Genomic DNA, 139,152 nt, shown 5'->3' on the forward strand with positions numbered 1-139,152 from the left:
TCCTCGAACCTCCCACCGCAACAACACTACCGTAAGCCCGAATTCACTCGGAGCTTCAACACTCAGAATCACAACAACAACAACAACGGTAGCGGGCAAGTTTCGAGCGGATATGCTGGGAAATATCCAAAGTGGAACAGGTGCAACTATCATCATGTTGGCCAGTGTGACCGTGTCAAGTGTCAAAGATGCGGAAAGATAGGTCACCAAGCGAAAGAATGTAGAGGAGACCTTGCGGCAAAGGGTGCTCCTAAGCCACCGATGACGACGAAGGGATGTTTTGAATGTGGGCAGGAAGGCCATTTCCGGAAAGATTGCCCCAAGCTGAAACAGAATGACAACAATGGGGGTAATGGAAGTGGCAGTAATGGTGGAGGCAATGGCAAGGGAAGAGCGTTTGTGATTGGATCGGGTCAAGCCCGCAATGATCCGCATGTGGTGTCTGATAAGTTCCCTGTAAACGATTGTTTTGCTTCTGTTTTGTTTGACACTGGAGCTGATGGGAGTTTTGTGTCGAAAGCCTTTAGCCAACTTTTAGACTTAACTCCAACCCCGTTAGATGCTAAGTTTCCTGTTGAATTAGCTGACGGTAAGACTATAATAACGACTCATGTACTTGCGGGATGTAAGTTAAAACTGTCAGGTCATGTCTTTGATATCGACCTTATTTCTTTTACGCTTAGTAGTTTTGATGTCGTTGTCGGCATGGACTGGTTATCAGAGAACCGAGCGGAGATTATATGCCATGATAAGATAGTCCATATTACCACCCCTTCCGGCGAGATCATTTCGGTCCGAGGCGAGAGAAGCGGCATGACCACCAGCGTCATTACCCTTATGAAGGCACAGAAGTATCTACGAAAGGGTCATCCGGCAATTTTGGCACAGATTGTTGAGAAACCCGCGGAGGAGAAACGAATTGACGATATACCTGTTGTGCGAGACTTCCCGGAAGTTTTCCCGGAGGATTTGCCCGGACTCCCTCCTATTCGTCAAGTCGAATTTCAAATCGAGTTGACACCCGGTGCAGCACCCATAGCACGAGCCCCGTATCGGCTCGCACCGGCGGAACTTCAGGAGTTGTCCACTCAGTTGCAAGATTTGTTGGATAAGGGCTTTATCCGACCTAGCTCATCGCCGTGGGGAGCCCCTGTCTTGTTTGTCCGAAAGAAAGACGGGACTTTCCGAATGTGCATCGACTACCGGGAGTTGAACAAGGTGACGGTCAAGAACCGTTATCCTTTACCCCGAATTGATGATTTGTTTGACCAGCTTCAAGGATCGAGTTACTACTCGAAGATCGATCTCCGATCCGGTTACCACCAGCTGAGAGTGCGCGAGGAAGATATTTCAAAGACGGCCTTCAGAACACGGTATGGTCATTACGAGTTTTCGGTTATGCCTTTTGGCCTAACCAACGCACCAGCCGTATTTATGGATCTCATGAATCGAGTATGCAAGGCGTACCTCGACAAGTTTGTGATTGTTTTCATCGATGATATTCTCGTCTACTCCAAGAACGAGACTGACCACGAAGAGCACTTAAGGGTAATTCTGGAACTATTGAAGAAGGAACAACTGTATGCTAAACTCTCGAAATGTGAATTTTGGCTTCGCGAGGTTCACTTTTTAGGACATGTGATCAACGAGAATGGTATCCATGTCGATCCCGGTAAGGTAGAGGCCATCAAAAACTGGGAAGCACCTAAGACTCCGACTGAGGTGCGACAATTCCTAGGACTGGCCGGCTACTACCGGCGTTTCATCGAGGGATTTTCAAAAATTGCTCAACCCCTCACCGCTTTGACCCACAAGGGCACTAAGTACAATTGGGGTGACGCGCAAGAATCCGCTTTTCAACTGTTGAAAACCAAGCTTTGTAGCGCCCCTATTTTAGCCCTCCCCGAGGGAACGGAAAATTTTGAGGTACACTGTGACGCATCTATACAAGGTCTCGGTTGTGTGCTGATGCAACTCGAGAAGGTTATAGCCTACGCCTCTCGACAACTACGGGTTCACGAGAAGAACTACACGACCCACGATTTTGAACTCGGAGCTGTGGTGTTTGCTCTTAAGATATGGAGGCATTACTTGTACGGTACCAAGTTTACCATTTACACCGACCACAAGAGTCTCCAACATATCTACGATCAGAAGGAGCTGAACATGCGACAGCGTCGTTAGGTCAAGCTGCTTAAAGATTATGATTGTGCCATCAAGTAACACCCTGGCAAGGCCAATGTGGTGGCCGACACCCTCAGCAGAAAAGAAACAGATAAACCCAGACGGGTGAGAGCATTGCAACTCACGATTCATGCCAGCTTACCCGATTAGATTCGCGATGCGCAACTTGAAGCTTTGAAAGATGATAATCTTCCATCGGAACTCATGCGAGGCATGAACAAGCAACTTGAAACCAGATCGGACGGGGTCCGATATTTTGAGAACCGGATTTGGGTTCCACGATACGGAGAGTTGAGAACTTTAGTGATGGACGAAGCTCACAAGTCCCGATATTCTATCCACCCTGGCTCAGATAAAATGTATCATGATTTAAAGGCACTTTACTGGTGGCCGAACATGAAAGCCGACATTGCCACCTACGTGAGCAAATGCTTGACTTGTGCCAGAGTCAAGATAGAATACCAGAAACCATCTGATCTACTGCAACAACCGGAACTCCCAATGTGGAAATGGGAACACATCTCAATGGATTTTATTACGGGTTTGCCTAAGACACCGACGGGATGCGATACCATCTGGGTGATCGTTGACCGGTTGACTAAATCGGCACACTTCCTAGCGATTAAAGAAACGGACAAAATGGAAAGACTGACTCGTGTTTACATGAAGGAAGTAGTGTCGAGACACGGAGTGCCTGTCACGATCATTTCCGATCGAGATTCTCGTTTCACTTCGCACTTTTGGAAGTCGCTGCAAAGCGCACTAGGCACCCGTCTCGATATGAGCACAGCATACCATCCTCAGACGGATGGGCAAAGCGAGCGAACTATTCAGACCCTGGAGGATATGTTGCGTGCATGCGTATTGGATTTCGGAAAAAGTTGGGAACCCCACTTACCCTTGGTAGAGTTTTCGTACAATAACAGCTACCACGCAAGTATTAAGGCAGCGCCGTTTGAAGCGCTGTACGGACAGAAGTGTCGATCACCACTCTGCTGGGCAGAGGTGGGTGACAGCCAAATCACTGGTCCAGAACTGGTGCTCGAAACTTCGGAAAAGATTGTCCAAATCCGAAATCGCATGGCAGTAGCACGAGACCGCCAAAAGAGTTACGCCGACAAGCGCCGAAAACCTCTCGAATTTCAAGTGAACGATCGAGTGTTACTCAAAGTCTCACCTTGGAAAGGTGTTGTTCGCTTTGGGAAGCGAAACAAACTCAACCCACGGTATGTTGGTCCGTACCGGATAACTGAGCGCATTGGTCCGGTGGCGTACCGACTGGACCTACCAACAGAACTCAGTGGCGTACACGATGTATTCCACGTATCAAATTTGAAGAAATGCCTATCTGATGAAACCCAGGTAGTCCCTTTGGAGGAACTACAAGTTGATGAACAGTTACGTTTCATTGAGGAACCAGTCGAGGTTTTGGATTGGGAAACCAAAACGCTCAAACACAGCAAAATTCCAATCGTTAAGGTTCGTTGGAACTTGAGACGTGGACCGGAGTTCACGTGGGAACGCGAGGATCAAATGATGAAAAAGTATCCTCACCTTTTTGAAGGGCTAACCAAACACAGAAAACAGCGAAACTCGGCAAACCGTCAGACATCACCGGAGGTATGAATTAAATTTCGGGACGAAATTTCTTTCTACTAGGGGATGATATGACAAACTGAAATTTTTTTTACTCTTTCAGACTCTCATCACGACTTGACTCAAATTTTCGGGACGAAAATTCTTTAACATGGGAATGATGTGACAATCGTCAATTTCAGGTTAACTCCGTTAACTCAACTCCGTCAATTCAAACTTAAAGATCATTGAATCTATAACGCACACTTCATTGCATTTAAACTAGGGTTTAAATGACGCTTAACACTTACTACATGTGTAGTCTTTCGAGATTTGCACCGAAACGCAAACGAGTTGACGCAAACGATTGATAAATAAACGAAAAACGTCAAAACAGTAATTATGTGATAATTATGTGTTAGACTTATGTGTTATGTGCTAACATGATTATAAACGTTAACTCAAGACGAAAACAAGTTAGTTAGGCTAGAAAAGTAATACTTAGAAGTTGAGGGACTTGAGTGTAACTTGTGTGTTTATAAATATATCCTTAACACTTAACCCTAACTTATTATTATTAACCCCAAAGCTCCGATCGGCCTCCCTCCCTTGCTCTCCTTGGCTGCCGTCCACAAACACACACATATACACCATCAAATCAAGCTTGTGATTGAAGAACTAGGTGCTAGGAAGGTATATTTGATTATCCCTAACATTCTTGTTGCTTGATTTTGATGTTTGTTGGGTTAACCACAAACCCTAGGCTGCCGATTTTGAGTATGCATATAGTTAATATGATTGTTGTTATTTGGATAATGAATTGATAACTAGATTGATGTTGATACATGTTGATTGTTGTGTTTTTGATTTGAGTTCAAGCACAAACCCTAATCAAGTATGTAATATGTAATTGATGTGCATGGAGGGTGTTTATGGAGTCTAGAGGGTTATATGGATGCATGATAGTTCATAGATTGTTATTATGTTGAGTTTGGATGTAAACAGATTATGGACAGAATGTGTATACGATGTTTAAGTGACTGTAACGAAGTGTAAACATGAAAATTGGTTGAGATTGTGGGTACTGCAGTAAACTAGGTTGAGTCTAGTTTCTATAAAGTATAAGTTTGTAATTTTTGGACAAGTAGAAGTTTACTTTTATGATTTTATAAAAACGTTGTGCAAAGCTGAGCTGTTAGACCTGCTGTTAGGTTATGTTGTAAATGTTATATCTCATGAACCACGAGACCAATTGGGTTGGTTCCACTTCTGGAAGTTGACTCATTGAGTTAGGAACCAAACCCAAGTGGTCTTGCATTTATTGGATTTTTCGTTTAACGGGAATTGCAAATAACATTCTGTTGTGCATGAATCTGACTGTTATGAGTTTGCTGTAATGATTTGATGATTGTGAGAAAACTATGAGGAATAAAAATGTAATAAAATATGTTCTGGAAACCTAAGACATATGTGCTTCTGTGATGATTTTTGGTAAATTAATTGAGATGCTATGATCGGTGAAATAGTACAATCTTTCTAGTAGGATTTCTGTCTCGGTGAAACTAGCTGCTGAGTTGTGTAAAAATGCATGAAATATGATATTTGTTATATAATTGTTATGTCTTGACCAAAATACCCTTGCGGGGAATAGTTGCTAATTGATTGCCATGATTTGACCAAATTGCCCTTATGGGGAATAATGGCTAGTTAATTGTTATTTGTTGACCCCCCTTACGGGAAAAATTGCTAGTAATGTACATTATGAATACATGACACGTATATGATTGCTTACACATGTGATGTGTCACAAAAACACTTGTTAAAGTCACACACGATTCACGAGCGAAACACGAAACATGTTATGTGCATAGGTATTATGTGCCGGGTCTAGAGACTCGATAATATTCCGACACTTAGAAAAATCTCTTTGTTGTTTTAGAACGTTAGAGAGAGTTTTTCGGTGACGCGCATCTTGGTGATTATTTTGGGAAATTCTTCGCAAACAGTGAGTTTCACTTTCCCCTTTTTAAACTGTTTTAAACGCTTTTCTTTTGGGGGATAACATACTCCACAACGCATTTTTAAGATTTTGTTAGTAAATTATATATCACTTGTAAAGGCTAAGTGGCAAACGAAACAATTGAAGTCCTACACATCGAACCGGTTAATATTTTGAATAGCGAGTCACTGTTGAGTAGTACTACTGGGTTTGACAAACCTCACCCAACGCTAAACTCGACTGGAGGTCGAGCGGGTGTAATTTTGGCTAACACGTACCATGGTCTGGAGGACCTGGTGACAAGGCACTTACTAAACGAGTCAGCTTCGGTGTCGAACACTTAGTAATACTTGTTGTATAGACTAGCTACCTATCGATGTATAATTTGACATAACACTATCTGGTAACGCAAAACGCCGTAACGTGGTTACGCAAAACGCTTAAACGCCGTAACGTGGTTACGCAAAACACTTAACGCAAAACGCTTAAACGCCGTAACGTGGTTACGCAAAACGCTTAAACGCCGTAACGTGGTTACGCAAAACACTTAACGTAAAACGCTGAACGCAAACGCTAAACGATTTATTTTATATAACTTGTGAACTCACCAACCTTGTGTTGACACTTTTAGTATGTTATTCTCAGGTAGCCGAGGCGGGCGCGCGGTTTAGGAACATGCATTGTGTGATAAACTTTTAACTATGCAAACTTGTTTTAACTGTTATCCTTGGTTTTTAAATCGTCCTGCGTGACGTAACTTTGTTCTATGGTTTTACGCTTCCGCACTTATTTTCATTTAAACGTTTTTATGGTTTGATTATAACTGATGATTCCGATCCTGTTAGTTCACACCCTCTGACGGTAAAACTCCGTTAGTGGATTTTGAGGGTGTGACAGATTAGGCTTAATTCGTTGTAGCAAACATGTTAGCGAATTAGAAAATGACCTAAAATTCTAATGGAAAATGTGTTAAGACAGTTAATGGAAATAAAATTTTTCCAAGCTGACCTGGCAGCTTAACCCCAGCCAGGGGCTTTGCCCCTTGGACCCTGCTAAGGGTTGCCGCCCCTAGAACCCCGCTGCCCCCGGAACCCCGTTCGTTGTGGGATATTGTTATACTAGAAACGTGATATGGGTAGTGATAGTTAATCGTTACGTGTAATTGTTATACAGTTAGCCGTACACACCTCTCGGAAGGAGTAACCATCAACAGTGAACGTAACCGAGTTCAGGTGAGTTTCTAGCCCCATTCCTTGTTATGTTTTCGGGGCTGTGTGCATGCTCGATGTGATAGTTAATACACTTACCCTAAATTGGTAAGTGTATGCCATGTATGATTTATATGTTATCTATATATGTCTTGAATGAGAATGAAAGCTTGTCAGTACGTGAACGATCTTCGGATATTGCACGTACTGCCAGGTTATAAATATAGATTTGAATATTGTATGTAATGTAAAGATGATTGCTTGTCGGTACGTGAATGATCTTCGGATATTGCATGTATTGCCAAGTATAGTGATTGTCTCCTTATATGGATATTAAATAATAAATTATGTACATAGTTCCTTCTACGGATAATATATATTGAGTGTTCCTTCTATGGAAAGCACAGTGTTCCTTTAATGGAAAGCATAGTGTTCCTTTAATGGAAAGTACATTGTTCCTTTAATGGAAAGCATAGTGTTCCTTTAATGGAAAGTACAGTGTTCCTTTAATGGAAAACATAGTGTTCCTTTAATGGAAAGCATTGTGTTCCTTCTTTGGAAATATATAGGATGTTCCTTCTATGGAAGTATATATAGCGTCCTTCTATGGAGAATTTATACAGAGCGTCCTTCTATGTAATATATATATAGCATGGGCAATAGCCATGGTTCTTTTGATAGATATTATGTGACGTTCCTCTTATGGATATTTATACGAGGTTAAGATATGTATGTACGTAAGATATGTGTATGTATTGTATGTCGCCTAATTAACTAGAACTCACTCAGCATAGCTGACTTTTAGTATGCACGCAGGTGAATATGATTAAAGAGCTAGCATGAGGTTGGCACATGGCACGGATAGAGCGGCTGGCATCTGAAGATGAAAGAAATGGTGTTTTAAATATGATGTTTATTATCATAGTTTTAAAGAAAGGATTTGATGTTTTGTAATGAATGATTTAAGTTAACGTTTCCGCGAAAGTTTTAATAAACTCTGATTTGTAGAATTGTGTTTATGAGTAAATCCAACGCTAAAGTAGGGCTACCGGGTTCGGGGTGTTACAATATGCATTATGTTGAAAACATTTCATATGTGTTAAGTTACTTTATATACTTTAGTGATTACAACCAAACCTCTGACACGATTAGCGAGTCGTCTAATCCACGATCAGACTATTATGTTTAACGTTTAACGATCGTCGGATTCTGAACACACAGGCCTCTACCCGAGGCCTGAGTGGGCGGGTCGGACCAATAGATCTATCATCATACTACCACGGGCTTAACAAGTTAATGGTTGTACATGCGATTAAGTATATACTCGTAATGATCACACACAATGAATATTATGAATAAAGCTTGAATCAAATAGCATTTATAAAACATAGAATAAATAAGTTGGTATGTTTCCACCCCAAAGTATAAAACATTTGAAAACATGTAAAGGGGGCTATGAACTCACCTTGCTTGATAGATGAACACGAACACGAGCAAGAGTTAGTTGAACCGGTCACGGGATGCCCTAGATTAAGTTTCGATTTTAAATTAGTTAGAGTGTCGCATACTAGAATGTTCTAAACCGAGAGCATGACCTCCAGCAAGTTGATTCCCAGGTAAGAGTCACGGGTCCAATGGGATTATTTACGCCACTCTTGCCTTAGGCAGAACCGTTTGCTTGTCAGATACATACATACCCGGTTTATACTCTATTTGTATACTAACTCAAAATGTTTTTAGAATGATTTCGATTAATTAGAAAGTAAGAGGTTAAAAGTGTAATATCATATAGTTTTATGTATTTATTATTATTTATAAAAGTATAGGGTTCAAAATGTAAATATTATAGTTTAGGATTTTTATTGACATTTATTAAAGTATAGGGTTTAAAGTGTAAATATTATAATTTATGATAATTTATGAGTTTTTGAAGAACTTAAAAATATTCATAGTTGTTCATGGAAAAATTATACTTTTGATCCAAGATCTTGAGAAAATAATTGTGATTTCTTGGAATAACAAGATCATCATAATCTTTAAAGCAAAAAAGTAAGGGTTTTATTAACAATTTATGATGATCATAGTGAGAGTATATGAACAACTATGAAGATTCAAAGGAAAACTCAAGAACATAAGAACAAACAAGAAGAAATTATGATAGAAAGCAAAAGTTTATAAAAACAACAATGAAAAGCAAAATAATTATAAAGACTTACTTGTTTATGCTTAGAGAGAAAAGAGAGAATGAGATTTGGTGTGAAAAATAATGAGAATGGGAGCCTCTATTTATAGTGGAGGTAAGGAGGTTTGAATACAATTGAGATAGAGATAAAACTGGTTTAAAATTTAATAGATAAAGCTTAATGATAATTATAATAATAATATAAATAAATAAAAAAAATTCAAATATGCATGCACATATGATGTGCACGGCATATTTTTTTTTTTTCAAACTTTATTTTTTTCTTTTTTTGTTTTAACTTTTTAAATTAAAATAACTAGATAAAATAGCTTGAGAAATAAGGTTAAATTAGAAGGTTCTAGAATATTCCATCTCTTAACCACATGATCAATTTAAATACTTAGGATAAAGTTAATAATAACAAAATATTTTGTTACATGTTATAAAATATTAATCTAGGCATTCCGGTTCAACTTGTCATATTAACAATTAAACATATTTATGATGAAATGAGTATAGGATCATATAATTGCGCATACAAAGTTAGTGTTATTCAATAAATAACATATAATTCAACACTAATAAATGTAGACGATGAAATGAATACGATAACTTTATTAAATGAGTAGAAAAACTAGCGTTTATTAACAAGAAAATCCATAGATGTTACAGTCTCCCCACTTAAGGGAAGTTCGTCCCGAAATTAAATAGTGGAGACTGGTTCGGATTGAAAAAGATGAGGGTACTTCTGTTTCATTTGATCTTCAAGTTCCCAAGTAAACTCGGGTCCTTGCTTATAGTTCCACTTCACTTTCACTAGACGGATTCGACTTCTCTTGAGTTTCTTGACATCACGATCCACGATTTCGATAGGTTTCTCAATAAAGTGAAGTTTATGATCAATGCGGTTATCTTCAAGGGGAATAGGCTGAGTGTCATCGGCTAAGCATTTCTTAAGGTTAGAAACATGGAAAGTTTCATGAATATCGCGCAATTCCTGAGGTAGTTTGAGTTTGTATGCCACTGGACCAATCCTATCAAGAATCTCAAAAGGTCCAACATACCTATGAGCAAGCTTTCCCTTTTTCCCAAATCGGACAATGCCTTTCCAGGGGGAAACTTTGAGTAAGACTTGGTCGCCAACTTGAAACTCAAGTGGTTTCCTTCGATTGTCAGTATAACTCTTTTGTCGATCACGAGCGGCCTTAAGTCTTTCTCGAATGATAACAATCCTGTCGAAGGTTGCTTGGACGATTTCAGGACCAATAACTTGTGAGTCACCAATCTCGGTCCAACACACGGGTGTTCGACATTTCCTACCGTACAAAACCTCAAAAGGAGCACATTTGATGCTAGTATGGTAGCTTTTATTATAGGAAAATTCAATGAGAGGTAGGTGATCATCCCAATTTCCTCCAAAATCGATTATGCAAGAACAGAGCATGTCTTCTAAGTTCTGGATGGTTCTTTCGGTTTGACCATCAGTTTGGGGATGATAGGCTGTGCTAAGATCCACGCGAGTCCCCAAATCTTTTTGAAGGGATCGCCAAAAGTTGGAGGTAAAGCGGCTGTCACGGTCGGAGATTATGGATAAGGGAACACCATGACATGTCGCGATTTCGTTGATGTAAATTTGAGACAACTTCTCCATCTTGTAGCCTTCACTAATAGGGATGAAATGAGCTGATTTGGAGAGACGATCGATTATAACCCAAATAGAATCATGCTTACGAGTGGTTTTTGGTAGTTTTGTGATGAAATCCATGGAAATTTGATCCCACTTCCATAGAGGAATCTCGGGTTGTTGGAGCAAACCCAAGGGCCTCCGATGTTCGGCTTTGACTTTTGAGCAAGTGAGACACTTCCCAACATACAATGCTATATCCTTCTTCATACCAAGCCACCAATAGAATTCTCTAAGATCGTGGTACATTTTGTCGGCTCCCGGATGAATCGAGTATCGAGTTTTGTGTGCTTCATCAAGGATAAGATTTCGAAGGTCTTCAGAATTTGGAATCCATATGCGTCCCATGAAGTAAAGAACTCCATCGGACTTAGTTTCAAATTGTTTTTCGACTCCACAATCCAATTCGGCCTTGAGATTGTTTTGGGCTACCACTTGGGCTTGGGCTTGAGCTTGAAGAATTCGGGCCTTAAGGCTAGTGTGAATAATCATTTCCATGGCCCGAGTACGAGAGGGTTTAACTCTATCCTTTCGGCTTAGGGCGTCGGCCACGACATTCGCTTTCCCGGGGTGGTAGCGAATTTCGCAATCATAGTCATTGAGTAACTCGACCCAACGACGTTGCCTCATGTTGAGTTCTTTTTGGTTGAGGATGTGTTGCAAGCTTTTATGATCGGTATAGATGACACATTTAGTCCCATAAAGGTAGTGTCTCCAAATTTTAAGAGCGAAAATCACCGCATCTAACTCAAGATCGTGAGTGGTGTAGTTCTTTTCATGGATCTTGAGTTGACGAGAGGCATAAGTTATGACTTTGCCTCGTTGCATGAGTACACAACCGAGACCTTGATTTGAAGCATCACAATAGACAATGAAATCGTCGTTTCCGTCGGGAAGGGTTAAGATGGGTGCGTTACACAGTTTTTGTTTTAGGATTTGGAATGCATCTTCTTGCTTTTGTTCCCAAATAAACGGCTTGCCTTTTTTAGTTAAGGTGGTGAGAGGTAAGGCTATTTTTGAGAAATTCGAGATGAATCGACGATAATAACCAGCTAGACCAAAGAAGGAACGGATTTCTGATGGGGTTTTCGGAGCTTCCCAATTCTTGATGGCTTTAATTTTTGCGGGATCCACGTGTATGCCTTTATCGTTAATAAAATGACCCAAAAATTGAACTTCGCGCATCCAGAATTCACATTTCGAAAATTTAGCAAAAAGTTGTTCTTGCTTCAACAGTTCTAATGTGAGACGAAGGTGTTGCTCATGCTCGGTCTTGGTTCTTGAAAAGATTAAAATATCATCAATAAAAACAATGATAAATTTGTCAAGGTACGGTTTGCAGATGCGGTTCATGAGGTCCATAAACACCATGGGTGCATTAGTCAAGGCAAAGGGCATGACCATGAACTCGTAGTATCCATAGCGGGTACGAAAGGCGGTTTTGGGTATGTCTTCATCGAGAATTCGCAGTTGGTGATAACCCGAGCGGAGATCAATTTTTGAAAAACAAGTGGCTCCTTGAAGCTGATCGAAGAGATCATCAATTCTCGGTAATGGGTACCGATTCTTGATGGTAAGTTTATTTAACTCTCGGTAGTCGATGCACATTCGAAAAGGTCCGTCTTTCTTTTTGACAAAAAGGACAGGAGCTCCCCAAGGTGAGAAACTGGGTCGAATGAATCCTTTGTCGAGAAGTTCTTGAAGTTGGCTAGAGAGTTCTTGCATTTTGGACGGGGCTAAGCGGTAGCGAGATTTGGCTACGGGAGTTGCACTGGGTATAAGGTTGATTCGGAATTCGACTTGTCGAGACGGAGGAAGTCATGGCAAGTCGTCGGGAAAAACTTCGGGATAGTCCTTGACAATGGGAATGTCTTGAATCTTTTTCCCTTCAGACTTCTTGTCAACCACATGGGCTAAAAAGGCATAGCATTGTTTCCTCAAAAGTTTACGGGCATTCATACAAGATATGACTTTTAGGTTACGATCAGGTTTTTCTCCTTGAATGATTAGTGTTTCACCGGATGGTAACGGAATACGAATAAGCTTCTCAGCACATACAACTTTGGCTTGATTACGGGATAACCAATCCATTCCCACAACTAGGTCAAAGCTACCAATCTTAAAGGGAATTAGATCAATATTAAGAGAATGATCATCAAAAGTCAAGGTAGAATCACGTATAATAGTATTGGCTTGGACGGTTTTACCATTGGCTAACTCAACGGTGTAAGGGAAGTCTAGTTTAGTCGGTTTCCATTTAACAAGGGGTTCAAAATCAAGTGATATAAAGCTTCTTTCCGCGCCCGTATCAAATAGTATGGATGCAAAGTGGTTAATTAAGAGAAACATACCGGTTATGACATTGGGATCTTGACGTGCATCAGAAGCACCAATAGTGAAAGCTCTACCACGAGTGTCTTGGTTGTTGTTTGGAGCCAATTGGGGACAATTATTCTTGAATGGTCTAAACCACCACATTGAAAGCAAGCACGAGCATTGTTATTGTTTGTTAGTGCGGGGTTGGCTACCATGACTTTATTAGCATCAACAAGGGTAGTTCGGAATCGGGGAGATAGATGCCTAAATCGACCACAATTAGTACACTTTCGGCATTGGGAACTTGGTGGGTGATGATAGTTGCAGGTGGTGCATAGAGGGTGAGGTCCAGAGTACCCTGCCCTAGCTGGGACTTGGTTAGCAGGACCCACAGCTTGGACAGGCACAGCAGGGGTGAGTGCAACAAAGTTGGTGTATTTTGGTTTCTTGTTAGGTTGATAGCTAGTTTTCTTGAACTCTTTCTCTTTTTGTTTCCCCGAGTCCTTCACCAAAATTCTGGTTTTAACTAGTTCATCGGTTAAGGTACTGGCTAGGTTTATGGTATCTTGGAGGGTTCCGGGATCAATGGTTAAGATCATGCTCCTCATTGAAGAAGGTGAGCCATTTATGTAGCGATCAATGGCCTTTTCTTCGGGAGTGACTAGGTGGGGTACTAGCTGGGATAGTTCTTGAAAACGGTTGGTATAGCCAATGTGATCGGCTCCTTTCATGGTATGGCCCCAAAGTTCAGCTTCCATCTTTCGGAGTTCGCTCTTGTGACAGTATTTCCTAGTCAGCAGATCCTTGAATTCGGCCCAAGGTAGAGCCAATGCCGGCTTACGACCTCGAGTCCTGATTTCGGAGTTCTACTAAGTCAAAGCTCCTAGATTAAGGGTGCTAGCAGCATACTTAACCCTAAGATTCTCTGGGCAATTACACATGCTTAAGGCGGCTTCCGTGCTCTCGAACCATTGTAACAAGCCGGTGGCACCTTTCGAGCCGGTGAACTCGGTGGGTTTTGAAGCAACAAAGGTTCGGTAGGATTGATCGTAGTTGTTGCTATTATTGTTATTGTTGAGTTTATTGACGATAGCGGGAAGAAGATTGGCCATTTGAGCGAGCACTGTTGCCAACGGAGCGTTGTTGTTGTTGTTGTTATTAGAGGCATCGCGACGAGGAGGCATTCTAAGAAATCATCATACAAATATGGATAAGTAAAAGAGTAAGGAATAATAAAACAATTGTTTATAAAAGAAAGATAGTTCAAACTAGAAATGTCATGGCATCAAAATTTGAATACAAGATAAACTAGAAAGTGAAAAGATAGATCAAGATTGCAAGCCCAAATATTCCAATAAATTTCAAGTTAGTTGCAAGGGCCCTCATTTTTGCTAGTTGCATCATCCTCGAGCTCATCGCCAAGTAGTTGATTACTTCCTACCGAGCTATTGACTGACGAGGCTAATAATTCTCCGATTGGGCCTATTAGTTCTCCATGGGTGGGGGAAGGAGTTCTCATCAAACGGACCAACTAATTGGGCTATAGGTGGAGATACTTGGTGATGGAGGGTTCAAAGGCACGTCCAACTCTTCTAGCGCAATGTAGTCTTCGCCCAACGGTGGTAAGAGGATGCGGGAGTTTTCGAAAGGGTTGGCCGAATCAAAAGACATGCTACAAAAGGGAAGTTAGTACATCTAATAGAACATAATTTCAACCTAAGGGACAATCTTATACGTTGGTCGGTTACTAACTCTCTACGACCAAGGCTCTGATACCAATCTGTCACACCCCCCGGCCGAAGGCGGAAACGTCGGGGCGTGCGTAGATTGAAATCATGCACATGGTATTAAATGTAAAAACTCTTATTAAAATAAACCAACAAAATGTTTAAACCAAACATAATTCAAATAAGAAGCAAGACATAACACTTTATTTATTTAGACTTCTAGGTCTGACACATCCCCTAAGTGATACTTCATGAATCTTCATAACTTAATTTCCTTCACCTGAAAAACATGCGAGAGTGTCAACTAAAAATAGTTGGTGAGAACATAGGTTTTTAAGTAGGAAAATATGCATTATGTTGAAAACATTTCATATGTGTTAAGTTACTTTATATACTTTAGTGATTACAACCAAACCTCTGACACGATTAGCGAGTCGTCTAATCCACGATCAGACTATTATGTTTAACGTTTAACGATCGTCGGATTCTGAACACACAGGCCTCTACCCGAGGCCTGAGTGGGCGGGTCGGACCAATAGATCTATCATCATACTACCACGGGCTTAACAAGTTAATGGTTGTACATGCGATTAAGTATATACTCGTAATGATCACACACAATGAATATTATGAATAAAGCTTGAATCAAATAGCATTTATAAAACATAGAATAAATAAGTTGGTATGTTTCCACCCCCAAGTATAAAACATTTGAAAACATGTAAAGGGGGCTATGAACTCACCTTTCTTGATAGATGAACACGAACACGAGCAAGAGTTAGTTGAACCGGTCACGGGATGCCCTAGATTAAGTTTCGATTTTAAATTAGTTAGAGTGTCGCATACTAGAATGTTCTAAACCGAGAGCATGACCTCCAGCAAGTTGATTCCCAGGTAAGAGTCACGGGTCCAATGGGATTATTTACGCCACTCTTGCCTTAGGCAGAACCGTTTGCTTGTCAGATACATACATACCCGGTTTATACTCTATTTGTATACTAACTCAAAATGTTTTTAGAATGATTTCGATTAATTAGAAAGTAAGAGGTTAAAAGTGTAATATCATATAGTTTTATGTATTTATTATTATTTATAAAAGTATAGGGTTCAAAATGTAAATATTATAGTTTAGGATTTTTGTTGACATTTATGAAAGTATAGGGTTTAAAGTGTAAATATTATAATTTATGATAATTTATGAGTTTTTGAAGAACTTAAAAATATTCATAGTTGTTCATGGAAAAATTATACTTTTGATCCAAGATCTTGAGAAAATAATTGTGATTTCTTGGAATAACAAGATCATCATAATCTTTAAAGCAAAAAAGTAAGGGTTTTATTAACAATTTATGATGATCATAGTGAGAGTATATGAACAACTATGAAGATTCAAAGGAAAACTCAAGAACATAAGAACAAACAAGAAGAAATCATGATAGAAAGCAAAAGTGTATAAAAACAACAATGAAAAGCAAAATAATTATAAAGACTTACTTGTTTATGCTTAGAGATAAAAGAGAGAATGAGATTTGGTGTGAAAAATAATGAGAATGGGAGCCTCTATTTATAGTGGAGGTAAGGAGGTTTGAATACAATTGAGATAGAGATAAAACTGGTTTAAAATTTAATAGATAAAGCTTAATGATAATTATAATAATAATATAAATAAATAAAAAAAATTCAATATGCATGCACATATGATGTGCACGGCATATTTTTTTTTCAAACTTTATTTTTTTCTTTTTTTGTTTTAACTTTTTAAATTAAAATAACTAGATAAAATAACTTGAGAAATAAGGTTAGATTAGAAGGTTCTAGAATGTTCCATCTTTTAACCACATGATCAATTTAAATACTTAGGATAAAGTTAATAATAACAAAATATTTTGTTACATGTTATAAAATATTAATCTAGGCATTCCGGTTCAACTTGTCATATTAACAATTAAACATATTTATGATGAAATGAGTATAGGATCATATAATTGCGCATACAAAGTTAGTGTTATTCAATAAATAACATATAATTCAACACTAATAAATGTAGACGATGAAATGAATACGATAACTTTATTAAATGAGTAGAAAAACTAGCGTTTATTAACAAGAAAATCCATAGATGTTATAGTCTCCCCCACTTAAGGGAAGTTCGTTCCGAAATTAAATAGTGGAGACTGGTTCGGATTGAAAAAGATGAGGGTACTTTGTTTCGGTCGTGTTTCTATTTCGGTTCAGTTTCGTTACGGTTTTTTGTTTCGCTTTGGTCGGTTCAGTGTTTTTGTTTTGTTTTGGTCAAGTTTCAGTTGCATTTCGTTTTTTTTTCGTTTTAGTCGTTTTTCTATTTCGGTTCAGTTTCGTTTTGGTTTTTTTTTGTTTTGTTTCGGTCGATTCGGTGTTTTTGTTTTGTTTTGGTCGGTTCGGTGTTTTTGTTTTGTTTTTGGTTCGCTTTTCAGTTGAATTTTGCCTTTTTTGTTTCGTTTTGGTCAACTTTTCGGTTTCATATCGGTTTTTTTTGTTTCGTTTTGGTCGTTTTTTTATTTCGATTTAGTTTTGGTTCGGTTTGGTCGATTCGGTGTTTTTGTTTAGTTTTGGTTAGCTTTTCGGTTGCATTTCGCTTTTTTGTTTCGTTTTGATCAGTTTTTCGGTTTCATTCCCGTTTTTTTTGTTTCGTTTGGGTTGTTTTTCTATTTCGGTTCAGTTTCGTTTTTGTCGGTTCGGGGTTTTTGTTTCATTTTGATCATTTTTTGGGTTTCGGATGAGTTTTATTTCACACGTGATAGTTTGGGTATTTTGAATTAGATAAATTTTGGATAACTTTGGTATTTTGTTTTGACCAATTTTAACCTATAAATAAAACTCACTTGTATATTTTCAACCCATCCTAACCCACTTAAAAAAATTTTATGATCCATCATAACCCATTTTACTTTTAAAGCTTATCCATCTTGACCCAAAACAATTCATTTGGGTTGGGTTTGCCACCCTTCGCCGTGAATAAGATAAAGTAAAAGAGAGTTGTATTATTTTTCTGGTGTCCCATATTACAAAGAGTGTGTACATATATAATGTTCTCGAGGAATCTCCCCTCCAAACCGTTGCTCTTTGGGTCCTCTCTATTGACCGTTGGTTCTTCTGACTTAAGCAGGGGACTGGCTATTATTCAGTGGACGCTCTTTTCCCTCCAAGATTATGTCAACCTCATCTATGCGACACTCAGATCAACAAGGACAGGTCGGTCATTGACTTTAGACCTTGTCTGGAATACTTGGGCTGCTGTTGGGCTGGGCTGGGCTGGGCTGGGCTGGACTTCTTGAGCTCTGTTTGGGCTCAGTTCGACCTAGTCTCTTCAGTATACTAGTTCAAATACCATGGACATACCTATGATTAATTTGCTTCTCCTAAGTTTTGGTGAGGTTACGAGTTCTTTTGTTAAGTAGTGAGCTATCATTCTTCCTTCATGTTCGTTATACCAATAAGCAGACTTGTTACCTCAACATAAGTTAGTAGAAGTTGGCTAAGTTAACTTCCTGAAGATGCACTCAAAAATATTTTATCACATAAAAACACTTAACTTTTTCAAAACCTCCTACTCCTACATAAAAGTAAAATATAAAAAAAAATCGTCAAACCTAGGAATAATAATAAAAAAAATCGCGAGGAACATGCAAGCCAAACTCTTATGCCAGCATGGTCCAGATTTAGATAATATAATCTGACCAAAATAAGACGTCGGAACTCTTTAAATTTGGAACGCTTTTAGATAACAAAAACAAAATGAAAATAAAAAGAGAAAAAAACACGATCTTGAAGATAAAGAGAAACCAATTTGGGCAATTGTAGCAATCCTTGAAATAATATTATTTTATTCCATAAACAATATAAAATAACAATAACTTAAATACCAAATCTGCTACAGATGATCAATCTTGCAAGCAACTAACTCTTATACACACACACACACATATTCACCAATACACTCAATTCCAATTCAAAATGGTAGCCGAATTTGAAAGGCTCGTTGCTGATCGCCGATGAACGGACCGGTAAGAAGTATAGAGCGCCGGTTTCCGATGAAGGTACCGTCAAAGCTACCGACTTAAAAAAGGTAAATTAGAGTTTTATTAATTAGGTTTAAACTTGTGATTTTTAGGTTTTTACTGTTGCATAAACTATATTACTTAGTGTTTGTTTTAATTTGGAGATATGATTTGATTAGGTTTTTATTATTTTAAATTAACAAATCATGTTCATAATTCAATTATAATTGCACATGAACACACCAATTGTATCGATTTGATGCAATGACTTTGATAGCTTTTGTGTGTTTTAGATATGATTTGATTTGATTTGATTTGATTTGATTAGGTTAGGAGATATGATTTAATTAGGTTTTCTTGATTCTATATTAATGAATAAAATTGTGATCTAAGCGAATTTGCGCATGAAGATGCCGAGTGTATCGATTTGATGCACTGAAGTTGATAGTTTTTGTGTCTTTTAGGTTTTTAACTACTAGATAAAATATATCAGTTAGTGTTTATGTAACTAGGGGATATGATCTGATTAGGTTTTTATAATTTTACGTTAATGAGTCAAGTTTGTTATCTAATTGATACATTGAATTTGTTAGTTTTTATGTGTTTTTGGTTGTTACCTATTAGGAGATATGATTTGATTAGGTTTTCGTGATTCTATATTAACGAATCAAATTCATGATGCAATCGAATTTGCACATGAACTTTCCAATTGTAACAATTTGGTGTGACTGAATCTTGTGTCATTAGGAGATATGATTTAATTCTGTATCAACAAATCAAAATCATAATCCAATCGAATTTGCGCATGAGCACGCCAATTGTATCAATTTGGGGCATGAATCTGATAGTTTGTGCATAACTTGTTGCAGATAACTACAGGAAACAATGATAAGGGTCTAAAGCTCTATGATCCAGGCTACCTTAACACGGCACCCGTTAGATCATCAATCTGTTACATTGATGGTGATGAAGGGATCTTAAGATACAGAGGCTACCCGATTGAAGAGTTGGCAGAGGGTAGTTCGTTCTTAGACGTAGCATACCTTTTAAGTAAGCCCTAGAAACTTGATGATATCAAGAGTTCACTGTATATGTTCTTGAGTACTGTGAGTGCTTTTCGTATATTGATGTTTGTTTTATGCAGTGTATGGAAACCTACCTTCTCAGAGCCAATTAGCAGACTGGGAGTTCGCTGTAGCACAACATTCAGCTGTTCCACAGGGGATTTTGGTAATATGGTTTTACATACAATCTTGTTTGCAAATTTGGTTAAAACAATGTTTGGTAAATATTATAAAAAAACATCGTATTTTCTTATTTTACATGAAAAGTCTCCCAACTTAATTTTGGTATATTAAAGCCCCTAAATTTATCAGATAAACATGGCGATTTTCCTCAGCCCAGTCTCGATGTATTAAAGTCTCTATATTTGTGCAGAATGCATGTACATGTGAAAAAAGTTTAAATTAGTGAATTGTTATCCTGAATTTGATTAAGTGACATTAACATAAACTCCTTATGTTGACCAATTTAAGAGGTAACAAGCCATTATCTTAATTGTATTTTCACAAGTATGGGTATTCGAGACAAGTTAATGACTTAATATTCCGATATTGGGCTATTGGACATTTTCGTGTCTTTTAGACACATTTAGGGACTTTAACATACCAAATTGGGATGAGTGGCTTTTTCATGTAAAATTAGAAAGTATGTTGGTTTTGATGGCATCAACGCATTTATAAAGTTTAAGGACTTTGCATGTGTTCTCATGGGATTGTGTTTTGAGTTCTTTTACTTAAACATTTGGTTTGCCAGTTTCTTCTTTCTTGATGTGGAATAACTTTTTATCTCAAAAACAACATAAAACTTATGTTGTAGGATATTATACATGCCATGCCTCATGATGCTCATCCAATGGGTGTTTTAGTCAGTGCAATGAGTGCCCTTTCTGTATTCCATCCTGATGCAAACCCTGCTCTTAGAGTAAGTAATTTCACTTTTAAACATTATTAACTCGATATGCTAATTTACATACTTTTCTTTATACTTTGAATATATTCTCAAGTTTTGCGTGTTTAAATTAGGTCAAGATCTATACAAGTCTAAACCAGTCAGACAAGCAAATCGTGCGCATACTTGGAAAGGTTTGACTTTTGAGTTTTGACCTGTTTATTTGAGTACTATTTTTTAATTATCTTAGCTTATTTACTATTAATTAATGATCAGGCGCCAACTATAGCAGCAGCAGCGTATCTAAGAATGGCGGGGAGGCCACCTGTTCTTCCTTCAAGCAATCTTTCTTACTCAGAGAACTTCTTATACATGCTAGATTCATTGTATATAACATTATTACTTATTTTTATCATAGAAATATTATCTTTGACTAAATTGATTATGTAAATGAAATTGAGGCATACATTTTATAAACTTGCAGAGGTGACAAGTCTTATAAACCAAATCCTAGACTTGCTCGAGTACTTGATAATCTATTTATTTTACATGCTGAGCATGAGATGAACTGCTCCACAGCAGCAGCAAGACATCTTGCATCAAGGTAACCGTGTATTTTCATATTTAACTGATGCGGCCTTTTGTTATAGATTAGGGGTGTAAACGAGCCAAGACGAGCACGGGCTTGCTAAACTCGAGCTAAACCTCGGGTGCTTTAACTTAATAGAGCTCGAGCTCGTCTTGTGTTGAGTTCAATGTCTAATGCTCGGTCTCAGCTCGTGAATAATTTTGTTAGCTCACGCTCGACCCGGGTGTGACTTGTTTATTATTTATAAATTATTAATTATATATCTATGCAAATCTATTATACACATTTTTATGATTATAGTTTTATATATCATAATATTATTTGATTAAATTATCATAGTTATATAAATAGTAGTATATGTTATATGATTATATCTTTATTATCTTGATTAAAAAAGTTTTAATTTATATAAATGATTGGCTTGTTTTGGCTTGCAAGCTCATACAAGCTTGGTATCTGAAGCTCAGGTTCGAACTCTTTTATTATATGAGCTTCAACGTCAGCTCGATCCGAGCCTTTAGCGAGCTGGTCTCGGGTATCTTACAAGCGGTTGGGCTCGTTAACACCCTTAGTTATATTCCATCAGTTCTTAAATTATTGTCAATGAATGAAAAGAACACAATTTAAGATATGTAAAACAATTATTACTCTTTTTTATTAAATAACATACCAATCTTACCTATCCATAGCACATCGAAGATATGGTAAACTTGGAGGATTTATTGATAAGTGTAAAGTGGGAAAATTAGTAAATTATATTTATCAGTTATTGAAACTGGATAAATTAAACAAGAAATATGAACAGTAGTTTTGGAATATGTATGCAGTGGTGTTGATGTATACACAGCTCTTGCTGGAGCAGTTGGAGCACTATACGGGCCACTCCATGGTGGAGCAAATGAGGTATACTGATAAAGTTTTAGATAAAACAGAACCATAATTAACACATTCATTTCCTTTGATAATAAACGAACCACCCACAAATAAGTTAAAGTTTCTTGTGTTATCTTGACATTATAGGCGGTTCTAAAAATGTTAAACGAGGTTGGAACCGTTGACAATATTCCCGAGTTCATTGAAGGTGTGAAAAACAGGTTGGTTTAGTTTCTCTGATTTAGTTGTTGAACTGTTCACACGAACATTAAACGAGAGTGAATTTGATCATGTGCACGCTATTTGTACAGGAAACGAAAAATGTCAGGTTTTGGGCACCGCGTGTACAAAAACTATGATCCCAGAGCAAAGGTTATTAAAAAACTAGCAGAAGAGGTTTTCTCAATTGTAGGCAGGGATCCCCTTATTGAGGTATTTCAAACTAAATAAAATTAATATTTTATGTTTCTAGTGCGTAGTATTATTATTGTTATTATTAGTATTATTATTATTATTATTATTATTCATCGGCTAACATGTTGTCAACAGGTGGCTATTGCTTTGGAACAAGCTGCATTATCAGATGAGTACTTTGTGAAAAGAAAGCTGTACCCTAATGTTGATTTCTATTCTGGCCTGATTTATCGGTATGTTTTTTCTTGGATTTTTCGTGCAATTTTGTTTGTTGCTAAATAAGTAATTAATAACAATTATCGTTCTTGAAACAGGGCGATGGGTTTTCCAACTGAATTCTTTCCTGTTTTGTTTGCCGTACCTCGAATGGCTGGTTATTTGTCACACTGGCGAGAGTCCCTTGATGATCCCGACACAAAGATCATGAGGCCCGCACAGGTTTGCTCAATTTCAACCTGCTTACTTTTGAAACGAGTTTATCTCAAACAAGTTACTTTTGAAACGAGGCCCAATTTGTACTTAGGGCTGTGAATGGCCGAGACGATCCAGGTGGGGCTCGGCTCAGTTATAAACTGAGCCGAGCCAGATCGGTTTGTGTATCTTAAGGAACTGAGATATTGAGCCCAGGCTTGGCTTAAAAGCTCAAGCTGGCTCTTTTTTTAAAACTAATATTATATTTTTACACATATTGATATATATCAAACGAAAAAAGAAATTAACATGCACAAAATGCATAATTAATAAACTACGAAAGTGTACATTTGTATATTTTAAAATTTTGGATTGTAATTTATAAATGTTAAAATCTAGGCTTTAAAATGAACCAATGAGCCAGCTAAATGGGCCTAACGAGCGAGCCAATGAGCCGAGCTTACTTTTGCTCAGGTTCGGCTCGTAAAAAGCTTGAGCCAGCTCGTTTTTTTAAAAGTTGATTTTATTTTTTACACATTGATATACGTGAAAAGAAAAGAAAACTAAATAATATTTTTAACATGCGCAAAATGCATAATTAATAAACTACAAAGTTTATAATTGATATATGTAATAGATTCGGGTTATAATTTATAAATATCAAATTTTGGGCTTTATTTTAAACGAGCTAACTAAAGAGGCCTAACAAACGAGTCAACAAGCCGAGCTTACATTATCAATGGCTCGGCCTGGTTACAAACCCAATGCAACAAAGAAACTGATTTGACCTGTTATCCATCTGTCCGATTCACATATTTTGTCGGCAGTGTATAAAATTATAAAATTTAGCTTTGATGTACGTTTTTAAAACCTTAACGATTTTGTTGGGATGTTGTTAGGTTTACACGGGTGTATGGTTGCGGCATTACATTCCTGCCACGGAACTGATGTCATCGACTGGAGCTGTAGTTGATAAACTAGGACAGGTGTCGGTCTCCAATGCAACAAAGAGGCTGTTATCGGGGTCTGGGGTTTGACTTGGCTGGCTTTGTGAGTTGACTTTCGGGGAAGTTGAAAGAAGGTTTAAGTGTAGTTTCAAGTGTTCTTAATAATTCTATATGATTATTGTTTGGTTCTTGTAATATATGTATAATCAAGGCCATGCTGAACTGTTGTTTTAATTTGCCCGTCACCGGTGACAGTTGCTTATTTGAGATTTTATATCTGGTTAGTTTATGGCCTATGGGTATTGGGTAATATAAGAACCTTAACAAAAACACTATATATGGTCCATCTTCATAATAACTAATAATCTAAAATTATTAGTTTTAGATGTTAAAAAAAAATCCGACTTTGACGCTTGGATGTTATATATGGTCCATCTTCATAATAACTAATAATCAAAAACACTATATGTGGTTCAAGCCCACTTGACGCTTGGATGTTAAAAAAAAATCCGAAAATTCGAATCTCAGATATCTGAATTTGAAAATTCAGAAAGTGATTTTGAAAATTTTCGAATAGGTTGGTATCCATACTATCTGAATTTTTTTTAATTATTATATAATAAATGCTATTTATAAGTTTCGAATAATTTTTTGTTATTTTGGATCATTTTTCAGGATAATTTTCGGATAGTGTGGATATTTTGGATAATTTTTTGGATATTCGAAATATTTTTAAAAGCAGCCCTTTTAAGTTTTTTTATAATTATTATTTTCTAGATTTTTGGATATCCAGTTCATTATCCGATCGGATATCCGAATTTTGGATTCGGATAGTGAAATCTACTATCCAAAAGGTTCGGATATTCGAAAATTCAAACTCTGGATATCTGACTTTGAACACCAGTACTTGACACCCTATTGTCAACGAAAAAACTGTTTGTTGATTGCTTGGCTTTGTTGGGTAGTCTTGGACTGGAACAACGAAGTAGACCCTAATCATAAGTGGGCCTCGAAAAATGGCTTCGTGACACCATGCTAGCACCACCTCATCTTCAGTTTAATTAGTGTAGCTTTTAAATTGATATAAGTTGGTGTCATTTGGGATAGCTACTTGTTATAAACATTTCAAAGTTCAAAATATATAACATTGGTATATCATCACATAATTGAGTGCCTTATTCACCTACGTATCTTATCATCATTTGAGACCAATAGATGGTTTTCATGGAAACCCTATTTGGGTGCTCTATTACGTTATAAGCATAAACTCTTGATGCGTGTTAAATAAATAAAAGCTAAAAAAAGAAGAAAAAAAAACAAATATAACAAACAAATTAAATGTTTTTACCAACTTGTGCATTAAGGTGATAGATGGTGAGACTCTTAGGTAACCAAAACAATATAAATACCCTTCTACTCCATGCATTAAGTTGATCACTCAAACCCTTTTCATCTTCATAATCATCAAATCCGCTATGGAATCAGATCACAAGCAGTCAAGCACCACCACTCATCTATATTCATCAGGGTTTGTGGGCCTGTCTCGCAGTCTCTCGTTGGCTAAACTAGCTAGGTCGGCTAGAAACACCCGACAGGGTCCTTGTAAAGTGTTGTTAGCCGTGTCAAGTATCCATAACCCAAAAGCGTAAATGAAAATTGCACTTAGTTTCTTCGGCGTGCCTATTCTGTCGCCATAGGAGAAGCTGATGTCGACACACTCATCGCAGGTGGCATTTTACTTATCTCACTTACAATGCAGTCGACATCAGCTTCTCCAATTCGGTCAAAATAGGCACGTCGACTAAAACACATGCCATTTACATTTATGTTTTCGGGTTCTGGACACTCAACATGGCTAACAACACCTTACAGGGAGAATCAGAGGGACCCTGCCGGGCGTTGCTAGAAGACTTAGCCGGTTTGAATTCCGGCGAGTAAAATTCTATCCGGAAACACGATGTTCCCATTCTTCATGTTAACTATGGGGTAATAAAAGCACCTTAATATGTTTCTAAATTTCAATATCTTAGTTTGATTCTTTATCATAGAAGCATCATAAGAAGACAGTATACTATAGAAGCATCATATATATCATGATGGTTAAGGTACGTGTTGTGGTTAACCCAGCAATTTTTCTCATATGCATTGAAAATTTTCTCGGTTAACTATCACTATATACTCACTAAGCTATATACTCACTAAAGTCCGTTTGGATATTTACACTATAATAGCATTTAATAAATTCACAGGAACGGCCAACTCCCGTACCACATGGACATGGATAGAACCAAAAAGTTGGAAGTTTAAATTCTAAACAGCTTAAAATCTAGAGGATGTTATTAAAAATAATATCACATCCAAAACCAACATAAAATTATGTAATCATTAAATAATACTAACAGAGGGCGGGGCACTCATATGGGTAGCATATAATAAAATAACCGGTTACACGTGCATCATCGGAAACTCCAAATTCTTAGAAGTATTTCTTTCCATTTCTTTTAACTTTGATCTAATGTTTTTAAGATTCAAATTCTTTTTTGATTCAAAGCAACATTTAGAAAAATGTGAACTTTCAGTTCACTATTTCAATTTTTATAACAAACCTAGGTCACATTCTACTTTTACTCCCTCGAGATCAAATGTGGTTTCCGCTTTCATCCGCCCATGCACACGAAAAGGAAGCACACAAAATGGAACCACACTGGTAGACAACTAGAGGAAGTTATATTTCCATTTAGCCCTGTCGGGTTCAATGCCTAACCTTCCATTTCTCGATTGTATACCAATCTCGCGGCCCGTCCAAGCTTATAAAATTTCATCTTAATGCAAGCTATTTCCATCCAGCCCTTAAAAACCGAAATTTCACGATACACTTGTCAAACTGAATAATTTTGGAATACAGAGATTAACAAAAATACTGATCGGTAAACAGAAAAACAAACACTGACTTTGAAACATTCGGAATATTCTTAACGCAACTTTATAATAGGCTTTATAGAATCTTCTTGCGTGTCGAGCGCGCTTGCATGGCGGGGTCGAGCGCGCATGCATGGCGGGAGTCGAGCGCGCATGCATGCGAGAGTCGAGCGCGCATGCATGGCGGAGTCGAGCGCGCATGCATGGCGGGGTTGAGCGCGCATGCATGGCGGCGAGTTGCGCGCGCATGCATGGCGATAGTTGAGCGCGCATGCATGGCGAGAGTTGAGCGCGCATGCATGGCGGGGTTGAGCGCGCATGGAACAGATCTGAATATCCACATCAGGTAGGTTTTATGTAAAAACCAACAGATCTGAAAGGATTTATAGATCTATGAATATGAAAGGTGACTATTGCATGGCGGGGAGTATGGCGGGAGTCGAGCGCGCGTGCATGGCGGGAGTCGAGCGCGCGTGCATGGCGGGAGTCGAGCGCGCATGCATGGCGGGGAGTATGGCGGGAGTCGAGCGCGCGTGCATGGCGGGGAGTATGGCGGGAGTCGAGCGCGCGTGCATGGCGGGGAGTCAGCGCGCGTGCATGGCGGGGAGTCGAGCGCGCGTGCATGGCGGGGGTCGAGCGCGCATGCATGGCGGGGGTCGAGCGCGCTTGCATGGCGGGGGTCGAGCGCGCATGCATGGCGGGGTTGAGCGCGCATGCATGGCGGGAGTTGAGCGCGCATGCATGGCGGAGGGATGAGCGCGCATGCATGGCGGGGTTGAGCGCGCATGCATGGCGGGGGTCGAGCGCGCATGCATGGCGAAGGGTTGAGCGCGCATGCATGGCGGGGAGTTGAGCGCGCATGCATGGCGGGAGTTGAGCGCGCGTGCATGGCGGAGAGTTGCGCACAAGCATCGCGAGAGTTGAGCGCGCATGCATGGCGAGAGTTGAGCGCGCATGCATGGCGGGGTTGAGCGCGCATGCATGGCGGAGTTGAGCGCGCATGGAACAGATCTGAATATCCACATCAGGTAGGTTTTATGTAAAAACCAACAGATCTGAAAGGATTTATAGATCTATGAATATGAAAGGTGACTATTGCTCAACCGAACCCAGATCTGAAAAAATCATAACTAGATCTGGTATATTTCACTTATAAAACACACAGATCTAAGGGTTTTCCCCAAAGTTTGGTGGTATTTCTTCTTGTATATTTCCGGATCTAGAAATATTTTCAGATCTACGGATTTTTGGACTTCCATAGAACAGATCTGAAAGAAGAAATCGTAGAACCTAGAGTATTTGATGAACAGATCGGAGGACCGAGACGAAAAACAAGACGTGGTTCGTTGCCGGTCCCACAGATGGCGCCAATGTAGAAACATGAAATGAATCTGACCTGATCCAAGACGATGTTCCTCGGTGTTCGAGATAAACGAACCACAACTTCATCTTCTTCTCCGGTAGCTTAAGATCTGCAATGGTTTTTGGGGGTGTGGAGGTGACTGCTAAGAAATCTCAAGGATCTCTTGTTTACAGACACAAAAATGGTTATGGTGGTGGCTCTTATTGAGAACAACAACCCTTAATAAGGAGGTGGAGACCTCCTTATATAGGGAGCCTCATGGCCACCATCATGGTACCCTAATGGGCCTAGCCCAATTAGGGTTACCTCCACAAAACCCCCTCAGCCCAATAATATTGTATTAGTCCATATAATAAAATAAGCCAGACATAATAAATTAAGGTCGTAAGCCGGGTTTAGTACCATACCCCTACAGTTGGTGTACTGTACTAAACTTGGAACTTGAAGCAGCAGACCTTCCAGGTATATGAATTGGTTTCATTATATGAATTGGTTTCCTTATTTGAATTGGTTTCCTTATAGATGGAACACTGCACGATAATAATAAGATTTCTTGATGGTTAGGCACGATTCATAAAGACAGTTATTGTTTCTACACAGATATTAACTATAACATTACCTGCGATTGTTATGCACAGCAACTTTCTTCATAGCAGATAGGTTATGGACTTCTCGACTGTCGAAAAAATCAACCAAAACATTAAAAAACCGTCAAATCTTGTAGGGTTGAACTGATAAGCCCTGACACGACCCGTCTATTTATTGTGTCAAACATTAACCCTAACCAATTTTTTATTTTAAAAAAGTGTAACCCGAACACGCCCTGTGTAAGTGTAAATGTGCCGGGCTGTACCTGAGCTCAACTAGGCTCGAGCTTGGCTTGTTAAACTTATGAGAGCTCCAGCTCGACTCGTCTAACCCATTTATCTATGTATAACCCATTTATCTATACAAGTCAAAAGTTGACGGTTATAAATGGGTTAAATAGGTCGTCAGGTTGGTTGGTTGGTTGGTTGGTTAGTTGACCTTGTAAAATATTTTGTACTCTTATTCTAACCTTAAATGGCTTGGCGGGTCAACATGTTTAACTAAGCGGGTAAAACATGTCAACATGTTTATTAAACAGGTTATAAATGACAACCCAAAATCTAATTATTTCCATGACCCCCTGATAGAAACTTGTTAACACAAGCAATACTTCTGAAAATGAACAATGATATACTATTTCAATGGTGGGCAACAAGTACCTCTTAAGGAATTCTTGTTTGGCCTTCTTCATTATTCCACTCTTTGTATTACTGCAGCTACCGGGCCCTACAGAAGCCACATCAACAATGTCATAAAGCTCATAATATTTGATAATAATAAGTATCAACTATTGGAAGTTGCAAGTTGCAACTTTTACAAGGTACCTCCATAAAAACTCCTTTTATAGCTGCTAGACGGAGGCACTTTGGTGCACAATTGAACTTGCCGACTTTGCTTCTCTGTCATAACATAAGAATGGTCAACTTTAAATAATAATATATACATAAGTACAACATAAATAATAAGCTTCATATTCAAAACGAAATTTATAAAGCATTTTTATTCCTAAATTACCCTACAGGTGTGAAGATATCAACATCGTCAATTGCAACTTAAAGCTGACTAAACAAAAGTCAGCAGAGCAAGATATAAATCAAGTAAACATAAGGCAAAAAGGTCACCAAGCATAATAAATGAATAACTTACTAGCATCTTCTTTTTTATACAGTTGCTTTATTCGCTCAAATGATTTTTGTTGGGCCTCCTCCACATCTTTTAACTTTGCCTACAGATTGAGCAACCTATATATTAGCATATTAAATTTTCAAAACTGTTTAAATCTTCTAAAAAGTTATCATTTTCTGGATACTAACAAAATGTAAATAACATTTTAGCAACTATATTGTGATACACAAACAGAACAAAAAATGAGCCACGATAACTTTTGATGGGAAAGAAAATATTAGCACCTCATACAATTGTCTCCATTTAAACGAAACTCTCTTTTCTTTCATTCTTTCAACTACAACGTTGGTGCTTTTGACACCAAACTGTTTCATGTAAAAGTTCTTCCATAGCTTATCAGTAACCGGGCTTAAATCTCGGTCCTGCACAACATACAATACTTAAAATATCTCAAATTTATACACTATTTTTGTTAGAAAACAAAACTGTGTTAAAAGACATTAACTACCTCAGTTGAATCCTCAATATGCTTAAGCTGTTCTTCAGTACAATGTGGTAAAAACCGTTCTAAAAGATATGTGTCCGTCTCTCCCACATCACCTAAATACCTAACATTATCTATAGCTTTTTGAACACAAAGATCAACCAAAGTAGGGATTCTTCTCACTGGCTTTGCACCCCATTCTCCCACCATTGGATCAGTTGATCTCATTTTTCAGTACAGCCCTGAAGTAAGCAGTAAAAAGTTCTTTTAAAACAAAATCAATATTCCAACAGTCATTCAAATTGATCAACTTTTTTGAAGCTGCAGCTAGGGATACTAAACCAAACAAACAATGATTTTTATTTGAAATCTGTCCAAAACCTAAAATGTTGCCTTTAGTTTAAATTCCAAGGGTAAAATTGTTGCAGTTATGATTTCATGCTCCAAGGTTATTCTAATAAAATTATTATACCATCAATTACCTGTCATTAACATATTAGGTCGAAAACATATTGAATTCGGATATTTATCGTTACATACCTTAGAACCCTATGGATTCAGATAAATCGACCGAACTTCGAACATAACAACCAGATAATATCAATTAGATCTGTGTAAAACCTAAACTGTTGAATTTAGTTTGATATCCAATGGTAAAACTAATGCAGTTATGTATAAAACTTAAGTAATTATACCTGACATAACAAACATTCAACCATCAGCCCTAACTTAATACTCCAAGCCTAATTCAATAACATCATTATGTATAGTAGTAATATATTAGGTTTTAAATAGAGGCGGACAAAAGAACCGGTTTGAAACCGATTACGTAGAAACCGGTTTGTAATTTTCTCCACCGAAACCGGCCAAAAACCGAACCGAAACCGATAGTAACTTGGCCAAGTAAAGTTCAGACATGTTGAATTTATTATTATTATTATTATTATTATTATTATTATTATTATTATTACTATTATTACTATTATTATTATTATTATTATTAGTAGTAGTAGTAGTAGTAGTACTACTACTACTACTATCAGCCATTCAAATTCAACCAGATGCACAATAATAGCTTTATAACAAGCATTCAATCATCAGCCCTAACTTAATACTCCAATCAATCACAATTTTATGGTTAATTAACTTATTATTAACAAATTAGGTCAAAAAACACATTGAATTGACATATCAATCGTTCGACACGTAAAAACCCTAACAATTCAGATTAATTGGCCGATCTTCAAACATAACAACCAGATAATATCAATTGCGAATAAATTATGTCAAAATCAGACTACCTGTAGCTGTAAACGGTGCCGGAGATTACGATCGGAATTATGACGTCAGATGAATCGAGATCGGAGAAAGATATTATTTTCCGGCCGGTTAGTTTACGGCGGGTAGGTAATGTACGACCCAAACTCGAGGGTAGTTTCGGTATTTTCCTATTTTAGTTGGTTTTCTTGCGTTGAAGTTTGTTAAATGTGAGAATAATATATAGGTTATGGATCGAACCCGAGTGGGTAAATATTCGACCCGTTTTTTTATTTAAGAAAGATTCGAATTTGAAGATATAATGGGAATTTATTTTAGTTAATTACAGAATTTGTTTAGGTTTGTTAGGATTATTTTTGTTTGTTAACTGAGTTTGAATTAGAATATGATTCGTTTAAATCTAGTATAAATATAGGGTTCGTGTAATTGTTTTATTTGTGTCGAGTTTTTTTTGTGTTTAATAGAAACGGGCTGAGACGTGTTAGAAAATGTAAGTTTTTGTATTCCTTAATCAAAATCTTATTTTGTTGCTCATGTTCCTTTAATTCAATATGACACATTTTGTATATTGAAAGTCTTACATCATAAGTATGTTTGAAAGTGTTTACAAAGAAAATAGTATGATTGATCATTCTGATGAACTATGAGCTTTTGAAGTGTGTCAACAACTATCAATTGAAAATAGATGGAATCATGCAGTGATTAGATCCTATCACAACCAACTATGACCAAATTCATAAATCAAACTCGAAACTTAAATCTATTAAGGTAGTTAATCGATTACAAGTGAAGATATCAAAAACCAAAGAGAAAAGGAGATGGGAAGACCAGAGATTTCATAGTAGGAGATGAGAAAAGCTACTCGAACACATATCATATTCGTTCCCCTAATCCGATCCAAATTTCTTTTTCTTATACTTATTATTTGTGGGCCTTGAGTTGGTTTGTCCAGTTGGGCTCATGGATATTGGGTTACTGGGTCCGGCTCATAAGATTTATAACAAATCATGAGCATCGTTTTTTTTTCGATCCCAACCCACCTAAAAGACTAGATCCATAATAAAATTGCACGAAACGACAATAACTGTAATTATTAGAGTTAAAGAACAAAATATTCATATTTATTTTTCAATACAGACAAAACACAAATATGTAATTGTTACTTTTATTTTTGATGTTAGCATTATTTATGTATATTGGTGCTAAATAATTTTGTGTTTAACATGACCAATATACCCTTTTAACAATAAAGAACATATCATTAATTGATAACATTTTAGATTATGAAAAAAGAAAATTAAGGAAGACACGTAACACTTGCATTGTGTTAATTATTAAAGAAATCGATCAACCAAAATTCAATGGTTCTTAAATTCATCCCAATTTCCAACATGAATCATGTGTGTCCACAAAGAGTATTAACAATTGAGGGAATATTCCTTTTTTAGACAATATTACCTTCATGTTAAAACGTCAATATCATGTACTGAAAAGTGAAATTGCATGTATGCTTGAGCTTGACACCTTTCAATGACAACAAAGTTTATGTTGTTTAGTGGCAAATATAATCTTTTTGTAATACCAATATCAAAGTACCCTGTTTCTATGTTTTAATCAAAGGTTAAAATATAAATTTCCCATTTCTGATTTTTGAGTCAACAGTTCAATTAAATTACACTTACTAGGGATAAGCTCAATACCATATCGACACCATATTAAATGTCACGGTCCCAATTTTTTATTTATTTTTTTGTCAATTCTGAAATGCTCGTTTTGTTACCGATATTGGTACCATTTGTTCATCTCTAATACTTAAAAGGGAATATAATTCGCACATGTTGAGTATTAAACAAATGAATATTTCGGTATGGACAAAGTTACAGTTGTAACTACAGCATCAAATTTATTTGTACTATGCGTTGTATATGTGAGTACATTTTTTTCACACACTATGGTCCCGTTTTGTTTTCTTAAGGCAATAATATGCTAAATTGGTACGACTACCAATACAATACCGGTTTTTTTTAACGGCAAACGAATGCTTCAAATGGGCTACTGGCAAAATTCACCACATCAGGATACACTCGTCTTTGGATCTAGAAAAACCCTCACCTAAGGCACCATAGTGTAGTATGATAAAACTTGTTCAGTTCAAGGATTCAACTTGTAAAAGCCACATATTCGTCTAGGGATATCCCATCATCACCCTGATACTTCTGAAACTAAATGCTAGAGGCCGAAATCGAATCTGGGTCATATGAAACATCAAGTTTCTCCGTTACCATCTCGCAGCACAATATAGAGGAAAACAATTTAATAATAAACGTATACTTTAATCTATACTATATATAAAGCATGAGTTAGGGACCTCTAAAAGTTTAAGAGATACCAAACTCAATGCTTTATATACAACACATAATGCATTAAAAATATAGAAATGAAGGGTAATTAAGTTTTACAACTTTCTTTCTTTTAACATATACTTACAAATTTAGTCCCTCAACTTTATTACTTTTTTTGTAAAGTTTAATAGTAGTTACACACATGCCACCTAAATCAAAACCAACTACCCCGTGATTTTTTAACGGCCATAATTTTTTCACACGTTAATAATTTTTTTTAAAAAAGTACAACATAAAAACGAGCATTTTATTCTCTTTGATTTGAGTATGATATTGCTATAGTTTTTTTAGTTTTAAAACGTTAACATGTTACGCGCTTACAATTTAGAACCGAGTAATAGGTCGAGTTGGGCGAGCTCAGGTCATTTGTAAAAGTACAATAGGGTCGGAATGAGTCAATACAAAAAAAAATGGTTAATTTGGTTCGGGTTCGAGTAGAAAGGGGCCAGGTCAGAACGATGTCGAGTCAACAGGTTTAGGGCCAAAACGGATTGGTTTAAAAAAATGATGTATTTCAAATTAATGTATATTTAATGTTTGCCTTTTGATTTTCGTTACAAGTTACGCAAATACCGTTGTTTAAATATACCGGGCCGATAAATACGTGTCCAGTCCCACGTAGCACCCTACACTGTTAATCGCCATGAATTACACGCGTGGTGTTGGTTAAGCATGTTCCAATGTCGGTAATGTGCATTCCCGTGGGTTACGCGTGTTCAATATTTGATAACACGCAACTGGCTTTGCACGAGTTACGCGGTCCAATTTTAGGCTACGTGTGCACTGTCATCAGGTGACGTATGTACCGACACGTACTATGCGTTCACTGTGAAGTTGCGCGCTCCCGCTGCATCGTGCGGGCACCGAGCTGGTCAAAGAAAAAGGTAAGAAAATTAAATGTCAACACGAAACACAACGACTCATGTGCAATATTATTTATTATTATTTTAAGGTCAATTTGCGTTATATTATTTCTCTCTTTGCATCTGCAGATCCACATTTTTCAAACGAATTCGATTGACCTTTGAATTCATAATTCATTCATTCGTATCAATCTAATAACTTACAAGGTGTGCGTTTTATCCATTTATGCACAAACTTGATCGAAATTATTATTAGTTTCATCAACATTTAACAGATTACAAAGCAATCAATCAATTCCGATATTCAATGCTTCCTGTATTTCATAATTAGCAGGTGAGTTGTAATCTTATTGTTGATAAGACCATACGTTGACCAGTTTGACTTCAATTAGGTCAAATTTGATACTTGATTAGTTAATGAACGTTCATGATTGAAGTTAGGGTTTAGTGATTGTGATTTGGGGATTATAAGATGGTGGAAGGTGAACATGTTTATAATCAGAAGTTAGGGTTTCATCGGGATCCTTCGTTTTCCGGATGGGGTGGAAATGACGGGAAGAGTGTTGTTTTAAACGGTGGATCGGACCGTGTGAGTATGAATAATTCGGAGACGGATGATGATTTTGAACTGCCGGTGCTTCAAGTAGTTGGTGATGGTAATGGTGCAATGGGAATGGTTTCTAATAAGAATGAGAATTATGCGTCTTTTGATATTGAAAATGGTTATGATATTGATAGAGAGGTAGGTTCGAAATACAGTGGTTTTGTTAACAAACGTAAAGATGGTTTATCGAGGTCCAAGAGTCGTATTGCTGTTTCGGATGTACTCAAGACGTTGTTTTTGATACTTATGTGGTACATTTTCAGTACGTTGTTGACTCTGTAAGTGTTCGTTTCTTTTTGAGATTGCAAGCTTGGTATGTCTTTTGTGTTGAGTTGCGGTTTTAGGATGTGTTTGTTGATGGTAAATAGGTATAATAAGACTCTACTGGGAGATGATATGGGAAAGTTTCCTGCTCCCTTGTTGATGAATTCGGTTCATTTTTCGATGCAAGCTGTTTTATCAAGGGGCATTACGTACTTCTGGTCACATAGATTTGAACCCACAGTGCCAATGGCACGAAAGGACTACTTTACGAGAGGTGAGTACTGAGTACCCTTTTTTAGTCTTTTAACCAAAAAAGGTTGCTTAAAGTCTACATAAAGAAAATAGATTTGGCTTTGTTGATATTATAGATGTAATAAGCTTGCACACAATAGAGTTAGTATTGTTTGTAAGGGTTTCCTGACTTACTCTGTCTATTAGCATATGCTGCTATGTTCTTGGTGTTTTTTTGGTATAATTAGATGCTTTTTTATGTGTCATTTTTCTAAGTTCTAACTAGTGCTCATAGTTTGGCCTTCAGGAAACGCTTTCCGTAGGGTGTTTTGTATTCTCACCTGAGCTAATGTTAATTTTACATTCTCATCTACACACCTTCTGATTAATAAGCTGATGTGATTTTGGCGAAGAATACAAAACCAGAAACGCTACCTCATAGGGCCCATATTACTTGGACACTTGGTGTTTCTACGCCTTTTTACATATCTTTTTGCTCTATAAGATGGTGGATAAGTTCCATATAAATACTATGACAATGAAGTAAATGATTACTTTTTACACTTTAAAATATGGTTTTGTCATTTTTCTTAGTGTTATATGGCTTTCTTGACACTATTATAGAAAGTCAAATGATTAATTTTTTTTACACGGTGCTTTTCAACAATATATATCCCTTGTTCCACTTCCTTTTTCTGATAAATGTAGTAGATTTCTGCATTTATATTTTCTTATTGTATGGCGGCATAATTGTGATGCAAGTCTATGTCTTTGTTCTTCTTACCTGTTGCTAGTTTAATTAACTTTTCTAATAACTAATGCTACAGATGGATTTTGCCTTTCACAGTTGTCCCTACGGCTTTTGCAACAGCACTGGATATCAACTTGAGCAATGAATCCCTTGTTTTTATCTCTGTAACATTTGCTACTATGGTTAGTCATCTTTCTTTATTCATATTATGTTGAAATACCTTTAATATTAATGCCATTGTGGGATGCTAATATGATTTTGTTAACCTTTTTCATGTTTGCAGTGCAAATCTGCATCTCCTATATTTCTCTTAATATTTGCTTTTGCATTCAGGTATTTTTACTTTCTGCTTATATATTAAACACCCTTTTACATATCACTGTCAGTCCAAATTAATAATATATGATATATCTTTTATATGCCACCAGTGGAATAAATTATAAAATTGATTTTGCATCTCAAATTGAGCTTTTATCTCTTAAAATTGAACAAGATATACATCACGCTATGTAAAAAGGATTGGATGTTCATTTAGCTAGCTTAAACATGGACTTAATTGCTGTGTTTCAGATTGTTATATTAGCTTCTATTTTTTGAATTGTATGATGAATAGGGGGTTCAGCTCATTTAACTTAAGAGAGCTTGAGCTTGGCTCATTTAGAGCTCTATTTGACAGCTCAAGCTCAGCTTGTGAGTAAATATATTATTATTATGATGCTAATATCAAGTTTACCTTGTAGGCTGGAGACCCCGAGTGTTAAACTTTTAGGCATTATGTTGATAATATCTTTTGGGATTTTATTAACAGGTATCTTGCTGAACTCTGAATTTGTCTGCAAACACCAGGATTACTATTTATGCTTATTAATTATCAGCATAAATATACAAATAACTTCTAATGCTTGTTTATTTGTAATGATATGTCATCTGTTACAGTTGCGAAAGAGACCGCCTTTGAATTTTGGGGTTTCATATTTGTCATGCTTGCTGCTGTTATGTCTGGTTTTCGTTGGACCATGACTCAGATCCTTCTTCAGGTATCGTGTATGTTTGATTTCTTATTTCATTGATATCCCACCCTCCCCAGACCCTACTAACAGTTTTTGCTGTTTGCGGGATTTACTGGGTACGGTGGTGATGGTGGTTGTAATTTCTGACTTGTTTATATATAGTTAGGCTTGTAAACAAACCAAATGAATCGGATAGAGCTTGTTTCCGTTCGTTTCACTTTAACCGGACAAACGATCGAACACTAACAATAAAACAAACGCGGGGGGGGGGGGGGTTGTTCATTTTCATTTAGTAAAAAATAATGTGCACGTTCACTTATGTTCATTCGTTAACGGTATAAGTGAATGGTTCACAAACGTAAACACACAAACATAGCTGAAAGTAGATGAATGAACATAATGCGAACAACAATGTGTTGGGTCTAAAAAAATTTAATGAGTATATTAATGAACGTAAATGATTGATCTTAAATAAACGTAAACTAACATAAATGAACTTAAACGGAAGAACATAAAAATCTAAATGAACGAACTTAAATGCGAGACTTGTGTCCTTGTTCGTTTGTTTAACTGAATGAACAAAAAAATTTGTTCATGTTCGTTTTTTATTATATAAACAACCATAAATGTACTTCCAACCGATTCTAACCGAACGGTTCACTTCGTTCTTAACGTTCGGTTCGTTTACAAGCCTACATATATTTAATCTATCATTTATACTAATATCATGATTTATTTTTGCTGGGTTGGAAAAATTATTGATTATTGCTGATGCCTATCAAACTTGCAGAAAGAAGTCTATGGTACACGCACGTCTCCTTGCTGTTAACACACACATATACAAACATCTGTTTATATATATAATCTGTTGTTATTTCTTTAACAGGTTTAAAAAATCCCTTGGTGCTGATGAGCTATGTAACTCCAGTAATGGCGGTTGCAACAGCTTTATTCTCTCTCATAATGGATCCATGGGATGAGTTTAGAAAAAGTAGTTATTTTGATAGCTCGTGGCATATAACCCGAAGTGCCCTACTACTGTTTTTGGGTGGAGCTCTAGCATTTTTTATGGCAAGTCACTTCTTTTAGTAATATTCAATCGTCACACTTGATGATACATTCTAGGTTTAATACCATAAAAAACCAACATACTTTCTTATTCGATGCAGGTGTTGACAGAGTATGTTCTTGTTTCAATAACAAGTGCAGTGACAGTGACTATTGCTGGAGTTGTAAAGGAAGCTGTCACAATACTGGTATGATGACATCATCTTTGACTCATGAAACTAAATACTTGGAAAAAAACCCAAAAAGTTATTTGGAAACCTTTAATACATTGCAATACAATATATTGATAATATCAGAACCAATATTATTGTGATTTGAAGAAGTGGGCCGTCACAATCTGGCATTAAGATATTACAAAATTTAAGCAAACAAAATATCACTAGTGGGACTGGGAGATACTGTGCATTGCGGCTGCGCGGTATCAAACATTTGAATGCAGATAGAAAAACATGTGATGATGATATATTGTAAATCACGAAAAATTTACTTCCTTAAAACGAAACTAAAGAAACACGAAAGCGAATTTAAAAAAATCATTTAACCGAATGCTAAAACGTGTAAAACCGGCACTAATGAATACTGGTACCCGTACTGAGGTTCTGACGATATCGGTTCGGTTCGTCACAGGAAAGAAAAAAAATCGATTATATTTGATCTGTTCAGTTTTGAACAAAACATTTATCGAAACATAGATAGAAATAAACACTTAACGGTATGTTTATAATTATGTAAACAATGTCATTTTATACAAAATAAAAGAACTAAACCGAAACGAAACTGAAACTGTGAGGTAGCTTTGATGACATGTGTGTTTGTGCTTTAATGACGTGTACATTACTACTCACATCTCGGTTTTAAACAAAACTCATATTGAGACGTCGATAAAAATAGCACGTCTTAACGGCATACTCGGAAATTTCTAAAACTTTAAATGCCATAAGAGGAAAAAATATGCTTAAAAATGAATATAAAAAAATAAAAATAAATAAATATAGACAATTTCTTTTATATTTATGTTACTGATTTTTTATTTTATTTTCAGGTTGCAGTATTTTACTTTCATGATGAGTTTACATGGCTGAAAGGAGCTGGCCTTGTCACAATTATGTTTGGTGTGAGTCTATTCAATTGGTACAAGTAAGTTATCCGGAAAGACTCCCTTTTAAAGTTGTTTTCAGTAACAAATCAAAATCATAGTCATAATCATAATCATAAATCATAATCATATTACATTATTATTAACGAAACATTGTTTGCATGTGCGAGTGGTTTCCTTGTAAGGTTGGTACATAATATTTCCCACTTATATTTGTCAGGTACCAAAAGTTACAAAATAATATATCAAGTGGAGATGACGTGGAAGAAACTAACAACAATGTCCCTGCAAAATACGTTATTCTTGAGGATACGGAAGATGAGGAAGATGGTTCTTGATCGCGTATGATATCACATGCTCCATTACAAGTAAGTTTTTTGTAATCGATAACCTAACTGGTCTTTGTGGCATCCACGTCAGCATGTAAAAGTGTAAAAAAGACTTATTTGCAGGTAATTGTGCAGATGTCCATATTGTTGTTTTGATCTGTTCAATACAAATGCATGAAGACGCCGGACGAACACAATATGATTAGTTAGTCGTTTTTTTTGTAAATTTGTGTACTTTTTGGGCTTCATTTTGTGATGTCAAATCCAGTTTTGTTGCACAGCAATATATAATCATGTATCAATTTTCTTTGTTTTAAAAAATATCTAACTCAAGAAGTTACATATATGTAACTTGTACGCTACGTGTATGCACCTCTAACGTTACTTGAGTCACTTGCATGTCGAATATCCATATAAGAGTTCTTCATCTAAGAGTTCTTTGAAAAATCAGTTTAGACTTTAGAGAGAATGTAAATACATACATTTATTTATATGAAATGAACATATACATTGGAACCATCCATACGTGAGTGAAAGGCGATATTTGATCGGTAGTTGTGCATAAGATGCTCTTAAGAACGTGTTAACAGAGATATAAAAGGGTGACACATGACTAGAAAAAAGTGATACATCACCTGTTTTGTGGTAACCTATTTTCTAATATAACTGGAGGTTTCATATAAGAAATCACAAATTTCACAAATTTCATATTCTTAACAAGGTACATTTGAAATTTGAGACATGAAAGTATTCGGCATTGATCTTTTAAAATTTCTACTCGATGTATCTGAAAAAAACGTGTGTGTTGCTTTCGATCAATGCATCCTTGGCAAGATCGGTACATCTATTACATATATGATACTACCAAATCTATGTCTGTTGCAACTAAAAATTCTTAAATAAAAATAGATATATCTTAAATTAAACAACGAACCGATGATATGCAATAAGTTGCCTAAATTTTGTGTAGGATCAAGTGAGCACCGAAGTGGGGTTGCAAAGTAACCCTAGTGTGCGGAGCATGTGAGTAAGATGGAGATAGCTCAAAAGAAAACCGTTGTAGAATCATTGCAAGAGCCATTTTCGCTTCGAGTATTGCAAAATTTTGGCCAATGCATATACGTGGGCCACCACCAAATGGGAGGTACACAGCTTGTCCCTTGGTAGCCTTCAAAATACCTTCAGAAAATCTTTCAGGCTTAAACTCATTTGCGTCTTCACCCCACATATCTTTGTCGTGGTGCAATATCAACATGTTTAGTTGGACCATGGTTCCTGCGGGTAAGGTTAAGTTACCTAACTTGGTTTCTTCATGTATTAGCCGTCTAACAAATGCAATTGTTGAATATAATCTTAGAACCTCGTTGAAGATCATGCTAATCTGCAAAATGAGACCGGGATAAGATAGCATAAATTATCACCACATATGCACACACGATTTAGTAAATTTGTAGTACTAAAAACTTACAACTTTTAGACGACTTAATTCATCAATACTTGGTTCTTTATCACCAAAAATATGTAAAACTTCTTCTCTAGCGCGTGTCTGCCATTCCGAGTGTTCTCCTAACAAAATCATTGTCCAAACAAGCATATTTGAGGTGGTGTCTTGCCCTGCAAAGTAGAAGAGTTTGCATTCTTCAATGATATCATCGGTGCTTAATCCAAAGTTGCTATTCCCATGCTGTTTTATTTCTTCGTAACTAGAGTCCAAAAGCATGCCCAAAAGGTCGTCAGGGCTAGCTTCTCCTGCTTTCATCGCAACAACTCGTTTATTGATTATGCCGCTTATTGAATCCTTCACTTGTTGGTGAATCTGCTTCATCCTCATGTTGTTTTTTGTTGGTAAAAATCTGTTAGATCTTATTTTATCAGCAAAATAAACTATCTAAAACTAGTTGTATATGTTACCACATTAAGAATCAAATAAAGAGTTTTCGACGGTTGGTTAAGTTAAAAAAAATACAAGAAAAATATTGTTTGGAAACTAGCTTACCTTGATCCTGGGATGTAAACTGAACTTAAAACCTTTCCAATTAGTTTCGTTTGTTCTTCTTGAAGTTCAAATATCTTTCTTCCTTCCTCAAAACTACTACCAAACGCTGTACGTGAAATTACATCACTTGAAAACATTTGAATATAAGGCCACACGTCAACTTCACAAGAGCTTTGTGAGTTTACCGCCTTTTCCAATTTCTCCATCATATCATTGCAGCTCGCATAAAATGCGGGTCCCATATACTACAAAAACAAAAATAATCATTCTAATGATGGTTTTTGATGAATAAGCAATAACAAAATAATAATAGAAAAAAAAACTAAGGGAAAAACAAGAGCAAGAAACCTTGAGCTTCTCCATGTGAAATGCCGGGTTGATGATTTTTCTATGTTTAACCCATTGATCACCCTCGGTAGCGAGTAATCCTCTAATTAGCAACTTTGTTAATGGATTAACTCCCCTTGGCTTTTGAAACTTATTATAGTTAGCCAAAAGTTCTCGTATCATAGACGGTTCATGTATGTGTAATATGGGTCTTGTTCCTACCCATGTAAAACAATTCTTACCTACATGTGGATATAAAAACCATTATAAGAAAAATCTAGACAAACATAAATTTAGATATTAGTTTTCTAAGGGGCTGTTTGACAATCTTGTACTGAATCATTAAGAAGCAGTCTCTAAATCATTCAACATGTGTCAGGAAACCATTAAGATGCTCTGTGAACCATTAAGAGGTGTCTCTTTAGTGAGCCAAATATACTCTACATCTGACCGATTTATAGGCAATCTCTCAATGGAATCATTAAGAGGCTATAGAATAAATCAGAAAATTACTTCATGGACAAAAATATTATAGCTATGTACAATGTGAGAGTGAAAAGCATATATTTAACTCATTGCATCACGATTTCGCTCCGTGCTCACATATATACATGTGAATTCAATGCATTATCATAACTAATTCAAAAATCAATCTAAACTGAGAGGTTTCTTCAGTTTGATGTCGCGAGTTCGAATCTCACTCATGTGTCATACACCTGGAGCACCACTAGTTGGATTAGGCCTCACAACTTAAAAGTTAAAACTCCCATGAGAGCGTTCCAAGGGTTTAGATGTTTATAATATCTGAATACACATGCAACTATTTGCATGCATGTATCAATTCAAGAGTATTCACTATTTATAATTTTAATCCAAAAAATTTCACAAATCGTTATGTCGATCTTAGATAAATACACAAATATATTAATTAATGTTATTTTTTCACTATGTATGCCAAGAATACGTTTAATCGACTAAAACAATGCATCCGACTTTCCCACTCCTTGAAATTACTTATCTAGCACACTTGATATAACGGTGCGTCTAGCTCATCACAACAATGTGTAACCCTATAATGGATTTTACATGTAAAAATTTCATTTCTTATTTATTTTATTTTCTACGTAGTTACATGTACATAACAACAATTCTACTTACAAGATAATAACAAAAATAAAAAAAAAATTCAAATACTTACCAAGAGTGGTGATGGCATTGTGGTAGAATGGCAATACTCGAGGAACGATATCATGAGTTAGATTCATCGGCTTAGACTTGGCTTCGTTCGTCATAAGCGCCATCTCTTTCAAGTCTCCATACAAGAGTCTATAAGGGGTTCCTTTGAGACCTTGATCTCTTAGAAACTTTTCAATCTTCTTCGGTTTGAACCATAGCCAATTCAAAATTTTCCATATGCAAAACAAGAAGATTATTGATGCAACTCCAAGAACACAAAAACTTGTAATGGTCTCCATGGTTTGTGGGGTACGTTATGATGTTTTGAAGTTGGTGATGATACAAGGTATTTATTGATAAGTTAATGTTTAGACAACCCCTTTATGGTTTGAGTGGTTGATGGTTACCATTCATGTGTTTTTTTATAGTTGTTATTGCAAGCCATTCACGTAGACGTCAAAGAACTGTAACTTTGTTTTCAGTAAAATTAAGTTTGTAATTTAAAAGGGGTGGCGACGCAGTTTGTTGATCGCTTACCCATCTCTATTGTAAATGAATCGTTTTATTTAATATATGAAGACAAGTTAAATAATAATAATAATAATAATAGAGTGGATATGTTCTCTTACATTTGGTACAATACTTCTAGGATACATGTAGTTGGTTTTGATTTAATGACATGTGAATGATGGTTAAGGCTTGAGATCTTATGATATTTGGTTTGAAACCTGACTTAATAAGGGGTTTTCATATAGTGGTGAGTTTTATCTCTGACAATGGAACGTCAAAATCAGTATGAACGGTTGACATCCCATTTAAAAAGACTTATTCAGATATTGTGGGTAGTTTCAAACGCTGTTAAAACTGATAAAAGAACCACTTATTGGATATCTTCAATTTGCATGCCTAAAAAGAATTTATATGAACCATTGCTCTCTCCACGTGTCCGCTGTATGTATGATTATTTGCATGCCCCATTGTTTTCTTGCACACTCAAATGTTATTTAGTAAATGCCATTTATGGAAGTAACAACTCCTCTTGGCAGAAGTCTACAATTTCAAAAATGAAGAAAAAAAAGAGTGTATATCATAAATAACTCAATAGTAGATGATAGTTGAAGCAAACATCATCCATCAATAAATAAATATATAACTAGTCTTTTTACCTGCCCGACGAATATTCGGTAGGTATTCATTAGGTTTGTTATGGTACCAGACTAAATCAAAATAATAAATTTGTAAACCTTTAAAATATGTCAACACTTGTATAGCTTATGCTAAAATATATTAACAATTTAAAAAAATATGGTACTGACACTAAGAAAAATTAGGAAATGACACTAAGCAAACACTAAAAATAGTATCCACACTCGTATAGTTTGTGATACAAAAATATAGTAAACACTTAAAATGGTATCAGCACTCGTACCACTTATAAAAATTTAACGTTATTCAAAAAAATTATATACGATAGTGCAACTAAACACAAAAAATATATTAATGAATGTCCAAAACAGTATTGACTCTCGTATAGATTACAATACAAAAAATAACAATTAAAAAAAATAACTTAAGTTATGACATGATGATGTGGCAAGAGGACAGGCTGCCAGGTGGCCCAATGGCAGCTTTGCGCTGCCACCGACATTGCAAATTAATATAGATTGCATGCTTGCGCATTGCGCTGGAATGCCCATTACGAAATATCGGTCAAAAGCGGGTTATTCGTTATGGGATCCCGAAGTCAACAATAGTTACAATTACCTTTTGCCAATTTCCAAAAACGTCCTTGCAACCCAATAACTGAACTGAAATCTTGAATATTTAATCTTGACAAGTTTGACTTTTTCAAGTCAACGTATTCATAAATCTCTAATTTCCCAAACCGAAATCAGTTTAGGACAAATTAATTCCGAAACTACCCTTGGTAGTCAACTCGATCACAGTTTAACTCGTATATTACCTTTTGACCCGTTAGCAAACTAAACTAAACTTTATACCCATTGGCAAAGACAAATCCTTTAAAACACCTGTGTTAAGTCCCACAAAGGACAAACATAAAAAAAAATTCACCGTTAAAAAAAAATGCAAACTAAACTTTATAATCGTACTTTTTTTACCCAGAACAACCTGTTTTTTAAAGTTTCCGAAACAAATTGTATTCTTAACCCGTATCCAAAATGCCAAAAAATGCCCTTTTAGATCAAAGTTTTTCAAGACCTGCTGTTTGACTTACAAAAAAGTCAAACTGGTAATTTTTTCTATATCCTTAAATCCGAAACTTGAATTTTGACTTTGGTATTTGACCCGTCATTTGAAATGAACCGACAATCAAATTTTAACAAACGGAATACCAGGCCTAAACCTGATTCAAACTTGTTGGCCCGTATGAAATCCCATGAACGCAATGTGTGACCGGTTAGTAACTCGAAATCACAACTTTAATACAGTTATAAACATAAATAAAAAACAGCAATGGAAACTATGTGTACCAGCTGCTACTTGACCAAACTGATCCGTAGTAAACAGTTTGAACAACAGCAAACACTCGTGGAATCAAACGAGAATAAGCAATCACTACACTATGACGACTAACTATACCAAATCTTTTAGCATTTTCATTTTTAATATTATTATTGTTTGTGAATTGGATGCCATTATATAGTTCCTATCTTATCAAGAAAAAAACAAAAGATTTCTGTATAATTAATATTTCGTCAACTATTCACGATATGATGTTGCTTTGGATAACACATCCTAGGCAAAATCGATTACACGTATTACATATACGATACTACCAAATCTACGTATGCTGCAACTTAATAACTTAATTAAAAAAAAATATATATATCTTAAATTAAACGACGATATGCAATAAGTCGCCTAAATTTTGTGTAGGATCAAGTGAGCACCAAACTGAGGTTGCAGAGTAAGCATAGTGTGCGGAGCATGCGAGTAGGATGGAGATAGTTCAAAAGAAAAACGTTGTAGAATCATTGCAAGGGCCATTTTCGCTTCGAGTATTGCAAAATTTTGACCAATGCATATACGTGGGCCACCACCAAATGGGTAATACGCAGCTTGTCCCTTAGTAACCTTTGAAATACCTTCGGAAAATCTTTCAGGCTTAAACTCATTTACATCTTCACCCCACATATCTTTGTCGTGGTGCAATATCAACATGTTTAGTTGGACAATGGTTCCCTCCGGTAAGGTTAAGTCACCTAATTTGGTTTTTTCGTGTATTAGCCGTCTAAGAAATACAATCGGTGTATATAATCTTAGAACCTCATTGAAGATACAGTTGATCTACAAAATGAGATTGGGTTAAAAACTTAAAATAACATATATTAAGAACTACAATATATATATGCAACAAGGATTTAGTAAATTTGTTGTGTTTAAAACTTACAACTTTTAGATGACTTAATCCATCAATACTTGGTTTTTGATCGCCAAAAATATGTAAAACTTCCTCTCTAGCGCGTGTTTGCCATTCCGAGTGTTGTCCTAGTAAAATCATTGTCCAAACAAGTAAATTTGCGGTGGTCTCTTGCCCTGCAAAGTAGAAGAGTTTGCATTCCTCAATGATTTCATCGGTGCTTAATCCAGAATTGGTATTCCCATGCTGTTTTATTTCTTCATAACTCGAGTCCAAAAGTATGCCCAAAAGGTCATCATGGCTAGCTTCCCCGGCTTTCATCGCAACAACTCGTTTATTGATTATGCTGCTTATTGAGTCCTTCACTTGTCGGTGAATCTCTTTCATCATCTTATTGTTTTTTGTTGGTAAAAACCTGTTAGATATTTATGTTACCAGTAAAATAATCTATCTACAACTAGTGATTAATCACACTAAGAATCAAATAAACAGTGCACTAGAAATTTTGTAAATATTGTTTCGAAACTAACTTACCTTGAACCTGGAATGTAAACCGAACTTACAGCCTTTGCAATTAGCTTTGATTGTTCTCTTTGAAGTTCAAATATCTTTCTTCCTTCCTCAAAACTACTACCAAATGCCGTACGTGAAATTACATCACTTGAAAAAGTTTGAATGTGAGGCCACACATCAACTTCACATGAGCTTTTCGTGCTTACCGCATTTTCCAATTTTTCCATCATATCACTGCAGCTCGCATAGAAAGCGGGCACCATATACTGCAAAAAGAATAATAATTCAAGTGACGGTTTTAGATACATAAGCGTCTTGTAACAAAATAATAAGATAAAGAAACAAAAGACGAGCAAGAGCAAGGAACCTTGAGCTTCTCCATGTGGAATGCGGGTTTGATGATTTTTCTATGTTTAACCCATTGATCACCCTCGGTAGCGAGTAGTCCTCTAACTAGCAACTTTGTTAATGGATTAACTCCCCTTGGCTTTTGAAACTTATTATAATTAGCCATGAGTTCGTGTATCTTAGAGAGGTCATATACGTGTAGTACCGGCCTTGTTCCTATCCATGTAAAACAATTCTTGCCTACATGTAGATAAAAACCCATCAAAGAATAAATCTAGATATATGAGATAATGAAATGAATCTAGTACTAAAACGCTGCACCCGACTTTCCAGGTTTGTTTCACTTCTGGAAAATAGTTATCTAGCACACTTGATACAACGGTGTGTCTAGCTCGTCACAACAATGTGTTAACTTTTCAAGCTCGACTGATAACAATATGTGTAACTCTATAATGTGTTCAACTATGTTTTGTGAGTTGTGATGATGCAATTGTTTGCTAATTAAGAAAGCATAATTTTCATAATATTTGCCTGTTGTAAATATCGTGTGATTAAAATGAGGCATTGTTAAAAAGGAATTAATGGCTTATCTTCAGTTTCTACTATTTTAATTTGATTTTACAGGAATATGCTTATAAATTTGATGAATAATTAACTTAAGAAAAAATGGATTTTACTTGTAAGAATTTCATTTCCTGTTTATTTCATCTTCTATATAATTAGATGCAGTGCTGTAAAAGTAGGTCTATAAGGTTGAGTAATATTCGCTACAAGGTAAGGTGCCGAGAGCCCGAGACGACTTAATTTCTTTAACTCCGCCTAGTTCAAAATCGATCAAAGATTGTCAACATCGGCCATCATTGGGTCTAGTCAGTCAACTCAAGCCGATTTTGACTTATATAAATAGCATAAATCAAACATAACTCTTATGTTTATTATATTAAAAAATGAATATTATTTTTTAATCAATGATTATTAATTTTTGTAATACTTTAAGATTTAAATATGCATATTTTTTATTTATATTAACATTCACATATTTTGTTATAAATATTAGTAAACTTATGATTTTTTTAAGTAAATACAATTTCCCAAATTTTATTTAAATTTTTATAATTTACCGTACCCGAGTACTCCCCGAATACTTGCAACTCCCCACTTTACCGGCTATGGAGCGTTCTGCAACCATGGTTACACGCATGTAACATTTTTTTTTTATCAAATCTAGTGTTACCTAAGCCCGCAATAAAATCAAACAAGTCTCTAAAAATCAAGAACCGACCACAGTATAACAAAAATAAGAAAAACCAAATTTACATACCATGAGTGGTGATGGATTTATGGAAGAAGGGCAAGACACGAGGAGCAATATTATGATTTAGACTCATCGGTTTAGACTTGGCTTCATTTGTCATTTGTGCCATCTCTTTCAAGTCACCATACAAGAATTTATAAGGGGTGCCTTTGAGGCCTTGATCTCTTAGAAACCTTTCGATCTTCTTCGGTTTGAACCATAACCAATTCAAAACTCTCCATATGCAAAACAATAATATTATTGATGCAACTCCAAGAACATAATAAACTGTAGTGATCTCCATGGCTTAGTTGTTGTGGGTACGAGAAAAAGTTTATGATGTTTTGAAGTTGGTGATGATCTATCTAAGGTATTTATTGACGAGTTAATGAGTGGTTGATGGTTATGTACGTACCATCCATGTGTAAGAGTCAAAAAGATAGATATTGTTTAAAGGGAAGACTAGAAAATATAAAAGAAGAAAAAACCAAATACAACACAAACTCACCGATTGACAAATACGTGGTCTTCTGTTTATTTTTCATTTTATATAAAGTTTATATTTATTGAGGTTTTTTCTTTTATTTGTCGTAACGAGTACACCAAAACTAACCGAACTCCGTCAATATATGGCAATCCAATGAAAAAAAGAACCATATATATCAGCTAAATAGAGTTTTCTGTTTGGCTAATAAAACTTGACGTCTTTTTCTTTTTTCATTGGATTGCCATATATTAACGGAGTTCGGTTAGTTTTGGTGAACTCGTTACGACAAATAAAAGAAAAACCCCAATAAATATAAACTTTATATAAAATGAAAAATAATTTTAAAAAGGAAAACAAATAAATTCACCACTAGACATCTCAAATCTGACACTCTGTATAGCCGCGGAAAAAGATAACGTTCTCAAAAGTAAACAAAAAACTCTAAAAAATTATTTTTAAAAAAACTATTAAAATAAAGATGCCAAGTAAAGCAATATAACAATTCTTAAAAATAAATAAAGTTCATGAACCAATGAGACAAAAACACTATTCACAAATCTTTTTTGTTGGTATATATACATATACCTTTTTAACAAAAAAAAAAGGTTTTCATGTTTAAGGTGTGAAATAAAAGGTTGAGTTAAAACTTAAAACCCAATAGGACTCAAAAATTTAGTCGTGCATAAAATAAAATAAAAATGAAGGGCCTTGAGCTTCTATGCCAATAATGATACAAAATTCGTTTCTAATTGTTGACCGAGAAAGAGCCTGTTAAAAGTCAACTAAAAAGCTTACTAGGCGAATTTGATTTTGAAATAAAGAAGGTTTTGGAGCCGTCATCTTGGATGGTTGAATTTTCGTGAGTTCTTATAAACCAGAACACGAATATCTCTCCCCTTTGGTGAGAACAATTAACAAGTTTCTAGAGCATTTGTTTTCTGTAATTAAAACACACTAATTATAAAATAAAGTAATTGTGTGTAAATAAGTTAATTAACAAACATCTAAGTGGGTTATTGATCATATAATATATTAAAACTCTGTTTAGCTGTTTTGATGATTGATTTGTCATGAACTCACTATTTTATGCTAACATATATATGTTTTGAGCGTATACTTTTAGGAAATGATAAACGAAGACTAAACAAAACAATACACAAATGCAAATGAATTTTCCTACGGTATTTATTGTAAAACACTACCCTAAAAACTTGGTGAACAATACAAACAATGTCCCCTCGTATATACGCAAAATAGCGAACCTCCGCCCCCCCCCAACCCAAATAAAAGGTTGCAATCCCCCTCTTATCGATCTCATGGAATATAGAAACCGAACCCTGAGAAAAATAAATTAGAAATTTTTTAATATAAATTTAATATACAAACTAATTAATTATCATTAAAAAAAAATACATAAATACCAATATCCAAATGTTAAAACCATTTAAACTTATGCAGTTATGCCCGTATTCTTTGGCCTTAGCACATGATTTTAAAGGTTTGAACTTTGTTAAAAAACAAAAAACAATCAAGCAAAAGAATAGCAACTAGCAACATACAACGCCTAGACCCACTACCTAGTATATCCTTCGTCGCCGCCAGATGCCTTAGCCAGCCAAATTCCAGTTAGACTTCCGACTTTAGATAAATGATTAAGCAAATGACTCATTTCATAGTTTTATTTGAATAAGCAAATCACCCATTTAACGTTATTGTTCATGAGAAATTTGGAGAAACACTTTTCATCCTACATAATTTTTCAATATATGTTGAAAGTGTTTGTGAGTGGAGAAGACAGAAATGCAATAATAGAGGTATAACAACTCGGATTTTCTAAGTTAATATTCATTAATCATAACCCGACCCGTTTCTATATCCGGGAAATTTTACCAAGAAATATCGCATTATTCGAGTAATATTATTGTATTAATATTTGTTTATTATATTTAATTAATATATGTATAAAATAACTTTTGATTATATTCAATTTTTACCCTAAATCATACTTTAACCCTTTAGTGTTTCCATCTCTGTAGTCTAGAGACCCATATGCAAATTTTGATATATTATATTATTATTCACCATTAGGATCCTTTAACCCGTTAACCTGACCCACATCACAACCCGGAACCCGTGTTGATTCCTTGAACCATAATCCTCGTATTAACTTGGTAATTGATTGTGCAAATCTCTCCTTAAGCTAAAATCGGTAACCACCGACGTAATTGATTATGCAAACGTGATCTTTGTGATTCGAATTTATTAATATAACCAAACCGTCTTTGACACATTCATCCACTTTCACCTGTCGTTCAATTGACCTCAAACCCTACACGCACTAAAGGGCTTTTGACAACACATATCACACATATTATTATGGATGGTTAAGTCACTTTGACACATTCATCCACTTTGACCTGTCGTTCATTTGAACTCAAGGCCTACACGCATTAAAGGGCTTTTGGCAATACATATCACACATATTATTACGAGTTATTTATTAGCACCAAAAGGCTTTGTATTAATGTTGACTCTATTATGACTTATTTATTTCAATTGCTTCTTGCTTTATATTAATTTTTAATGATGATTAACAAACATTTTTCTGTGTTTTGTCAGTGGCAAAGGAATTCTAGCTTACGCCAGTGCTATTGAAGGTTTGTGGCTGATAAAGATGGTTGCACGAAGTCATGGAGGTTTTTGGATGATTGTTTTTGTTTGTGTTAAACTGAATGCTTTAATAATATATATGTTAAAAAAATGAATAATTTAGGCTAATGGTCAAGATGAATGCTTTAACTGTTCTAGCTATTTTTGAAATGGTTCATTGTTTGGATATGTTGTTTATTTTTGTTTATATATATATGCTTTTGAATCAAATGGCCGTGAAATATATGCATGTAGGTGTGTATGATATATATATATATATTGGAACTAGTTTTTATCCCCTGTATTACGAGGGTTGTTTTATATTATTTGTTTATAATATTTATTTATTTTTTGAATTTTTATTTTCTTTATTGTATAAAAGTTAATAATATACTTATGGTTTGATGATAAATTGTTTCACAAATAAATGAGATGTTATAACCGGTTTTAAAGCTATATGGGTTTGATGAGACTCAAGACACGTTTATTTCTTTACTATAAAATTGGTTTTTTAATTATAAATAATATATATATATATATATATATATATATTTTTAAATAAATTAGATATTAGTTTTTAGTATATCCCTACTTTATATGATTTTATATCAAATATTTGGTGATATTAATTTTTAATTTAATGAGATGTTATAACCCGTTTAAGAAATACTTGGGTTTGATGAGACCCATATCCGTGAATTCGGGTCAAATGCATGAGAAGCTTTCATTTAAAAATCAAGCAAATCTGGTGACTCCAAAAAAAGGGGGAGCGACCACATCACGACACATAGGATTTTTAGTTTTCGTTTATATATATTATAGATGCGTGCATGCAGCACCAAAGAACTGCTTAACAAGCCACACCAAAACCGCCTTAGTAGGCCTTAATATGCACCCCACATAACCGCCTTATTAGACCACACTTCAAACCGCCTTATTAAGCTACATTAAATATGGCGGTCACTTATGTGATTTTAGTAAGGCGGCTATATATATGGAACCGTCATAAAAGAATTTAATACTATAAAGGCGGTCTTATCAAATATTGTGATGTTTTAAGATGGTTGATTTGCCGTCATATCTGATTGAAAAACGTCATATTTGCTCACTTTTTTTGTACTAGTGTTTTGAGTGGTTTTTGCCATGTTTAGATGCGGATAATTATATAATATATTGTTCCGATCAATGAAACTAAGTTTTGGATAGATTATCACCGTTGGATTAGTATGAGATGAAATCCTGGCCCATAAATCCTTCTAGAAGCAGAGGTTATATTCAGTTACAACACAGCTGCAGTTGGATTTCAAAGCAGTTCATCTTTCTCCGGCGGTGTCCTCTCTCCCACGTTTAGGGTTATATTCTGATGATTTCTTTCTCAATTTTGTTCAAATGAAATTATGATTGATGTTAGCTTCGGAGAGATGTTGATTGATTTGAGTTTGTGCCTAACATCCCCGGCTAAGGACAGGTACCAGGTGGTCCTCAGGCAAACGGTGGAAAATGGCTTTGGTCAATAAGGTTTACTCTTTTTGAATTTGTTGTTTCAGTTGCTTCTTATTTATTCAAGTATTCGAAATTGTTGTTTCCACTTCACAATTAGCTGTATCATCTAATCTAAACTGTTACCTGCCTATCATTGATAATTGTTTCTACTCATGAATTCAAAATATGGGTACAATGCTCATGCACACAATGTAGGTCAACTGAATTTTCTTGATTCCCATTAATTTTGCATTTATCTGTCTGATTAGTTTGTCTTATTATGTTATATAGAACAAAAACATATTCAAGGTTTGTTTTATTTGAAATCCAATCTTTCACAGCAGTTTCTTTTGCTGTTATCTTATTTTGTATCTCACAAAGATATTGATAAACATGTGCTTTCATCATTGAAGGAATTGCTAGAAAGATGGTATGATTTATCCATTGTTCTTATTTTTAATTGATTTTTTGGTCTCAAATAGACAAAACCTCATGATTTTGGTTCTTTTTTATGTGGATTTCAGTAATCATACGGGTTGGTGGATTATCTTGATCGGCTATAGTGACTCTTGATGGGAAACATCTGTAAGTAACAGCCTCAATATCTATATTCCATTATTGTTATTAGTCAACCTAAATTAATCTGTTTTTCAATATATAATTTGTAACATTTTTTGTCATTTATTTGAATGTATTGTGTTTTATATTTGAAATAATCATTACAATTGGTGTGTTATGTACACGTTGTCTTCTTGTTATTTGGTTTACTAAATATGTTGAAAGTCATGAGGCGTGTTTATTCTCTAAACATTTTCGGGTTATTTTTGTTTTCTTGCTGCAAAATCTTGAAATTCTGATTTTTTTTTTGAAGGTTAAGAATATATTATATATATCCATGTTACTTTGAATGGGGTTGTGTGTGAGGTCAAAAGTACTTTGTTACAGTACCTTATGAAAATCGTCAAATACCATCATTTTGACTTATGAGGTTACATACATTCATTTCAACTGTTGACAGGGGGTCATAATCTTGAAATGAAAAGCAAACTATTTAGTTAAGAAAATCTGAGATATTCATGTGGGTTAATCTTTGTTTTGTCATTGTTGCAGATAATCTATACATGAGACTTGTGAAAACCATTGTAGCCTAAGTGGCCGACTATTAAAAGATGATATACCTAAATGCAGTTCATGTGACAGTGATCGCCTGATCAGGCTTCTGAAATTCCAGTATTGTAGTTAATTTTTTTTTCTTAACATGGCTTTTTGTAGATGTGGAAAAGTTTACCCATTTGTTTATGAATGGGTCAATTTTGGTCATGTAATTAGCTATAAAAGGAAGTGGGTTAAAAATTATCCCAAAGTAGATTTTTAATGCATACAATCTCTAGAAGTGTTATATCTCAATGTTTTAAGTCCTTTTTACTATTGTTAGTGTCATGGTTGTTTTGTTGCTTGACAGTTTTGTTGAGGAAATTGAGTATTTTATTTGAAATATTTTGATGTTAAATCATGCAGACATGAAATGATCTTGTGCTTCCTTTTTAGATTTGGGAACTGGATTTTAAATGTCATACATAACTTCATTTTTGGATTTTAAAAAATACCCAAAAAAATTTCATTTGATGTTTGATTCCAGAAATCATTTGATCGTCTTCAAAATTAGGTATGTCTTCTATTGACTCCCAACATTATCATCCGAAAGTAACATGGAACCACAAACAACCATTACATAATTGAGTAACCATAGGAGGTCATTTAATGATTCGCTCTTTAACACAGTTTGTTTTGTTTTTTTAAACATATATACTGATTTGTTTAAAAATTAACAAGAAAAAGACGTGTGTAATTTTGACATTAAATGTCAGGTCATTGGACAAGTTTAAACCTCTGATCAGTATTTTTTTTTTTGCTTTTCTAAGATATCTTTGTTATATTATCATGTTTTCACTCATTTTGGCTGTTATTTATATAAATAATGTTTTTGTTTCACACATTTTGGCTATTTCTTTATACAAATAATGTTTTTATTTAGAAAGCAAAGAAAAAAAATATGTCATTATGACATTAATATGCCCGTCCACCGGACGGGTATAAAACTAGTTACTTTATGGTTCCTAAGCTACGGTTTCAATCGGTTCCAAACCAATTTCTACATAATCAGTTTCAAACCGGTTTGATTTCAGTTCTACTTTTACTCTTTTAGGTTGGTTCGGTTAACCGGTTTATTTGCCCACCTCTACTACTAGGCCATTGGTTTCTTGTTGGGAGAGTTAAATGAGCTTTTGGTTTGACTAATAAACCAAACATTCTAAGTAATGTTTATTATAGTTTGTGTTCATTATGAATAAATAAGACTTGATAAATTATATTATAGAATGTTATACTAATTTCCATTTGTCTAAGATAATGTACTTATTCAAAGATTTTACGAGGGAGTTCGATGATCTACCCAAGGGATAAACAGCCTCGTGCGGTTGTATTTTGAAGAGAGGAAGGTGCTCATGTTCACGTGCCTTGTTCGCAAACCACAGCCTTTGTCAAACCATTTACACTCACAGAACTCATGCCAGACCTCATTCTTAAGAGTATTATCAACTAAAAACTACATCTTTGCTACTGGGGTTAATCAAGGACGAATTTTGAGAGTTTTCATGTAGTTTTGATGTGTTCTTGAGAGTTCAAGGGCTCTACAAGTGTTAATGTCTAACAATTAGTTGTGAATTCGTATTCGAAGAGGAAATCATAAGCTTCTTGGATGAATCTCTCTTTAATCAATGCCTAAAAAATCTTCTCTTGGTAAGAATTAATATAGGTTTTAAACTTCTTTATTACCTCCAAAAAACGTATTGAATTTGCTTGTGATTTAAAACTTATGATGCTAAAAAATGACTTTTTTTTCTGATTCGTAAGATATGGTATCAACTGGTCACGAATAACCCGGCCTCAAGACGAGGTGTGACAATATGGAAGAAAAAATGACACCTTCAGTATTGAAGTTTCGAATATAAAGATTACTGATAATTATAATGATTGATCAAACTTAGAACCAGGGTAATAAAAGGCTACCAATAATTTTAAACTAGAAAAGCATGTCGCTTCTTTAAATACAGCAAATGCAACACATATGACATTGTGTGTATATCTTAAGTTAAACTATAAAATATGTGATACATTGCTTATAGTGTGTGTAGAATCAACTGAGCGCCAAACTGAGGTTGAAGAGTAGGCATTGCGTGCGGAGCATGCGAGTACGATGGAGATAGATAGAAATAAAAGCGCTGCAAAATCATTGCAAGAGCCATTTTTGCTTCAAGTAAAGCAAAATTTTGGCCAATGCATATACGGGGGCCACCTCCAAATGGAAGGTACACAGCTTGTCCCTTGGTAACCTTCGCAACACCTTCATAAAATCTTTCAGGCTTAAACTTGTTCGCATCTTCACCCCACGTATCTTTGTCATGATGCAAAATCAATGTGTTTATTTGGATAAGGGTCCCGGCAGGTAAGGTTAAATTACCTAATTTTGTTTCATTGTGTACTAGGCGTCTAAGTATTGCCAACGGAGGATATAGTCTGAGAACCTCATTGAAAATATTGTTCATCTGCATACAATATATATAAGAGCAATTAAACATATTCAAAAAATTGTCATCAATCATTTAGTTAGAAAAAGAACGACTTACAACTCTTAGATTACTCAAGCCATCAATATCTGGATTTTTAGCTCCGAAGACGCTTAAAACTTCATCTCTAGCACGTGTCTGCCATTCCGTATCTTGAGCTAACAAAATCATTGTCCAAACAAGCATATTTCCTGTGGTCTCTTGCCCCGCAAAGTAGAAAAGTTTGCATTCTTCAATAACCTCTTCAATGCTTAATCCGGAATTGTTATTCCCATGTTGATTGATTTCTTTGTAATTGGAATCCAAAAGTATGCCCAAAAGGTCATCATGACTAGGTTCCCCGCCTTTCATCGCAACAATTCGTTTATTGATTATGTTCTTTATTAAACCCCTCACGTGTTGGCCAATTTCTTTGATCCTCTTATTGATTTTTGTTGGTAAAAATCTGTTAGATCTTATTGATAAGCACAAAATTCCAATGATACTACCTATTAAAGCTTCCTATAAAGTTTAGTAACCGACATACCTTGATCCCGGAATGTAAACTGAATTTACAACCTTCACAACTAGCCCTGCCTGTTCTCTTTGAAGTTCAAATATCTTTCTTCCCTCCTCGAAACTACTACCAAACGCGGTACGTGAAATTACATCACTTGAAAAGGTTTGAAGATAAGGCCACACATCTACTTCACATTTACTTTGTTGTGATAAAACTTTCTCCCACTTGTGGATCATCTCATTGCAACTCGCATAAAAGGCTGGTATCATATGCTGCAAAAGAATTATAATAAACTAGAGGTGGCAAATGGGTTGAGTTGGATTGAACGAGTCAAAGGTTGAAATAAGTCATGGTCAAAACGAGTTTGGGTCAGAATGAGTTTGTGTCAAAACGAGTCAATTAAAAAAAAGAGTTGTTTTGGTTTGGGTCAGAATAAGTTAGGGTCAAACCGGGTTTTTTTTATGAACGAGAATAATGGCGGAAACATTTTAGTTTTTAAAATTTTTTGTTTTTTATTAATATTTTAAGTTATGATTTTTTTATTATTTTTTTTTAATTTTTTTGAGGGGTTTTCTATTAAGATCAAAAACCCTCAAAAAAATATTCAAAAATAATAATAATAAAAATTATAACTCAAAATATAAATCATAAACAAAAAAAGTAAAAACACTAAAATGTTTCCTACGTTGTCCTCGTTTCATAAAATAAAAAAAACCCCACTGAGAATCGAACCAAAACCGAAAAAATCGACGAAAATGAAACAAAAAGCCAAAACTAGACCACATCAATCGAAATCGAAAAAAGCAATCAAAACGGAACTAAAATAATTCAAACCGAACAAAAAAGAAACTGAAAAAACGGACAAAAACGAGTCCGGAATCGACCAAAAAGAAACCAAAACTCAACCTGTCACGAGTGAAAACTCGTGTTTGCTTGAAACCTGAACCGAACCCGTTCCAATCTGAAACATGTCTTGTACAAAAACTCGTTCCGATCCGAAACTTGTCACATTTCCTTAGGTTACTAATCCACATCGACCCAATTCTTTGAACTTGTCGTCCAATTTTGACCAAAAAAATAAAATAATGAAATTTCATACTCCCTCCGTCCCATTATAAGTGTCATAGTTTGATTTTTCAAGTCTTTCTTGTTTAACTTTGACCGACAATATTTTTGTTTGTGTTATATAATACTTGATGTAAAATATATGAATGGATTGGGTTTTAAATGTATTTTACATTGATATATTTTTCATCAAGTATTATATGACACGAACAAAAATATTTACAGTCAAGTTTGTAAAAGAAAGACTTGAAAAGTCAAATTATGACACTTATAATGGGACGGAGGGAGTATGACTCATATTGACCCATTTAGTTAAAACATTTTACCCAAATCAACTCATTTAATTTTTAAAACAACTCAAACTGACCCATTTGAAAGTATTGGGTCAAAATTGTCACCCCTATAATAAACTAATGTGCGCTAGATCATTCTAGTAACAAAAACGAAGTAGCAAGAAGATATACCTTGAGCTTCTCCACATGAAAAGCAGGATTGATGATTTTTCTATGTTTAACCCATTGTCACCCCTATAATAAACTAATGTGCGCTAGATCATTCTAGTAACAAAAACGAAGTAGCAAGAAGATATACCTTGAGCTTCTCCACATGAAAAGCAGGATTGATGATTTTTCTATGTTTAACCCATTGATCACCCTCAACATCTATTAATCCTCTTAGTAATAACTTTGTTATTGGATTAACTCCTCTTGCTTTTTGATATTTATTATAATTAGTCAAGATTTCCCGTATCATACTAGGTTCAGATATGTGTACCACAGGTTTTGTTTCCATCCATGTAAAACAACTCTTACCTATATAATCAACGACAAAAGCCAAAAAACTTAATGCAGCATAAGCATATATTTTAGATGCTCGCTCTCTAATGAATATACAATAATCCAGAGTATATATATGTGTATTTTGAACTATATTCAAGACAATGTTATAAGCATTGATTGTGGGAAATCAGACCGTTGATCGAGCATACAAACACGAGATTGAACAGCTTCTTCGACTCCTTTTAATATTATAAAATAAAGCATACAAATTACAATACCATTAACCATTTATTTATACTAAACTTAAATTTGTTCCCCAAGACTTCTAATTAGACTCAACCTAGGAAACTAAATAAATTAATAAAAATAATAAAATCTTATTCCTAATGAAATATAAAAAACTCAATTAATAATGCACCAAGAATTATCTATAACCCATTTCATTTGTTTCTTATAAATTCAAGATTATTATCTTCGGTTCTTCATTGATAACTATGGTTGCGAACCCATCGGGCTGACACAAACATGATCCATTTAGCCAAGCATATTTGTAGAGTGAATTTGAAATTGAACGATTCCCGTTTAGACTAAACCAAAACTCACAAATTTCGTGTTGTGCTAATTTCATGTTAGGGTTGAATTCCCACCCCTATGGATAACAATGAATTGATATCCCCTTGTAATCACATATAACAATGAATTATACTCTAAAAGTTGATAAAATATTTACTAATAAAGAGTGAGTTTTACTTAGTTATTAGCTACATCTCCCTATCAAACTTTCATTAAATATGCATATGGGCGATTAATAATATAACAGTGCTAATTAAATATAATATAACTAAACCAAGAGAACCAAAGCTTCATACCAAGAGTTGTGAAGGACTTGTAGAAGAAGGGTGAGACACGAGGAGCGATATCATGACTAAGATTCATCGGTTTAGACTTGGCTTCGTTCATCATCTGTGTGATCTCTTTGAGATCTCCATACAAGAATCTATAAGGGGTACCCTTGAGTCCTTGATCTTTTAAAAACTTTTCGATCTTCTTCGGTTTAAACCACAACCAATTCAAAATCCTCCATGTATAAAACAAGAAGATTGTTGCTACTCCAAGAAAGTAAGAAACTAAAGTGATATCCATGGCAATTGGCATGTGGTTACATGATAAAGTTTTTGATCAATGATCAAGGGTATTTATAGTTGGGGTAATGTTCAGTTTACCCCTCTTAATTATTGTTTGAGAAATTAATGGCTATTGTCCATCTGTTTTTAACTTTTTATTGTTGTCATGGAAAACTCTTCAGTCTTCACAGCCCACTTCACATGACTTTTTGTGGGGAGACTTAAATGAGGTTTTGAATTGACTATCAATAAATCAAACATTATTAGTGACTTTTCAAATGTTTGTTAATGTTATTTATAGTTTTTCTTTTAATACATTTTTATGTTTGGTTTTCGAGTAAACTGCGGTTTTCGTCTATGTGACTATGTGGTTTGTCAAAATCTACAGTTTTAGTCCAAATTCCGGCATTTTTGGATACGCTTGACACACACTCCGTACCTCCACTATTATCTTCTTCGTCGAGCTCTGATTCTGCCAATTATGTATACTGGCTATTCTGAATTTGTTTGATGACATTGCATGTCAATAGTTAAATTCCATGGTGGTTTTAATTAGTTGCTTAGAATCAACTGGTATGCGGTCAAGTCTTTTTGACTTATTTGTATTGGCTATTTAACTACATACTCTTAATAAGTTAAGCTTCAAGCTGGTAATGCTGATTGGGTTTGATTGCACCAACACTCGCAGATTCACATCCGGAAATTGTGTCTGCTACGGCAACAATCTAATTTCATGGTCATCGAAACGACACTCAACCATTTCCAGGTCGAGTGCCGAAGCGGAGTACTAGGGGTCACGAATATGGTTCAGGAATCTTTTGCTTGAACTACAACTTCCACCATCCCACGCTTCCCCGGCATATCCCATACAGCACCAACGAACCAAACCTGTTGAGTTCCACACTTCCTCTTGGAAGACTCTCATTATAGTCTCAACCTACGGAATCCTTTCGCTTCTATGTGGGGTATAATAATGAAATATGTTTGAATCAAATATTGATTCATATATCATAAATTTATTCAAATATATAGCACAATTGTCTCAAATATCATAGCAATATTCAAATATATATATGCAATACATTTCCTAAAGTTTGTGCATAATCAAGTGTGCGCCAAATTGAGGTTGCAGAGTAAGTATTGCATGCGGAGCATGAGAGTATGATGGAGATAACTCAAAAGAAAAGTGTTGGAGAATCATTGCAAGAGCCATTTTCGCTTCCAATATAGCAAAATTCTGTCCAATGCATATACGTGGGCCACCACCAAATGGAATGTACACGGCTTTGATAAAATTGCAACATCAAAGGGCGGTTCGGTTGATCTCGAAGGGGTGGTTTGGAGGAGATCTAAAACTCAAGGGTTAAAGTGAAATATAATTATTTGAGTATTTAGTTTATTTAGTTTTTTATTTTAATTACGTTTTGGGTTTTTGAATTTGAGTCAGTTTGTAGAATCCAAGTTGGAATAGGATTAGAATATAGGGTATTATATAAACCCCTTCTCTGTATTTCTTTTTATTAGTCTTCTTTTGTTTTCCAATTAATAAACTAAGAGTCGAACATAATTGTTCAACGATCTGTGTGGTTTTGGTTCTTGATATTCACTTGCTAATCTAACAAGTGGTATCAGAGCCTTGTCGATCAAGACTCGGTTCTTGTAGTATACCCATCTCGTTTGCAGGTTGATACCGATCGAAGGCAAGAGATTACCGATCGCAGAAGATAACCGAACAAGATGGCAGATTTGCAGTTGAGTGGCGGAATGAAGAAGTTGAACGATCAAAACTATAATGTTTGGTCTACTTGTATGATGTCCTATTTGCAAGGACATGATTTGTGGGAGGTAACGAACGGGGCTGATGTTAACGAGCCGAGGATTGACACGAACGGTGCAATCCACAAGTGGCGGGTTAAGGTCGGTCGAGCCATGTACCTTCTCAAGACAACGATTGAAGAGAACCTGCTTGATCATATTCGTGACCTAGCGACCCCGAAACAAGCTTGGGATACCCTCGCGTCATTGTTCTCCAAAAGAAACGACACGAAACTCCAGTTTCTAGAAAACGAGCTCTTATCGGTAGGTTAAAAAGAACGAAGTATACCACAATACTTTCATAAGGTGAAAACATTGTGTAGAGAAATAGGAGAGTTAGATCAACAGGCCAGAATCGGTGATGAGAGAATGAAACGAATAATTGTCCATGGGTTAAGACCGGAATTTCAAAGTTTTGTAGCGGCTGTTCAAGGGTGGCAGGCCCCGCCATCGTTAACCGAACTCGAGAACCTTCTTGCGGGACAAGAAGCTCTGTCCAAACAGATTGGTACGGTTATGATCAAAGCCGAAGAAGAAAAGGCGTTGTATGCCGGAAAATCCAAGAAGTGGCAGTATAACAAAGGAGGGTTCAAGAATAAGGAAAAGCCATGGAAACAAGATTATAGGAAGAGTCGAGATAATCGGGATAAACGAGATAAACGCGATAATCATGATAACCGAAATAACCCGAAAGACGAGGCATTGAGTAGCAAGAAGGGAAAACTGAACAACCGGTTCCCGTACCCTTGTTACAATTGTGGTCGAAAGGGTCACATAGCCAAGTATTGCCGCCAACCGACACAAGAAGGAAACACGGCTGAAGCAAAGGAAGAAGAGCCTTGGGATGTCGAGGCTCACGTCGCGTTGGTCCAAGATGAGTACGCCTTAACAGCCACCACCGAAAGTAAAGCGAACTCGTTTGGTGAGTGGATAGTTGACTCCGGTTGCTCGAACCATATGACTGGAGACAAGAATCGAATCATAAACTTGGAAAAATATAAGGGTGGTCAAGTGGTGGTAATCGGCGATGATTCGAGGCATCATATAGCACACGTGGGAGATGTAAAACTTCCACGGGCACCGAACGAGAGGGAGTTTGTTATGGAAGACGTTTTTCATGTTCCCGGAATGAGAAAGAACCTTTTCTCGGTTCCGCAGATTACGGCCTCCGGGAAGCACGTTCTGTTTGGTCCGAATGACGTCCGAATTTTTGATGAATTTGAAACCAAGTCAGTCCCGGTTTTACAAGGTAAAAGAAACGACACCGTGTATGTTTTGTCTGCCGAAACTGCTTATGTGGAGCGAACCAAGCAAACCCAGAATGTTGATCTTTGGCACAACAGGTTGGGTCATGTGGGGTATGACAAACTCGAGTTGATGATGAAAAGGAAACTAGTTATCGGGCTACCGCAATTAGAAGTTAACAAAGAAGTCGTGTGTGTGGGATGTCAATATGGAAAGGCAAAGCAGTAACCGTTTGAAGAGTCAAAGTTTCAAGCTTCATACCCATTGGAACTGGTACACTCCGATGTCTTTGGGCCCGTTAAGCATCCATCAATCTCAGGTACACGGTTTATGATAACGTTTATTGATGATTATTCACGTTATGTTTGGATTGATGTCATGAAAGAGAAATCTCAAGCTTTTGAGAAGTTCAAATTGTTCAAAAGTGAAGCGGAGACGGTAACGGGCCAAACCGTTAGGTGCCTTCGGTCAGACAATGGAGGCGAATACCTAGCTACTGATTTTTGTCAGTTTTTAAGGGATCACAAGATCAAGAGACAACTCACGTGTTCCAATACACCCGAACAGAATGGTGTATCGGAAAGAAAGAACCGACACCTAGCCGAGACATGCAGAAGTATCATGCATGACAAAAACGTGCCTGGCGTTTTTGGGCTGAAGCCATGAAGACGGCGGCCTATGTGATTAATAGGTTACCACCACAAAATCAACAATATGTTTCACCCTATGAGAAGTTGTTTAAAATTAAACCGAACATAAGCCATTTAAAGGTGTTCGGATGTGTTTGTTACGTGTTCATACCGAACCAATCTAGAACAAAGATGGAGAAGAAAGCTACAAGATGTATTTTTGTAGGGTATGATCAAGAGAAAAAAGGGTGGCGGTGTTGTGACCCGAACACCGGAAAATGTTACGTGTCGAGACACGTCGTGTTTGATGAAAATTCATCATGGTGGTCGAGTGAAAAAGAAGTCATACCAGATAATAAACACCTAACCGATAAACTCGAAACGTCCAATGTATTCCTCAATTTTAATGACGACGAATCGCGAACCGAGGAAGCCGAAGTACAGCCGGAACAGAACCGAAGCTCATGGCGAACCGGGGTTCATCATCACCAAACAACGAACTAAACCGGTGACCCAGAACAAGAACCAAGACGGTCGGGAAGAGGCAGAAGACCTAACCCGAAGTATGTTGCTAACGTAGCTATTGTCGGGGACAATGATGTCGAACCAGAAACATATGAAGAAGTGAGTGAAAAAGATAAATGGGTCGAAGCCATGGAAGATGAAATTCGAGCTTTAAACCGAAACGAGACTTGGGAACTCGTACCAAAACCGAGTGATGTAAAGGCTGTTACAAATAAATGGGTGTTTAAATTGAAGCGAAAAGCCGACGGAACAATCAATCGGCATAAGGCGAGGTTGGTAGCTCGTGGTTTTTCGCAACAAGTCGGAATCGATTATGACGATACGTTTAGCCCGGTAGCAAAGTTGAGCACGGTACGGGTCGTTCTAGCCATTGCCGCAAGTAAGTCATGGAACCTTTGGCAAATGGATGTTAGTAACGCTTTCTTATACGGCGACTTGGATCATGTGATTCACATGAAACAACCGAAGGGGTTCGAGAGTAAAGAACATCCTAACCACGTGTGTAAATTAAAGAAAGCTTTATATGGGTTGAAGCAGTCACCAAGGGCGTGGTTCGGGAAAATAAGCGAGTTCCTAGTTCATAATGGTTTTGGCATGGCATCTGCTGATGCGAGTTTGTTTGACAAACCAATCGTAACCAAAGTCATAGTCGTTCTCGTGTATGTCGACGATTTAATTATAACCGGAGATGATGAAGAGATAATCAATCAGTTGAAAGAGAACTTGTGTACTCGATTTAATATGAAAGATCTGGGCAGATTATGTCACTTTCTTGGTCTAGAAATTGAGTATAAAAATGATGAGTTCATTCTAAGTCAGAAACGTTATTGTTATGATTTGTTAGTCAAGTTTGGTATGCTTGACTCTAAACCCTCAAATGCTCCTGTGGATACAATAATAAAGTTGAGTGCAGAAAAAGGAAAAGAGTTGGAGGATGCTACTATGTACCGGAAGATAATTGGTAGTGTAATTTATCTTACACTAACGAGACCGGATTTAGCATTTGTTGTAGGCGTCTTAAGCCGATATATGCAGAAGCCGCGAAAACCGCATTTGGAAGTTGCAAGACAAGTTCTAAGGTATATTAAATCCACTCTAAATTATGGTATTAAATTCAAGAAGCACTCGAAACTCGAACTCGTTGGTTATAGCGATGCGGACTACGCCGGGGATTTAGATACGCGTAGGTCCACGACCGGCTACATGTTTATGTTGGGTGGTAGTGCTATTGTTTGGTGTAGCAAAAGACAACCGACCGTGTCGTTGTCTACTGCTGAGGCGGAATACCGAGCAGCCGCTATGGCTACTCAAGAATTGGTGTGGCTAAGATTGTTGATGAAAGATCTGAACCAGGAGTTGGAAAATGATGAGGTAACTTTGTTTTGTGATAATATGTCATCAATTTAGCTTGCTGAGAATCCAACCTTTCACGCGAGAACGAAACACATTGAGGTTCATTACCACTTTGTGCGAGAGAAAGTGTTGCAGAAAGAAGTGAACATGGAGTATGTTAATACTCAAGATCAATTAGCGGACATGTGTACTAAAAGTTTACCGGGACCAAAGTTAATCGAGTTCTGTTGGAAAGTGAAGATGGAAGTTGATGTTGAGAGGGAGTGATAAAATTGCAACATCAAAGGGCGGTTCGGTTGATCTCGAAGGGGTGGTTTGGAGGAGATCTAAAACTCAAGGGTTGAAGTGAAATATAATTATTTGAGCATTTAGTTTTTTATTTTAATTACTTTTTGGGTTTTTGAATTTGAGTCGGTTTGTAGAATCCAAGTTGGAATAGGATTAGAATATAGGGTATTATATAAATCCCTTCTCTGTATTTCTTTTTATTAGTCTTCTTTTGTTTTCCAATTAATAAACTAAGAGTCGAACATAATTGTTCAACGATCTGTGTGGTTTTGGTTCTTGATATTCACTTGCTAATCTAACAGGCTTGTCCCTTGGTTACCTTTGAAACACCTTCGGAAAATCTTTCAGGCTTAAACTCGTTCACATCTTCACCCCACATATCCTTGTCGTGATGCAAAATCAACGCGTTTATTTGGATTAAGGTCCTTGCTGGTAAGGTTAAGTTACCTACATTTGTGTCATCATGTATTAATCGTCTAAGTAATGACGCCGGAGAATATAGTCTTAGAACTTCATTGAATATAATGTTCATCTGCGTACAATAAAAAGAAGAGCAATTGAAAGCATTTTTTAAAACTTTCATCAGTACATGGTTTTAATCATATGGTTGGAAAACTTACAACTTTTAGATGACTCAAGCCTTCAATATCCGGACTTTTATCTCCGAAGACATGTAAAACTTAGTCTCTAGCGCGTGTTTGCCATTCCATGTGTTGACCTAACAAAATCATAGTCCAAACAAGCATGTTTGCCGTGGTCTCTTGCCCTGCAAAGTAGAAAAGTTTACATTCTTCGATGATGTCTTCAATGCTTAATCCAAAATTGCTATTTCCATGTTGTTTGATTTCTTTGTAATTGGAATCCAAAAGTATGCCCAAAAGGTCATCATGGCTAGCTTCCCCAGCGTTCATCGCAACAATTCGTTTATTATTATACTCTTTATTGAACCCCTTACTTGTTGGTTAATCTCTTTCATCCTCTTATTGTTTCTTGTTGGTAAAAACCTATCATGTCTTACTTATTATCACCAAAGTCTAGAGATATTACCAATTTAATCTTTGAGAAAAGTTTTGAACTGAATCACCTTGATCCCGGAATGTAAACTGAATTCGCAGCCTTCATTGCTAGCTGTGCTTGTTCTCTTTGAAGTTCAAATATCTTTCTTCCTTCCTCAAAACTACTACCAAATGCGGTACGTGAAATTACATCACTTGCAAAAGTTTGAAGAGGAAGCCAAACGTCTATCTCGCACAAGCTTTCTTGGGATAGAACTTTCTCCCATTTGTGGATCATCTCACTACAACTCACATAAAAGGCCGGTATCATATGCTGCAAAAGAGTTATCAGATCGAACGTAAGGATCACTGCATCGATCGTTTAACAGAAAAAGGGTATAACAAGAAGTTAGTAACCTTGAGCTTCTCCACGTGGAATGCAAGATTGATGATTTTTCTATGTTTAACCCATTGGTCACCCATTGGTCACCCTCAGCATTTATTAATCCATTTATAAGCAGCTTCGTTAACGGATTACTTGTTGGCTTCTGATATGTAGTATACTTAGCCAACACCTCTCGTATCATGGTAGGTTCAGATACGTGTATTAGAGGATATATATGATTACATTTAAGATTATTCTAGAAGTATTATATTGTTATTCTAGAAGTATTATATTGTTATTATTTATCTAGTTTCCATATGAATTGTATTAGGGTTGTGACTCTTTCCCCTATATAATGGGGTTTCATTGTTAATAATAAGCAAGCAATTACAAACAATTTCATGACATTTACGCGAACCGACATCACTTATGCCGTTCAACAGGTGTGTCTTTTTATGCATGCACCTCGGGATTCTCACTATGGGTTTATGAAACGTATCATTCGCTATCTAAGTAGCACTATTGATCATGGTCTACGGATTGTTCCTTCATCAATCACATCACTCACGGCATACTCTGATGCCGATTGGGGAGGATGTCCCGACTCTCGCCGATCCACATCTGGTTATTGCGTATTTTTCGGGGATAATTTACTATCGTGGTCATCTAAACGGCAACCGACGATCTCTCGTTCTAGTGCTGAAGCAGAGTATCATGGTGTAGCCAATGCTGTTTCCGAAACAACATGGCTACGTAATCTCCTGCTTGAGCTTCATGTCCCACTTAATCGTGCTACTATTGTGTATTGTGACAATATATCTGCCGTATACTTATCCCATAATCCCGTTCAACATCAGCGAACGAAGCATGTAGAGATTGACATTCACTTCGTTTGAGAAAAAGTTCGCCTTGGTCATATGCGGGTTCTCCATGTTCCGTCCTCTTCGCAATATGCAGATATTTTTACCAAAGGGTTGCCACGTCAGTTGTTTCAAGAGTTTCGAGATAGTTTGAATGTTCGTTCCACTCACGCTCAAACTAAGGGGGAATATTAGAGGATATATATAATTACATTTAAGATTATTCTAGAAGTATTATATTGTTATTCTAGAAGTATTATATTGTTATTATTTATCTAGTTTCCATATGAATTGTATTAGGTTTGTGACTCTTTCCCCTATATAATGGGGTTTCATTGTTAATAGTAAGCAAGCAATTACAAACAATTTCAATGTGTACCACAGGTTTTGTTCCCATCCATGTAAAACAACTCTTACCTATATAATCAAAGACAAAAGCCATATAAATGTAACACACCATAGAAGTATATTTTAAATGTGACAGTTATACTTAGCCAACACCTTTGTTATCATGGTAAGTTCAGATATGTGTATCACATGTTTTGTTCCCATAAATATGTTCATTATTTATTTATTTATTTTTAACAAAGTATTCAATTTTATGTTATAAGCATGGATAAATATGATTTCAAACTTATCGGGTTGACACGAACATAAATTTTTTGCTATGTGTGTTCATGGGTTAGTTTCAAAACTGAACAAAACCTGTCTAAAACCACAAATTTCGTATTAGCTCCGTCTCGTGCTTTCGTGTTAGATCTAAATTCACACCCTTTGCTCATAACAATGAATTGATGTCATCCTTAGGCTATATGTTATACATAATTCTCCTCATTTTTCATCATTCATCACGTTAACGACACCTTAGCCTTTTCCCAATCATTTAACCTCACCACCATGTTAGATCTGAATTAACACCCTTGATAATAACAATAAATTGACGTCAGCCTTAGGCTATGTGTTATACACAGTTCTCCTTATTTTTCATAATTCGTCAATTTACATTTTAGCCTTTTCTCCATCATTTAACCTCACCGTCATGTTATACATTATTCTCTAGCATTCCCTATTATTTAATAACAAAAAGAAATAAAAAGAAAAGAAAAAACTACAAAAAAACTGATTGGATGAAGGGGCAATGTCCCAAATGATCCCTTATGTGCCGTCAGACGTGACTAGGGGGCACAATGTTCCAATGAGCTTACGCGTGCCGCCTAGGCCACCCCATGAGACTTAGTGGTGCATACCGGTTAGTTTTATAATCATTAATGGTAAGGAATTGTATTCTAGAAAATGATAACTATTAAACAATAATGATTCGAGTGTTTTCTACTTTTCTTCTAATTAGACCGGTTGCATTGCCATCACTAATGGCTGATGTGGATGTGCCGTTCCAAGGGATAGGGACGAACGGCCTTTCACATTTGTTCTTTAGTCCCATTTTAAGGGTGTTGCCTGTTTGTTTTTTCATGGAGCACAATTGAAAAACTTTTTTTATTACTATTTAATGAGTTGTACATTACATTTATTTTAGTTATAAATCATTTTAGATACATTAACTTGTACATCATATGCTTTTACGACTTATACATCATCATCATCATCATCATCATCATCATCATCATGTATTAATGCTTATACACCATATGCTTTAGGTCAACATGTATGTTACATTAATTTTAACTTTATATTATTTTGAATTATTATTAATTTGTACACCATATGCTTTAGCAACCTTTACATTATTTAATTTGTATATATTGTTTCTTTTAATATGATAAGTTAGCTATAGTTTTAAAAATAATTTGATTACTAAAAATAAATGTAAAAGATGACGATGATGTAAAATACAAAGACTTTGTAAAGATGAAGAGAAAATGAATGATTATAGAGGATTACTAAAAATCTAACACACTTATATTTATATGGCCCTTTCCAAGTATTATTAAATATACACGTGTCAATTAATAATATCACAACATTTCGTCGTGGTTAAAGATGATATAACTTTATTATTTTTTTAAGGTCAAATATCTGTTAATTGATGTTTGTCCTTTGTGGTACATGAAATTAAAGTTTACTAGGTAATAAAAACTGCCGTAACAAAAATAAATAATTAAATCGACACCAAAAATAAATTTATAAACTCCTAAAAATTGGTACATACATAGCTTACGATGAAAGCTACAAAAGTTTAGTCGGTATTGGTTAGGTTTGCCACTTTACCGACACTAAACCTAAATTTGAGTTAGTAAACGCAATACTATCGGCACTTGTACGGCTTACTATACCTTAAAATATAACATATTTAAATGGCATTTATTCGGTCAGTGAAACTTGGGTGTCGGTAAAATTGTTGGGTGGGGGGGGGGGGTTGGAGTTGTCGGTCGACACAAATTCAATCGCTAAATTAATATATTCTAGAAAACCATTCTTGACACGCACGCCGGCACCTACTTTAAACTATATAGTAAATAGTTATAGTTAGAATCATAATATAGCTAAAATTAAAAAGAACCAAAGCTAGCTTCATACCAAGAGTGGTGAGTGATTTGTAGAAGAAGGGCGAAACACGAGGAGCGATATTATTATTTAGACTCATCGGTTTAGACTTGGCTTCGTTCATCATCTGTGCCATCTCTTTGAGATCTCCATACAAGAATCTATAAGGGGTACCCTTTAGTCCTTGATCTCTTAGAAACTTTTCGATCTTCTTCGGTTTGAACCATAACCAATTCAAAACTCTCCATATGCAAAACAAGGATATTATTGATGCAACTCCAAGAACACAAAAAACTGTAGTGATCTCCATGGCAGGTGGGTACAAGATTAAGCTTTTGGTATTTTGATAATTAAGAGAACTATTGAGGGTATTTATTGATGAAGTAATGTTTAGATAACCACCTAATGGTTTTAGTGATCGATGGCTATTGTACATGTGTTTTTGTTGTTCTCATTGAAAGCGCTACATAGTCAGTATCAGATGATTGTTGAGACTTAAAAAGTGTGGTCCAGGATATGACACTGCATGTATCCATGTGTTCGGTTACGTACGTTTGAATTTCCTTTTTCTTATTTAAAAAAAATATTTGTATATATTTATTTTCATTTTGTAAAAAAAAAAAAAGAAAAATCAAATAAAGCATAGTAAACAAACATTAGATATTTGAAACACATATAGAAACGTGTCTAGTTTGTTAACATATTAGAAAAATACCCATTTTTCAAAATATCAAAAACTTCTTTATTTCAAAACATTAAAAAAAAAGAATATGACAATTTATCGCCATCTTTTATATTTATTTTCTAATCACCTAACTTTATTTTAATAAAATATGCATGTAAAGTGAAGAAGGAATACGAGGATACGGATTATGCTATTGCTATTATATCAAATCCATGTAAAAGATATCATTCCCTATGACTAACAGATTTTAAGATTCAATAGCATAAAAATCTTTAGGCTGGTTTGGTAAAAATGTTTAAAAAGAAACTGGAATTCAATGGAACTGGAATTAATTGTTACGTTTTAAACAAGTGAAACAGTAAACAAATCCAAGACCCAATACACGATCGAACAATATTTGCTCAAACACGAGCATTTTCTTATTATGTGAAAACAAGAAAAGAAAGATATAAGACAAACTTATATTTAATACAAGACACACTTGATATATTTTTACAACTAAACCATACAAGCCTTATATAGGCAAACAAAAACTTAAGAAGTAAGGAAACTTATCTAGTAAGACTTTGAAACTTACACCAGCCCTTATTCTTATCCTATTGAAATAAGGAAACTTATCTACTAGCTAGACTTATCTATAAAAAGACTTATCCATTAGACTTATCCATACTAAAAAGTCTTATCTATTATGGATACTAAAAAGACTTATCCATTAAGGAAACTTAGCCACCAAGTATGACTTAGTTTTCTTTTAAGTCCCTTTAGTTATGATCTCCTCCAATCCACCCCTTTGAGATCAAACCGAACCACCCTTATACTTTTCGTATTAACCATTCGGGTCCTTCAAGTTGGTGTTGCTTCAAGTTTTACATTAATTTCAGCTGAATTATATATTATGTTTAGTTTGGAAAATTAGAGTTTGATTGAAGTTTTGGTTAGCTTATCATTATAGTTGATCATAGCTGTCAGCCACTATCTCTAATCCTATTGCTAACCGGTGTTAGTCACTATTAGTATTAACTAGGGGGTTGTCCCCCCGCGTTGCGGGGAGGTTGGGTGACGATTAAGGAACATTGTTACATGTTTGTGCCTTGCAATTATATTACTTATGGTTTACATCTTATTCATCTAGTCCTTTACATCATATAAGGTCTTTGTATATGTACAAAATATGTGCAGAAACTAATTACAAAAGGTTGTTAGTTATGTCTTGTAGCCATTCTTGTTCCGCCAAAAGTTGTTTGCCGCCACAATGTGTTCAACCTCTTTTAGTGTGCTGCGTGTTAGTACTTGTTGGTATTATGAATCTGTCTGTGTATGGATAGTAGGTTACTGATATTAGTTGTTGCCAAATTGTATGTGGCGGTTCATCATATTTAACATCTTCTGTCTTGCTGTTAGGTATGTGCTGCACAGAAAAGAAATTCTAAAGTGACATAAATGTTGTGTACAAAAATTGTGGTGTGCACAATATATAATTTCAAGGTATCTTTTAATGGCATGGTTTTAACACTCTAAAGCTCAAACCCCAAATTTTGGACGCTTTATTTGGATAGAGAAGGTATCTAATTAGAAAATCCATTAATAAATGTTGACTATGTCATGGTCTAATAACTAATAAGATTTGTTTTGGTCTAATAAAATTCAGTAAAGTTTGACAAATGGTTGCCTAAATCACTGTGTGCATACTCAAAGAATATAAGTAATGTAAGCAATTCAATTTTGATCATGAAACAATATCTTCTGTTATTATGTGTCAAAATAAGGCGTGCAAACGAACCAGACGTTCATGAACCTTTCGGCTAGAAGTTCGTTTAGTTAATAAACGAACAAACAACCTTTTTTTATTTACTTTAACAATACAAACATGAATACATGCCTCGCTCGTTAATTTATTTTCGTTCATATGTATGAACGGACACACATGTCTCGTTTGTTAATTTATGTTTGTTTATGTAGTACATGTCAGTTTTATGATAAAGATAACAGACCTTGTCAATATTAGTTTTATGACAAACCAAACATGCATGTGAAAAAGGACAATATGCTCGTAAGTCGTAACAACTAAACTTTCATAAGTCAATTATCAAAGCAAAAGTAAAGTTACCTTACACTAACCAAAAGACCTCACTATAACAACACATGTGAATAATAAAACAAACTGCAGAAGGCATACCTTAAAACAACTTGGCTGCCAGTCGACGCACCTTAAACAACTTGGATTCCAGTCATTGACATCGTGAAACAATGGCTATCAAAAACCTGCTACAATAACACACGAAATCCAAGATCATTGACATAAACCACAACGCATAATGTCAATCCAATACATTTTTTTTGTTCGGTTAAAAAGTTTAATTCTTTTATTCACTTATTTTCATTATGTAATGCCTAATATTACCATGTGTATCGTTACTTATACGTGTTCATAAGTCATAAGTCATAACATGGTGTTCATAACCCTTTTAAGTCCATTTTGGTTACTCTTTGTATAGGGTTTGCAAAGGGTTACTTATATACAGGCCCTATGAACCAGGTTGGGAATTGTACAGATTGGTTCATATTTTACTTTGCCGAAAAATGATGTTAATGGTTTGGTTGATCAATTGTGAATAAAACCGTTAAAATTTGACACAGTCAACAAAACAAATATCTCTCAAATATTTCATCAAACACCACGCATGCATGTTAGATAACCAAACCATTTCGTCACTGGTAAACAATTCATACCAGAAAGACGACTAACGATAGAAAGCTTTCAACAAACAACTTACATGCATGCCAACCATGAAAAGTAAATAAAGTAGAATTTCAACCATAGAAGGAACAATACATAAACAAGAAACACAACAGCCGATATATGTAATCGCAACCACAAAAAGCACAAACGAAAGCCTAAAGTGTGAGACAACAAACGTACCTAGCAATGAAAAACTCAATATCATGGCCCCATTTCCTACCTGTGAAAGAAAAACACAATGTGGAATAAGCTAATAAAGAATCATTACAACGAAAACTGAAACCCAAACATCATCAGACATACCTGAGGAGAAAACGATTTAAAAGAAGGCGACGACTTTCAAGGACTGTTTGATGTGCTTGCGTTTTATGAGAGATTAACATGGAGATGAAAGTGTGGGTAAATGATAAAACTGTGTGCTAAGAGACACATATGAAAAGGCAGGGACACTTGTCAAAGGTAAATCAGGGAAACCAGGGTACAAACACTCAAACATAGGGTACAACAGTAACAGCATACAGTTAGACGTAATTGTATGTTTATAAACTAGCATGTTACATACGGGTGGAAAAACATGTCAACAAACATAATAAATTTAAACAACAAATTCAAGCAACACAAAACTTATTCTACTTTCGGACCAAAATGTTAACCATTTACCATGTCTATATATTAAAAGTTTAAAGTTACAATAAGTTAGTGTACACCAAACCACCAAAAAACATCAATAGCTAATCTGTAGCAACATGGGTGTTTGATGCGAAAAAGTCTATTTTAACGAAAAACAAAAATCAAAATTAGACATATTCTCAATTTTGACTCAACCTATGAGTTTGAATATTCAATATTAAACCAAGCTGTGAGTTATCATTTTCCCGATTCTAAACCAGTTATGCCCCCATTGTACCTTTTTGGTCTTCATGATTCCTCATTTAACTCTTTTTTCCTCTGCTGTTCCTTCATAATTCCTTCCGATGCAAAGCAAAATAGTGGACTACAGGTAAAATAAAAACACACATCATGTAATTTTGCATAACTTCCATGAGTGTAATGGACTAATGGCCTTACTAAAATATATGTTAATATTAGCAAGCCCAACATCCTTTATTAACTCTTATCTAGACATCAGTGTGACTTCCTAGTACCTATTCATGATGTTGACGAACCAGACTTTGTTCATTCATACATACCTGGACCAAAATAAAGTTAACACATACCCAAAGCCCAAAAAAAATACAGACAGACAGAGAGAGAAAATAAATTACAAAATCAAAAGTAAAAGAATTACCAAGGTCCTATTGGGGCGTTAGGCCAAGCAATGCAAGTGAATGTGACTGTGTAATAGGACCTGCAAGTAAAAGAGCATATGCATTACTTGCTGCTTCAATGATTAAACCCACAATTAAGAAAAATGATAATATACAAACTATTTATTATGCCATTTTATACACCAAATCCAACTCTTGAATGATAAGGAGACACCACTATTAAATTGCAAGGCATTCTGGTAAATGTGTGTATTTCGAGCCCTACAAGAGCAATAGAACCTAACGCAAATCAACCAAGTTTCAAGTAAATAGGTTTGGATTACCTTATTTCCACTAATAACATGCTTAGACGATTATTGAAGATTTAATCATTTAGATTTAACTTAAATTTGGTAGTTTAAAACTTAAAATTGAAAAACGTCTGATAAATAATAAGTTTTGACCATGTTAATGTTAGAAGCTATGGTCTTATTAAATGTTTTATAACTAATTTATAAAACTTCAAATTTAAGTTAAATTTGGAAGTTTTAAAATTTTAAAATGAAAACCATTGACAAAAATAAACGGCGTAATAAATGTTAACATAATCAATTACTTGATCACCGTGTAACTGTAAACATGGTATGTATGTAAATATAGAAAGATAATAAAACATATTAAAACACGTATGTTGACTATTGAAAATGGTGATAGAGGGTGTATATGGAAAATCATATTTGGAATTTATCATAAAATGTTCTTTTTTTAATAAAATTATTAAACCATTATATTGTAAATTATTAATCGTTTGAGAAATATTAAACCATTATTCTCAACCATCGACGATTATGATTTAATCGTTTGAGAAATATAATCAACCAGTTTATTGTAAATTATTAGACTAATAATACCTTAAAGATTATAAATTAAAACATAATTTGTATTCAAATCATAATGTCCAAAAATATAAATTTGATTATCAAAAAAAGTATATTTAGAATGTATAATTATATACTACTCCGTATTATTTAATATTCTTATTTTATATTATATAAAAATAAAAGATTAATTATCAAATTATTTCCTTAAATATAGTTATTTTAGTCAAATCTTTAAATATAGTCAGTAATAATTTGAATTTGAAGTTCAAATTAAAGTCAAAGCGTAAAATAATAATGGAATCAGTTAGGTACATTAATATTTTTAATAAGTTATAGAATAAAATATATTTGGAAGATGAATATTATAATTTAATATGATAATTTAAATTTAAATTACATATTAAATTGGCCGGAAAAAAAATTGAAAATTGGACGGAAAAAAACATAAATTACAAAGTGGCCAGAAAACAATTAAGAATTTCGACGAAAATTCAATTATGAACGTTGTCTAAAAAAATAACAAATTGGCCGGAAAATATCATTAAACATAAAAAAAATATGTTTATAACAAAGTAGCCGGAATATATTCATTGGATATTATCACAAAACAAATTGGCCGGAATATATTCATCGGATCTTATTATAATAATTAACTATCTCTTTGTGCAATAATCGTCTGTTAATTACCTTTAATACGTTCATCGGAGAATCGATCTGTTATACGAATCATCAATTGAGCAAAAAAACCTTATAACATCTCTTATGACAAACGATGAATTGAGCGGAATCCAAACGATTGGGGACCTTTCCACATATGGAAGTGAAGAATAACATGGTGAATAATGGAGAAGTCAGAATATGACGGCCGGAATTAGAGTTGAATTAGAGATTAACGGAATCGCCGTTTTTGATTTAGAACCTTAACAATGAAAATAAAGATAAAAAGGTTAGATCTACAATAACCGGAAGAAAATATGATGTTGCCGGAAAAAGATATAACCTTGCCGGAAAATCATATAACATTGTTGGCCATTAAAGTATAATATATAACTTTACCGGAAAACGATTAATCTCGATCTACATTACCAGAATATAGAAGATGGTGGAGTTAGTAGTTAAGCAGAGAGAGAGATATTAAAATGATTAAAATGATGGTGGAAAATTATAAGGTTTAAATAGTGTGTGAGATGACACATGGCAGCATAATAGAGACTCTTAGAATGGAAATTTGGTGAGTTGGAAGCCTAGATGGATAGCCTAGTAGAATGACATGTGATAAATTGTATTGATTTAATAGATTAGTAAGATTAGTCACTAAAGAAGCAAACATGCAATACATGTCTTTGATGAGTGGGCTTATATATGTTCGTACCAAAATCTATGACCATGTGATCCACTGGTTCATGTTGGTCAACTTTCGGCTGATTTTGTCTTGTGGATTTTTGATCCATTTTGGCTTGTCCAATTTTTTTATTTTGATTTTGGATTTTCAAACTATACAAAAAACGAAACGATGGCGGTGGAGCATTCTTGTTGTTTGATTTGGATAACCTTTAAATGGGTTATAACATCTCATTCATCTATAAATTCTTTTATCATCATATAATAATTTTTGCGGGTCATAGGTCGTACCATACCTGGATAACCCTTAAACTGGTTATAACATCTCATTTATTTGTGAAACTCTTTCATCTCTTATAATGATCTATCTTCTCCATCACTGATTAACTTCCGATTACCACCCACTATCGTCAACCTCCCCTCTCATGCATCAACCACCATTGTCACTTACATCAACCATTCAGATCCGCCCCTTATCTTTGTCGATTTTATTTGTGTTCATTAACGCATTCATTTCCTTAATGAACGGACACGAACATAAAGTCTTGTTCGGTAAGTGTTAATGAACCATTCGTTAACACATTATTTTCTTAACGAACGAACATGAACAAGGTCTTGTTCATTCAGTTTGTTTACTGCCCTAATGAAACACTTTCATCATCAAATCATAAGTTATTATTAACTTATTTATAATAAATAAAATTAAAATTTAAAAAAATATAACAATATTAAAAAAAAAATAATATAAAACAACCTACTTTCACACCATGAAGAGCGGAAAGCAGCCTCTCATACAAAACATATTCTAGAAGACCCTTGTTTTTGTCTTCTCCTTCGCTCTAAGTCAATGTCGTGTTGTAATTGGCTTTTTCTTCTTTTATGTTTTTTTTTCTTTTTTTTTTCAATTTTACATATAAAATGCTTAATGATATTGTAATTTAATTTTAATTTTCTAATGTTAATAAATGATCTGTATGCATATATAATACAAATTTTTAAAAATTTATATATAATATAGATCAGGATTTTACTCAACATTTCAGTTGAGATACGTACATAACTATGAATTTAAAAAAACTTGTGATGTTATATGATTTTTCAATACCCTTACCAGATTTGTTTGATTTTTAAATGAAGTCTTCTCATGCATTTGACTCGAATTTACGGATATGGTTCTTATCAAACCCAGATATTTCTTAAACGGGTTATAACATCCCATTAAATTAAAATCTAATCTCACCAAATATTTAATATACAAATCATATAAAGTAGGGATATGCTAAAAATTAATATATGATTTATTTAAAAATATATATTGTTTATAATCAAAAAACAAATTTTATAGTAAAAAAATAAACGGGTCTTGGGTCTCATCAAACCCATATAGTTTTTAAACCGGGTTATAACATCTTATTTATTTGTGAAAAATTTATCATCAAATCATAAGTATATTATTAAATTTCATACAATAAAAAAATAAAAGTTCAAAAAATAAATAAATATCAGAAACAAATAATATAAAACAACCTCGTAATACGAGGATAAAAACTAATATGTATATATATCAACTAGGTTAACACTTGGCCCAACCAGTTATTCACTAATAATAATTTTTTGAATTCAATATTTAAATAATATTCAAGAAAATAACAAAACAAGATATTTAAATTTAAATATTCAATAAAAGAAATCATTTATATACTGCTATATATTATAGGAAAACTTGCTGCTACAGCATAAGTTTTATACATGCATACTCACCCCATATAAATGTGTATGTTAACACTTTTAGTCTTGTCATGTGTTGTCATCCAGTTGTTTAGTCAGAGAACTTTCTTTGGTTTCTGCCACGTACCAAGCCATTGTGGTTCCTTTAACTTTACTATATTTGACTTGCCAATGTTTTTTTATGTTTGCATTTGACAAAGATTATGGACAGTAAATGACGGCAAAGGTTCTAACACTTGAATATACTTTCTGATTATGTTGTCAAATTTAGGGCTTTGGTCTACTGGGTTTCGGGTGCCTTATTGTTTCAGTTTGGTGTTTGATTTTCTGCTAATTTCTTTTTTAATCAAGCCTAATTTACAACTGGGGTATACCTTATATTGTAGCATATGTCCATACTGTGGTCTATGATCATTGGTTTGTGAATCCGTTTTTGCTTATATATGTGGTTTTTCTCACATAATAAACTTGCTGATTTATGACCTAATTTTTGTATGTTGTTAGCTCTGTGTAAATTGGGTGCCCTGTGTGAGACTTAGTGAGGTTGGGAGCTTTATACTTGAGAACATGTTTCACTCCTTATTAAAGATTATAGAAATTGTGATAATCCATGAATGTTGTGAAACATAAAATGAGTGACTTTTAGTGAAACCCATCACCTGAATATACTATTACTTATGTTGTGGGAAACTTTATTGGTCCCTGAATTTAACTAAACTGTAAGTGTTAAAACTTTGTATAAGTTGAGGAGTTAATAAATTAAGCTAATAAATATGTATTGACGTCACATGGCTAAGAGGCAACTTCAAATTAATTACATAGTACGTATAGCATAACTGCATTTAAAACATTCAGAGAGGATCATAACCCTTGATTACTTTTATCCAAGGTTTTAATAGTATTAAAAATGCTTTGGCTTACATTAATTTCTCTTTATATTTGTTTACATAAATTGATTACTTAACTTGGCTGCATAGGCATATGTAAATGAATAACTCTATCTATGCTTAACTGAAAAACAATATAACCATCTTTTGTAAACATACATGAAAAATGTTGGCCTACAATCTATCGTTGAAGCTAACTTTTAATAGTACAAGCCTAAACAAACAACGGCGCAACCGAGTAACACCTAGTACATATTAAAGCAAACCTAGGGATCTACTGTAGCTGCTACAGTGACACATTGATATTTGCATATTTAGTCCCTATAAAAGTTGATTATTTCAATTTAGCCCTTAAAGTTATAACCTGTTACAGTTTTAAGCCATGGCATTTTACTTTTGCTAAAATTTGTTTACTTTTCATTAGCATTCCAAAGTTTTCATGTTTTTAGTATGTGTCTTAACATGTGTTTTTCTTCCCACATGGTTTTTTTATACTACTTATACATTTAAGTTATTGATTCTTTTGTGACGTTTAACATATAATATTTTTAAAACTTTTTAGTATACGACATGCTCCTATTTTTATCTATGTCATGCCGTTAATATGGAGTTTTATTCACAATAAGTTATATAAGTAGCCGTTGGGTGCGGATTTTTATCCTCGGAATTGAGCATAACTTGAGGATGTTGACTCAAGCGGTTATTCTAAGGAAGGTACGTTGACTAATTCAATTATCCTATATTATCTAACTGTTTTGCAGATAAGAGCACGTGTTAAATATGTTTGTAAGAACGTGGATTACAACGGAATACTGCTTGAACTTCGTCAACAAACAAACGTGGGCAGTAACGGCTTGCTGAAGACTTAGTCTAGGGTTTCCGGAATAATCGGGATATCAGTTGTAAATCTCTTATTATATATTGAGCTGATAATATCGATAGGTCACACACAATTCACTGTTTAGCTACTATTACTCGTTGTATCACTTAGCTCACGATCACTTATCAGCTCTAACACTTTGTATTTACCGATTTCATTATTAATAATATTGATGGTGATAGTTTTCACCGTCCGGGGGTTTTTTGTGCCGGAGATCATAATAATCAAGCGTTAATTCGACCAAAAGTTACGTTCATAATCCTTAACCGAAGCAAATTCGACTAAGGATTAAGTTGCAAACTCTTGACCGAAACGAAGACTATTATAATTAAGGGTTTTTTCCCTCGTAATCATATCTTTGTGTTCGATCTTTTTACCATTAAGCACCTAGCCTCACGCACTAATTTGATCAAAAGTTAGTTGTTAATTTTTGACCGAAACAATTTGGCGCCCACCGTGGGGCAAACGGTGCTTTGATCATTATTCATTCTCAAACGAAACCCTACTCTCAATATCCACAACATGTCTTCACAGCCCAAGATTGTTTCATCTTCTGCCGCAGCCTCAGAATCCTCAGCGAAACCTTCCATGCCTCCTCCTCCTTCTGTTGCTGTTATCACAAAGAAACCTGACAACATTCAGAAGAAAGCTGCTACTCCATTATTTTCGGGATCGAGACCATCCCCCCAGGATCCCGTTATGGTATCTAATAACGAACTTTTGTCTATTTATAAGCGATTACAGGAACAGATGGATCGCCAGAACAAGACCAACCGGATGCTGGTGAAGGAACTAAAAGATATCAGAAAAGCCAAGAAGCCGGCGGAAGAATTCCCGCCATTAATCCCAAGATCTCTGGATTTCACTCCTCCAGGATCCTCAGGATTGGTGAGTCCGGAGTCAACCACGGCGTACAACCCTAGATCCTCGCTTTTCCAGCACTCAGGGTCTACGGGATTGTACTCATCCGGATCCCAATGATACTTGCATGCATCCCTTGCTGGGTCGTTTCAACATGCAGGATCCTCAGGATTGGCACAACAGGGAGGATCCTCAGGTCCTTATCAACAGGCGTTATCCTCAGGATTGGCGCAGCAGGGAGGATCTTCAGGTCCTTATCAGCAGGTGGTATCCTGATGCAGCGGTAAAACGCGAATGAAGATCGATCACGTTGATTCAACGAATACCGTGATGAACTTCCAAAACCCTAAAATCCCACCCAAAGGTCAGGGAAATTGAAGAGAAAAAGTAATTATTATCAAATTCAAGTCTGCCTTTTGAAATTACATAACCAACATATAAATAAGAGTTCTAATACGAAATGTGCCTAAAACAGGCCATGGGCCAAACACAAACCCAAAAATAAAAACATAAAAAGTGCTGAAAAAACAATAAAAGGCCCATAACTTTATTTAGGAGTCGTTTTTGGGCTTCGGACAGGGGCCAAACCCCCATAGGCAGTTTGCCACAATGGGCTCCTCGTCTCATGCTTCGATTTTACTGGTAATAGGCCTGAAACGGAGCTTCGTGGGCCAAGTTATGCCCGTTTTCGTGGGCCACCTTTGGAGACACGATCATGGGCCTCCAAATATAACATGGCTTGTTCGTCAATACTTGGGCCTTCATCATATCCTCAGGATTTCCACAGCAGGCAGGATTCTCCGGAGTACCTCCATCAGGGTTCTTCAATCCTCAGCAGCCATATGCTCAGACTCAGCAATTTACAGGGTCCTCCGAGATGCACCAGGGAGACTTCATCCCGATGCAGGCTAACACCTCGACCACTCCATTTGTCACTCCAGGAAATACTTTGTTCGGGAATGCCAGCTACAACACCCAAACCGTTCCTCAGAATATCAATCATGGTAACACTTTTAATACAATTCCTTTTAATGCTAATCAGGGATTTTTGCAGGATGCAGGTATAAGTTCAAGTTTAGCCCGAGAGTTACAGAAGCTTAAGGACATGATACCAAATGTCCCTGGTTTAATCTGTCCCATAGCTGAAGTTCCTACTGATAGCCACAAGATATCCCAGTTAGTGACATCGATTAGCGATGTGCAGATCCCAAAACGATTTCAAACCCCAAATATGAAACTGTATGATGGCTCGACGGATCCTGAGGAACACGTCGCACAATACAGAGAACGTATGGAGATCACTCCAATCCCTATGGAAATCAAGGAAGCATGTCTTTGCAAAGGGTTTGGGTCTACCTTAACCGGAGCAGCCATGAAATGGCTACTGAGTATTCCCCCTAACACTATCAATTCTTTTTCCCATTTAGTTAACATGTTTAATAACCAGTTTTCTTGCAGTAGAACTTTTGAGAAAATGACAGGTGATCTTTATAGGGTTACCCAGAATCCTGAGGAATCCTTGAGAGATTTTATTACCAGGTTTAGTAAGGAGTCGCTGAAAATCCTGAATCTAAACCCAGCTTCAGCAGTGGAAGCTCTCAAGTTGGGCTTAGAGAAGGGCTCCTCTTTCTATGCTGATTGATATGGCTTAAAATATACATGTTATTATATAAATATTCCCTACAATTTTCTAGTATTTTGAGCCAGTTTTTTATTAAATATATTTCTATTTGGCTCATAATTGGATTTTAAAGATTAAATTTTTAAATGAGCTAAAATAAAGTATTTATGCTAAACTTGAGACCACAATGGCATCAAAGTAATAATTGGTGGAATAAATGGCCACATATTTTGTGGAGTTACATGTTCACATGCTTAATAAAATATAAAATTCCACGTTAACCATGCTTCAGTTACTTATGAGTTTTATTTTTTTTACAAAGTGCAGGAGAGCTCGTTGAAATATGACAACTGGGCTGATGGTTGGTGGGCCCACAAGAAAATAAAAAGAGAAAATGGACTCCAAGGCTAAGCAAGTAAACAAAAAGAGAAAGAGAATTGGGCATATGAAAAAAAAACTTGGTGGTGGAGTTTGAAGTGGGGCTCAAGTTTTATTAATTATGGAGAATTAATAAAAACCCTACACTATATATATTAATAGAGGGAGAGACGAAAAAGAATATATGAAATAGAGAGGGTCGGCTACTGTTTTGTGTGTGGTTTGGTCACAAGGTTTAATAGCAGAACACCAAAATAATATATAATAATATTATTTGGGGTTCTCGGGTTTTTGTCGACAAAGTCAAAAAAAAAGAGAGCAGAAAAGTTGACGCAATTATTGTGGCTCAAGTGGTGGACGTGGAAACATGAAAGACAATTTAATTTGGATGCAGCTTGAGTATTCGTGACAACATCAAAACAGCAAAACAAAAGGCACACTTATTTATTTTAATTTTGTTTCATGAACTTTAATAATTATTTTATTTTTGTTTCGTATTTAATTATGAGTAGCTAAACTTTTATACTACCTAGGTTTTGGTTGAGTACTAGTTTATATTTAATGGTTTGACGAACTATTTATTTGGCGTTGGTTGATTTAATATTATGGTAAAGGTTTTTAATTGATTTGGTCATAATATGGTTGAGTAATTGGATCTAGTTTCTTACTTTAATATTTATTCCACTTGTGTTTAATAGCTTTTGGTGATTGTTAGACGTGTGATTAGGTTGTCTACTTTGTGTTTTCAACTTGTTTTCGGTTTATGGTCGAAATAACCGTAGGAATTATTTATAAAAGTTTACTAGATTTTTATTATTCTTTCACTAGAGATGCCGGGAGGAAATTTAGTGTTGTGTCATCTTTGTCTTTTGCGGGTTTGGGTAATAATTGCACGGGAGTGATTTATCCTAGGTTCCTTAGATTATTGTGACACAAGTTGTGTTCAAGTTAATTAAAAATACCCCATTTATATTAATATATATTGTATCTGAAGAGGCCGGGAGGTGATTTGGGTTTTGGGGTACCATAGTATTATTAGGTAAGGTGAGACTGGGATGTGACCCAACCCTTTAACAATTGAGCTTCACATGTCATTAGAGTTCTTGGGTATCGTTGGTGAGGCCGGGAGGCGATCTAGCGTATTTTAGTGGTCTTTAGTGTCATATTTTTTTAAGATGTTTTTCAACCAAGTCAAGTTTGTTAGCTATTAAGTTTAACTAGTAGGATTCCATTACCCAGGTAGTCGTTTCTCGAATGTTAGTAAAACCCAATTTTTATAAAGTTCTATTTTTAGTTTAAATTTTATTTAGTTAAGTTTTATTAGTTTAATTAATATAAAAAAATTCTAAAAAAATCAAAAGAAAGTTTAGCTTAGTAATCTTTTAGGTTTAATAATTAGAATTTACCCATAGTGTCCTAGGTTCGATATCCGTTCTTACTTGCTAACTACATTGCGACCGGTACACTTGCCGATTGTGTGTTTTTTAGGTGAATTCGGTAAAACTTGGGATTTAATATTATATACGTTTTTCACACATCAAGTTTTTGGCGCCGTTGCCGGGGACACTGGCAAATTCTTTGTTTAAACCGACTTGATTATCTGGTCTGTTTAATTGTTTATTTGCTTTTTAGTTGTTTTTTTCCTTTAGGTGCTTTTACTTGCTATTTTTGCCTTTTGTTTTAGTTAATTTAAAAACAAAAAAAAATCTAAATTATTTTTTTTATTTTAGTTTATGCATAATACCCGTTCTCAAGGCCCACCTTTATTCATTGCATCAAAAGAGACTGAGAGAGAGTTTCAGGAGCGACTTAAGGAGACTACAGATAGCGAGAGCGATTCACCCGACATCCAGATTAGCGTCTCAACTCCTAGAATAGATATGGGCGACGCCATTCCACCGCCGAGACAAACCGTTCATGCTAGAGCCAACGATGGCATCGTGGGAGCCCGATCTGCAATTGTCCGACCTTCTGCGACTAATAACCAAAACTGGCAAATTCCCTCCCACGTCATGAATTCTATCACTAATTCTGCTCAGTTCCACGGCTTGGATGACGAAGATGCTCCGGGACACCTGTCCCGATTCATGCGGATCTGCGAAACTTTTAATATTAATAATATCTCGTCTGACGTCATTCATTTTAAGTTATTCCCATTCTCACTTTCTGGTTGTGCTGCTACATGGTTTGACTCTCTTCCGAATGCTTCAATCGCCACATGGTCCGACTTGCAATCCAAGTTCCTCAGGAAGTATTTCCCTCCATCAAAGGTCGGGCGTCTACGCGAGCAAATCCGTTCTTTTCATATGGACCCCGATGAGTCATATTATTCCGCGTGGGAGCGTTTCCAAACTCTTATAAGCCGTTGTCCTCAGCATGTCCTAAACGATTGGTTTGTGGTTGAAAAATTCTATAACGGTCTTACTCCCGAAACCCAACAGCGGTTCAATACCGCCGCCGGAAGAAACATGCTCGATAAACTCACCATAGAGGAGACTGAAGAAATGTTCGAGAGCATTGCATTAGGGGATCAGCATACACCGAGTAGAAGGTCCGTCTCGGCTGCCAAGGCCGCAGCCATCTCAGCATCACGTGGAGTGCATCATGTTGATCAGAATACGAGTGTGTCGGCAGATGTGGAGGCATTGAAGAGGGAAGTTAAAGAGCTAAAGTTGCAAGCTCGTAGGTGCGAGATATGTCGTGGAAATCACGAGACTGCCGATTGTCCCGTTGATTCTCAGGAGGAGGTAGATTTTCTTGCTAATCAAAACCGTACCTTCAATTCTGGGTGGCGAAACAATAATTCTAACTCTAATTAGCGGGCAGGTAACACCGATTATCAGCAACGCCAGAATCTGTTCCAAGAACCCGCCCCCGAACCTGCTCCTGTACCAAATAGTACTTCTAAGATCGAGGAGATGTTGGCTAACCAATCTCAATTGTTAAATCAGCTCTTACAAAATGATACCAACACCAAATCCACTCTTTTGCAGCATGAGACGTTTATGAAGGGGCTACAGGTCGCATTTCAGAATCTCGAGGCCAAGTTTGGTGAGTTGTCCGCAAAGATTGATCAACGACCCTCGGGGAGTCTTCCATGTAACACCGTCCCTAATCCTGTCCCCACCTATTCTAAACCATTTCAAAATGCTCAGGCCAAGGCAGTGACCACCCGAAGTGGGAGAGGGGTCGTTAGAGATACACTAAGTGAGGAGGAAGTTGATGAGGAGATGGAGATGGAGACACCGCCTGACAAGGTGAACCAGAGGCGAGGCCCAGCAAGTACCTCACGGTCAGGCGGTGCATCAGTTGAGAAGGAGAAGCAGGTTGAGAAGGAACCGCTGCGCGTCTATAAGCCAAAACCGCCATATCCCGGTCGTCTAGTGAAGAAGAATGATTCGGAGCAGTACTCTAGGTTTCTTGACATGCTTAAGAAGCTCCATGTGAACATTCCTTTTATTGAAGCTCTCGCGAACATGCCAAAACACGCCAAGTTTCTTAAAGATTTGCTCACTAATAAAAAGAAACTTGAGGAGATTTCGACTGTTACTCTTAGTGAGGAGTGTTCTGCCGCCGTACAGAACAAGCTTCCTAGGAAGATGACAGATCCAGGCAGCTTTACCATTCCTTGCTTGATTGGTAATCTTCATGTTAGCAATGCTTTGGCCGACCTCTGTGCAAGCATTAATCTCATGCCCTATTCAGTGTTTGCCAAACTTAACGTGGGAGAGCTGCTTCCCACCCGAATGAGTATCCAGCTGGCAGACCGATCCGTTAAGTTCCCAAGGGGCATTGTGGAGAACATGTTGGTGCAGGTGGACAAATTCATCTTTCCGGTCGACTTTGTCGTCCTTGATATGGATGAGGACTCGAATGTTCCGCTCATCCTCGGCCGTCCTTTCTTAGCCACCGCACGCGCTCCCATCGATGTTGCCGATGGCAAATTGACTCTTCGAGTTCATGACGACACGGTCACATTCGACGTGCAGAAATCCATGAGGCATACTCAGCAGCATGATGAGACTCTCTACTTCATCGACACTTTCATGATGCATGTAGGAGACTATTTTACGAAGGTCTGCCAAAGAGACACGTCCGACACCCATATCATCGATGTGGAGAATCAGTCATTCGAGATGACAGAATTTGATTTTGAGTTGCAGGAGAAGGAGGAGCGGCAGTTACTTGAGATAGGAGGACACGAGCCAATCATGAGTTCCCAAATATTTTCTAATGTCCTTTCGGTTGAAGAGCGAGACTTTCTGATCGAAAAACCATCTGTTGAGAACCCCCCCCCCCATCTTTAGAGCTAAAAGATTTACCATCTCACCTCGAGTATGCGTTTTTAGGGGAGGTGTCTCAACTTCCCGTCATCATCTCTTCGAGTTTGGAGACGGAGGAGAATGAGAAGTTGATGGTTGTTCTGAAATCTCATAAGCACGCCATCGCATGGAAGCTTATGGATATCAAAAGTATAAACCCGTCATTCTGCACGCATAAAATCTTTATGGAAGACGAGTTTAAACCTGTGGTTCAGCCGCGGAGGAGGCTTAACCCGAACATGCAGGAGGTTGTTAAGAAAGAGGTTATTAAGTTGCTCGATGCTGGTTTGATTTTTCCGATCTCCGACTCCGCGTGGGTTAGTCCAGTCCAGGTGGTCCCTACAAAGGGCGGTATGACAGTTATCACGAATGAAAAGAATGAGCTCATACCGACACGGACTGTAACAGGGTGGCGAGTTTGCATCGACTACCGCAGACTTAACGAGGCCACACGAAAGGACCACTTCCCGCTTCCATTCATCGATCAGATGCTTGAGCGTTTGTCAGGACAACAGTTCAATTGTTTTCTTGACGGCTTTTCTGGTTATTTCCAGATCCCCATCGCCTCGGGTGATCAGGAGAAGACCACATTTACATGTCCTTTTGGTACATTCGCGTACCGACGCATGCCATTCGGATTATGTAACTCCCCAGCTACATTTCAGCGGTGCATTGTGGCCATTTTTCATGAGTTAATCGAGGATTCCATGGAAGTCTTTATGGATGATTTTTCTGTCTTTGGGAATTCCTTCGATGATTATTTGTGTAACTTAGATCGAGTGCTCGCTAGATGTAAAAAGACGAACCTTATGCTTAATTGGGAGAAATGTCACTTTATGGTTAGTGAGGGTATTGTTTTAGGTCATAAGATTTCTAGTGCGGGGATTGAGGTAGATAGAGCTAAGGTAGACAACATTTCCAAGCTTCCACCGCCCACTTCTGTGAAGTCTATTCGTAGTTTTTTAGGTCATGCGGGATTCTACCGCCGATTTATTAAAGATTTCTCGAAAATCTCCCGTCCGATGACCCAGCTTCTAGAGAAAGATAGGCCGTTCGATTTTAGTGAAGAATGTTTGAGGGCCTTTGAGTTGATTAAGGAGAGGTTAGTTAGTGCTCATATTCTTGTTGCTCCCGATTGGACTCTTCCATTTGAGATCATGTGTGATGCAAGCGATTTTGCTGTTGGAGCCGTGTTAGGGCAGCGTCGAGAGAAACATTTTCATCCCATCTATTATGCTAGCAAGACCCTTAACGATGCTCTGGAGAATTACACCACGACAGAGAAAGAGCTTCTTGATGTTGTTTTCGCGTGCGATAAATTTCCGTTCCTATCTCGTGCATTCTAAGACTATCATTTTCTCTGATCATACGGCTCTGCGTTACTTGTTCGCTAAGAAAGATGCGAAGCCTCGACTCATTCGTTGGATCCTTTTGCTTCAGGAGTTCGATATACAAATTAAAGATAAGAGAGGAGCTGAAAATGTCGCTGCCGACCACTTGTCACGACTGGAAAATCCGACATGGACAAAACCCGGGAACAGGGAATTGGTGATGATTTCCCGGGTGAGACTCTACTGTATGTAAAGGAGAGTGATGAGGGGTTTCCATGGTTTGCTGATCTTGCTAATTATCTATCTTCTGGTGAGTTAGTGCCCGGACTAACATATCAGCAAAAGAAGAAGTTCTTTGCAGATATCAAGTTCTACATTTGGGAGGATCCATACTTATTCTGTATTGGCTCGGATCAGGTGATTCGAAGATGTGTTTTTGGTGATGAAGCTCGTAGTATTCTTCAACATTGTCATGAGGGCCCGACTGGTGGCCATTTTGGTGCGACTTATACCGCCAAACGCGTGTTTGATGCGGGATTCTATTGGCCGACCATCCTCATACTAGCGGTCAAGTGGAAAACACCAATCGTGGCATTAAGATGATATTAGAGAAAACAGTTGGGAACAGTCGCGAAGACTGGGCTGAAAAGCTAGATGATGCACTCTGGGCCTTTCGTACTGCATTCAAAACGCCTATCGGGACCACTCCCTTTCGGCTAGTTTATGGAAAGGCGTGTCATCTTCCAGTAGAGTTAGAACATCGTGCATATCGGGCTTTAAGAGCCGTAAATCTTGATTTATCTGCGGCGGGAAAGAGTCGTTATCTTCAAATTCATGAGGTTGAGGAGTTACGGAATGAGGCGTATGAAAGAAGTTGGGGGTATAAGGAGCGGACGAAAGAACGTCATGATAAACATATTAAGGGGCCCAAAGAGTTTAAGTGTGGGGATAAGGTGCTTCTGTATAATTCTCGGTTGAAGTTGTTTCCGGGTAAATTGAAATCCCGATGGGCTGGTCCGTTTGTAGTGAATGAGGCATTTCCGTATGGAACGGTTGAGATAGAAGCTGATGATGGACTTTCTTGGAAAGTGAATGGGAATAGACTGAAGCATTATGTTGGAGGTCCACTTGGTGATCGCGAGGAGGAGGCGATCTACCTTGATCCGCCTGGAGAGTAGAGAGGAGAGCACACTCGGGACTTTGCCCGAGTTGTATAGTTTGTATAAAACTTAGTTGCATTATTTTTATTTTTTTATTTTATTTTTTTATTCTGCTTTATTTTATTTTTCTTTGAGTCTTTTTAGTCCTTAGAGTCTGTTTGATGTCTTCTTTGGGTTGTTTTGAGTTTTATTTTGCAGGATTGGATTTTCTCATTCGTACTCAATCTCCATTCGGATGAGGATTTTTCTGAACCTATTATATTGTAGAGGACACCCAGAAGCTGCGGCCGCGAATGAAATGCTATACGGTCGCCTTGGAACGAGACTTGTGAAGATAACTGCATTATTACCAGGGTAGTCTGTTCCAATTTATAGCTTTATTTGCTTGCATTTTTTATTCTGCTTTATTTTCTGTCTTTTTCTATTCCTACATTGGGGACAATGTAGATTTTAAGTGTGGGGATGGGAACTGACGTTTTCTTTACTTTTCCTTTTGGTTAAAAAAAGGTTAAAAAAATAAAAAAAAATTTCAAATTTTATTAAAAAAAAACAAAAAAAGAAGAAAAAAAAAGATAAAAAAAAATGTCCCGAAATTTGAATGAATTTTTTTGCAAATAATGGAAAATGATAGAAAAATTTGAGATTGGTTTTTAAAACTACTATTATGTATGAGATTAAATAATAGATAACGCACTAAACTTGAGATGTGTTGGTATGCCAAACTAGCTTTGATAGTCCTCTTTAGCAGTTTTTATATATATAATAATTTGAAAAACGGTGAAACCGAATTTCGATGCTTAAGGAGTATTACCATAATCTAAAAACTTTGAGATGGTAAGACTTAGATGCACTCAAACCAGCACACCACCACATGTCCATTTTTTTACGAGCTTAGAAATAGTTATATATTTTAGGGTGATATAAAAGATTAAAAAAAAGAAAAAAAAAAGAAAAAAAAATATGTTTTGAAAGTTTGTTATGAAAGTTATGTATTGTATTATCAAAAATAGTTCAAGAAAAGCAAAATGCTTGTGAAGAAAGTTTTGTATTGTAAAATGCCAAATAAGCATTCTTTAAAGTTAGTAAAAGAGGTCAAAGATGCACATACTAGACGCGACTTAGAGTTTACGTGTTACCTTGGGGATAGTGACTCTGAGGATACACTATTGGGGCTCGAAGGTTCTTAGTCAATAAATAAAGTTTTAGGTTTATAGGACAAAGTCCAATAATATTTAGGAATAGCTCGTACACCCTCCACATGACCATTCATCCATCAAAATTTCACCGAGTGCATCTAATTAGTATCATCAACGAGTCATTGGCTTATGGTGATTTGTCAAACCATTCTGCTTGACTCTAGTTTTTTCTAGCTCTCTTTGTCTGAGATGGGGTAGGTGTAGCTGTGGTTTTTGAACTTAAAGCGCTTAATGCAATTGGGAGCTTGATAGGCTGGTGGCTGGGTTTAGGTGGACAACAATATCGGCAATCGCGGTTTTTGCGTTTATCTGTGCTTAAAAGATAACCTATATGTTTTTAAAACTAGTTTTGAATTATGATTCCATTGCAAATTATTTTTCGGGGACGAAAAAGGTTTAAGTGTGGGGATATTTGATATGGTTTAAAATATACATGTTATTATATAAATATTCCCTACAATTTTCTAGTATTTTGAGCCAGTTTTTTATTAAATATATTTCTATTTGGCTCATAATTGGATTTTAAAGATTAAATTTATAAATGAACTAAAATAAAGTATTTATGCTAAACTTGAGACCACAATGGCATCAAAGTAATAATTGATGGAATAAATGGCCACATATTTTGTGAGTTTCATGTTCACATGCTTAATAAAATATAAAATTCCACGTTAACCATGCTTCAGTTACTTATGAGTTTTATTTTTTTTACAAAGTGCATGAGAGCTCGTTGAAATATGTCAAATGGGCTGATGGTTGGTGGGCCCACAAGAAAATAAAAAGAGAAAATGGACTCCAAGGCTAAGCAAGTAAACAAAAAGAGAGAGAATTGGGCCTATGAAAAAAAAACTTGTTGGTGGAGTTTGAAGTGGGGCTCAAGTTTTATTAATTATGGAGAATAATAAAAACCCTACACTACATATATTAATAGAGGGAGAGACGAAAAAGAATATATGAAACAGAGAGTGTCGGCTACTGTTTTGTGTGTGGTTTGGTCACAAGGTTTAATAGCAGAACACCAAAATAATATATAATAATATTATTTGGGGTTCTTGGGTTTTTGTCGACAAAGTCAAAAAAAAGAGAGAGCAGAAAAGGTGAGGCAATTATTGTGGCTCAAGTGGTGGACGTGGAAACAAGAAAGACAATTTAATTTGGATGCAGCTTGAGTATTCGTGACAACATCAAAACAGCAAAACAAAAGGCACACTTATTTATTTTAATTTTGTTTCATGAACTTTAATAATTATTTTATTTTTGTTTCGTATTTAATTATGAGTAGCTAAACTTTTATACAACCTAGGTTTTGGTTGAGTACTAGTTTATATTAATGGTTTGACGAACTATTTATTTGGCGCTGGTTGATTTAATATTATGGTAAAGGTTTTTAATTGATTTGGTCATAATATGGTTGAGTAATTGGATCTAGTTTCTTTAATTTAATATTTATTCCACTTGTGTTTAATAGTTTTTGGTGATTGTTAGACGCGTGATTAGGTTGTCTACTTTGTGTTTTCAACTTGTTTGCGGTTTATGGTCGAAATAACCGTAGGAATTATTTATAAAAGTTTACTAGATTTTTATTATTCTTTCACTAGAGAGGCCGGGAGGCAATTTAGTGTTGTGTCATCTTTGTCTTTTGTGGGTTTGGGTAATAATTGCACGGGAGTGAGTTATTCTAGGTCCCTTAGATTATTGTGACACAAGTTGTGTTCAAGTTAATTAAAAATACCCCCTTTATATTAATATATATAGTATCCGAAGAGGCCGGGAGGTGATTTGGGTTTTGGGGTACCATAGTATTATTAGGTAAGGTGAGACTGGGAGGTGACCCAACCCTTTAACAATTGAGCTTCACATGTCATTAGAGTTCTAGGGTGTCGTTGGTGGGGCCGGGAGGCGATCTAGCGTATTTTAGTGGTCTTTAGTGTCATATTTTTTTAAGATGTTGTTTTTCAACCAAGTCAAGTTTGTTAGCTATTAAGTTTAACTAGTAGGATTCCATTACCCAGGTAGTCGTTTCTCGAATATTAGTAAAACCCAATTTTTATAAAGTTCTATTTTTAGTTTAAATTTTATTTAGTTAAGTTTTATTAGTTTAATTAATATAAAAAAATTCTAAAAAAATCAAAAGAAAGTTTAGCTTAGTAATCTTTTAGGTTTAATAATTAGAATTTACCCATAGTGTCCTAGGTTCAATATCCGTTCTTACTTGCTAACTACATTGCGACCGGTACACTTGCCGATTGTGTGTTTTTTTAGGTGAATTCGGTAAAACTTGGTATTAATATTATATATGTTTTTCACACATCAATGATCTCGTTATGACTCCATGCAAGTCATTAGATGAAGCAAGAAGCAGAGCTCTGAGGTTTATCAGGCTAGAAGACGACAAGAAAAACTCTAAGGTCGATATGCCGAAGTATGATCAGACGAACAGGAAATTCGAATCCCCGGGAAAGTCTTTTCGAGCAAAGCCTTACCACAAGCCTGATAACCCCAGGATTAATGCAGTAGATGAAGAAGATGACGAAGAATATCCTAAAATCTCTGAATATTGTTTTTCCGTTGATATTGGTGGATTGATGTGTGCCATGCAGGATTTAGGTGAGAAAGCCAGGTGGCCAAGGAAGATGGAGAAACCAGGAGCATGGAAAGACAAATCAAAATGGCGTGCCTTCCACGAAGACTTTGGGCACTTGACTGATGATTGCATTGCACTCAGAAGGGAGATCAGCTATCTTCTCAGAAAGGGCCACCTGAAAGAGCTACTTGGCAAGAAGAAGGGAAGAGAGCAGGATCCCGAGAAAATTCCTGAAAAGCCAACTCCTCCATCAGCGGATGCAAGAACAATCATGTTCATATCCGGAGGATCCGACATCTGTGGAACCTCTTATTCTGCTGCAAAGAGAAATGTTGACCAAAGAAAGTTAGAAGTGGCTGGCAGGCCAACAAAGACATCTATTCTCACTAAAGAGAGGATTATATCCTTCAATGAAAGCGATAGAGTCGATGTTCAGGATACTCATCATGATAGTTTGGTAATAACTTTATATGTGGCTAACCATTATGTTCGCAGGATCCTCATAGATGGCGGAAGCTCTGTCAACATTATTCAATTAGACGTGCTGAAAAAGATGAATATTCCTGAGGATGAGATCGTCCCCAGTTCCTCAGTATTGGTTGGATTCAGTGGAGAAACTAAAAACACTATTGGGGAGATTAAGCTCCCAATATATGTCGAAGGGGTAAATAAAATGCAAAAAGTTTGTGTTATTGACTTCTTATCTTGTTGCAATATTATATTAGGCAGGCCCTGGATACACGAGATGAAAGCAGTCCCATCTACTTATCACCAATGTGTAAAACTCCCAAGTCTGTGGGGAGTTATCAAAATCATCAGTGACCAACAAGACGCCAAGAATTGCTGCACCTCTTCCATGAAATATACTGCCAAACCCCAGCAGACGTATCAATTACAGAAGCCAGCACGAGGCGTAATGGAGGCCATGGAAAAAGAAATTAAAGAAGTACCTCTTTATCCCGAGGATCATGAAGTCAAAGTGCTGCTAGGAACTAGCATTCCTGAGGATATTGAGTCAAAATTGCTCGATTTCCTCAAGTCAAGGCGATCAACATTTGCATGGAAACATGAAGATATGACAGGTATTTCCAAAGATATTATAACACATAAACTTGGAATTGATAATTCTTTCAGGCCAATCCATCAAAAGAGAATAAAGTTTGCACCTGAAAGAAACATAATCATTCAAGAGGAAGTAGAAAGACTCTTGAAAGCAAAAATGATTAGGGAAGTTCAATATCCCCGATGGTTAGCAAATGTGGTGGTTGTACAGAAAAAGAATGGCAAATGGAGAGTTTGCGTAGATTTCACAGACTTGAATAAGGCCTGTCCTAAAGATCCATTCCCTCTACCACACATCGATTCAATGGTGGATGCTACAGCTGGTCACAAAATGCTGACGTTTATGGACGCATCCTTAGGATTTCAGCAAATCCAGATGAAGCCCTCAGATCAAGAAGATACGGCCTTCATGACTCCCACAGGTATTTATTGTTATATTGCTATGCCCTTTGGACTTAGAAATGCAGGTGCAACCTATCAAAGGTTAGTTAACATGATGTTCAAAGAGCAACTGGGGGACACAATGGAGGTCTATATTGATGATATGGTGGTGAAGTCCAAGAAAGCTGAAGATCACCTTCAAGATCTCAAGACAGCATTTGATATCCTCGACAAATACAACATGAAGCTGAATCCTTCGAAATGCCATTTCGAAGTGAAGGCTGGCAAATTCTTGGGATACATGGTCACCAAAAGGGGGATAGAGGCGAGTCCAGAACAGATACAAGCTATCCTAAATCTGAAATCCCCAGAATCGGTCAAGGATGTTCAAAGGCTGACCGGCAGGATAGCAGCGCTCAACAATTTCATATCCAAATCCTCAGAAAAATGCAAAGAATTTTATGATATCCTGAAGAAAAACAAAAGGTTCGAGTGGACCAGTAAGCATGAGGAAGCTTTAGCATCCTTAAAAGCTTATCTTTCTTCTGCTCCTCTACTGCTAAAACCCGAGGAAGGTGAATCTCTATCTCTATATCTTGCTGTATCAAATAATGCTATAAGTGCAGTTTTGGCTAAGGATCTCGAAAGTCAACAACATCCCATATATTATGTAAGTAAAAGTCTTTTGGATGCTGAAACCAGTTATTCTTATCTTGAGAAATTAATTTTAGCCCTTATTATGGCATCTACTAAACTTAGACATTATTTTGAAACTCACCCTATATGTGTTAAAACTAACTATCCTATTAAATCTGTTTTAAGAAAACCAGAAATGTCAGGTAGAATGGCAAAATGGGCAGTAAAGCTAAGTGCATATGATATAACATATGAACCTAGGACTGCTATCAAATCCCAGGCATTAGCAGATTTTGTGGCTGATTTCACCAGTGAGCTTAAAGAAAAGGCAGACTTGGAAGTCCAACAACTTGATGAAACAAAAGATAACTGGACTCTATACACCGATGGTGCTTCAAATGTTAGAGGAACTGATCTCGGGATTCTGCTGAAATCGCCACAGGGGGACATTATACCTCAATCCATATCCTGCGGATTTCAAGCCACAAATAATGAGGCAGAATATGAAGCTTTGATAGCAGGATTACAACTAGCAATCGACATGAAAATCAGGTTTATTCAAGTACATGTTGATTCATTATTATTAACTAATCATTTTAATGGTTCATATACTGTTAGAGGAGAAAGACTAATGAAATATCTAGAGCTAGTCAAAAAACTAGCAAAGTGTTTCGAAATATTTGATATTTCGCAGGTACCTAGGGAAGAAAATGTTGAAGCAGACGCCCTGGCATATTTAGCTTCATCCTTCAGGATACCAGAAGGTGTCAAGATCCCTATCGTACACATCCTGAGCCCAGCAATAAAAGAGCAAGGTGTCAATGAAATATCAAAAGATGACGAAGATGTGGGAGTCAAGAATCCTGATGATAATGAAGATTCTTGGATTATCCCAATCAGGAAATATATTCAGGATGGAGTTATCCCCAAGGATGAAAATTCAAGAGCTTTTCGCACAAAGGTAATCCCATATACTATAATGAATGATATATTATACAGAAAATCTCTTGCAGGACCATATCTTAGGTGCTTGGAGAAGGCAGAAGCTCAAGAAGTTCTTCAAGATATCCATGATGGAGATTGTGGAAACCACATTGGGGGCAGAGCACTATTCTCCAAAATCCTGAGGACGGGGTGTTTCTGGCCAACGATGAAGAGGGACGCTATGAATTATTCTCAGAAATGTGATGCATGCCAGAGACATAGCAACATTTTGCACCAGCCAGCAGAACCATTATATCCTATTATATCCCCTTGGCCTTTTATGAAGTGGGGAATGGATATCGTGGGGAAATTACCAAGAGCTCCAGGAGGAAAAGTTTTTATGTTGGCTATGATAGATTATTTCTCGAAGTGGATCGAGGCAGAAGCCTTTGTTCAAGTAAGAGAAAACGAAGTTATCTCATTCATCAAGCGCAATATCCTGACCAGATTTGGGATTCCGGCAGAGATAGTATGTGACAATGGCTCGCAATTCATCGGCAAGAGAACAACTAACTTCTGTGCCAGTTGGGGAATCAAGATGATCACATCAACACCTGTCCATTCTCAAGCTAATGGACAGGCCGAATCGAGCAACAAAATCATCATCAATAACCTGAAGAAAAAGTTGGGTCTAAGAAAGGAAAGTGGGCCGAGGAACTACCTTTCTTTCTTTGGGCAGATAGAACCACTTCAAAGAATGCTACTGGTCAGACTCCTTTCTCATTAGTATTTGGATCTGAAGCAGTTATCCCCACAGAAATGATTATCCCAACGGCCAGAGTCACTCATCAAAATCCCGAAGATAACACTCGTAGCCTACTTGAAGATTTAGAGGCGGTAGAAGAACTCCGGGATTTGGCAAAGATCAGAATGGCTTCTTATCAACAGAAGATAGCAAAGTCCTACAACAAGAATATCAGAGTTCGAAGGTTTCAAGAAGGGGATTTGGTTCTCCGAAAAGCTTTTCAAAATACTACCAATCCTACGGATGGGAAGCTCGCACCAAAGTGGGAAGGTCCTTACCTGATCAATTCGGAAGCAGGAAAGGGGGCATACAAGTTGTCTACTTTGGATGGTGACTTACTACCAAGGGCTTGGAATTCTATACATCTCAAAAAATATTTCATGTAAGATTTCTATCCCGAGGATAACTGTTATACTAAACAGTCAAGGTATGTACTCCAACCTATACTTTTATTCGTTTTTTAATATTATTATTTTTCAAACATGGTACTGACTTAAGCATCGGAGGGGTGTTAGCAAGGCTAACACCCACCCCTCACTTAGAGTTGACTGTTTTATAGATATGAGGGATTCTCATATGGAATAAAGTTAACAAGGCCTTCGTCGCCAGTTTCTAAGGGCCCTGTCTCCAGCCTATTCCTAAGGTATGAGAGGTTTTCACCTCTTCTAAGGTTAAAGGGATCTTCATCTCTTCTTACGATTGCCTGTAGGGCACGTTTATTCGGACATAGTTTGAGATACAGGCCAGCACATGAAATATAGTGACTTGTAACCTCGTTATCCTTGGCTATTGGTTTGGATCTTGAGGTTTAAGGGATCTTCATCTCTTCTTAAGACGCCTGTAGTGCATGATTTATTCGGCCTTAGTTTGAGAGGCGGGGCCAGCACATGAAATATAGTGACTTGTTACCTATTTATCCTCGGCTATTGGTTTGAATCACAAGTTTATGGTAGACGTACCATAATCTAAGGTTAAAGAGATTTACATCTCTTCTAAAGGGCCTCGTCGCCAGTTCATACTTAAGGTTTAAGAGATTTACATCTCTTCTAAAAGGCCTAGTCGCAAGTTCATTTCTAATGGTTTAAGAGATTTTTCATCTCTTCTTAAGGGCCTTGTCGCCAGCTTATTTAGGCCTTGTCGCCAGAATTTCTAAAAATATTTTTCAGGGTAATGCTCGTGTCACAATTCTATTGCTGTATCCTCAGGATTGGGAGAACATTCTAAACAGTGATCTTATTTCAAGGATAAGATGATCTGGAGAATTTCCAGATTAATCGATACACGGTTCTGGAATGATTTACTATTTGCAAGAATTTTATCTTTTATATTATTTAAAGTTTATGACTTAATATTGGTTTGCTGGAAAAACTTAAACTATTACTATGAGATTTTTTATGAAACTTAGATTTTTCTAAAAACGGAAAAAATGAAAGCATGCCAATATAAGCCATAAAAAGTTGTACTAATATTATAATGCAGAAAAAGATAGTCCGGGTTTCACTCAAAACGGAGCCCATCCACCCGAACTATCATAATTGTTCTAGATGCAGAAAGTAAAAGACGGTTTGGCTTCGTCCTGAAACCAGGATCCCTCCACCCAAACCATTATCCTGAGCCTACTACCTTGTCCTTACATAATCAAAATAAAAATTGTTCAAAACAACCATTCAAAACACATAAAAACAACCTGGAGACCAGGTTCAAGCTTTTCCACCTTCAGCATCCTAACCTTCCTTCTTCTCCAAATCCATCGCCTCCCTAGCTTCAGTCTCCTTCACATCTTCACCAGCTCCAGCATCCTTGATCACCTCAGAAGTCTCAGCCATCTCATCCTCTTCAAGCTTCTCTCCCCTTAGCATCTTGAGCTTTTTCTTCCAAGCTATGGAGTTCCAACACTCCATCACATGGCCCTTCGCTTGTACTTCCTCGGACATCTTGATCGTCGACTCCAGAATGCTGGCGGCTGCACACTTCTTAGCATCCTCAAGAAACTCAGCTTTCTCTGACTCGAATGAGACTCTGAGATCCGAAATCTCTTTGTCCTTCTTTTTTAGCAGCTTGTCCTTGGTATTAACAGCTTGTAGGAGGTCAGCAAGCTTGGCTTCAGCCTCTCTCTTGGACAATTCAGCATCCTGGGATATCTGACGGTAATTTTCGGCTTTCTGTTATCCCCAAATTAACATTAGTTTTTCTGCAGATTACTATTTTTCAGGATAAAACGAGAATACTTACTGTTCCGAGGAAATTAGCAAGAGCTTGAAGTTTCTCTACAGCATCAGTGGTGGTCATGTCAGCAAAGGCCTCGGTCTCAGCTGAAGTGGTAGCTTTTCTCTTCTTTTGTGCAGCACTTTTTTGGCGAGTAGTTGGAATTCTCACCGAAGGGGAAAGTGTCTTGGAATGCTCTTGCTTCACTACAGGTTTATCCTCAATAAGATCGTCCAAATCAACTAAGCAAAAAGACGTTGGCTTCGGCATCCCTACACAACGATTTATCTAATTATTTTCAAGATAACAAAATCCCTAGAAAACCTAAAATCCCTATAATACTTACCAGAGGTCATACTCTCAGCAGGTTTTGCAGCAATCACACTTGTCTCTCTTGTTTCTTCCTCTAACCAGAATTCCCTTTCCTCTGCTGGAATCTTGAACAACGCTTTGAGCCTTTTATTCGTGTCCTTCCTAAGCGTTATCAAATCCTCAAACACCACTGTCAAAAAACAAACCATGTTAGGATAAATCATTTGTAAAAGGAAGTTTTATCCTACAGATTTCCTACCCCTATGAACCCATTTAGTAGGCAAATTCATCCCATCAGGAATAGAATCCCGGCGAACGAAGAAGAAATGTTTTTTCCAATCAGGGTCACTACCGGACACCTTGGGAACTATATAAACACGGCTGGACTTAGATTGAAGAAAAGAGCGAAAGGATCCGTGGGTTCGAAGATTATAAGTCGCGGCAATCTCAGGCACACCTATGGATAATCCATGGGTTTTGTTCAGACGATCTACTGTTGCCAAAACCCTTCCACACCATGGGCATGACTTGTGAATACGAGAATCCGGTCACATCAAAGAACTCTTGTACAGGCGGGGGAAACGGATATGAAAGGCCAATCGAGAAGGGGTAATAGAAAAAGCAGGTCCAGGTTTTAGAAGAAAAATCGGCCTTGACTTTGGGATCGTATGGCCTAAAGACGGTTTCGGCAGGTAGTAAACCCGATTCTTTCAGAAACCTAATATCTAAATCTTTAAAAAGGCATTGGTCTTCGTCGGTCGCTGGAATGAGGCCTTGGTCAACGAAATCATCTGAGGTTCCGAAGGAAAAAGGATTGGGCGCCCGAGGGGTTCTCTTTCTCATTATCGTTTAGTCGGAAGGAAGATTTCAAGAAAAATAAAGAAGACAAAGAAGAAGGACTGACCTGGCTTTGAATCGATGAAAGAAGTAGTGATTTGAGATTGGGAAATGGTTTAATTATAGACTTTCCTCGATCCGCGTACACGTCCTTTCAGTTGGCAGAAGATATTTTGCTTTTCAAATTTTGAAATTTTTACAGCTGTTCCGCCTTATCTGTAAAAATTGGGGGCAATTGTTGGGTGCGGATTTTTATCCTTGGAATTGAGCATAACTTGAGGATGTTGACTCAAGCGGTTATTCTGAGGAAGGTACGTTGACTAATTCAATTATCCTATATTATCTAACTATTTTGCAGATAAGAGCACGTGTTAAATATGCTTATAAGAACGTGGATTACAACGGAATACTGCTTGAACTTCGTCAACAAACAAACGTGGGCAGTAACGGCTTGCTGAAGACTTAGTCTAGGGTTTCCGGAATAATCGGGATATCAGTTGTAAATCTCTTATTATATATTGAGCTGATAATATCAATAGATCACACACAATTCATTGTTTAGCTACTATTACTCGTTGTATCACTTAGCTCACGATCACTTATCAGCTCCAACACTTTGTATTTACCGATTTCATTATTAATAACATTGATGGTGATAGTTTTCACCGTCCGGGGGTTATTTGTGCCGGAGATCATAATAATCAAGCGTTAATTCGACCAAAAGTTACGTTCATAATCCTTAACCGAAGCAAATTCGACTAAGGATTAAGTTGTAAACTCTTGACCGAAACGAAGACTATTATAATCAAGGGTTTTTTCCCTCGTAATCATATCATTGTGTTCGATATTTCTACCATTAAGCACCTAGCCTCACGCACTAATTTGATCAAAAGTTAGTTGTTAATTTTTGACCGAAACAGTAGCGATGACAACATAATTTGTTCTCAATATATATATTTTTGTATTGTAAACCATATACCAAGTGTCGATACCACATCAATCACGTAATGAAATGAACCAATACCAGCCAACTTCTTTTGATAGTTAGATGATTAGAAGAACTTTTATTTTGTTGTGCCGAAGTGTTATTCGTTAAGATGTGTTTGCATATTTGAGTTTTAATATTCAGATTCGTTGACGAGTCCCAGCCCAAAGCGCGTCGGGAACACACTAGTGTATATAACTTAGCGTGGTTTCAGTTAAGGAATAGCGCTATCTGTTAGTCAACTGGGTGTTGGAGATTACTAACACAAAAGGATAAGGTTTGCTTGTAATCGAGAAATTTTATAATAAAGACTTTGATAGCGTGTGTTTTGTACGGAGGTGTAACAAAAAGTTTCTTTTATTTAAGTTGTAACCGTCTAGTTATTAGACAAAGGTTTATAAATGGTGAAAAGAGAAGTGTAGTTAAAGAGTTTTTCATTCTCGTTTCATTTCCAATTCATTACCGCGATAATTAGTGAATAGTGAGATTAATAGTCTTAATTCGTTGGTGACTTATTTTTGTCTTAATTATTTGATCTCTTGTTCTTTGGTGTTCAAGTTATTCAGTTTCATTATTTCAACAAAGACTGGTTACAAGTTATACACGATTATACAAATTAATATATGTCACAACAAAGTTTGTATATATATATATCAACATATATCTTAAATTAAACTAGAATATGCGATAAATTGCCTAAAGTTTGTGTATAATTAAATGAGCGCCGAACTAAGGTTGAAGAGTAGCCATAGTGTGCGGAGCATGCGAGTACGATGGAGAAAGCTAAAAAGATAAGCGTTGCAGAATCATTGCAAGAGCCAATTCGCTTCCAACATGGCAAAATTCTGGCCAATACATATACGTGGCCCACTACCAAATGGGAGATACACACAACTTGTCCATTAGCAGCCTTTGAAACACCTTTGGAAATTCTCTCAAGCTTAAACTCGTTCACATCGTCACCCCACATATCTTATCGTGATGCAAAGTCAATATGTTTATTTGGATAAGAGTTCCGACTAGTAAGGTTAAGTTACCTAATTTGGTATCTTCATGTATTAGCCGTCTAAGTAAAGCTACTGGTGAATATAGCCTACGAAACCTCATTGAAAGACAATGTTCATTTGCAAAATGTGCTCAAATAATGTAACATCAACTAAAGACCGCAATATATTCAATAAGGATTAAGTAAATGTAAACCATCTCCTGCCTGTCGCAAACATACCCCCCCCCCCTCCACATTCGCTTGCCCAAAAGAAATGAACAAGCGGTACTCCCTCTCTCTTCCCCTCTCGCATTCCTTGCTATTATACACAAACTAGGAAAGGGATTAATTTGTCATAACTTCTCTCTTTCATTGTTTCTCTCTATTATTTGCTCATAGACATGGAGATGGTCTCATATATAGTACTAGAAACTTACAACTTTTAGATGATTAAAGCCATCAATAATTGGTATTTTATTGCTGAAAACATGGAAAACTACATCTCTTTAAAATCTCCAAACATGAATTTATAAGGCGTACCCTTGAGCCCTTGATCTCTTAGAAACTTTCCGACCCGTTTTGGTTTTAACCACAACCGGCTTCATGTTCTCCATACATAAAAGAAGACGATTGTTGCTGCTGCTACAAGAGCACAAGAAACTGTATCCATGGCTCGTGACTAGTAGAACAAGTGTGGAGGATATAACCAGAAAGATGGTATTTATTGATGGGTAATGTTCAATTAACCACCTTATGGTTCAAGTCATGGATGGTTATCTTCCATATCTTTTTCATTGTTGTCATGAATGCCCTCCACAATTCACATCACAAGACTGGTGACTCTAAATTAAGTCTAGAGTCATGTGGATATGTGGGATTAATTATTTTTGTAACAAAATATTTATAAATCATTATGTAATTACTCAAAATACCAAGCCAACTTTAAGGTAGGGAAAATTTCAAAGACATATATAAAGGTAATTGAGGATATGACTTTTCTTTTTTTTTTCTTCTTTTTAAATAGGGCGTTTTCCAACTGATGAGGGTTTTTGGGTAAGAGTTAAGTTTATTTTGATTTATGGGTGTTCCATAAATGACATTCGTGGAAGTGTCCTAGCTAGTTCCGTAAATCACATTCACTAACGTCGCTAATTAAATGACAAAAAAGGGAAGTTTTTAATGCCGGCCTATCAATTCTAAGCACTTTCATGAATGCTATTTACTAAACATCCATAACTCAAAAACACTTTCAACTCTTACCCAAAATCATTGTCAGTTGAGAAAAGTCTCCATTAAAAAAAAAAAACTAAATATAAGGGCACATTCTGGATTTTACGTTACAAAATTACCTTACTAAACTGTGTGGTCTATATATGTTTTTCAATCGTTTGACATTTAGAGACTTTTTTTTATAACCGGGTTCATCGACCAGTCTAAGAGTATCTTCAATGATGCTTACATGGCTGATTGATGTCGAAAGGTCAATGAACATTTATAAAATACCTTTACAAGCAAGGGCAAGTGGAAAGCGCTAATCAAACTCATGATTTATTAATTAATTAACTAAGCAGACAAACGATGACAGAACTAGTGGAAAGTGCTAATCAAAATCATGATTTATTAATTAATTAACTAATTAGCTGACAGACAATGTCAAGCGGTTTTAAAGATTTGGTGAATGAAACCACAGTTACTTTTAGTGGTAAACAATTATGAGAAAATAACCAACTCCAGGTTTCAGGTTGTGAATCAAACTAGACCAATTGGTTCTGTCTATTCGAAAAACTCGTTTGATTCACATATAATCAAAAGACTAGATATTTGACATTGCTGATCATGAAAACTTAATCCGAACAATTGGGGTTGACTAAATAATAACCTAATTGATTACCAATTTTAGGGTTTGATAAATGTAAGTGATTTAATGGCTAAAGATAAATTGGTCAATGACTCTAAGAACCTAGTCCTAAAAGTTGATGACCACACATCAATTAACTGATAAAATCACAAAACATTAATTACGAAAAACTGTTGAATGCACAAACATACATAAAAGATTAATCAACTCTAGTTCCAATGTAAAAAATTCAAAATAAAAAAAGCCTTGCTTACAAACACAACCATAGTCCCGGAAATGGTCACGATTGGTTTAGCCTTGCATCTTGATCATAGATGTCTCGATTCTTGGTTAGGGAGATGATCATAGCATGGTTTATTATGGTGATTAGGAGGTGTTACGATGGTGAAGAATTGCCCCAAAATCTTCCTTGGTGGCTAGGGTATGAAGGATAATCGATTTAGGGTTTGACCGGACTTAAATATGAAAGAAAACCCCAAAAAACACTTGTATGTCGGTCCCTCCATAAGCTACGGCGTAGCTTACGACACACCTGTAGCCTACGGCCTCTAACATTTGTCTTACGGCACTTTTTCTAACCCTCCACCATAAGCAGTGACACTTTTTTTTTACACCAAGATTTCTCTATTTTCATACTCCTCTCGTCAAGAAACCCAAAATTCATATATTGTGGGTCCTGTAACTTATTTTCTAGCCACGGATATGTTGGTTTACTTTTAAAAATGCGCGAATCACTACCGAACTCCTCCAGACTTCAAAGCATGCAAGTAACAACCTCCAATTAGTATCTTTAATGCTCCAAGCACCTGTAATCATAAATTAATCAAAGTAACCGGGTTTGATAGATATAAACAACTAAAACACTTGATAATAAACACTTAAAAGTAAATCATTTCAACCACACATCAATGGCACCGTCCGGAAATTGAGAAGAGTGAGAGTGCCAGATGGAAGAGGGAGAGAAAAAAAAACTGTATGGGGATGCGAACGCTTTTGTGAGGTAGAAAAAATGAGACAGGAGAGAGCAGAAGGAAGAAGATGAGAGAGAAGAGTGTGGTGGTAATCTGGAGCTTGCTGGCGGACGGTATCTCCATTAGAGATGTTCTAACGAATTGGATGGAGTTAAGTTTATATTCATTTATATTTTAATAAAGTATTTTTTTTAAATGTTAATTTTTTCTAAATTAACATTATTGTATAAAAGCTTTTTTTATACAAAAAAACATAAGATCGATGTTGAAAAGATAAAACTTCTCCATATTTATTTATGGTCTATGTTCGTGGGACATACAAGTTGAATTAGAGCGAGTTAGGTATGACTTATGCATAAGACTATCACAATAATTATTGAATTATTTGTCGGTGCATGATTATATTTTCATGTAAGAATGTGACAGATCGCCTTAACAGCCTACGGGTCGACAATGATTTTTAAAATGGATAAAGTAAACTAGTAGAAGTGCCGGCGCATTGCGACGGGAACGCAACGGGAATGCGCCTGATAGCGGGTAAGTAGCATTGTGTGAATTAGCACATACAGTTAGCCTTAATAGTTTTAGCTTTGCATATGAATAGTAGCCTATCCATACTAACATACATCAAATGATATACTTTACATACCAACATACAATTACATACACATACTACACTACTAAACACATAATATAAAACTCATTTCTATAATGTTTCCTTAAGTGCAATTAGATAAAGCAAAACTTGAATTAGTACTTGAAAAAATGAAAGAATGTAGTCTGCTGTGAAATTTGGAAGTCCGATACAAACGTTTCGCTAATGAGTGCTATTGTGCTATCTTCCCAATTTTGGTCTTTCATTCATTATTTAGTACAAAACAAAGCAAATACCATCATCCCAAAATTTAAAAAATTGCATTTTTTGTTTCGCTAATGAGTGCTATTGTGCTATCTTCCCAATTTTGGTCTTTCATTCATTATTTAGTACAAAACAAAGCAAATACCATCATCCCAAAATTTAAAAAATTGCATTTTTTGTTACTCACACGTCAAGAAATTCATAAGTTACAGATGGCAAGAACTTTTATCTGATTTTTGTTAATAAAAATGATGTAAAAGTTACACATTAAACACTCTTCGACTTGATTCATGTTTTAATTTTTTTTCTCACATTAATGTAGTTTGGGTAGAACATACACCGGTTCAGCCCATTAAGTAAGATAGTCAAACATGTCTCGACCAGAACCAAAATAGTCATTTTCTGAATAGACGTGTTTTAACCAGAAGGTAACCATAACCTGAACTTGCCGGACCTGAGTTCATCACTTTCAATAACCACTAACTAAAAATGCACATATAACTGTTGTGCATGCTGTTGGCTTCACATCAGGTGTGGCTGAAGGTTTCACAAAATTAAGATAATTTAGAAATTATAAAAAACATTTGCATGGTTTAAAACAAAAGAGAATATATATAAAGGTGAAAAACCTAAGCAGGGCTGAAAATGTGACTATTTTGTGCTCAGATGTTGGAGCTTCTAATAAAATAAAAGCACATTTGTTTCCTATCCGTAACACCAATATAGTTTCTACAGATAATTACAAATATTAAAAGTCAATGCCTAACAGTTATATCGAAAAACAATATTAGATTACATGGTTAAAGTAATTTGGAAGAGAAAGTATATGATTGCATGTACTATTATCCTTTAGAAACCTTTTTGTTCCATCTCCACCAAACAAGAGACCTACATCGCGCTTGCTCGGTCCTCCACCGGGATTGGGTTATGGATCACTCCATAGTATCTCACACATCAAAGCTATAAGAGCATTCACATCCCATTCCCTAAATGTATGTGAGGAGAGTATGTAAATTATAAGGTGAGGTTTTGAGGGGCTGTGAGTGTAAATTATAGGGTGGAGAGAAAAATGTAGTGATTTTTTGTAAATTTGGAGAAACATTTGGGGAACATTGTTTGCCCCTATTTATTTTTTATTATTTGTTGAATTGGTTGTGAGTAGAGGAGAGAGAAAACTGTAATGATAAAAGTATAAAAAATATTATTTAATTAAACAGGAGAGAGAAATGCAGTGTTTTCTAGTGTAATTATAGAGACAAGGATAGGGAATGGGATGAGAATGCTCTAACATATTAACATAACATAATGATATGATATTAGTACCAATAAATACAGCTTTCTGGACTAAAATACAAAATAAACGTAGAAAAACATACATACCTTTCATATGGGGGCTCACAATACATATCAATAACTCTAGTATCGGAGCTTCAAACCATCAGTGCTAAAAAGTCCACAATTAAAGACAATATCTTATTGCTTAAAGCATGGGCTAATAGTAAATAACAGAAAACTTCTGCAAATATCCCACAGATTTTCTTCACGCTTTTGCTTAAGTGTTTTCCACAATTAAGATTTATAGCTGGTAAAGTTTAATAACTCGATACAATTGCTTGAATGGAAAAAATGTTTAAGCAGATAGGAAACTTTTACCATGATGGTGACATACACTTGAATGCAAACAGTGTGATAACAACCTCAGTCGAAAATAATCATCGGTCAACAAAATCCCCATTAAATCAATTTTTGAACAAAAAAAGATAAACCTGTCATGGCCTCACATGTAATAGTTGTAATATCAAAACATCAGCGTCAACTTCATTTAAAACCAATTATAATCAATTAATATCCCCTAAAAATAAATTCAATATATAATTTATGATGATTATAAACAAACACTCACCTCCAGTTGCCAACACACCCTCTTGATTGTCTGTCATTGTAATAGTTATATTCTTCTCACCTTCTGTTGAGATCTGCATGCATGTAAAATGAAAAAAAATGGTAGTTAGATATTTGATTTTTGGTTTGATTTTATAACAAAATCAAGTTGGTAATTTGGTTTAAAAATCCACATTCGATTCAAACCAAGTAACAATAATAATTTGGGGTGTGCATATTAACCGTCATAACCGTTAACCGTTAACCGAACCGATTTTAACCGATAACCAGTGGGTCAGTTTAACGAATTTTTGAAAACCGCCAAATACGGGTCAGTTTTGGTTAAAGATAATTTCAAATCCGCCATAACCGAGCCGCCCCATTTACAAGATTCTCAACTTTGTAAAGTATAATTAGAACACGTTGATAATTTGGAGATTTTAAAGAAGGTAATACACTAATAATACTCTCATTTCTTTACTATATGATTTAACTTTACTATAAAGTTATCCATATATTTATCTATCGCTTGTTTGAGTATATATTATTAATATTATGGATTATATATTTTGTTGAACTATATGACATGTTATTTTAATTTTTTATTTTTAGTAATATTTAATATCAAAGTTTTAGGCTCAATTACATTGTTTTGGTGATGGTTAACCGACCCATAACCGACTCGCGATAACCTTCAAAACCGATTAACCGAAACTGCCATAATGGATCGGTTATGGTTATGGTTATCGATAACTAACATATCGGTTATGGTAATGGGTTTGGCCTAAACCGGACCCAAACCGACCCATACACACCCCTAATAATAATTATTTAAGTTCTGTCATTTTACACAATCTAATATAACCTGTCTAGATAATAAACAAATACTGGTTAAAAGTAGACATATGCGTTGAATTGTATTATATTTTATCTTTTAACTGATCAAATAAGTTCAAAGTCATTTGAATTGTTCATAAAACCTTGGGACTATTTTTGTTTGTTTTTGTATTTGTATGTTAAGTCTTTAATAGCAGTTAGACAACCCGGACCGTCGCCATCCACAGCAAAAAATCCAATTTAACTTAAAACCATTACCCAATCCACCAGCCCAGTGACCTGCCACCTGTAACAGAGAAGGTAACCGACCTTGCAGGCCATAAGGCGATATAATAGCTGCTATAAAGAAGGCAACTGCTCCGATAGTTTTTCATTATCCAAACTGACGTATTTCTTGCCTGCAAGTAATGGTTGTGCCTAAACGCCAACATATAAGAGTAGCTATATAAGAAACCATAAGAGTGTTATCTGATTTAAACTAAAATAAAATCTAACCTAACCAAAATTTGAACGTAGTTTCCAATTCAGTTTGAAATTACCTGAACTCGGCTTGGTATCGGTTTTAACCGAGAAAAATATTTAATTAAACAAAGGCCGAAAATGTGCATTTGTGACTTTCAATTTGCAGACATTTTATTGTCACTTTCTTGATATTTTTAGCACACATTTGACACACTTGTTTGCCATTTATATTCACTTTCTTGATACTTTTAGGACATGGATGGTTTTCATTAAGTTCATTTATTATCTTCAGTTTCTTGATATATTTAGCACGCATTTGATACTCGAGCTCGGATCAATAAAAAGCTCGTAATTTGGCGAGCTTTTTTGAGCTCGAGCTGAGCTTGAGCCTCAAATAAATCTATTTAGTTATTGGGCTAGAGCTCAAATAAATCTTGTTTAGTCCATTCACCTTAAACATAATATTGGAGTACCATGAGCAGCTTTTTCTTCATAGTTCACTTTCTTCATTAGGCTAATAATTGAACCAATAACTGAGAACATTACTTTCTGCAAAAAAAAATAATAATAATAAGATAAAATAAAAAAAATCAAACAAACAAAAAGAAGAAATAGCTTTATAAGGCATCAAGGATTAAAGGGTGCTAAATGAAAAATATCCAAGTTTAAAATTTGTTATTTAGTGAATTGAAAAAACAAAGAGATAATTAACTCATAGAACTTGAAAAAACAACCCATGAGCGGAGTTTGAGCTTTGGAAATAGAGCTTGAAACGCCGAAGCTCGAACCCTCGTAAATCAAAACGATAAATTGAATTATATAAAATGTGAAGGTGGAATACCCTTACCCCATGCATTTTCCAACATCCCGTTCTAACCCGAACACGGTTTGACCGTTTAAAGTCATTAATCTTTGACGCAAACAAAAATTTATACCTTTTTTTTAAAATGACCAAAACTCATTATTTCTTATAATCCATTTTGATTCGAAACAAAAGTGAGACCTTTTTTAAATGACCCGAACTCATTTTTTTTATAAAAAAAGTGTGTACAAGTCAAGGAAACTGGTCAATCAGGCTGATTATCTCCGAAGTAATTATAATATAAACAATAAAAGACAAATATGCCCCTGCACAAAACCTGTTACGTTTAATATTCTTTAGTATAATCTTCATATATAACCTAATGTATATTATTTAGTTAAAAGAATATAAAAGTTTTTTGAGTCAAGTAAATTAAAAATGCACCTTCATCATTGACATCAGACGTGTCCATTGCCTCAATTGACGCTGCAACCGTCCGATGTCCAGGCGGATCGGCCGTATGATTCAACTCTGAAAAAACTTTATGCTTTGTGATAGGCCGTTCTCTAACAGCTTGCAACTTCCAAGAATAATGATAATAAAATCAATTTAAAGACAATTAAATGAAATATCATGTTAATCACTGCATACAAAAATCAAAAAAGAACTGCAAACCATGGAAGCATAAGTATGCTTTTGAGATAATAACATCAATAATTAGCAGGTACCTGAACAACTCCAAGCTATTAGAACATTCGACTTTGATTACAATGGAATTAGAAGTTGAACAGGTGTCTGTATTATGTTTTATAATGTAATATAGATAATACATTAAAAATAAAAATACATATGACTAAGTGAAAAGAATAAAATTAGTGTATACAATGTCAACAAAATATAAATCTAAAGTAAGTGAATTAGTAAATGTGTTTTAAAAACATATACATCAATTTTTAAATCCGGTCAGTTAAACCACGTACGTAGTCCGGTTCGTTTGGTAACTCGCCCGAATTAACCCGTCCCTTCAAATGGACGCAAATAACTCATTCTAATCCAGTTTAAGGAATAGTTTATGTACACCATTTTTTCTTCTTAGATCAAGGGGTATACTCTAACGGCCAAGGCGTCAAAGATGAGTTGGCAAGGGTTAACGAGTGGCATACCACTCACTTCATGGGTTAAAGGACGTTGAATGCAAGGTGAGTTAAAATGTTAACGGACTTTAAATTCTCTACACACACGCACAAATAATAATAATAATTTAGGAATCAACATTTTATTAAATAAAGAGAGGTAAATGGGGGTTAAACAATATCCTTAAGGTAGGGTGGAGTGAAATGAAGTAAAATATGTGATGTGGTGCCTGCATGGAGTTAAGAAGCGTAAGTGCATACCCCCATTGCCTTAGAAAATAAAGGTAGGTCATGTGTAACGGAACATGTAATAAATTAAAAAGTATTGAATTTTAATAATTTTAATTTTGATCTATTGGTTAGGATTAATTCTAAATGAAAAAAATGAATTTTGACAATCCCAAGTTTCAATTAATTTTTTGGGAAAAATTCCCATAATAGTCCATTTAAAGAATGTGTTCCCAAAATTATCCTAAATAATTCAAGTTTCCAACTTTGTCTCTTTGTTATCTCGTCGCCGACGACATGATAGCGAACACCGATGATGCGTTACCGAAACAAATAGGATAACGACACGTGGCCGGAATAGGTCATCGACGATGCGTTAGTGGATAACGCATCGTTGCTACCCTACGTTAGCAACATAACGCATCGCTGCTACCCTACGTTACGTATAACTAGGGTTGACGATGCGTTATGTTGCTAACGTAGGGTATCGGTGATGCGTTATGTTGTTGCTACCTTGTTATGACAACACAAGGGTTCCACAATGCGTTAGTGATAACGTATCGCTGCTACCCTACGTTAGCAACATAACGCATCGCCGCAACTCTATGTTAGCAACATAACACATCGTCAACACAGATTCCGGCCACGTGTCGTTATCCTATTTCTTTCAGTAACGCATCGTCGATGTTCGCTATCATGTCGTCGGCGACGAGATAACAAAGGGATAAAGTTGGAAACTTGAATTAGTGGGGATAAACCTAAAAACACATTCTATGAATGGGCCATTTTGAGAATTTTCCCTAATTTTTTTCCAACAATATTCTGACATTAACCGAAAACTTACCCGCTAGCTTTTTATGACATTGTCAACTCTTTCATTTATTAAGTTGAAAAAGAAGGTTTAAAGTCGAGACGGTTAAAAAACACTTTTTCAATTGAAATTAATCACATTTATGCAGTTAATGCTAGAGTTTTATCACAGTGGACATTGGTGCAATTAAGTTTTCTTGAAATTGGTGGCCGGCTGGGTCACCACCGATGCCTTTAATTCCAAGTGTGGGTTACGTTTTGCCAATTAGTGTAGGCCAGACCTTGATGGTTGTTAAAAAAAATAATTCTTTGTGCGTGTTTAATTAGTTTATTGTAAATATATTGACAAATAAATAGTTTTTTTCTTTAAACTAACTATTATTTTTCTTAACAGGTTTTTTAACAACAATTTGCATCACCGGCGGTCAACTAACCTACCCGATCATTCACATTCATTGAGTATGGAAGTTTAGGGTACTTGGATGACACGTCCTCAAAGGGAAGCTCGTGCATCAGTCCATCTTGTTAGTCCTGACTTGAAGCTACCCACATGAGAATACCAACCATAGGTGAGAAAACCCCTAACGCAATCTTAAATGTTCTACTTTTGTCACCGGTAAGACTGGACCCCATGAAATATGTTTTACACGTGTTCTTAGTAATAACTATTTGAATTTAAAATTAAAAATAGTAATTTTAAGTAAATAAAATAAAGTATTTAATGAATCAGAGTGATTAAATAATTAGAAAATAATAATCAAACGAAAATCATATAAGCTCAAGCTTGAAAGAGAATGGCACAAATCGAGTACTTTAAGGAATCAAAACCGGGTATTTCGGGTATGGTCACAAAAGTCAAAACCAGGTCGGGTAGAACTGGTTACGTATAGTCGGATATTTGACCGGTTTTTTCGGATCTTGGGTAGGGTCGGGTCAGGTTTTGACAGGGTAAAGGTGGAACCGGTTCTGACGTGTCCAGGTCGGGGTAGGGTCCGGTCCAGTTCTGGGTACAATCTTGGAAGAAATCCAATACTAGGTCGTACCCGTGGTCAGGTACGGGTAGAAATCAGTTCATGGTCGGGTCTAAAACTGGGTATTTTGTGCACCTCTAGCTTGAAATATAATTCATAAACTGGGCTTGAGTTTTAGAAATTAAACTCTATATAAACCAAGCCCAAGCCCAAGCCCAAGCCCAAGCCCATTTACACCCCTAAATTTGTTCCTCACATAATTAAGTCCTAGCTCACTCCACGTTTCCACTTTGGGCATGCTTAATTCCTTATCTTCAGTCCAGCCACTCACTTCGATATAATACTTTTTTTCCAAATATACCCCCTTGCACTTTAAAATAAAACGTCAGTTGTATCCCACAATTTTATATTGTTTTTACTTGCACACTTAAAACGTCAAGTGAACTTTTAGTATATTTGTGTTTTAATTTCTTGGGCCTCAATGAAATTTTGACATTGTCCATCATGAAATTTTAGCATCAATTCTTAAAAATGTTGGCACCGTTTCTCAAAAGAATTTATGAAATATTATAAAATTTTACAAATATAATAAAAGTAGTTGACAAATATAAAATAACTAACTTCAATTTGAACAATTAAACAAATAAGATCATTCTAAACAATTAAGCTCATTTTAAACTATTAAGCCTACCAACTTCAACTAGCTGTTACAGTAACAAACAAGCATATGGGTGTTTTGAGGCTTTTTGAAACACTAGGGTGTTTGACGAATGTCGCTTATGGTTAGCCCGAGGTGTGACCATATGACTTTTTACGAAGATGATAAAAGAAGACTCAAAACTGAACTATCAAGCTACATTGATTGATGATTTGAAAGCACATAGAAGATTTTCCATATTTGAATGATGGGGTAACCATACCGTGGACCTACTTAAGTTCAGACCAACAATCCTTACAAATGAAGGAACCATCAAATGTACCGATTTAATTAAGTCCCCATCAGCATTTCCTACGACAATGAACAACAGATCTCAAAACACAACACGTACAACTCATAAATCCCCTCACTCAAGCCAAAGGCGTTCTATCTTCTTAGTCAAGCGTGAGAGCAATCTACATTTGTGATCTTGTATATTTCGTTAGCATATTTGTATGAAAAATAAACCCCGTCATGTTATTATATGGAGGAACATACCCATGATGCATTAATGATGGTAAAAGCCCTTTGATCACCCCAGTGTAAAGAAATCCTCGGTCCGCCACTTGATACTACAAAGCAACAATTAATGTTTTAAACAACATTAGTCATTACAACTTAAAATTTTTAAAGTTAACCATAATTACCATGTTTATAATGATCACACTCTTTATAAATTTTATACTCACATAAACATAGGGGCCTTTATGCAAAAATATTATTGGGTCCATCATGAATTACTCAAAAGTATAGGGGAGTCAAAGCAAACATCACTATCAATAAAAATCATATTCTCCTCAAGTCATCACAAGATTTAGAATATTTCCTACAAAGATGGAAGTAAGTGGAGTATGGCGTGTTGTGGGAATAGTAATATTGATAATACTTGTGTGGTGTGCATTAAGATTTTTGAATTGGGTGTGGTTCAAACCAAAGAGGATGGAGAAGTTTTTAAGGAAGCAAGGCCTCAAGGGAAACTCGTATAGATTCTTGTTTGGAGACATGAAAGAGTTTGTAAAGATTGTAAAAGAGGCCAAATCAAAACCCATAAATCTAAACGACGATATAGTTACCCGAGTCTTGCTCTACAACCATAAAGTTATTACTGTTTATGGTACACGTTCGGGCTCACTTTTCCTTACTATATTCCATCATCTTTTTTGTTATAATTTAATACTTTTGGATATGAATGTTTTAAATAGAAGAGTAAATTGTGGTTTTCGTCATTATGATTTGTTAAATTTTTCTCTTTTATTCCAAATGTTTAAAATTTGCCTTTTTCGTCCATAGAGTTTCATTTTCGTTGCAATTTCCATCCATCTCGTTAACATATTTTGGGCCAAAATAACATATTTTAACAAGCCAGATAAACAAAATTGCAACGAAAGTGAAACTCTAGGGACGGAAATAGCAAATTTTTTAACTTTTAAACTGAAAAAGTAAATTTGAACAAACCATAAGGGTGAATACCACACGTTACTCGAAATTAGAACAATAATTGCAACTTTTCAAAATGGTACTAACCACTACCATTTATACAAGTTGTACAACCCTCGTATAGTAAATTTCGTGCATACAACTATATGAATCGTATAATCACTTAGTCGATGTCAGCTCCAATACCTTCGCATACTTGTGTACGCAAAAAGCTATATGGGTTGTATTGTGGGAGGTGGTCTGTCTAACAACTTTGTTATATATATATATGATGATTGTTTCGCTAGCAAGGTACTTAATTAGGATGTAGCTTGGTTCATTAAATCTATCATTTAATGCATTTCTAAAATTTTAATAATTTTGAATTTTCTTCAATTGACATAAAAGATGCAATTTATTTTATGTATATAGGCAAAAACTACTTCACTTGGATGGGACCAATACCTGTGGTGCATATAACTGAACCAGCTATGATAAAAGAAGTCTTTGCAAATAACTATCGATTTCAAAAGCCGAAGGGAAACCCTTTAATAAAGTTGCTAGTAGCAGGTCTAGCTGACGCGGAATGTGATCAATGGAGCAAACACCGGAAAATCATCAATCCTGCGTTTCATGTTGAGAAGCTCAAGGTTTGTTATTACATATCGTCTAGCAAGACAATTTAAATATATCACTAAATAATTGTAAGTTTTCAATGTAGCACATGGTGCCTGCATTTTATACGTGTTGTGTCGAGATGATCAACAAATGGGAAGATATGTTTAGAAGCGAAAGCTCATGTGAACTTGATGTTTGGTCTTATCTTCAAACATTCTCCAGTGATGTAATTTCACGTACTGCATTTGGAAGTAGTTTTGAGGAAGGTAAAAGAATATTTGAACTACAACTAGTACAAGCAAAACTCGTCATAGAGGCTATTCTATCAATATATATTCCAGGATCAAGGTGAGCATATATGTTCATAACATAACTTTTGAGCTTGTTCACTTTTGATTAATAGAGATCAAAGGATTATTACAGTATATTTTCATTTCAAAATGGCAATACCTTAAGTTCTATTGTTGAAAAGATATGAATTTTAAAATCAAACACAACTTTGCAGATTTTTACCAACAAAAAGAAATAAGAGAATGCAGGAAATTGATCGTGAAGTGAGGCTTCGATAAGGGGTATCATCGACAAGCGAATCGTCGCAATTAAAAAGGGAGAAAGTAATAATGAAGACTTGTTGGGCATACTATTGGAGTCCAATTCTGGAAAGTAAAACAAGGGAATACCAATTCTGGATTAAGTATTGATGAAATCATCGAAGAGTGTAAGCTTTTCTACTTTGCAGGACAGGAGACCACAGGAAACTTGCTTGTTTGGACAATGGTGTTGTTGGCTCAACACACGGATTGGCAAGCTCGGGCTAGAGATGAAGTTTTACGAGTCTTCAAAGAGAACAAACTAGATATTGATGGGTTGAATCGTTTAAAAATAGTAAGTAATTTTACCATCTTTTTGAAAGATAAATCTCTTATACAATTTCCTTTATTGTGTATATAAATCTCTTTACTTCCGTGATTCTATAGTGTAAAGTATATACTAACGCGAGTTTCATGAAATTACAAAAATATTAAGTATTTTATCCCTGCCGGTTAATTATTACTGTAGTTAGAAGAAAGCCAAATATAGTGTTTCATAATTTTTGCCTAAAGTAACAGCAAGAACTCTCAGTGACTCAGTTCTATATTTAAGAATATGCAACTTCTTATGTTTTGTAGGTTAACATGATTTTTAGTGAGGTGCTTAGACTTTATCCACCAGTGACATCGTTAACACGCACGATACATCAAGAAACCAAATTAGGCGACATCACAATACCTGCCGGATCTTTGCTACAATTGCATAATATGCTTTTGCATCATGACCGCGACATATGGGGTGACGATGTTAAGGAATTCAAGCCTGAAAGATTTTCCGAAGGTGTGTCAAAGGTGACCAAGGGTCAAGCATCATACATTCCTTTTGGCTGGGGTCCTCGTATATGCATTGGACAAAATTTTGCTTTGTTGGAAGCAAAAACCGCGCTAGCAATGATTCTACAACATTTTCAGTTTGATCTCTCACCATCTTATTCGCATGCCCCACACACGATCATCACTCTTCAACCGCAGTTTGGAGCTCATTTGATATTACGAAAACTTTAAATGATATGAACAGTATATGCATATATGTATATATTTAAATTGCTTTGTTTACGCTACACTAAAACTGCTTGCGGACATTAAGTCCCACAGGCCGAGTCCATTGTTTACTTGTTTTTACGGTTTGAGCTATATATATGTAATGTATATATGTGTTATGTTGATGACTCTCTGAATGAATGAGATTGCTCTTTACATTCTCTCAGTTTTTATCACGTTATCACCTAGCTCGTTTGCTCTCTACATTTGTTTTCACTTCCAATCCACAAATAACTTCATAGCCTCTGATCGTCACAAGGAGTTTCAGTGTGAGCAATTAAGCAATTATAAGCTCATTGTAAACAATTAAGCACATTTCAAACAATTAAGCCTACCAACTTCAACTAGTTGACAATTACAAACAAACGAACAAACACATGGGTGTTTTGAGGCTTTTTGAAAGAGTAGGCCGGTGTTTGAGGAATGTCTCTTATGCTTAGCTGAAATGTAACCATATATATGAATTTTTGCATTGATGATAAAAGAAGACTCAAAATTGAACTTCCAAGCTACATTGATGATTTGAAAACGCATAGAAGATTTGACAGGTTACAAATGAAGGGACCATCATTTATACCTATTTAAAGTCCCCATCAAGACTTCCTACGACAATGAATATCTTTAAACATATGAACTACAACATCAAGGAGATCTTAGAACACAACACAATAAGTACATGTACAACTTATAAATGCCCTCACACAACATTAAAGATGGCATGTTTGATGCATTAATGCATTTGATGACATTTCCATCTTATAACTTTCGTTTGAAAAACACAAAGTTCAGGGTATATTGAATGATTATTTTTTTTGCTTACCAAATGACAATAATGTCCTTGAAAATTTGGTCCATCAATATTGTTTTTTAATAATAATTGTGTGTTTAAGTATAAACTTATAAATTGACTAAGACCATCACCGATAGAGGTGATTCTTTAGATAAAGAATGTGTCCAATGTAACAGATGACCCACCATTTCTCTCTTTTTTCTTTCTTCTCTCTCATCCATCTCTCCTCATATGACCCATAATTCTCCTCACATATATTCTTAGTACATTTTTGGTGAAGAATTTTACTCACTCTCTCTCTCCTCCAAATCATCATCTCTCTCTCTCTTCTAAGAATCTATAAAAATCTTCTATTGGAGATGGTCTAATAAATTTTGAAAGTGAAGATTTGTGATGGGACAAACAAAAAATGAAATATGAACACTTTTAGTGGAACGGGGGGGGGTTTCTTTTAGACCATGACCACTGCCCCCAAACAATGTAGAAAATGACCATTACTCTTACACAGAACTTGTCTTTACCCTAAAATAAACTTTCATTTACTTCCGCTGGAGTCTCGTCACGAAGGATTTGGCCCAGTCACGCCTAACATTGTCGTGTCTTTGAGATCAATATCGGATGTGTGAGAAACCGAATTTGTCATTATATTAAACTTTTAACCATTAACAAATACCATGTTTATTATGCTATACTCTTTATAAATGGTATACTCACATAAATATTGGGCCTTCACACAAAACTGTTATAGGGTCCATCATAAATTATTACTCAAAAGTATAGGGGAGCTAAAGCAAACATCATCCATCAATAATTATCATTTTCTCTCCTAAATTCATCACAAGATTTAGAAAGTTTCCTACCAAGATGGAAGTAAGTGGAGTATGGCTTGGTATGGGAGTAATAATCTTGATAATACTTGTGTGGTGTGCATCAAGATTTTTGATTTGGGCGTGGTTCAAACCAAAAAGGATGGGGAAGTTCTTAAAAAAGCAAGGCCTCAAGGGAAGCTCCTATAAATTCTTGTTTGGACACGTAAAAGATTTTGTAAAGATGGTAAAAGAGGCCAAATCAAAACCCATAAATCTGAACGACGATATAGTTGTCCGAGTCTTGCCCTTCCAACATAAATCTGTCACTGCTTATGGTACACGTTTTGGCTCATTTAACCTTACTATTTTCCTTCATCTATTCCCATTATATCGACACTTTAGTAGTATTTAATATAGAACAATACCCACAATTGGCAACATGTGTTTATCCTTTTTGCTTTTGATACATATATTTATATCCTCGGATGCTGTGGAATTTTTTAACCAGGTTTAGTGGGTCGTGTTGGTGCACATTGTGTGGCCGTCGCTTGGCGAATAGTTTAGAATGTTTATGTTGTATGCTGTACACCTAGGTAGTGGTTCACGCTGAAAGTGATCCATTTGAAAGAGCATTTTCAAATGGATACTCATTCGATCGAATGAGTTTCTGATTCGATCGAATGAGTCTGCCATTCGATCGAATAGGACTCATTCGATCGAATGAGTCCTGACCGAATGGCAGCGGGTATAAATACCAGCTTTCAGGCGTGAACAAAAAAGGATTTGCGTGCCCGGCGCCCAGGTGCTGTCCGGATGAGGGGGGAGGCCATGCTCGACCTCCCCCTGCCATAGATCGTGATTTCAGTGTTTAACAAGCATGTAATCTTTCGTTTTTTATCAATGAAATCGTTTGTTTCGTGTTTGTTTCTATCCGTCTTTGGTTATCAAACCTTCCGTCTCGAACCGGCTCGGATCGTCTCGGTCCAGACTGATCCAACAATTGGTATCAGAGCCACGGTTACCGCTAGAAGGGTCTAACAACCGATCTAGCAAGCCGAGCTCTTGATTTTATGCGTTCTGGACGTTAAACTGTTGGTGTGTTCTTCGTGTTCTTCGCGTTTTCTGGGCTGGCGTTTAAGGAGTCGAATCAGTCCATTCGATCGAACGAGTTCCCCATTCGATCGAATAGGCCTATTCGATTGACTGATTCGATCGAATCGGTCTTCCCGCTCAAAACTGTCACTTTCAAACGCCAGTGTTCCCGCCCAGACAGCCTGTTCATTCGATCGAACCAGATGTCTTCATTCGACCGAATCAGGGTCACATTCGATCGAACCAGGCTGATCGAACCAGTTCTTCATCCGATCGAATCTGTGGTTCATTCGACCGAACCAGTTCTCATTCGATCGAACGTGTTCCAGACCAAAAAAAAAAAAAAAGTCTGGAACGCCCGCTTACACGAAAATTTGCCCAAGCCATTTTTATCAGTCGGGAAGCCTTCTGAAAAAGTTTGGCAAAAATAAAATTTTTCGACAAAATTTCCGGGTCAGTGATGAAGATTTTTCTGGACATCCTCTACAAGTTGATCACAATCCAGAAAAGTTTTGGTGATAGTGAAATTTTTCACTGATATTTGCCGGGAAAGTCAGAGCGTTTAAATGTTTAACGGTTAAAGCGGCAAATTTGGAGATGAACAAAGTACAATCACCTGAAGGAATTATCGTCTACAAGTTTAAGGGATAACCCTTGTTCATTGAGCTTCTACAATGGTGATTGCTAGAAGAACACAAAAGAGAGTAGTGAAGAGATCAGCAGTTGGTGCTGATATTGTGGGGTAGTCAGGAGCATCTGACTATTTATGGGCCAATCATTGTTATATTTATCTTCCGCATGTGAGGATTCCGCTTTGTGGAGGGAATCAGTCTGTGATTATCTGGTGATACCTAAGGGTCTGCTTGGAGTGTATTGCTTACGTTAATCTTTTTGATTGAGAGTACCAATTTCTCAATTGAAATTCTCTAGTCTACGTGAAGGGTTCTGCATAGTCACTCAGGTTAGAAGTTTAAAGGGTTTGGTACAACGCTTTCTACTGAAGATTTGATCGGCCTCCCGCGGATGAAGTATCCGGTCAAGCTGACCACCTGGATATGGACGCCAGCGGGCTGCTGTGCATTACTGGGTTGACTTCACGAAGGCATTTCAAGTCCGATCAGAGCAAAGGATTTACTTGGTGGAGGTGGCTCCTTAGAGTATTGATGCCGAGATCAAAATGCAATACTTAGCCGATCCAAGAAGACAGTTTTTAGAAGTTATTTTATCAGATTTTACAGAATGGTGGGAATATTGGTTCGCAATCACGGAGTTAATGATGTGTCTTTGTCTCCGATGATGAATCTGCATACAAACTAATCTGTTTAGGGGGTTAGCTGTGGATTGGAAGCCTCTGTCCTTTGCCCAATACATGTTGGTGAAGTAACCGTGTGGGTGAAGATTCGCCGATAGTAAGTCGCGCAGCGGAAGCGTGCATGTATTGTCAAGTTTATACATTGGGATACAGTTACTGTTGAGAGGGAATTTCTATAGTTGGTTGTTTTAAACAGATTATTTTGTCTGAAGATGTCAGCAATGGAGAACACTTTGCATCATTAACCGAGAGTTCAGTCTAAGGGGGAATCTTGCTGCAATGATGGTATTCTTCAACGTGATTATCAAGATAAAGCAGAAGATTTGACTGAAGATTGCAAGAGGTGTCTACAGCAATTCGCAAGCAACGTCCAAGGGGGAATATGTTGGTGCACATTGTGTGGCCGTCGCTTGGCGAATAGTTTAGAATGTTTATGTTGTATGCTGTACACCTAGGTAGTGGTTCACGCTGAAAGTGATCCATTTGAAAGAGCATTTTCAAATGGATACTCATTCGATCGAATGAGTTTCTGATTCGATCGAATAGGACTCATTCGATCGAATGAGTCCTGACCGAATGGCAGCGGGTATAAATACCAGCTTTCAGGCGTGAACACAAAAGGATTTGCGTGCCCGGACGCCCAGGTGCTGTCCGGATGAGGGGGGAGGCCATGCTCGACCTCCCCCTGCCATAGATCGTGATTTCAGTGTTTAACAAGCATGTAATCTTTCGTTTTTATCAATGAAATCGTTTGTTTCGTGTTTGTTTCTATCCGTCTTTGGTTATCAAACCTTCCGTCTCGAACCGGCTCGGATCGTCTCGGTCCCGACTGAACCAAATCGGATGAGGAGGGAGAACAGAATACACACTCACGAACCAGCAGCCTACAGAAACACTCTCAATCGTTCTTCGTGTTCTTGGTCGTTTCCTCCAATCCTAGGCGTCAAACCCCTTTAGGAATCGTACCTACGTGCCCGGCGCCCAGGTGCTGTCCGGATGAGGGGGGAGGCCATGCTCGACCTCCCCCTGCCATAGATCGTGATTTCAGTGTTTAACAAGCATGTAATCTTTCGTTTTTATCAATGAAATCGTTTGTTTCGTGTTTGTTTCTATCCGTCTTTGGTTATCAAACCTTCCGTCTCGAACCGGCTCGGATCGTCTCGGTCCAGACTGATCCAACAGGTCGTGCACCTCAAACTTTGTTTTTCGTAGAATTGGTTTCCCTGTCCAAAAAGAGATTGCGGCGCAACTTGTTGCTCGTTTACAATTTCATGCTTTTCTATTGTAACTAGTTTGTTTTTAGATGAAAATATTAAAAAAAATGTTAAAAATACTAACCACTCTGTTTTTAAAGAAAAAAAAGATCTAGAGAAGTTCCTATATACATATGAAAAATTAAAATGAGGATAGACATGTGGGTGGACATGGTTGAAAGATGGTATATATGGACCATGGGGCGGACCTAGTTGTCTCCCTGTGGCCGCCCACTCACCACCATTTTTTCTCTTTTCTGATAAGCGAAGACTTGGTCAAGGTCCCAAATTAAGTTCCCTATCACCAATCTTGGCCCAAAAGGCTACCAGTTTAAGCCCATCCACATTTTCTATACCATGAAGGCATGAAGAAAAACATCGGTCACAATCTATAGGGGCAACCGAGTTAGGGATTGTTGAGAAGAAGAGTCAAACCGAGTTAAACTTTGAGAGTTGTAATCAAAGTTATATTTTTCTAATTAACATAAATGAGAGTTTTTCGTTTATTTCGTGTGTGATTATCGATCGGGACTTGAACATGCGACCTAATCAGTAGGATACAAGAGTAACGTATGCTGGAACTATATATATGGTGAGCTCCCAATAGCAAGGATGGTAACCTTGATCAAAGAGTCGCCTCTATGGTGTACCCGACTTCGATGATGGCCTCCATCATGTATGCCTTGTCCCCCAAGAGAACTGTTGAACCTAGTGTTCATAAACCATTTGAAGACTTTCATCGGAATTTAAATTTCTTGATATAATCTACACAGCGTAATCAATAAATAAACAACTTGAATTTTTTTTTTAAATTATGAGTTGTATAAAAGCTATATGGGTCGTACTATAAGGGTCATATAGTTGTTTGATGTTCTTGACCAGATGCTTCATATAGGTTAAACGAGGCTTTTGTGAAGGATTAATCCGATTAATCTTTCATTTTGTTTAAAAAGATACGACTCATATAGTGGAAACCCTAAATCTAGTGACTTTTATCAAGCATATGGTCATAAATCCAAAATTTAACTAAAGCACACAATATATAATAGTTTTGGTGTAATCTTGTGTCTTGGAATATAATTAGCAGTGGAATATGTTATTGGATTGAATAATGGACGGAATCTTGTATAGTGTTCAATAATTGACGGAATCCTATATCATTTAAGATAAATGACAAAATCTTTTATCATATCAAATAACTGTCCGACATGTTTATCGAAAAAAAACTTGATAAGTGCACAAAAATATGTATTTATACGAGTCATGTAGCCTTTGTATAGGAAAACTTGCATATCCAGCTATATGACTCGTATAGATACTTAGTCAACTTCAGGTCTAACACCCTCACAGACTTGTGTACGGAAAAACGCTATACGAGTTATATGGTGTTTGAATTTGGGTGGTGGTGTCTGTTTAACCTCTTTCTTTCTTTTTTTTTTTTGAGTTTTCTTCAAATGACATAAAATATGTTATTTATTTAATGCATAGGAAAAAACTACTTCACCTGGTTGGGACCTATACCTGTGGTGCATATAACTGAACCGGCTATGATAAAAGAAGTCTTTGCAAATAACTATCGATTTCAAAAGGCGAAGGGAAACCCTTTAACAAAGTTGCTAGTAGCAGGTCTAGCTAAAGCTGAATGTGATCAATGGAGCAAACACCGGAAAATCATCAATCCTGCTTTCCATGTTGAGAAGCTCAAGGTTTGTTATTATATATTGTCTTATGTCAAAAATATAGCAAATTTTTAGCCATTAAATGATATTAAGTTTTCTTTATAGCATATGGTTCCTGCATTTTGTATGTGTTGTGTTGAGATGATCAACAAATGGGAAGATATGTTAAGGACGGAAAGCTCGTGTGAACTTGATGTATGGCCTTATCTACAAACATTCTCGAGTGATGTAATTTCACGTACTGCGTTTGGCAGTATTTTTGAGGAAGGTAAAAGAATATTTGAACTACAACAAGAACAAGCACAATGGTTCATAGAGGCTATACAATCAATCTATATTCCAGGATCAAGGTGAGTATACATGTTCTTCATAACCTAACTTTTGAGCTCCTTTTCATTTAATTAATGGAGGTCAACCGATTATTACAATATATTTTCATTTTAAAATGGCAATAGTTTGTGTTTTATTGTAGAAAAGATTGAGTTTTAAAATCAAACACAACTTTGCAGATTTTTACCAACAAAGAAAAATAAGAGAATGAAGGAAATCGATCGTAAAGTGAGGGCTTCGATAAGGAGTATCATCGACAAGCGAACCGTAGCAATTAAAGAAGGAGAAAGCAATAATGAAGACTTGTTGGGCATACTACTGGATTCCAATTACAAAGCAATAAAACAACAAGGGAATACCAATTCTGGATTAAGTATTGATGAAATCATCGAAGAATGTAAGCTTTTCTACTTTGCAGGACAGGAGACCACATGAACTTTACTTGTTTGGACGATGGTGTTGTTGGCTCAACACACGGATTGGCAAGCCCAGGCTAGAGATGAAGTTTCACTAGTCTATGGAGAGAAGAAAATTGATATCGACGGATTGAATCGTTTAAAAATAGTAAGTATTTTCACCCTTTGTTGGACAAAAAATATTTCTTCTTATATATTGTGCTGCATTGTTTTTAGAAATCTATTTATTTCCATGATTCTATGGTGTAAGCTATAAAGTATCAAGTAACACTAGTTCTAAGATATATACTTTTCTCTCTGGTTGGCATTAATTTATAGTTAGCAGAAAAAAAGAAAAAAAAAAGAGTGTTCATGTTTTTGCCAAAAGTGTCACCAACCACCGTGTAAAACTGTAAATTATATTGGGATTTGCTATATATAACTATATTGTTCTTGAGAATACTTTACTCGTTATTTTTTACAGGTTAACATGATTTTTAGTGAGGTGCTTAGACTTTACCCCCCGGTGGTATTTTTAGTACGCACAATACATCAAGAAACTAAATTAGGTGACATAACGTTGCCTGCTGGATCTTTGCTACAATTGCATAATATGCTTTTGCACCATGACCGTGACATATGGGGTGACGATGTTAAGGATTTCAAGCCTGAAAGATTTTCCGAAGGTGTGTCAAAGGTGACCAAGGGTCAAGCATCATACATTCCTTTTGGTTGGGGTCCTCGTATATGTATTGGACAAAATTTTGCTTTGTTGGAAGCAAAAACCACGCTAGCAATGATTCTACAACATTTTCAATTTGAACTCTCGCCATCCTATTCGCATGCCCCACACACGATCATCACTCTTCAACCGCAGTTTGGAGCTCATTTGATATTAAGAAAACTTTAAATGATATGAAGGACATGCATATGTTCATATTTTGTTTTGTGTATGCTACATTATTGTAATTGTTATAAATGCAGCCATTAAAGCCAATAGCTAGGCTGAGCAGCCCAACGTCTAACGCTTTTAGCGTTTGAGCTATATACAGTAGAAACTCTATAAAATAATACACTTGGGACCATCAAAATTTATTAATTAAAAGAGTTATTAATTAATCAATAAATTGATAATTATTAGTTTATAGAAGTCTTTTAAGGGTTATGAATTAGGGGTTCCAAATCCAGCAAAGATAAATGTGTTAGATGCAATGAATCTTGCAATTTCAGCATGGACTATGGATGTTCGTGCAAATACAATTGCGAACTGCTTTCGTCATTGTAAACTTCGATCAACAGATAACATGACTTTTGAGAACTCAGATGAAGGTGGTGAAAGCACTCAAGAACTCCAGAATTTGATCAAAGAGTTGGGTTATCGCAATGCAATGGATGTCGAAGATGTTCTCCTAGAAGAAAATGTAGTTGCACAGTTGTTGACTGATGAAGAAATTATTGAAAACGTTATTGGAATTAATAAAGATGATATCGATGAAGAAGATTGATGTGGTCTTAAATATACATATTATTATATAAATATTCTTTACACTTTGAGTACCTTTGAGCCAGGTTTTCATTTAATATTATCTATTATTGGCTCGTATATAGAGTTTAAAGGTTTCATGAGTTAATAAGTTAAAATAAAGAATTTTTACTAAAGTTATGAGACCGAGTGATTTTCGAACTAGAATGATAAGTTATTATTGTTGGTTTACTTTGTTAACGTTTAGGTTATTATAACATGTTTTTAAAATATACATATTATTATGTTATGATAAATTAATGTGAATGGAGAATTATAATTTACATGAATATATTTGTGTTGCAGCATATGAATTGTGATCATGGGCCCGCAAGAATCTAAGAGAAATCATGGATTTAAAACCCACCAGAAAATTAAGTCGGTTACATACAACTTGGATTTTAAGAAAGAAATAATTAATAAAGACCTAGTTGGCAGCAATATATGATGGCTCTTGGAAGACGTGGGGCAGCCGTGGACTAGAGTTCGACGAGGCGACCGAAAAGAAAGACAAAAGAGGAAGTAAGCACCTTGGTTCGAGTGGATAGCGTCCGGGTTCAACACATACTCAACCAAACATTTATTATTATTGGTTTGGAATTATTATTATTTTTGTGATTCATTATTTGAACCAATTTATTTATTTTTGTTTTTGAGTATGGTTGTTGGCTAAACCCTTAGGCCGCCTAGGCTTATGATGAACCTTTATTTGGTTTGATTTTATTTGGAATTTGCTTTTCGTTATGGTTTTATGACTCAGGAAATTGTTTGGTATACTTGATTGATGCGTATGTGCACTTGGTTTTGCTTGTTCTAGTTTTATTATTCCACAAAATTCTTGGTGATTGTTTCATATGATAGGATTTTGTTAAGTCATCTACTGTGTGTTTTTGAATAGTTTATGATTGAATTCGAATAAGATCATAGGAATAATATTATTAGTCAAACGAATAAAAGTGTGCTACTAATCTAGAAAGCTGTAAGGTGATAGGTTATTGCTAGATCTTTGTTGATTAAGATTGCTAGATTTAGTTCTTCGTAAGGAGTCCGTCTATGTTTGATTAATTAATATTGTCTAGCGAGTCAATTAAGTTCGTCAAATTACCTTTGATTTCCGCGCTGTAAGGTAGGATTTCGTCATAAAGGTACTCTATCATAATTAATTAGATAACCATAAGGAAATCTAATATTAAAATTGGTGTTTTTAAGAGCTTAATAGAAATTCATAGGTGTCTTCTTGAAGAGTCAGGAGTCCTGCTCGGGTTTTCTTTTAAGTGACTATTTTATGATCCCGGTTTCATAACAAGCATTTTCGAATAATTGATAACTAAAACTTTGGGGATTCTAGCCTAGGTGGTTTTTCATCATCATCTTATTTAAATCAATGAAAATTATCTTTTGTTTATTTTACTTATTGTTCTTAATTAGTTTAAAATTTAGTTTTTAAGTAAAACCCCCTTTTAATAATATAAAATAAATAGTTGTGTCAGTTAGCTGAGTCTAATTAGTTAATTTACGTAATCTAAAGAGTCTGTGGGTTCGATATCCGGACTTACTAAACTGTACTAGAGTCGACCGGTACACTTGCCGGTTAGTAGTTTTAGTTAAGTTTACGAGTCTAGAATTTATTACTTAGTGTCTAGATTAGCGTGTTTTTATTTGACTACTTTTAGCACATCAAATATGATGAAAGTTCTACAATGGAGCCCCCTTCGCGAAACGAAGCTATTAAAGCGGCAATCACATTGAACAATTTCTTGTTGAGCTATGAGAAAACAACACCAGAAGTTCTTACCATGCTAAGGAAAATTAGAGACAAGATTCAAGGGGAAATTGATTTCAATAAAAAACAAAAGACAATTGAATCATTTTTCAAGAAACCTTCATAAATCATTAATGTAATATGCTATATATAAGGAATTATTAATTTATATTTTATATGGGGTCTAAAGAAATTATCAAAAATGTATTGTCTTATAATTTTAGCGAATTAATAATTTAGCACCCTATCCCCGAGTCGGGACCAACAAAAAATATTATCTTAGAAAGTTTATTAAATAATCGACTCAAGTATTAATTTATCGAGTTTCTACTGTATATGTAATGAGCGTGTTATGTTGATGACTATCGAATGAATAAGAATTAGTCTTTACATCCTCACTAGTTTTTGTGTTGACACTCGAATTTACCGACCGACGCCACCACATTGGTACGTGCACCTCAATTTTTATATTTTTTTTGGTTTTATATTTGGTTTTAATTCCAGTACAGTAACACACGTCACTAAAACCGACCGAATTTACGTCGACTTACCAGCTCAATGTTTTGGGGTTTACCACCATCTAAGTTTTACCAACCTGCCCGAGCAACACGCAGGGTAAAAAAAACTAGTTAACACTAAAATTAGTTTTCATTGCCCGAATTTTAGCTGTATAACTTTTTTGTTGTATCCTAAGAAACCAAAAAAATACGAGAGTGGATTTTTGAAGCAAAATACCCTTTTAACTCTAATTTCAAGAGTCGTATAGATTCAAACCAAAGAGGATGGAGAAGTTTTTAAGGAAGCTAAGGCCTCAAGGGAAACTCGTATAGATTCTTGTTTGGAGACATGAAAGAGTTTGTAAAGATTGTAAAAGAGGCCAAATCAAAACCCATAAATCTAAACGACGATATAGTTACCCGAGTCTTACCCTACAACCATAAAGTTATTACTGTTTATGGTACACGTTCTGGCTCACTTTTCCTTACTATATTCCATCATCTTTTTTGTTATAATTTAATACTTTTGGATATGAATGTTTTAAATAGAAGAGTAAATTGTGGTTTTCGTCATTATGATTTGTTAAAATTTTCTCTTTTATTCCAAATGTTTAAAATTTGCCTTTTTCGTCTATAGAGTTTCATTTTCGTTGCAATTTCCATCCATCTCGTTAACATATTTTGGGCTAAAATAACATATTTTAATAAACCAGATAAACAAAATTGCAACGAAAGTGAAACTCTAGGGACGGAAAAAGCAAATTTTTTAACTTTTAAACTGAAAAAGTAAATTTGAACAAACCATAAGGGTGAATACCACAAGTTACTCGAAATTAGAACAATAATTGCAACTTTTCAAAATGGTACTAACCACTACCATTTATACAAGTTGTATAGCCCTCGTATAGTAAATTTCGTGCATACAACTATATGAATCGTATAATCACTTAGTCGATGTCAGGTCCAATACCTTCGCATACTTGTGTACGCGAAAAAGCTATATGGGTTGTGTTGTGGGAGGTGGTCTGTCTAACAACTTTGTTATATATATATGATGATTGTTTCGCTAGCAAGGTACTTAATTAGGATGTAGTTTGGTTTATTAAATCTATCATTTAATGCATTTCTAAAATTTTAATAATTTTGAATTTTCTTCAATTGACATAAAAGATGCAATTTATTTTATGTATATAGGCAAAAACTACTTCACTTGGATAATACCTGTGGTGCATATAACTGAACCAGCTATGATAAAAGAAGTCTTTGAAAATAACTATCGATTTCAAAAGCCGAAGGGAAACCCTTTAATAAAGTTGCTAGTAGCAGGTCTAGCTGACGCGGAATGTGATCAATGGAGCAAACACCGGAAAATCATCAATCCTGCGTTTCATGTTAAGAAGCTCAAGGTTTGTTATTACATATCGTCTAGCAAGACAATTTAAATATATCATTAAATAATTGTAAGTTTTCAATGTAGCACATGGTGCCTGCATTTTATACGTGTTGTGTCGAGATGATCAACAAATGGGAAGATATGTTTAGAAGCGAAAGCTCATGTGAACTTGATGTTTGGCCTTATCTTCAAACATTCTCCAGTGATGTAATTTCACGTACTGCATTTGAAAGTAGTTTTGAGGAAGGTAAAAGAATATTTGAACTACAACTAGTACAAGCAAAACTCTCATAGAGGCTATTCTATCAATATATATTCCAGGATCAAGGTGAGCATATATGTTCATAACATAACTTTTGAGCTTGTTCACGAGAGTGGATTTTTGAAGCAAAATACCCTTTTAACTCTAATTTCAAGAGTCGTGCTATTAGCTAATTGGTAAAACACAATTTTAATTGTTATAACGTCTATATAATACTCCTTCCATCCTATTAAAAGTGTCAATATTACCTTTTTTGTTTGGCTCATTACAAATGTCCACTTTGGAAATTTACTAGTCAATTTCAAAATTTACTCTTAAACACACACAAATAACAATAATAAACGATATTGATTGACCCATTTTCAAGAGCATTATTGTCATTTAGTAAGAAAAAAGGTAATGTTTCAATCCACCTTAAACTTTGTGTTTTTCAAACCATAACACTTGTAATGGAACGAAGGAAATAATTATAAAACATGTACTGATGTACATACTGTTCAAAAAAGTTATATATATTAACATGTGCGTCTATCTTTAAACGTATCGTTATGTAACATGATTTGTACCTAAAAGTGTAGCACGTCTTGGAGTCAATTCTTTGTCATCATTAGAACAATCATGTTTACTCTCCTTTAAAAACGTATGTATGTACAGGGGCGCAGCTCTTTAAGGACCTAGGGTGGCTCCGGTCACTGTCGTTTTCTTCGTTAGTATGGTAAATTTCACGATTTTTTCTAAATATTTTTATAGATATTAAGCACGGTCACCCCGTGACTATAGCCCAAGCTTCCCCACTGTGTATGTACATACATACATGTTCCTATCATGAAAGTTGGCATGCGTACCAATAATAATAAAAAAAAACAAGAAGAAGAAGAAAATGCGTATAATGCGGGGAGTTGATCACGGAGGAATATGACATCTTTGTATAATAAAGTTAAAGCTTCAAATGTAAAAAAGCCAGAAAAGGAGTGAGAACGTAGGATGTGTCATGTGTCATGTGTTCGGTAGGTGGCTAACAACTCCCATTATATTATGTATGTTTTCATTAGACTTGACTACTATCTGGTCGTTATTCAAACAACCACGCGTCAATGGATACACTTAGGCTATATATAGTTGCTACAATAAGCCAGAGACATATACTATATATATATATCGCTTGATCATTTACTAACATCTGAATATGGCTTCAATCTTAAACCGAGGACGACTTCTTGCATTGGCTCTCGTTACTCTCATTTTTGTTAGCTCATCGTTCCAAACCATTTCGTTGGCGGATGCCCGACGCCCATACAACCGCGTCCGTCAACTATGTTTGTTTATTTACTTTTTGATATACAAATGAGTTTTAATTGGTTTTTATATTTTGTTGTTTAGAATTTTGGATTTTCGTTAATAACTATTAAAAAGAGAGAGATTTTGTTAAAAATAAAGGAACCACAGTAGTTAAAATGATAGATTTTGTTTAGCAACAAACACAAGTTTCAACATAGCAGCTTTCATGGTGTCACTTCTAAAGAACAGAGCTTTTACGACCGCATATGTAGTCGCAAAATGGTCGCAATTTACTTTTTGCCACCATTTTGCAACCAAAACAGCCATGGAAAAATCATGAGAAAGTTTGCTACCGCCCTAGACAGTCACAAATTCTATTTTTCTGTATCATTTTGCGACTGTTCTTAACAGTCACAAAGTTTTCCGTGACCATTTATGTAACAAAGTCTGCGATCATCTTATACGTTCACAAATTTTATTTTTTATCACTGTTTGTGACGGCTCTAAACGGTTGCAAATTCACTACTAGAAAACAATACATTTTCCTAAAAATTTCATACGACAAGTAATTACAACAAATTTCAAACGACTTTTCAAAAAACAAAAAAAAAACTTGCTGTAATTTGCTACAATTTTGCAACAACTTAGTGGCTACATAATTTTTCGTTGGAAAATTGTTGCTCACTTCCAACAAATTCCAAAAATTAAATTTATTAGATTTTTCTTGGAATTTATAGCATATTTACTTTTTTTTTGTTAAAATTAAATTTTTTGTTGGTATTTCGTTGGAAACGATTTTCAAGCATTTGTTTTTCAAACGTAAACTTTTTGTTGAAAATTTGTTAAAAAGTGGGTTTTCTAACAAATTTTAAAAATGTCTCATTTTCTAGTAGTGAAAGTTTGCCATTGCTTTTCTATTTTTGCAACCAAAAAAAGGTGCCAGAGTTTGCCACTGAATCTGTGTTGGTCATTACTTTTCAACCCCTGTAAATTTTGGTCGCAAATTGGTCACATTGATCCACATTTTTTAACGTTGCAAATGGCCAGTTTTTTAGCAATGTGTTATTAATACATATAATAATACTAGCTTTTGCATCCGTGTATTACATGGGATTTGTAAAATAATAATATTCAAATGTTCAATTGCACTAATTAACGAATACAATTTTTTTTATTTAAACACTAGTTTGGTTGGATCTGGATAAATGCTTAAGTTCTTGTTCAATATATAAAAGTTGTGTTTGAAAACTCAACTATCACAATCAATATTCTTGTTCATCAACAGTTTTTCCATACATTATAATTTTGTTATGACTTTTGTATGCCCAGCTGAGGACTGCAATTCACCAAGACAAGGAGAAATACCCGGGTGTGGCGGTGGAGGTGGAAGCGGTGGACCATCAACACCAAGTGGTTCGAGCCATTGCGAGAACGGTTGCTGTAAAAAGGATAAATTTGGTGAATGTGTATGTTGCTAGTAGCAATACATATATGTGTACGTACACCATGTTAATTAAGATTTGATATATTTACTTTAGTTTTTTTCAATGGCGATTAATAACAATTCATCTATGATATGTTGAAACAATATAATATATATAACTAGTGTTTTACCCGGCGTGTTGCGTCGGGGCAATAGTAAAACCTAAGCGTTGTCGGTCACAAATGTTGAGGTGGTAGGTCGAAGCGAATTCGGTTGGTTCCAGTTACGTGCGTTATTGTATAAGAACAAAAACCAAAATAAATTTGAGGTGGACCAATGGGTAACATCAGCCGGTAAAATCGGGTGTTGGTAAAACATGATTGTTGTTGATCCCGTGCATTGAGGCAATGAGTCTACGCAAATTCGGTTGGTTTATGTCACATTTGTGACGGTACTAGAACTAAAACAAAAAAAATCAGCATTATATCGATTTTACATGATATTTTAATGTACAATAAACAAATGTTGTCGTGTTTGTCTACTCAAACACAAACCACATAATTAGAAGCTTTGCAGATTTAAATGTCTTCAATTTTCTGTCCGGGTCAACATATTTTACAACACATTTTACGTTTATTTATGAATATAAGTTATATCTAGTGAATTGGTAACAAATTAAATAATTAATTACTCTTATTCATATAAAACATTTTAGCAATTTGTGATAGACAGAGCCGGTGGGCCAGCAAAATGAAGATATGGCTCTAGACCCACACTTAATTAAGGTCATCACATTAAAAAACATTATATATAAATATATAATTAACCGGCATATTAGAAATATAAATAAATATCGGTCTGGCAGTAAGCCTGTGTGTTGCTAAGTTGTAGGTCTCAAGTTTGAGACCGCTTATTAGCACTTTTAATTATTTTGGTTTTCGCACATTATTGTGTTTTATTTCGTCATTGTGTCTTTTCGCACACCATTGTGTCTTTTCGCTTATCATTGTGTTTTTTTTCGTCATTGTGTTTTTTCGTCATTGTGTCTTTCAACTCATCATTATGTTTTTTAAATACTAATAACACCGTTGTTTAATAATAATATGTAAAAATAATGATAAAAAATACAACAAATTATTTAATACATAAAACACAATGATTAATACATGTTACACAATAACTTGAAACGTAAAACACAATGGTGAATACGTATAACACAATGACCTAAAACGTAAGATAAAATGGTGAATATATATATAGCACAATGACTTGAAACGTAAAACACAATGGAAACAACATATTACACAAGACTTGAACGTATTACACAATGACTAAAAGTTAATGACGAACAAAACGACACAATAACGTAATCTTTGTTTTAATTTCTGTCTTTAATATGAGTACCAATTGAAAAATATAATGATCAAAATCTATAATATAATTCATATGAAAACTCAACTAAAAGACACAACGAACAACAAAAAAACACAATTAAAAAAAACCCATTAATTATTTTTATATAGCAATATGATACTCATATTAAAGATAAAAAACGCTTATTATTATTGTGAAATTTAAAAAAAAATAATGTCGTGTGAAAAGGTTATTGACATTTTAAAATGATGGGGGAATTGACATATGTCTTGCATGTGGAGAGAGAAAGTCAACAAATATGGGTTATTACTTTCATGCCCTTTCCATCAATTATTATTTATTAAATTAATCTCAGTCATTCAAATCTAAAATCAATGGACTGGATTCCTTCTCACCCTTCTCATTTTTATTATCCTTCGTATGTTAACTTTACCCTATATATAAAATACTTGTTTATTCATATTTATCCTGTTATATATAACAAACTAATAAACCTAGGAATTTTCTTTTTTATAACAATAATAATAATAATAATAATAATAATAATAATAATAATAGTTATCTTCCCTTTTAATAATAGCATGATATGATGTCACATCATTGACTTCAAGTTGATATGAAAATAGAATACATTGATATATGTTGTGTAGTATTTGTTATTTATGCATATTTGTTCTGTTATATATGACATAACAATAAACCATACTTGATTTTTTTATTTTTTGGGCTTATATGTACGTGTTCTGTTATTTTTTTTGTAGGTATTTATTGTTCATGAGAATTAATACTTATTTATGTTGTTTACAACAAGTTGAACATAGTGCCATATATATATATATATATCACAATACACAAAAGATCCAACACAATTACTAGTAATCAACCAGTTGTAGATACTGCATCAAAATCAAACAAGAAAAGTAGAGTTGCACATAAACATATCAACGAAGTACGTAATAGAGCTAGCATCGCATGGAACGGACACGATTATTTATATGCTTCAGCGATGCATACGGAATACAAGCTATTAAGTTTACTTGCGCCACCAGTAAACACCAGTATCCTCAGCACCTGCATCTGGTTCAACAAAAATACACTCCTTTGTTTCTCTCCAGAAAGCCTTTAGAATCGGTGTATCATCGTATTTGTAGTAGTCACCTAGAATGGGCTTGATGGCATTGGTTGCCTCAATCAAATGATAATGTGGGATATTTGATATTAGATGGTGAACCACATGAGCACATGTAACGTTATGAAAAATATTATTAATGATACCGTAATCTCTGTCAACAGTCGACATGGCACCTCTTATCCAGTCCCACTCTCGAGAGTCGAAGTGAGGTAAGGAAGGATGAGTATGGTGCACAAAACTGAAAAAGATGAAATGACCGTTTAAAACCATCAAAGGGACTCCATATATGCAAAATAACCATGAGGCACTTGTGGCTGCAGCTATCTTGTATAGTGTATACACAGCTACAAGCAATCCAGCATCGAGAGCCAAATATACTTCCGTTCGCTATCGTTGAACAGAGGACTTTGAGGGTAAAAGTGACTCACAAACCCGTCGTATTCCCTGCCATGGATATTGAAAGCGAAGTACATGGGAAAGCTTAAAACCACAACCGACCGAAAGTCATAAACAAGTTGCCTAAAGGGTTGTTTAGAAATTCAGAATACAAGGTATCGGCCTTCCGTTTGGGGATCCAAACCTCGTCGTACTCCATTGAATTGGTGTGAGCGTGGTGACTACGATGACTGTATTTAAACGAAAAGTATGGAGTGAGGAATGCGGAGTGGAGGACAAAACCAATTGCATCATCAAGCCACTCGTATTCGCTAAAGGCATGATGGCCTAAGTCATGACCGACGACCCACGCACCCATAAAACAAGTACCTTGGACGAACCAGTAAATTGGCCATGCAATGTGACTTAAGGGGTGTAGGTAGGAGAGGAATGTAATTTGATGCAAATTTGTAAACCGCGAATATGACGGCTAAGTCCCAAATGAGGTAGT

General features: G+C 35.8%; 6 protein-coding genes, 1 long non-coding RNA gene and 4 pseudogenes across 12 annotated transcripts; 5 read left to right on the forward strand and 6 right to left on the reverse strand.

Annotated features, from left to right (window-relative positions):
• The first annotated feature begins 19,817 nt into the window (after positions 1–19,817).
• On the forward strand, positions 19,818–24,377 carry LOC143541097 (citrate synthase, glyoxysomal-like; annotated as a pseudogene). Its single transcript, XR_013136698.1, has 12 exons — positions 19,818–19,962; positions 20,057–20,142; positions 20,791–20,894; positions 20,995–21,056; positions 21,139–21,248; positions 21,347–21,466; positions 22,279–22,354; positions 22,472–22,545; positions 22,636–22,756; positions 22,874–22,971; positions 23,053–23,176; positions 24,049–24,377. The product of XR_013136698.1 is annotated as a citrate synthase, glyoxysomal-like (transcript).
• A 2,275-nt stretch (positions 24,378–26,652) lies between these two features.
• Positions 26,653–32,056, reverse strand: LOC143541099 (uncharacterized). 2 transcript variants are annotated; one of them, XM_077034008.1, is made up of 9 exons: positions 31,877–32,056; positions 30,600–30,817; positions 30,376–30,513; positions 30,113–30,191; positions 29,791–29,865; positions 29,626–29,692; positions 28,998–29,054; positions 28,794–28,908; positions 26,653–27,110 (listed from the first exon to the last, which is right to left on the reverse strand). In XM_077034008.1, the coding sequence occupies exons 2-9, from the start codon at positions 30,801–30,803 to the stop codon at positions 27,069–27,071; spliced, it is 777 nt and encodes a 258-aa protein (XP_076890123.1). In that variant the 5' UTR covers positions 30,804–30,817; positions 31,877–32,056; the 3' UTR covers positions 26,653–27,068. The 2 variants fall into 2 exon arrangements, with proteins under 2 accessions (XP_076890123.1, XP_076890124.1); XM_077034009.1 differs by lacking the exon at positions 31,877–32,056 and having other exon boundaries at positions 30,600–30,855.
• Positions 32,057–35,569: 3,513 nt separating this feature from the next.
• Positions 35,570–40,883, forward strand: LOC143541098 (putative sugar phosphate/phosphate translocator At1g06470). Its single transcript, XM_077034007.1, has 12 exons — positions 35,570–36,000; positions 36,091–36,260; positions 37,065–37,150; positions 37,252–37,301; positions 37,709–37,776; positions 37,905–38,005; positions 38,769–38,781; positions 38,865–39,049; positions 39,148–39,234; positions 40,089–40,183; positions 40,363–40,510; positions 40,595–40,883. The coding sequence occupies exons 1-11, from the start codon at positions 35,591–35,593 to the stop codon at positions 40,478–40,480; spliced, it is 1,383 nt and encodes a 460-aa protein (XP_076890122.1). The 5' UTR covers positions 35,570–35,590; the 3' UTR covers positions 40,481–40,510; positions 40,595–40,883.
• Positions 40,884–41,318: 435 nt separating this feature from the next.
• LOC143541104 (cytochrome P450 CYP72A219-like) lies at positions 41,319–44,269 on the reverse strand. The gene is made up of 5 exons (XM_077034012.1): positions 43,993–44,269; positions 42,816–43,036; positions 42,468–42,712; positions 41,940–42,324; positions 41,319–41,852 (listed from the first exon to the last, which is right to left on the reverse strand). Exons 1-5 carry the CDS (start codon positions 44,267–44,269, stop codon positions 41,427–41,429), a joined length of 1,554 nt encoding a protein of 517 aa, XP_076890127.1. The 3' UTR covers positions 41,319–41,426.
• Positions 44,270–46,725: 2,456 nt separating this feature from the next.
• On the reverse strand, positions 46,726–49,892 carry LOC143541102 (cytochrome P450 CYP72A219-like). Its single transcript, XM_077034011.1, has 5 exons — positions 49,535–49,892; positions 48,233–48,453; positions 47,887–48,131; positions 47,383–47,767; positions 46,726–47,279 (listed from the first exon to the last, which is right to left on the reverse strand). The coding sequence occupies exons 1-5, from the start codon at positions 49,809–49,811 to the stop codon at positions 46,854–46,856; spliced, it is 1,554 nt and encodes a 517-aa protein (XP_076890126.1). The 5' UTR covers positions 49,812–49,892; the 3' UTR covers positions 46,726–46,853.
• A 4,598-nt stretch (positions 49,893–54,490) lies between these two features.
• LOC143541083 (uncharacterized) lies at positions 54,491–55,498 on the forward strand. The gene is made up of 3 exons (XR_013136694.1): positions 54,491–54,555; positions 54,650–54,710; positions 55,236–55,498. It is a non-coding gene; the product is annotated as an uncharacterized LOC143541083 (long non-coding RNA).
• A 1,747-nt stretch (positions 55,499–57,245) lies between these two features.
• Positions 57,246–61,303, reverse strand: LOC143541100 (cytochrome P450 CYP72A219-like). The gene is made up of 5 exons (XM_077034010.1): positions 60,964–61,303; positions 59,907–60,127; positions 58,278–58,522; positions 57,812–58,196; positions 57,246–57,730 (listed from the first exon to the last, which is right to left on the reverse strand). Exons 1-5 carry the CDS (start codon positions 61,247–61,249, stop codon positions 57,305–57,307), a joined length of 1,563 nt encoding a protein of 520 aa, XP_076890125.1. The 5' UTR covers positions 61,250–61,303; the 3' UTR covers positions 57,246–57,304.
• A 915-nt stretch (positions 61,304–62,218) lies between these two features.
• LOC143541103 (cytochrome P450 CYP72A219-like) lies at positions 62,219–72,264 on the reverse strand (annotated as a pseudogene). Its single transcript, XR_013136699.1, has 7 exons — positions 71,849–72,264; positions 69,685–69,730; positions 68,486–68,668; positions 68,158–68,402; positions 67,694–68,077; positions 67,374–67,605; positions 62,219–62,502 (listed from the first exon to the last, which is right to left on the reverse strand). The product of XR_013136699.1 is annotated as a cytochrome P450 CYP72A219-like (transcript).
• Positions 72,265–116,729: 44,465 nt separating this feature from the next.
• LOC143541106 (cytochrome P450 CYP72A219-like) lies at positions 116,730–119,953 on the forward strand (annotated as a pseudogene). The gene is made up of 5 exons (XR_013136701.1): positions 116,730–117,412; positions 118,147–118,364; positions 118,436–118,680; positions 118,838–119,217; positions 119,502–119,953. The product of XR_013136701.1 is annotated as a cytochrome P450 CYP72A219-like (transcript).
• Positions 119,954–121,384: 1,431 nt separating this feature from the next.
• Positions 121,385–128,580, forward strand: LOC143541105 (cytochrome P450 CYP72A219-like; annotated as a pseudogene). Its single transcript, XR_013136700.1, has 5 exons — positions 121,385–121,897; positions 126,708–126,925; positions 127,004–127,248; positions 127,408–127,792; positions 128,108–128,580. The product of XR_013136700.1 is annotated as a cytochrome P450 CYP72A219-like (transcript).
• A 9,587-nt stretch (positions 128,581–138,167) lies between these two features.
• LOC143541068 (omega-6 fatty acid desaturase, endoplasmic reticulum-like) lies at positions 138,168–139,020 on the reverse strand. The gene is made up of 3 exons (XM_077033980.1): positions 138,815–139,020; positions 138,615–138,710; positions 138,168–138,504 (listed from the first exon to the last, which is right to left on the reverse strand). Exons 1-3 carry the CDS (start codon positions 139,018–139,020, stop codon positions 138,168–138,170), a joined length of 639 nt encoding a protein of 212 aa, XP_076890095.1.
• Positions 139,021–139,152: the final 132 nt, after the last annotated feature.

The sequence above is a fragment of the Bidens hawaiensis genome, unplaced genomic scaffold (genome assembly GCF_021521415.1).
Source record: "Bidens hawaiensis isolate Kalapana, Puna unplaced genomic scaffold, B.hawaiensis_p1.1 tig00012467_1, whole genome shotgun sequence".
NCBI lineage: Eukaryota > Viridiplantae > Streptophyta > Magnoliopsida > Asterales > Asteraceae > Bidens > Bidens hawaiensis.

Bases quoted from the DNA above. Each gene is read 5' to 3' on its own strand.
- LOC143541099 (XM_077034008.1), bottom strand. From the start codon at position 30,803: ATGAGATCAACTGATCCAATGGTGGGAGAATGGGGTGCAAAGCCAGTG. The intron at 28,909-28,997 runs GTAATGTTATAG...ATTATCGTGCAG, and splicing joins GCTGTGCATAACAATCGCAG to TGTTCCATCTATAAGGAAAC. The intron at 27,111-28,793 runs CTGTAGGGGTAT...AGCGCGCTCGAC, and splicing joins AGTTTAGTACAGTACACCAA to ACGCAAGAAGATTCTATAAA.
- LOC143541100 (XM_077034010.1), bottom strand. From the start codon at position 61,249: ATGCCAATTGCCATGGATATCACTTTAGTTTCTTACTTTCTTGGAGTA. The intron at 60,128-60,963 runs GTATGAAGCTTT...TTGATTATATAG, and splicing joins CAAGTCCTTCACAACTCTTG to GTAAGAGTTGTTTTACATGG. The intron at 58,197-58,277 runs GTATGTCGGTTA...AAGATCTAACAG, and splicing joins GTTTACATTCCGGGATCAAG to ATTTTTACCAACAAAAATCA.
- LOC143541102 (XM_077034011.1), bottom strand. From the start codon at position 49,811: ATGGAGATCACTACAGTTTATTATGTTCTTGGAGTTGCATCAATAATA. The intron at 48,132-48,232 runs GTTCCTTGCTCT...TTCTTTTTGCAG, and splicing joins TCCACATGGAGAAGCTCAAG to TATATGGTGCCCGCTTTCTA. The intron at 47,768-47,886 runs GTAAGTTAGTTT...AATATCTAACAG, and splicing joins GTTTACATTCCAGGTTCAAG to GTTTTTACCAACAAAAAACA.
- LOC143541104 (XM_077034012.1), bottom strand. From the start codon at position 44,269: ATGGAGACCATTACAAGTTTTTGTGTTCTTGGAGTTGCATCAATAATC. The intron at 43,037-43,992 runs GTAAGTATTTGA...ATCCACATGTAG, and splicing joins CAATGCCATCACCACTCTTG to GTAAGAATTGTTTTACATGG. The intron at 42,325-42,467 runs GTAAGCTAGTTT...AAGATCTAACAG, and splicing joins GTTTACATCCCAGGATCAAG to ATTTTTACCAACAAAAAACA.
- LOC143541098 (XM_077034007.1), top strand. From the start codon at position 35,591: ATGGTGGAAGGTGAACATGTTTATAATCAGAAGTTAGGGTTTCATCGG. The intron at 36,261-37,064 runs GTGAGTACTGAG...TGCCTTTCACAG, and splicing joins AAAGGACTACTTTACGAGAG to TTGTCCCTACGGCTTTTGCA. The intron at 37,302-37,708 runs GTATTTTTACTT...TTTACCTTGTAG, and splicing joins ATATTTGCTTTTGCATTCAG to GCTGGAGACCCCGAGTGTTA.
- LOC143541068 (XM_077033980.1), bottom strand. From the start codon at position 139,020: ATGGGTGCGTGGGTCGTCGGTCATGACTTAGGCCATCATGCCTTTAGC. The intron at 138,711-138,814 runs GTATTCTGAATT...TATCCATGGCAG, and splicing joins AAACGGAAGGCCGATACCTT to GGAATACGACGGGTTTGTGA. The intron at 138,505-138,614 runs GTAGCTGTGTAT...CATCTTTTTCAG, and splicing joins CTCTCGATGCTGGATTGCTT to TTTTGTGCACCATACTCATC.